General features: G+C 44.2%; 2 protein-coding genes across 2 annotated transcripts; both read left to right on the top strand.

Moving 5' to 3' along the window:
- Nucleotides 1-256: 256 nt before the first annotated feature.
- COL15A1 (collagen type XV alpha 1 chain) lies at nt 257-76119 on the top strand. The gene is made up of 40 exons (XM_033169365.1): nt 257-325; nt 1634-1723; nt 5614-5758; nt 6045-6163; nt 6928-7065; nt 10478-10504; nt 13682-13744; nt 14978-15055; nt 16472-16534; nt 17444-17578; nt 19530-19592; nt 22009-22044; nt 23008-23142; nt 25691-25759; nt 28297-28341; nt 29550-29594; nt 34166-34228; nt 35313-35348; nt 36021-36104; nt 38937-38999; nt 41157-41192; nt 44609-44671; nt 45217-45294; nt 45469-45504; nt 47258-47311; nt 47403-47462; nt 48842-48910; nt 51440-51481; nt 53506-53545; nt 54772-54849; nt 58530-58576; nt 61379-61489; nt 63210-63354; nt 64323-64387; nt 68900-69028; nt 69207-69266; nt 70934-70993; nt 72001-72186; nt 73400-73515; nt 74147-76119. The coding sequence occupies exons 3-40, from the start codon at nt 5695-5697 to the stop codon at nt 74352-74354; spliced, it is 3009 nt and encodes a 1002-aa protein (XP_033025256.1). The 5' UTR covers nt 257-325; nt 1634-1723; nt 5614-5694; the 3' UTR covers nt 74355-76119.
- A 5993-nt stretch (nt 76120-82112) lies between these two features.
- Nucleotides 82113-100831, top strand: TGFBR1 (transforming growth factor beta receptor 1). The gene is made up of 9 exons (XM_033171277.1): nt 82113-82245; nt 88898-89149; nt 89470-89715; nt 92424-92654; nt 93683-93850; nt 96468-96624; nt 98687-98811; nt 98897-99027; nt 99976-100831. Exons 1-9 carry the CDS (start codon nt 82113-82115, stop codon nt 100099-100101), a joined length of 1569 nt encoding a protein of 522 aa, XP_033027168.1. The 3' UTR covers nt 100102-100831.
- Nucleotides 100832-117536: the final 16705 nt, after the last annotated feature.

Genomic DNA, 117536 nt, shown 5'->3' with positions numbered 1-117536 from the left:
GGGATAGCCGCGCCAGGGCGGCAGATCCCCTTAAGACGGCTCTGCTCATGACAGCCATTAGATATCTGAAAATGGCCACACTTCCCCATCCTTTTCTTCCATTGCCCACAGTCCTTTATATCACAGTTAATTCATCTACACCTGTTCTTTTCAAAAACATCAACCACCACCCAAAGTGTCCAGTCTCATGCTCTTTGCGGGATTCGTTATACAGAATGTCACCTTGATTGGCTCTTCTGGTTCTTTTCAGGGCTCAATCCAGCAGCTCACAATCAAAACGGATCCAAGAGCTTCGGAGGACCAGTGTGAGGATGATGACCCATACGTGAGTACTTCCCTGTACACATTTTCTGCAGTTGCAAGGATTGGAAGCTTGGTTTTGATACAGCTGTTTCCATAACAAAAGCAGGAGTCCTCGCTTTTTATTAAAAAGCTGAGGGTCACAAACCTTTAATTCCACTCCCCCTGGGTAGGAAAGCAGCTATTGGGGAGCTGTTTTTGCTTCACCAGTTACAGGTGAGATGAAATTGTGCAAGATCTTGCACACTCACTTTTTGCTGCAACAGGCTAAATCAGGGGTCCCCAAACTAAGGCTTGGGGGCCGGATGCGGCCCAATCGCCTTCTAAATCCGGCCCGCGGACAGTCCGGGAATCAGCGTGTTTTTACATGAGTAGAATGTGTCCTTTTATTTAAAATGCATCTCTGGGTTATTTGTGGGGCCTGCCTGGTGTTTTTACATGAGTAGAATGTGTCCTTTTTATTTAAAATGCATCTCTGGATTATTTGTGGGGCATAGGAATTCGTTCATATTTTTTACCAAACTATAGTCCGGCCCCCCACAAGGTCTGAGGGACAGCGGACCGGCCCCCTGCTGGAAAAGTCTGCTGACCCCTGGGCTAAATTGTTTGATGCATGTTTGGTTTAATGATTCTCTACAAGGGTTGTGTTCATTAAGTATGAACTTGTAAATACATGCAGCAACAGCTGACTGCACCAGAGATGGATAGTCTAGGATTTATTATTCTATCTTACTTAATGAAGTATTCAAATTGAAATACTTTATTGTCACGTACAACTTGTATACAGTGAGATTACACAAGCACCCCGTACTCAGCTCTCTTAGTCTTAATTCCCCTCGTTTATTGACGCACACCCACCTAACCCGAAAGTCAGTTGCTCTGTTGTTATCATTTCATTCAGTAACCTAACAGCCCATGGATAGAAGCTGTTCTTTACCCTGTTGGGTGTGACTAACCATGCTTCTATATCTTCTGCCCGAGGGCAAGAGATCAAGAAAGTGCCAGCCAGGATGTGAATCATCCCTGAGGATTTCCCTCACTCTCCTGAGGTCTTCCGCAATGTCATCCAGCGGATTCATGGGACAGCCCATAATATTTTGTGTTGTATTCATCACCTTTTGTAGGCACTTCCTATCCGTGGCTGTCAAACCGGCGTACCACACCGTGATGCAGTATGAAAGGACACTTTCATGATTAATTAATTAAGTAATTAATGCTTTGAACATACATGTGTCTATGCAAATTGCTAAGGCTTGCACACACTCATTACTTATTGAATTCCTCATGTGGGCATGACTTAAATTCTTAATTGTGGCCTGCCTGTTTCTCATAGGCTTCAGGAGAAAGCAGTGGCTACAACAGCATTCAAGAACAGGAGGGTCTCCCTGAGACACATGAAATCATTCGGCCCTCACAAGCCCCAGTAAGTATTATGATAAAGGTAAAGGTAAAGGACCCCTGACCGTTAAGTCCAGTTGCAGACGACTCTGGGGTTGTGGTGCTCATCTCGCTTTACTGGCCAAGGGAGCCGACGTTTGTCCGCAGACAGTTTTTCCGGGTCATGTGGCCAGCATGAGTAAGCCACTTCTGGCGAAACCAGAGCAGTGCACGGAAATGCCGTTTACCTTCCCGCAGGAGTGGTACTTATTTATCCACTTGCACTTTGAGGTGCTTTCAAACTGCTAGGTGAGCAGGAGCAGGGACCGAACAATGGGAGCTCACCCCATCACGGGGATTTGAACCACCACCCTTCCGATCAGCAAGCCCTAGGCTCAGTGGTTTAGACCACAGCGCCACCTGTGTCCCCAAGTATTATGATAGTGATTATTTATTAAATTTCTACACTGCCATTCATCCCAGGATCAAAGGACAGTTTACAGTATAAAAACACATGCCATCGTAACTTTTTGTTGTTGGCATCTCTCTGCCTCAGGAGACAATGAGGATTGCGTCTTTGGGGGTGAAGTCAAACAATTTGTGAGTTACAGCACTTGCTGCGGTTGTAGAGACCGATAAGGGAGAAACATTATTTTGTTACAGCTGGGGCAGATGAAGGCATCTGGCAGTGCTGCTACAAATGCACCATGGAGTTTCTTTTCTCTGCGCTGCTTCCAGCAGTCATTCCTCCTCTGGCCACTGCTGTGGATAATAACAACAAAAAGTAATGCCACCATTTAAAAGGCCATAGATTGTTTACTTAGCCAATGGCCTGGGAGAAGAGGAATGATTTAGATCTGGGGTTGGCAAGGTTTACTGGCCATGGGCTGGATCACTCCCACAGAGATCGTCCATGGGCCGGACTGGCGCAGCACAGCGCCGGAAATCATGTCTGCGCATGTCCGTGGCACCGAAAATTGCTTGTGCGCATGCCCAGATGCCGAAAAACATGCCGGCGCAGAAGCGATTTTCGGGGTCTGGACATGCATATGCACGATTTCCATTATCTGCACACGTGCAGATGCAATTTCCGGCACCGCTTGGCGAGTCCCCGCGCCAGGTTAGCCCAGCGCGCGGAGGACTCGCCAAGCAGTCAGCTGTGTTCAGGGGCGGCTCGTGGGCCAGTAAAATTGTCTTCGTGGGCTGCATCTGGCTCATGGGCCGCACGTTGCTGACCCCTGATTTAGATCTTGTTCAGCTTTATCCATAGGAGCCAACTGCTAGGGACCTGCCCTCCCAATAAAATGTTTGAGGGGGCCGTGGGGGGGTGCAGAGTTGATGAGCATTGCCGTTCAATTGGTGTGCATGCACCATATCATGTGAACGATTATGAAGGGCGGGACTTACCTGGGCTCTCCCAATATTTTATTCAAGTAGGCACCCCTGGCTTTATCGTAGTGGCTTCCTATTAATGTGCAAAATAATGTTCTACGCACCGAAAGTCATAGCTGGGAAAGGCAAAATGATACGCTTATGATTATACCAATTTAACTTTAATTCAAAACATCATTTCTGTTGTTTGTGTTGTAAATACGGTCCATGACCGCCCTGAGACCTCTGGGCATAGGGCAGTATATAAATTCAATAGATAAATAAATAAATGACATTAAAAGGGTTATTTCTCATTCCCAGAAAGTACTTCCTCTGTACCTACTGTACAAGTAATAGTTTGGGATAGTTAGGATGTTTCCACTTTAAATGGTTTGCTGCTGACGAACAGCCGCCGACCCACCACCCAAATGTTCTAGTGGGTGAAGTTCTCGCTCCAGTCACCTCGTAATGGTATGAGAGACAGAACCACAGCAACAGGGATACTCAAAACCTACAGCAGGAAGTTCTTCTATCAGATATTTTGGTTACATTTTCTGTTTGGACACTATTGTTGCTAATTGGCATGACACCTAGAAGCATACCCTAATTAATGGTGGGTGGTGACTTCTTTCCATGTTCTACCATTGCTACAATCTGCCCCAATCACCTTGAAATGGAATAGAATACTGTATGTGGAATCCCACCTCCACCTCCCACTTAACAAGCCATTTTTGCTTCCCTTAAAATTCTTCAGTTGTTTTTCGTAGAGCAGGGAGCTCCAGAACTGTATCGGAATTATTTGTTAGGCAAATATAAAGTTAGTCTAACTTTATGTTAGTTTAAACATTTATATATACAGAAATGCATTTTGTATGCTGTGCTTTTCCTATCCAGTAATGTGAATGATTCCATAAAGATTAGGATTTTCCCTGTGTCCACTGCATAACTTATATAGTTATTTAAAGTAGGGAGTAATATTAATATGAACTATAATGTCCTCTAAGTGCTAGTGTGTAGATTCTAGGCTTCGGATTTTTTTTGTACATTGCCTCAGGGAATCAAGTTGAATCTTGAAGGGTCTCCCTTAAAATAACTTCACAGGGATAAAATACTTTCCCAGCAGATGCAGACACTGAACTAATGCCAATACCAAGGGATGAAGCTGAGAGGAGAGGTGATTTCATGGCTTAAAGACAAGTACTATCCTATATGTAGCCTCTTCACTCGCTCCTTTGGCAATTGTCTTCTGCCCTTTATTCTGGCTCCAGACAAAGAGCAGTTTGTGTGAAGCCCCAGTTACAGCTACACTAAGGCTCTTTGTGTGCAATAATCACCCCATGTTTTACATTGGGTAGATTTTGAAGCCAAACAGTCATAAGCCAGATAGCCTCCTGAAGTGGTCCGTTTTTTTAATGCCGTAAGAATTTAATGGGAAAGCTTTTTTCCCCCCTTTGAGCAGGATTCATAGCTTCATTAAAAAAAAAAATTAATGGTATGTTAAAGTAATACCCATGGACTTAAAAGGGCATGCTAGAGAGAACTCCAGTGCGTTGAATTTCCCAAGATTTATGCTGCCGCTAACAAAACTTAAAACGTTTTTGCCAGCTGTGAAGTGTCTACATGCCAACAAGTCCCCGGATTTATATACTGGCTGGAGAGATTGCTCACTGGATCTCGGTGTGTGCTTCCTTGCCAAATGCCAAAGCACAGCTCAAGACTGTATATAATAGCCAGCACAGTCACCCAGCAGATGCTTTTGGAAAGTGGATGTTCACACAGGAGCATTGCAAGCAGCCAAGCAAGCTTTCCAAAGCCACTCTCTGTGCTGGAAGCACAGAGTGAAGCAAATGAAGGCCCATACTTTGAAACAACAACCCAGCTGCCAGTTAGATAAAGCTGCTTCTTGGTGCCACGGTTGCCTTTGCAAATGCTCCTGTAACAAACACAATTGCACTAAGATTTTCATGCGCAGGTGTTTTTAGCTCATAAAAATGTCTGCTTTTTCAGGCAAGGGAACTATCCCTCTAGAGAAGGAATTGTTCTGCTTGGAGATCGATGGAAGGGACCTGCTGGCCATAGCAATGTTTTGGATTGGGACCGGCTGAACAGGGCAGAGAACAGGAGACTGACTAAAATACGTACCTCTCTAAGTTTGAATGGAGGGCTCGGGAGTGTGTGGGAAACAAAAATGTCTGCGGCTTTAAGAGTTTTGTGAATTTGGAGGAAACTTTTGCACTTTTTGCTTACAGTTCCCACTGGTAATTGCCCTAATGGGCCAGCCTCCGCTGGTATTGCTTCTAACTTACTAGGTGTGTGAAATGTTAGCTCAGCAGAGTTGCTTCCATGGGCATTTGCCAACCACACCCTCTATTTCACACACTTTTGATTATTGATTCGATTATTATTTATAAAGTAAGTGATGTTTAGGTGGGAAAGAGCGTCGTCATGGATCCCAAAGTACCTTGGAAAAAGAACAAAGCACACAGATTTATGCTCTGCCTCTCACAACAATGTGTTTTCCCGGTAATAATACCCAGATAACACCTGCCTTGTATTCTTGTCTAGCACCTGACTCAGAATGGATCGGAAGAAACGACGGCTGGACCTGTCGGAGCCCCGCCAACCACGGCTCCTCGTTCTGAAGAGATGGAGTTCTCAGGCCACCATCTCTTAGAAGCAACATTGGGACCCACTGAAGTCCAAGAACAAGGCACAGTAATTTTAAACTTTTTGCTTGTGTCAGTTTAATTGTAGCTTAGAGTGTTATGATCATTTTAGTTAAACGCTACCTTTAAAAAAACAACAACCCCCAGTTGTTTTCAGCTTAGAATTTGTCTTTTGCTTTATTTTTTTGTATTTTCATTTACTGTCATTTTTTCCCCTGTGCTCCCCTCCCCAGTTGAACCAAACTAACACCATTACATCATTCCTGACAGAGGATGTTTTATTATGCAGTCTCTTGTATATTTTTATGACGTATGCCTCCCCCCCCTTAGGTTTAACCACTACAGAAATTAGAAAACAGGAAAGTGAACTTACCACTATGGCTCAGGAAATATTAAAAACAGCACCTGGGCCTCGTGATGGTTTTCTGCAAGTTACAGGCAGAGAAAAGGCAAGTATGCTTTCATGCAGGAGTAAGGCTGCAGTCCGTCATCCACTTACTTGGGAATCAGACCTGCTGGGGCTTACCTCTGAGTAAACATGTTTCGGATTGTGCTCTAAAGTTGTCCTTGGATTCCTTCCTTGGAGGGGCTGGTGTGGGGGAATCAGATGCCCTTCCCACGGAATGCAGCGTGCCAGGGATGTTTCGCACTAACAACTTACTTCCACACAATTGTGCATGAATATTTGTTGTTGTTCAGTCGTTCAGTCGTGTCCGACTCTTCGTGGCCCCATGGACCAGAGCACGCCAGGCACCCCTATCCTCCACTGCCTCCTGCAGTTTGGCCAAACTCATGCTAGTCGCTTCAAGAACACTGTCCAACCATCTTGTCCTCTGTCATCCCCTTCTCCTTGTGCCCTCCATCTTTCCCAACATCAGGGTCTTTTCTAGGGAGTCTTCTCTTCGTGCATGAATATATGTAACTCCAAATCAGGGGTGGCTTGTACTGTTTCGCTGCTTGTGGCATATAGGGAAGTCCTGGCCTGCCCCGGCTACTCACCCCCCCCCACACACACACCCTCGCCAAAGCACCCCTTACCGAGGTTGCACAGTCTCTTTAATTTCAGTTATGCCTTAAAGTATGAAAAGAAAGTTCACCGTCCAGTTCCAGCCGTGTTTATTAAGAAGTGAACCCATTTGTTCCAAATGGGGCTAAGTTCCAAATAAATAAGTTTAGGCTCATAGCCATAACTGTATATATTTCCTACCTGAAGGGCCAAAAAGGTGAAAAAGGTGAAAAGGGAGAGGAAGGACCACCAGGAGCACCAGGAAAAGCAGGCCAGGGTGAAACAGGACCTGGGACTGTTGGACAACCAGGGCTTCCTGGAAAGCCTGGACTGGATGGTAAACCTGTAAGTATTGAACTCTCACTGAACACTAGATCTGTGCAGAATGTTTTCTGAGGCAGCATAATTGGATACAGCCATAAAAGCTAACAAAAATACTCACCTTGATGTGCATTTCACTGTTTCAAGGTTATTCAACACTCTTTTCTCCTCCCCTGGGTGGTACTTCTTCTTAGCACATCTTTCTTTCCTTTTATACTTGGTCCTAATTTGCTTTGTCCACACAATGTTGTTAAATTCTGTTGGCTGCCATTTAATGGCTGCCATGCCATTAAATAATAAACACATAATAATATTTTTTGTCTTTGTGTATCTGTGCTGTCACCACATTGTGATGTTGTGAAGAACACTATGCCAATTGCCACAACTAGTGGGATGTGAGGGCAGTGAGGGGCTGAGGTTAGTGAGGCAAGGAGTGAAATGCTTCTAAGAGGAAGAAGAACAGTACAGTGGAACTTTGGTTGTCAAACGCTTCAGAGGTTGAAGGTTTCGGCTTTCAAATGCCAACAACCCAGAAATCAAATAGCTTCTGAGGAGCGTTTCTCCATTTTTCAATGGATTTTGCCAACCGGCAATTGCGCCTCAGTTGTCGAGCGTTTCGGAAGTCGAACGGTCTTCCGGAACAGATTATGTTCGACAACCGAGGTTCCGCTCTATTAAATGAATGTGGATGTGAAAAAATTGCAGAAATGGGAAGTGTTTTGGACACAATGTGAGATAAATGATTTTAACTGAACCCTACCAAACAATGAGGCATTTTAATAATCACGGATTAGTTATAGCTAAACTCTTGATTCTGTCCACCTAGCAGTTCGAAATCACGTCAAAGTGCAAGTAAATAGGTACCGCTCCGACAGGAAGGTAAACAGCGTTTCCGTGTGCTGCTCTGGTTCGCCAGAAGCGGCTTAGTCATGCTGGCCACATGACCCGGAAGCTGTACGTCGACTCCCTCGGCCAGCAAAGCGAGATGAGCGCTGCAACCCCAGAGTTGTCCGTGACTGGACCTAACGGTTAGGAGTACCTTTACCTTTACCCTTCATCCCAAAGGAGCTGAGGGTGAATGGGAAAGGTTGGTGCTGAGGAGCAAATTGAGTACAGTAATTTGAAGGAAGCAGTAGCGTTCTTTTGGTGACACAATGGTTAGGGAGCTGGTACTGACCTCTAGGGCTCATAGTTCGAGACCTGCAGTACCTGAGGGTTCAGTCTGAAATATTTTTGTTTGTCATTATGCATTTTCATTTAATTGACAGCTCAGTTAAACAAACGTAGAACCATTTCCTTATGGTCATGCTTCAGGAGAAATAAAGAAACCATACTGTTACCCCCTTCTGAACATACCCCAGAGGTCTTCTAGATGATGAACAACCAGCCTCCCTGCCCAGGATTTTAAGGGCAGGCCCCGGGCCTGTCAACTGGGCTGCTCCTGGCTAGCTGTCATCAGCACCATTTGTCCCAGGTGCCGACCCTACTTGGCACTCCTGCCTTCCACTGCCTTCCACTCCTGCTGGCTTCCTTTAAATGTTGTTGTCTGCCCTCTCTTGTCTAAACTCGTTCAGCACATCTATGATATAAATCAGCCGTTACTTTCTGAGACTAGGGTTTCTTGAAGTGAGCTAAAAATGTTTCCTAAAATTCAGTGGCACTTCTCAAGCCACAAATATACCCGAGGGTGGCAGGTCCCAGCCCAGGCCTTCCTGGTTCACTACAAAGCAGGATACATGTGATTTAAAGTCCAGCATGAACCATCAGGAGGGAAAGCCAAACCCTCCCCTTAAAGCCCCTTCTTATAAGGCTGCTTATAAGGCTGTTTTCCCTGGACATTACCGGGATTTCAAAGGCGGAATTGACGTCTGGGGGAATTTCCAAAAGGTGGTGCTTTGTTTTGGACCTTAGGCCAGTCAATCGAAAAATCACGGGTTCTGGGGCATCAACAACTTTCAGTTTTTACTTTTTGAATTATGGCAACCCTACCTTCTTTAAAACATCTTCCTCCCACCAGATGGGACAAAAACAGCTGAAATAATAGGTTGTTAAGAGTGGCAGTCAAAAAGCAGAACTGGCAATCAAAGTGGTGTTGCTTAAATTGGATATTTTTTTTTTTGAGGTTTGCATTTAGACAAGCTAGGCCATGTGTAAAGGTATGCGCACAAGGGGTTGTTCTATTCAGCCGTTTCCTCTGCTGAAGCCCTTCAACCAGCAACAGCATAACACAGATTGCCTTCTTGCACGCATCTGGCTTCTCTTGAGCACGTTTAGCAAATATACAATCAAAGCAGCACTTTAGACCCATTCCTGGTACGTGTAAGCAGGAAGGAAAAGTAGCTACAAAACTTACCCTGAGCTGTGCCAACAGCCGCCAAAGCTACTGCTGGGAGCAGCTTTCTAATTTGTTCTGAGGAAGTCCGAGTGGCCAGCGTCATGTTTTGACACTGGCTGCTGCCAGTAGAGCGAGTGAAGGCCACCTTTGATATTTGGCTCCTGCTTCAGAATTCTTGGGGCCTGGAGCAGCTCCACCTTTTGCCCACATGTCAACGCAGTCCCAGCAAACCTGAGGCATTTTCTCAGGCGGCCTCGAGGCAGACACATCCCAGCCTGTTTGTTACTAGGCCTGTTGCCAGACCCCATTTATTTCTTCAGCCGCAACACTAAGCACACCACTTTTAAATCTGTCAGTGGATTATCTCGTTTGCTCAGGGCCGGCTCACCCACAAAGCATGGGGAGGTGACTTCCCCAGGGACGGGATCCAGAGGGGCAGCAGATCTTAACGTAGATCTTTAATGCTCCCTTGTTCCTGTGTAGATCTTCACTCACCTCTTCTTCCCTGGCATAGCTGTCAACCTTCAATTTCCCGCAAAAAAAGAGGGAAGGTTGACAGCTATGTTCCCTGGTGAGGCTGGAGGCGCCATTTTGTGGTTCGCTTCAGGTTCCAAAATATCTTGGGTCAGCCTTGAATTTGCATATTGACAGAATACAGAATTAGCTATTGGGATTTGTAATTTGGAATTAGTTAATAAGCTTCCGTCTTCATTTGTCAAAAATCAGATACAGTTGCTATGTCTTGCTTTGTTGAGTTGCTTGAATAAAGGACTGGGCATGCTCCAGACTCCAGTCATATAGGCTACCTGTATTGCTGGGCTGCAAGCTGGAGACAAATTTTGTCAAAGCAGTAGTCCGTTTTAAGGGAGAACCAGCAATTGCTGGTAGTTATGTAGGTTTTATAGGTACCAAAACCGGGGACTGGTGCAGAGAGAGTAGGCAGGAGACAAAGATAGGTATAGAAAATTATTTTATCAGCACAACAAGGAAGAGGTTACCGTTAATAGGCCTACAACACAAAATGCTAGCCAGTCTTGATTGGTTGATTTTAACCTCCTCTTCGCACAGGTTTTGTAAAGTTTGTTTCTGTTTCTGTTTCAGGGCATTTCTGGCAAAGATGGGTTACCGGTAAGTAACCTAGATATGTATGACACTATCCAAGTGCCCAGCATTGTCTGTGTATATAAAATGTAGTGTTTCAGTTTAGTCCAGCATTTGGTTTCCAAGTCCTGGTGACCAGATGCCCCCAGGAATCCAGTGAGCAGGACAAAGAGAACAAACCTTCCCCCCTGTTCGTTCCCCAGTAACAGAAAAATTCCAGAGAGAGGCTTTCACTGAGCAGGGAGTTGCTATTGTTCATGCATAGCAGGCATCAATAAGACATATCCTCCATGAAATTTAACAAATCCCCTTTTAGAGCCATCTAAGCCACAACACATTGTGACAGCAAATTATTTGAGTGGAAGCTAGGTATTTTCTCTCTCTTTATTGCCAACAAAGCATTCTGCTTTTCCCAATATGAGCAAAATGTCAAGCATTCAGTTAAAGTTACTGATTTCAACAATTTATACCCTCATACCTAAGGGACCGCCTCTCCTGGTATGTCCCAGGTAGGACCTTAAGGTCCTCAAATAATAACTTTTTGGAGGTCCCGAGCCACAAGGATACTAGGTTGGCTTCAACTAGGGCCATGGCCTTCTCAGTATTGGCCCCGACTTGGTGGAACAGTCTGTCACGAGACCAGGGCCCTGCGGGATTTGATATCTTTCCGCAGGGCCTGCAAGACGGAGCTGTTCCACCTGGCCTTTGGGTTGGTTTCAGTTTAACCCTGATGTTTCATTCTTTTGGTGTGGTTGGTGGGCTACTTAAAAATGAGGCTGCTGTCTACATTAAATTTTAAATTGTATTTTAATCTGTATTTTAATGAATTGTTTTATGTTTTTGTTGTGATTTTATTGGTGTTAGCCGCCCTGAGCCCAGTTTGGCGGGGAAGGGCGGGGTATAAATATAAAAAATATTATTATTATTATTATTATTATTATTATTATTATTAACACTGCAGCTTCCAAGCAGTGTACAGTAAGATGAAACAGATACAGTAAATATGAAATCACTTAAAGCTATAAGATCAGTAAATGTACATAGAACTAGGCCCACGGCTCCTGGTGGATATGGGCCATGCATCTGAGTCGAGTGGGGGGGGTGCACAAAGACCTTAGTGAGCGGGCAAAAATAAATGCGTGAGGCATCCCTGGACCCAAGCCGTTAAGGGCCGTGTAAATTTGAACGTAGTGGTGTTTAGCTTTATCTGGATCATGCCCTTCCTTCTATAAATAGTAATTGTTGATATACCTGCTCTGGAAATCCTTCCTTTTATTCTGATACTGTATTTTTCTTAATATTACAAACTTCACTGGAATTTTTTTAAAAACAATACTGTAAATCAAGATTTCCTATTTCCTATATAGATTATGCAAATAACATATGCTATTGGTATGGTGTTGAATAGGCAAGTGTTTATATGTTGTATCTTGTTTTTTAATCAGAGGTCTGTAGCTTGGAAATCCAAATTTTGTCCTCTATGGATTATACAAACTAAGCAAATGTGCTCATGCTTCCAGTTTTGTATGACTTACTTTGTGTCTGCCACTCATGGGCTATGCAGACCACTAAAGTCCTATCCCTTACTCACTGGAAAGCCTATCTTTCCCTTGTGCAGCAGGGGGAGAGGGCCACCGGCCTCTGGGGCCATGCTGCCGCCGTGTTCGACTCCACCTCCTGACTCCTCGCAACGCTGCGCACATGATGTCAGGAGTAAGGACGCCATGTCAGCCCCCCTCAGTCTTTTTCAGAAGCTGGTGCCACTTCTGCTGACACACCTCGTAGTGGGAGGGACCTTAGTTCTTGCATTTATTCCTTCTGCTGGCATAATTGCCACTTGACCCATTGAAATATACTCGGAGTCAAGTGTGAATTTCATGCTCTTTATTCAGCTCATAGTAGTGAGGAATGCAGTTTCCCCAAAACGTTTGCTTTATATACACTATTTACACAATGGGCCCCACGTGATTGGCTAATTCCGGGATACTCCTGTATGCCAATTGGAGTGTGGATTCACTTCCACCTGGAGCTGGATTGGGTGGCTCCTGCGGACCAATCAGACTGCTGCAATCTCAATCCTATTGTTCTGGGACCAGTCAGACTGCTGCAGTTTGGATCCTGTTCAACTCAGTACATAACACCCATCCTATCCCAGTCAAAACAAAATCGAAAATTCTTTCTAGTAGCACCTTAGAGACCAACTGAGTTTGTTCCTGGTATGAGCTTTCGTGTGCATGCACACTTCTTCAGATACTTCTTCAGATATCTGAAGAATTGTGCATGCACACGAAAGCTCATACCAGGAACAAACTCAGTTGGTCTCTAAGGTGCTACTAGAAAGAATTTTTGATTTTGTTTTGACTATGGCAGACCAACACGGCTACCCACCTGTAACTGATCCTATCCCAGAACTGAGTTGGCCGGAAGAGGAGGAGGCAATTGTAATTTTGGAAGTTATACTACACAGCTGCCTTGTAGAGAGGTTTTCTCCTCCTCAAAGAAAGGAAGATAGTTATGAAAATAAAATAAAATAATAATATATAGAGGTTCTGAATACAGGCCAATCAGCACAACCATTTTTACATGCTGAAGTACAAGATAAAGCAGTACTGTATTACTATTAATTGATGTGGGTATATCGAACAACAGATGTTCTGAATCCTTCCACATGTTTTGGCAACTTTTCAAACCTCCATTCAACCCATTTTTGCAAGATGTTTTTAGGAAATGATCTGGACATATGTTTATAAGACCACTTCAATGTGCGCAGTTCTGCATATATATAAATATATATAAAATCATTGACCTGCAGGTTGTTGCCATGATTCGAAAAGTCGAATTCTGTACTCGGCGTATTGCCTTGTATTCACCAGCATATTATTCCCATGCATATGGGTTCCAGGAAATGTCCTCATTTAGGCAGAACCTCCTTCAGCTGTTCTGAACTGGGATCAGTGCTATTCATGATGGTGGTCCATGAACTGGAGCCAGTCAATGAGCTATTGGCTGCTGGTCCACATGACTCCACCACAGCCCAGGTTAGGTGGGATGCTTCAGAAACCAAATATGATTCCATTCCCTGGCACACTGGCTGGTTCAGCAGGGGGAAGGGGATTGCTGGCGCACTACACTTACTTTAATTACAGCCTTTTAGCACAGAATAATGCTAATGGAAAAGGGGTGTTAATATACCTTCTCTTTTAGGGTAAACCAGGACTTCAGGGCTCTCCAGGGCTAAAGGGCGAACCTGGCCTTAAAGGAGAAAAGGTAGGCACCGTTTTGATTATTTAAAAAAAAACAGTGGTGTTTCATTGCCATGAGAATCGTGGGTCATGTGAACTGATGCATCCTGTGAACTAAGGTGGCTTCACCTATGACAGAAGCTTTTGGCAGAAGGCACTCCCATGTTTCTTCCATGTAGAGTGATCGTCCTACACATGGCTGCACATCTCCTAGAAAGCCACAAGACATGCCAATGTTGGAGTGCATTTTAAAAGGCCTGTAGCAGCATTACAGAAGCAAATTCAGCATGTAGCAATGGACTTAAATGTCTAGATGGTCTTTAACGCAAGCAAGACCTATAACCAGGGTTGAGTACACAGGCAGTCAGCTGAACTCCAAGTACCTTGTCTACATTCTGAGACCGCAACTTCTGAAATGGATCCCATTTCATTGGACTACACCCTATTCTGCATGCCTTCCTGAAAGCTAAGGCAACTGTGGTGTGGTGTCCAACCAATTTTAGTCTCAGAATAAAACTGAACTTTCTAACAGTAAGAGCTCTTGGACTCCCTAAGCAGAGGTTGGATAGTCATCTCTCAGGAATTCTTTAGTAGGGATTCCTGAATTGCAGGGGGTTGGACTAGGTCAGTGTTTTTCAACCACTGTTCCGTGGCACACTAGTGTGCCGCAAGATGTTGCCTGGTGTGCTGTGGGAAAAAATGAAAAATTCAAGAAAATTACTTTATATATAGTCAATATAGGCACAGAGTTAATTTTTTTAACATTTTCTAATGGTGGTGTGCCTCGTGATTTTTTTCATGAAACAAGTGTGCCTTTGCCCAAAAAAGGTTGAAAAACACTGGACTAGGTGACCCTTAAGTGTTCCTGCAACTCTACTAAATTTCTATGAAAACGTATCACATACTTTTCATAGTGGGCCTTCAAGAGTTTACTTTATTTGTGTAGTTAAAATATTTATATACCACTATTCACCAAAGTTCCATAACTGTTGAATTAAAATAACAATAAACGTACCATAAAAATGCAGTTCAGACTAGACAAAAAAAAAATCTAGTAAGTCTGCTAAGTCTCATCTCTGTTGGTGCTGCATACAGCATCCCCAGGTGTACAAAGCTGAGAGGGGTCAGCTCCCCTCAGATCATCCAGCCAGTTCTCAGCAAGGCTCATGAGGTAGGTGTGCATTAAACAGACCATCTCCTAACTTAACGTGTATGTTCTGAACCCCTCACAACTTCACCATATTTATTCTTGTTCCAGGGAGATGCTGGCATAGGATTACCGGGCCCCCCTGGGCTTCCAGGGCCTCCTGGGCCACCTGCTCCATCCAGGGGATTTGTGAGTTTGAGTGCTTGTGCTACGTGGAACAGCTCCTCTGTTTGTTTGTCTCTCCAGCCTTACGTTGCATTGAGCTTCTGGTGGTGAAACGTCACACGAAACAGCCCACGTCTCAGAGAGGAGACAAGTTGAGAGGAGTCTGGAGGGAATAGGCATGGCCCAGCTGAGCGGGCGGAGAAACCTGGCTCAGAGTTAACGTGATGGTGGAAGTTTGGTTTGGTTATTCATTTGCCTGCCTCATTCTCCTGTAAAGCAGAATGCAAGAGCATGCCTAAGTCCGACCTCAAATGCTGGACGCACACAAATGCCACCCCACATCTTATCTCTCTACCCTCAGTTCAGGCACTCTTGTCCCCAGCCAGCCAGGGAGGCAGAAAAGTGCCCAAAGTGAGAGAGCATGGAGAGGTAGGAGGGATTTTAATGTCAATATAAGACATGCAGCACTTGGAATTGTATGTGAGTGGGGAAGATTCATGAATGGTTCTTCCCCCTTGGCACACCCACCCACACCCCAGTCACCAGGGCCCTCCATTCTTCCTCTTCGGCACACCTCTGTTTTTCTCTGGGAAGAAAAGTGCCTGAAGGTGAGGCAAGGCAGGGAATGGCAGGGACAGCAGACAGGCACATTAGTCCACAGATCTAGGCGCAAATGTAGTCTGGTGTCAGCTTGGCCTTCACACTCCATGCGCCTCCTACAAGGGAGGTCCTCCTCTGTGGTTCACCCCCCAAGAGAAACATGGAAGGTGGGCGTGAGAGAACAGGCCTTTTCAGTGGCTGCCCCTTGGCTGTAAAATGCTCTCTCCAGGGAAGTTTGCCGAGCACCTGCATTGTCAGTGCAAATACATTTTTGTTTCCCCAGGCAGTTGGCACTTCAAGCGAGTCTGTTCTTTGTGTTTATCTAATTTGGTTTTGGTTTTCCTTTTTAATAAGATTTTATTAAGTCCACACACAGCCAACAACAGGCATTGACACTGTTGCAAGTTGTCTCAGTGAGGCAGAGAGGAAGGTGCTCAGGTGTGGTTTGCAAAGCTCCTGGTGTTAACTTCTTGGCCCTTTACGGAGTTAAATCACAGCTTTATGTCCATCAACAGATTTATCCATCCTTTTCTGCCAGTATCTTCTCTCTACAGGGTAATATTAGAGTTATCATCCCTGAAATTCCTGCTTGGGCATAATCATCTGATGACTATTTAGAAAAGCCAAAGGAATTCCAGTGAATCTGGAAAAAAATTCTCTGGCGTGGTGTAAGAGTTAGGCTGCCCCCTAGTTTCACCTAAAATATAATTTGGGGCAAATTAGAACATCCCCGCTCAGGGAAAATGTCTGAGGAATTTTAAGGAATGTTGAAGAGAATTACTGGGATGTAGAGTTCACTTCCCACTAACAATATTCTAAAATTAATGTTGTTTGTTTCAGAGAAGAGTGGAAATGGAAGCCTCTGGCTCTGGTGACTCTGACAGAGACATAGACTTTCCAAGGGTAAGTAGGTCCTGATGGCTACTGCTAACTTGTAAAGGCTTTTCAAATCACAAAGTACCTTTAAAGATATAAGACACTAACATCACAATAAGAGAAAAACCTGTACGGTGGTGCTCAATTGGGTCAAGATAGCCATATTGATTCGTATGCTGTCGGTGAGGTTTGTTGTTGTCTTGTTGGGCTGTTTGTGTAATGAAGGGGAGCCACACCAGGGTGAAGGCGTCCTCCTTCGAAAACCTTTTCCTGACAGCAGAGGGATACGGCGAGGGGATGGTATCCGCAATATACAAAACACTGCTCCAGAATCCCATAAATCCCCTCACCTCAGACAAAAAACAATGGAAGAATGACATAGGTTATGAAATAAACCCTACCCAGTGGACTAAACTCTGGTCTAAACTAAGCTTACCAGATTTTTTTTTCCAATGAATCCGGGGACACTTTTCAACTTCCTACTAAATAGATGGGTTTTTGTCAGGGGACTGATTTGTAAATCCGGGGACCGTCCCTGGGAAACAGGGACATCTGGTAACCTTAGTCTAAACCTCCCTTTAAATGACACCTGAAATGACAGAGGAGCCTGAGAACTAATTGGTTCACTGTCACACCAAGATCAGTTTGTTCTGAGGTCCTGTGGATTCTTAACCTGAAAATTATACTCGGGGGATTCTGGATTTTTCTGAAAGTGTAACCATATTCAATGGCCTCTATTAAGAACATACAATGCATTCTCATTACTTATAATAATGCATTTCACACCTGTTGTCATTGTAAGAACTCTCTGAAGTAAAGAAGTATTATTGTTTTTGTGTTGTGCTGCGAGACATCAGCTTCTCAGGGTGTCCCAGCGAGTCCACTGCTGAGGGAACAGGAGCAAAATCTTAATCTCAATATATCTGATTTATCTAGGGTGCCCCCGGACCTCCAGGGCCTCCAGGTCTACCGGGTGCTCCAGGATTGCCAGCACCAGATTCAAATGCAGGAATTCCTGGGTTGCCAGGAGAAAACGGGAAAGGTGGAGCCGCTGGGCATCCAGGTCCTCGTGTGAGTATTTGAGAACTTTAGCGTCATATATTAGCAACGCTGCCCAAGATCAAATATTGATTAGCAGCACGGCAGCACTTAATCCACCTGTCTCTACTTGCCATGCGAAGGATGGCACAGGTGTGGCCATGGCAGTGCCTTCTTTCACCAGGTAAAGAGTAGGGCTGGGTGACATATTGTCTTACATTGATATCAAGAGCAAATCGTGATTACCTGGCAATATATCGTGAATTGTGTGTGTGCCCGTGTGCGATAGTAAAAAAAGCACGGCATTGCAAAAATCGGGAAGCTGATGCTTCTTCCTGTCCTGGGCAGCGTTGCAGTTGCTAACTCTGCCTCAGCTGCTCTTCCATGCCTCCTGTAGTGGCAGTGGCAGGCTGACACAAAAAACCGCTCTTTGAGGAATCATCTGTGCAGTGCAGGGTAACTCTCTGCTTTAGCTCCCCATCTCCCTTGCCTGCCTCCTCAGCAGCAGGCAAATATCATCTTTGGAGAGTTCATTTGCAGGTGCCTGTGTGCAGCCTGACTCTGTCCTTGAGGGCTCTGTCTCCGGAGCCTGGGAGCCGAACAGGCTGCAAGCAGGATCTGCCCTCCCTCAAGAGATGCCAGGCTCTTGCTGAAAGACGGGCACCAGGCTAGCAGGCAGCTTATTAGGGAGAAGCATGGCTTCTGGAATCAGGAGCCCTTTTGCGACTGGACCTGATGGTCAGGGGTCTCTTTACCTTTACCACCCCAACCTGCTTAAGAACCCATGTTGAGGCATGAAATTGGGAAATAATTCTAAGAGCAGATTTGCCAGTGTAGCCCCTGTGGTGATCTCAGCCTTGTTGACTGGACAACTTTTTAATAGGAAGCGTGTATGTAAATGCATGGGTAAAAACTGCCTTTAGCAACTGGAAATTTTCATCTTACTAAGAACTTGATTTTGTCTGTTTTGTCTGATTGCAAAAGTTCGTGGGTGGAATTTGACTTAGCAGTATGCGTGTTTAACACCTACAACTTCAGCCCTTTAATAAACAGTTACCTGAGCCTCCCATATATTGTCACAAGTACACAGTAGTGTTTGAAGTATGGCACAAGATGTTTTGTTTTTAACCACCTACCTACACTGCCAGCATGCTCAAAGGAACAGGAAGAAAGTAGCATTCTCTTTTTGCGACAAGAAACAGCTCTCTTCCCTCATACAAACACAAAACATCTTATGACTGCTGTTTCTGAAAATTAGCATGAAATGAGACTGTCTGCTCTGCACATTTTGTTTCCCCATTTCCAGAACATAAGTTGTTCGACAGGGTTATCACTTGCAGTGATAAGAATCTCTTCAAGGAACTTAAAAGAGGCAGCCTTTGTGTGAAGTGCAGGTGTCCAGCCATAAGCTTTCAAGTGAATCTAAGATCTGAGCTATGCATTATGGGAGCAACCTATATCTTGGACCGTGTGCTGCACCAAACAGCTTAAAAGCAAAAGATAAAATGTCAATTTTACGTGGAGAAATTGCAGGTGGGAGAAGAGTGGTGGTGGATACCTTCCCTTCCCCACGACTGAATTTCACTTAGCCAGGCTTCAGCATAAGCTGAGTAAAACTGAAAGCGACAGAGATGTAAGGGGGGAGTTGTGGGTGAGATACAGAGTCACCTCCTCTTCTGCCAGTTCTTTGCTAAAACACCTCCCTACTGTTGCTTTTACAGCTGGTTGCTGTGACCTGTATTCTAAGACATGGGCCTGCTGCTGTAATTACTTCTGTCCTGAATGCATTCATCCGACTGCCAAGAAGTTGTTAACCATCTAGACATTCCAGAATCCTGTTAACTAATGAAGAGATTATAAAGATCATACTGAACATATGAGGGGTGGTCCTTTTTTTTTTTAAAAAAAAAGCATTATACTGTAGATTAAAAAGCAGCCTTATCATTTGTGTCATTGCAAGTAGCTCACATCTGTGATTTTTCAGGGTCCCCCTGGTCGTCCTGGTCAAGATGGATTGGCTGGTTCTGCAGGAGCAAAGGGAGAAAAAGTAAGTTGCAAACTCAAGAGTTTGTTTTAGAGATGCTTACAAACACCCTGGGGAAGCAGCAGGCAGGGCTGTCTTAAAGGGATCGGTCGCTGTGGCGCAACAATCCCTCAGCGCCCCCCACGTGCCACCTCTCTGCCCACCTCCCTCCCGCGCTGGCCGCCCCTCAGGAGGGGGGGTGGGCGAGCGGGGGATGAGGGGCGTGGCGCTGGAGCGGCGCGGGGCTTTGTGCGCCCTTCCCAGCGCTGCAGCTGGGGCTCCGGAGGGCGGGCGGCTTGCAGCTCGCCCGCCCGTGGGGGCGGGGGCGGGTTGTGGAGGGGAGGGGGCGCCCGGTATGCTGGCGGGCTCGCGGGGGCACCCCTGGGGGGCCTGGCGCCCTGGCGCACCACGCCACCCAGCATCTATGACAAGACGGCCCTGGCAGCAGGTTTGGGAGGGACGACCTGGGTCAGTGGTTCCCAACTGGTGGTCTGCGGATCCCAGGGGGACTGCGCAGTGCTCAACCCACCCAGGGGGTCCGTGGCACCTTTCACAAAACAAAAACTAGCATAGAAATATGCACATTTTAAAAAGTAAGGGGTCCATGGCTTGGCTTTTGAAAAAATAGGGGGTCCACTGTGCTCAGCTAATGGGGAAACACTGGCCTAGGCCATCCTCCATTTGGGGTGGAAGTTCAGTATTTAAGAATTTGCTTTGCAGACACAGATATTTGATAATATGCCTGCTGTCAGTAGCACCATTCCAGTGTGAATAATAATAATAATAATAATAATAATAATAATATAGATTGGTTTTGATTGCTCACAGTTTTGATTGTTGAAAATTAATTCTTCTCACATTATATTTTGTTATCATCCTTACAAGTACCATATATAACAGGCATCCCCAAACTCGGCCCTCCAGCTGTTTTGGGACTACAATTCCCATCATCCCTGACCACTGGTCCTGTTAGCTAGGGATGATGAGAGTTGTAGTCCCAAAACAGCTGGAGGGCCGAGTTTGGGGATGCCTGATATATAAGTTACTTTGATTTTATGAGCAACTTGCTTCAGCCCCCCTCCCTCGCGGCTTCATGGCGCAGGACAAAGGTGATGGTCCAATGAGGGACTTTCTGATTCACAGCTCTGTCCCATAGGAGGCAGGTGCACACCATATGATTAAAGTGCATTCAACATACATTTAAAGCATATGGCGCCCCCCAAAGAATCCTGGTAACTGTAGCCCCTTCCCCACAGACCTACAATTCCTAGTACTCTTAGCAAACTACAGTTTTCAGGATTCTTTGGGGGTATAAATCAATGCAGCTACACACTACTATACTATACTATGCTATACTATACTATACTATACTATACTATACTATGCTATGCTATGCTATGCTATAGTGTTTATTTCTTTGGTCATCCTCGAATCTTCTGCCACACTTGCCACCCTTCCTGCCACACCAGAGTGGCGCATCACACCCTTTGAGAGCCATTGATAGTCCGTATGCAAGGCATGCCCATCTAAACCAGAAGTATGGGGACAAAGAATAGGTATTTTTCACAATCCTGCCATGAACTGAATGCTTAATGAGTGGTTAAATTATAAATCGGGACGCTGGTGGCGCTGTGTGTTAAACCACAGAGCCTAGGGCTTGCTGATCAGAAGGTTGAAGGTTCGAATCCCTGCCACGGGGTGAGCTCCCGTTGCTCGGTCCCAGGTCCTGCCAACCTAGCAGTTCGAAAGTATGTCAAGTGCAAGTAGATAAATAGGTACCGCTCCAGCGGGAAGGTAAATGGCATTTCCGTGCGCTGCTCTGGTTCGCCAGAAGCGGCTTTGTCATGCTGTACGCCGACTCCCTCTGCCAATAAAGCGAGATGAGTGCTGCAACCCCAGAGTCGGACACAACTGGACCTAATGGTCAGGGGTCCCTTTACCCTTTACTAAATTATAAATCAAGTGCTCAGTGCAGACATACTGTGTATTATAGATTAAGCACTCCACTCAGACATGAAACTGAATTCTCACCGAGTTTAAATAGTGTTCTGTTTATAGTACCCACATAAAGACTTCGAAAAGGTTATCTAACAATGTGAATCCTTTGCTTGCTTTTCCCCAGAGAGCATGATAAGGTTTGGTTTCAAATACATGGCAGTGTACATACAAGCCCGTCTCTTAGGTAATGTATGTATTTAAAAGTGGAATACAAGCGTTTGTTTTTCCACTGAAGGCTGACACTGGCATATTTTCTGTGCTTAGTTTGAGTTGGAGGAGTCGAGATGGCCGAGATGGTTACTATGACAAGAATCGGTTCTCAGCTTCTGTTCAGTTCTTCCTTATTCCAAATAATTATGGGATTTGATTCAATAACTTGCATCAATAACAAGCAATGTAAGGGTGTGTAGGCCTAGAGTAAGTAATATGTCTTATCTTACAGGGTGATCAAGGTATTTGGGGGTCACCTGGATCAAAGGTAACTGAACAGGTTCACCTTTAATAATATTTAATAATAGTTCTTATATTACATTGGTAAAGTTTGGCCCCACTGGAATCAACAGTACCAAGATTTTGCATAGAACACTGCCTGTAGTCTAACACTTAAGAACTAATTCTGGGTTTGTTTCCACTACACAATTACCATTCACTTTTTTTGGAGTAATTTAATGCAGCTTTGATGCAGGCAGCTCAGTTTTATCTCCAGTTCACCAGAGCCAGCAAAAGCGATGCAGTATTTAGCAATGTTTCCGCGGAAAACAGAATGTAAGAAGTGTTTAAGAATATAAGTACATAAAAAAAAGAATATAAGAACTTAACAGGAGCCTTGCAGGATCAGGCCAAAGGGCGAGATCCTCCAACTTCCTGTTCTCGCAAGGGGCAAGCAGGTGCCTATGGGAAGCCTGGAAGCAGGTCCTGAGTGCAACAGGACTGTGAAACAGGAAGGTGGCGCCTCAGACTCCCCCTCTCCACCAAAGCTCCATTTACCGGGGTCGTGTGGCAGCTTTCCGGAAGCTTCCACCGCTCCTCCTCACTTCTCTAGGGGCAGCAGCAGGGTTGGGTGTCATTCGGCCACCCAAGATGGCTGCCTTAATCTGCCTCATGGTGGGCCGGCCCTGGCACTCTCCCTACTTGTGGTTTCCAGCAACTGGTATTCAGAGGCACGCTGCCTCCCGCAGTAGAGGCAGAATGCAGGCATCAGGGTTAGTAGCCGCTGATAGCCTTTCCCTGCATGAAATCGCCTAATTCTTTTTAAAAGCCATTCAAGTTGGTGGACTTCCGCCTTGTGGAAGTGAACTGTTTGGTTTAACAGGATTAAGATATATAGTACTGACAAGAGATTTTCCCCACTCCCACTTCCTAAGCGTTTCCTCTCCACCATCCACTTCACTCTACAGATCCACACCTTTACATTACAAAATAATCTGTTCCTTTCCCTCAGGGAGACCCTGGAGACATTGGATTACCAGGCACCAAAGGAGCTGATGGGGAGCCTGGGAAACCAGGGACCCCAGGACTTCCAGGACCCCCAGGGCCTCCAGGACCCCCTGGCTCAGGCTATGGATTTGGATTTGAGGTAATCTCTTTAAAAGGGGTGGGAGGGGCTGAGTACATACAAGTCTTGGCCTTGAGAAAATCAGGGGTCATTCTGCCCCCACAAAATGCCCCACCCAGCCACCCCCTTTAGTGTTAGGGCCTACTTGGCTACTTGGTTAGCTGGTCAACAGAACTGGAAATGAATTTTTCCTCCCAATCTCAGTTGGCTCTGGACTCCCAGGTTTTTAAATTTCCCTCAGTGAATACTTTATCATGTTAGGTGTTCACAATCCTCTGTCACAATTTTGTGTGGAAGTGGCAATTGGGCAGGATCTGAATAGTAAGGGGCCTGGTTAAAGGATTGTTTCAAGGCACATCTCTGACCCAGAGATCTCTCTCTGTCTAGCCACTGCACACAACCAATGGTAATCCTTCTTACTGATAGTTTATTAGCTTTTTGCATTTCTATAGTGATTGCTTGGCTCCCCCACATACATTAGTTCCTCCCCCTTAACCTCTTTTAGGGCTTATCCACACAGGTCTGAGTGGTTTTCCACTTGTACCGCGTTTTCTAGTCATGACTCCAAGCAGTTTTGCTTTTGTTCTGTTGCTCTCCCCTGGAAAATCCACTCTTTAGTGCTAAATCGGAGCAAATAGCAATCCTCAGAAAACCCTGTTTGTTCCAATTCAGTGCTGAAGATCGGGTTTCCTCATTGGAAAGCGGCAGGGCAAACAAAGGTGTGGAAAATACAGTTGTATTTTCTTCCTAGTATTCAGTCATGGTCTCCTTGTGTAATGGATTGTGCCGGGGACCAGGGATCAGAGTGAGTAGGCAACAACATGGTTTTGTGTGATCAGCTGAGCAAAGGGGAGCTAGTAAGGTTCCTGCTTATGTGCTATGGCTCCCACTCTGCATGGCTTGGTGAAGAAATCATTCCAAATCTCTTGAAAGTTTGTGTTTTTATGTAGCTTGCTAAACCGGATGCTCTCATGAGCTGCTAATTTCAAAAGGTCCTGCATTAAACCTTCCATGCTTAGTGTGAGTTGGGATTTGCAGTGCAGGAGGATTACTTTTTGGCTGCCAGCGTAGCCCGATGGAACTGTTCTGTTCTTTCCTGCCATTCAGAAAGCCCCCGGTGGGTTGGCATTTAGCCAATTAAATCATTGACATTTCCTATCTCCAGGGATTTATCTAAGACTAATTAATTCTAGCTTGATTTTTCTTCCAGAAAGGTTTGATAATTGACATTCCCGCAGGAGAAGGTTTGTCTGGCCAGCTTGTGGCCTATTGCACCTCTGGAATTTGTCCACAGCACAAATGCCAAAGTGTTTAAAGAGAATGGGATCTGGCTGTCAGGCCAAAACCTGAGTTTCCCCACCCTCCATGGGTCATTTTAACAAGTGGGTGTGGCTTGGAGGATCAGCTTAATGAGCCAAATTAGTATCCAAGCTAGGCCTAACTGTGGGCAGAAGTTTCCTCACAGGTGTGTGCTGGTATCCAGCAGGGACTGATGTAGTGTTGTTGTTGTTGTTGTTGTTGTTGTTGTTGTTGTTGAATTAGTCTCAATCTAATCTTGCAGGTGTCTGGATTAATGTTGTGTAGGGCTTTTCTCCATTGTACAATCATTAGGCAAGCCTCCAGCTTTGAGTTCCACTTTTGCCTGGTTGAGTCCAAGACTGCGCTTAGTGTGTTGCATACTCTAGAATAGAGTCATTTGTTCAGTTTCTGGGGAATGCCAAAGAATGTGCCATGCAGAACAGGTCTTGTATGCCCTTAGTGCATCTGGCCTGAATTTTGCCTGTGCAAAATACTGTGTTAAAGTTGCAAAGATTGCCAATCTGCTGATGGCGAGTGGCTGTTGAACTCCTCCTGGAGTGTATCAGAGGTTTTTAATCGGCTACGCTGTAGTTGAGTTGCTGTCCCAGCTTTTCTGGTGGCTATTATAGTGGGTGGGAGGGTGTGAAAGAGAGAAATCTCAGATATTTAGACCTTAGGTCAATTTGTATAACACATTTGGGGATAGTGAAGTAAATGTTTTAAATGAATAATTGAAGAAATGCCTCCTAAATTTGTTACGTACAAAAAAGGCTGTTGGCATTTTAACTAAATTTACATGCAAATGAATGGTGTTGTGGGTGGATCTGAATGAACTTGCAGAATCTCCTCTAGTTCTAACCCAGTGACTTTGACCGTAAGAAGGTCAAGGATTAGCAAGAATTTGGATGATCTTCCACCATGATACCATCAGAATGCAAATGGCCTCCACTTTCCTCATGGGAGTGGAAAAGGACCATCCTTCAAGTACTGCCAGTTTACCAGAGTAGCAGCCACCAGCTGCTCCCAGCCTTTTGAGCTTCGGGGACTGTAGTTATACTTCATTGATATTACCAGCTTCCCACATCAAAAGTTCAGCTTACTGAATATGTGCTGTACCCAACAGTGTGCTATTGTAGACAGAAAGTTTTAAAGAAATATATTAAATTGTGCTTTTAAATGTCTAACAACCTACTTCAGAAAACCTTTGCCCTACAATAAGTATACAGGGAAAATAACTCTTAACTTTCCATTTTTAAAATAAACACACTAGGATATGGAAGGCTCAGGCATCGTTGGTTTGTCACGTGAACCTGGAACCTCAAGACCAAGTGGGCGAAATGTAAGTAAGGTTGACAGCTACAGTTCTAAATCCTTGTGGCCACAACCTACCGGGATATCTCATTTTATTTAATCAGCTATTTGTATTTTCCCCTACTGAACTAAGATTGCTTCCAAATGTGATTTTTCTACATGTGTGACTTGCGCATGAGCTTCCCCATGTTCTGCTTTCTTCGTGCGGCCCCCTCTGCAGGGCATGCACACGTGGATTTCTGTACCTTTGTGTGTGCAGTAAAAAAATAACCAGAAGTGCACAAGATCAAATGTTACCAGCATTCAGTTGTGATGTTTCACAAGGGATGAAATAGAAGCGTGTGCAAATCCATTTCCGTTAGTTTGCCTTAATAATGAGGTTTTGCAAAAGAGCAATATTTAACTATATTACCATGCTGTTTGATTTGATGAAGGTGGGTGGCAGCACCCCCTCCCTCCTTAGTAGTGCCCTATAGGCCCCATAACCATTAACATTGCAACCAGGCATTATCCCCTACCTTAAAAATACACAGCATCAATGGAAGACCCAAAATTAGGATAGCAGTCTCGTGCAAGACCTCCATATTACTATTATTGTAAAGTCCAACGTATGTGCTGCGATTACAGTCTCCAAGGCAATCCCCCACAGCTTCAGTGTGGAGACCTTACAAAAATAACTTCTCTAAATCAGGTTGCTGGAAATTCCAGCATTTATTCAGCATGCAGCATGTGGAAGAAATATTCATCTTTTGTCTTGTATTGGGGGCTGCAGGAAACAAAATGGCTAGGCTGTGCTCAGGAGAAGAGCAAATAGAAGTTGGAATGTGGCGACAGAGACCTCCTACCTAAACATCACCACACATGTGACAAACCACACACTGAAGGGGAAGAAGATGTGCTAACAGTCTTCCACATCAGTGGTGATTGGAAAGTACAATAGGTTGTTTTGACCACGGGTTGGCAAAGTTTTAGTGGCTTGGGCCGGTTCATGGTCCCGCAGACGCCACTGTGGACCAGAGTGTGTGAGCACGCACACGCAAACATTATTTCTGGCGCTCCTTCTGGCACAGAGGAGGCGTGCACAGCTTCCCATTGGCTGCAGGAGCTTCCTGCAGCCAGTGGGAAGCTGGCCACTGTCGCGGAAGGCGCAGCGCACGGTTTAGCGCAGCGCATGGGAGTCAACTGAGCGGGCGACGGGGGTCCATGGGCCGGTTAAACGACCCTCCATGGGCCGCTTATGGCCCATGGGCCTTAGGTTGCCGACCCCTGGTTTTGAATTTTCAGTAAGGGAAGAGCCAGATTAAATGTAAAAGGGGAAGGTTTGGTTGGCACTGTGATACAAACAGCATTGTGTGGACACTGTGAAAAACTTGTGTGCCTGAGCGGTACCAGTTTCACAATAGACTCCTGTCTGAAAGCACCCGAAATGTTTTACCATGTAGTCATAGCTACATCCTGTGCTCATATAGTTCCAAGAGAAAACCACCATGCAGTGGCTTGGGGCTTCCTTGAGCACACACAAGAGAGTACAGTCACTGGGAAAGCAGGGTGGGGCGAAAGGAAAGGATTAGGCAAATGTTCTAGACCAGAATTAGGAATGACATCACTCTCCCCCAGACTCATGCAAATGGTTATAGTTTTTCTCATGCAAGCCCATTGAAGTGACTCAGCTCAGTATTTTCATGTCACAGTGCTGAAAAGAAGATTGCATGTTTTGAGGAGGATTTAATTAAAACCTGCTGTTATGGGAAGAGCTTTCTTGGTGCTACTCTGCTGCCTATTCCCTCAGCCGGAAAGGAAGCAGTCCGATGAGATATTCTCGATCCAAGTTTTGGATCATGTTGTGTAAAAGGCTGCACTGTTTCTGAAGCCAGGCCTTATTCCTCCCTGCTGCCCAACCCCCCCAAGTTGTTTCAGCAGGGACAGGAAGGCTTAACTTCCCTTAACCTCCCAAGGTGACCATTGAGAGAGGAAACAAAATTAAAAAAAAAAAATTTCCTTCCAGTAGCACCTTAGAGACCAACTAAGTTTGTTATTGGTATGAGCTTTCGTGTGCATGCAGAGCTCTTCAGATACCATTGAGAGAGGAATTTGAGATCGGTGACAGCACACCATAGAGACATCGGCAGCGCACTATAGCTTTCAGCATTGTGCTCAAGAATTGCTTCTGTTGTGACAGTTTGTTCTCTGGTCCCAATATATACACTTTGTGTTAGTTATGAAAGACACAACATTTCCTTTTTAAAATCCACACAGGAAGGTCGGCAGTTGTATGAATTTTAAGGGGAAATGCTGTTGTGTGTAATGTCTAATTTTGCCCTAAAGAGGCACAATTCAAAGTGACATTTGATGTATTAGTGCATAAGAAGGACTAGCAGGGGAGATTTGTACAAAAGATGCTTATCATTGATGCTCTGCTACTTGGTCCAGTTAGGATTGATATTTGTGCATTTATACACAAATAAGTTGGTTATTATTGCTTATTTTAGGCAAGCTTTTTCAAAATCCGTAGCACACAATGGTATACAAATTTAATAAATAAAACAGTACTATATTTTGTTAAAGGGTCCAGCCGGGGAGGCCGGGCTGCAAGGACCAATGGGACCAAAGGTAATCAATGCAGCGGACTATTAATAAAAAATACTAGAGCGTTTGTGTACTTGTTATAGCAAGAATTCAGTTTGTCATGTTAGCAGTACTCCCAGCTAATTTGTGATTTCATTATTTGATCAGCTACAATATTCCCCTTATTTTCAATCTTCAGATGAACAGCATTTGTGCTTATGTAGCTAAAATGGCACCAGCCAAGAACAACACAGGAGGTATCAGCTGGGCTGGGGGGGGGGGAATCCAAGGTATCCACCCACAAGTACTTTGTGGGGAGGGGGGGAAAGGTGTGTGTGGAGAAAGCCCAAAACAGAGGAGGAAACTGTCCTTTTGATCGTTTTGGCCTTGTTGGCGGCATGTGGTGGAAGGAGCAAGACGCTAAAGGTATGACCAGGTGGAAGATGGGAGACTGAAGCAGAAAGGGCCATGGAAGATGAGGGAAAGAAAAGGGGAAGAAATGAGATGAAAGCTGGAGGAAGACTGTGGGGAGTTTAGACAACAGCGGTTTCCTTTTAAAATCCACACAGGAAGGTTGCCAGTTGTCCTATCTTTCCTACAGACAAACAGCAAATCTATATATTTTGAGTTACAGGTAGGTAGCCGTGTTGGTCTGCCATAGTCAAAACAAAATAAAATAAACAATTCCTTCCAGTAGCACCTTAGAGACCAACTAAGTTTGTTCTTGGTATGAGCTTTCGTGTGCATGCACACTTCTTCAGATACACACTGAAGAAGTATGCATGCACACGAAAGCTCATACCAAGAACAAACTTAGTTGGTCTCTAAGGTGCTACTGGAAGGAATTGTTTATTTTATTTTGTTTTGTTTTGTTTTGACTATATATTTTGATTATAACATAACTTCTTGTTATGACTATATTTATGTCGAATGCCAGTGGAGTTAATAATGATTATGTTTTCAAGACTAATATCTTAGACCAAAGGTTTCCTTAAAACTAGTCTTTATGCACAAAAAACTTTTCCAATATCTTCATGCACCCATTCTTTCTATAGAAGGGAAATGTCAGTGAAATCAATGTATTTCTGAGATTTTGCTAATAAATGCAAATGCATTGTGATGCCACAAATCATTTTTAGGGTAAAGTAGGAAGGATTATGGATTAATTGTACCTTTCAAAGTATACAAGGAAGCTTCTTGTTAAAAAAAATTAGTTCTCCATTTTTAAAATGACTATTTTGTATGTGTTTTAGGGAGAAAAAGGTGACAATGGACTACCAGGTACATCTGGTTTAAAGGTGAGACATTAACTAAACATGATTTATATACTGACTTCATTGAAATAAAGGCAAATACTGTGCATCTAACACAAATTAAAGATTTAGCTGAAGTGACCACATACTTTAGAATTTCCAAGTATTCCAGTATAGAGCTTGCTCTTCTGTTTTAATATGAGGCATGCTACCCTTCTGTTTGAAGATGTATATATTTTGGCAGGGAGCGGGTGGCGCTGTGGTCTAAACTACTGAGCCTCTTGGGCTTGCTGATCAGAAAGTTGCGGGTTCGAATCCCTGCAATGGGTGAGGTATGTCCTATCTTCTGCCAACCTAGCAGTTCCAAAGCACCCCAGTGCAAGTAGATAAATAGTGGCGGGAATGTAAACAGCTTTTCCGTGCACTCTGGCTTCTGTCACGGTGTTGTGCCAGAAGCAGTTTAGTCATGCTGGCCACATGACCCAGAAAGCTTTCTGTGGACAAATGCCAGTTCCCTCGGCCTGAAGCGAGATGAGCGCCACACCCCACAGTCGCCTTTGACGGACTTAACCATCCAGGGGTCCTTTACCTTTACCTATGTATTTTGGTGTGTGAGAAATGCCAGGAAAATGTCTTGCTTTCTCCATGATAGATACACCCGGAAGCTAATCCCTAGTCCCATTTCCAGATTTGTGCATTGGACTGAAACAAAGACATTCTTTTCTCACATTATAAAATATGCATCTTCATGTACAACATACATTTAGGTGCATGTATGGAATTGCAATGAGGTGAGGCAAAGTAAAGTAAGTAGACCAGAGTTTTCCAACCTTTTTGAGTCCGTGGCTCCCTTGACCAACTACATTGTTTCTGCAGCACCTCTGTGGGGCTTAGGAGTCCAGTTATGTCACCCTTTGGCTGCAGAGCTGGCAGCCTCTCACCCTTTTTCGAACACCCTCCCTTGTGGAGTGTTTCCTCAGCCTCCTCTCCTCTCCATAGCTGTCAAGTTTCGGATTTGAAAATAAGGGATCAGCAGTCTCACCTATCCCGGGGACAGTCACATGTCAGTGGTGGGCGAAGCCAGAAGCAAAAGTGGGCGGAGCATCAATGTAAACTCCAAGCAGGCTCGGGCTCAGAGCGGAGCAAAGAGGAGGGCAGCCAGCAAAGAGGAGGGCAGCCATGTGCTCCGCGCGATGGAGCCCCATCGTCTTCTTGTCTGATCCCATCAAAACAGGACAGGAAGCAGCAGCTGCTCAAAGGCAGCCAGGCTCCGCCTGCCAGCTAACCCTATTGGCCGGCTGAGGGGCTCGACGGCAACGGATAGGGGCTGATGCAGGGGGAGGAATACACCCCCCTGTAAGCACGGGAAATGGCTCCCACTTGCTTTGAGGGCTGAGGCTTTTCTCTCCCAAGTAGGCGAAGTCTTCCCACCCAGTCCCTGGCCAGCAGGGGAGGAGCTGCTTCCATTAAAAACGGGAAATTTAAGGGAAATAAAAAATAAGGGAGAGCAGCGGGAAACTGCTTAAAATAAGGGAGAATCCCGGGGAAAATGGGATACTTGACAGCACTGCTCCTCTCCCCTCTCCTTGGGAGTCCTCTGGGCAGCCGCAACTGCCACCCCTGGTCTCTGAGCTGTGCCCTGTGCCCTAAAGAGAGGTGCCTCCCCACACTGCTCCACAGGGGCCTGGGAAGCACCTCCTGGCCAGCCCCAGAGGCACCATTCCTCTGGGGGGCTTGTAGCCAGGCTCGCTACAGCAAAGAGCTGTGCAAGCCTTTGTGAGGCACAGATGCAAGAGGGAATCAGAGGAGGGAGGGGAGGAAAGAAAGACGAAGGCCAGTGTTGCTTGCAGCACCGCAATCATCATTCAAGGCACCCCAGGGTGCCACGGCACACTGGTTGAAATCCACTGAAGTAGACTAATTTTGGCCGAAGAAGCAATGAAGAAGTCCCAAAGGTGCCTGGCTAGTTTTGGACTAGATGGGTTGCCACACCAAGATAGCAGCAAAAGAGGCTGTTCCGCCCCACAGGCATGGAGCCAAATATTGTTCATTGGCTGTAGAGATATCATGTGGTCCAATGAAATGTTGGCTCCATGTCTCCCCCTTTCTCCTGACAATGGCTGGCAGTTGGCAGGGGGGTGGACTTATCAAGGGTGTAGCTGCTACTCAGTGAGCATTTCTCTCCTGGCCTTGGCTTTTAATACTTGAAAAATATAAATGATGATGATGATATTCAATTCATTTTTTAGTGGTATACACAGGCATGGGGCCAGGCAAGTCTCTACAATTCCTCTTTACATGTAATACCATTGAGCCCACTGGATTTCCTTGGGGTAGAAGTGAACTATATTTTTTCGTTTCCTAGAAGTATTCTCAACTGATTTACTGGAGCCATGCCAGTATAAACATGAAAAAGGTGCCATAGTGAATCACTTAATTATTGAATGGTTCTATCATGAAACAGTTTTTGCTTACTGTAATTTAGAAAACAACAGAATGTGGACACGTGCTCCATGAATCCCATCTGTTGAACATATTTTGAATCCGTGAAAAGCAATACCAGTCAACCTTTAAAAGCATTTTGCCTAGAATGTTGTCAACAAAATCTTGAATTAGTCTGGTATCAGCCAAGGAAAGCAGCTTTCAAACCTACGGTAGTCCAGCTATTTGTGTTAACAAACAGAATACACCAAAACTGAGCAATTCTAGGCCCAGTTGCAGAGGGTAGGCAGCCCAGTTTCTACTGCGAAAATCTCTATAAAGCTTCTTCAGAAACACAGGAGCAAATTTTGGTGAAGCCATTTGCAGGCCTGCCTCCCACCTCTACCATGGCACCACTGCCAGTCCTACTGGAGCTTTGCCCATGCCACCGCCACAGTGCTGTTGTCCTCACCATTGCCACTGTACCATTGCCACTGTGCCCTTGTCATGGCGGCACTTGCAGTGTTGGAGCCGGCGGCAATATGGACATAATGGTCAGGGGGGAGGGGGGCCAGGATCTGTGAAGTAGTGGCATCATGCTGGTGGCATTGGGGCATTTTGCCTACAGTGGCAAAACATCTCAGGCCAGCCCTGGGTTGTCCTCATAAGTGATACTTTGGGACTCCAGCTTTGGGGTGCTTCCATCTTCAAACTAGAGGATAAGACCTGTAGGAAGCAGATGAAACAGAGACTTCATAAATGACATTGGCCTTCATTGGGCAATACCAGGTTGTTATTTCTTGCTATGTTTGCTGAAGGCTCAGACTACTTATATTTGTAGTTTAGCACACTATTATTTGTCTTGCTTTGGTTGTTTGCTATTTGTTCAGTGTCTCATCTGGGGTGAATTTGACAGGGACGCAGGTGGTGCTGTGGTCTAAACCACTGAGCCTCTTCGGCTTGCCAGTCAGAAGGTCGGCAGTTCGAATTCCCACGATGGGGTGAGCTCCTGTCGCTTCATCCCAGCTTCTGACAACCTAGCAGTTCAAAAGCACACCAGTGCAAGTAGATAAATAGGTACCGCTCCGGTGGGAAGGTAAACAGCGTTTCTATGCACTCTGGCACTCATCATAGTGTCCCGTTGTGCCAGAAGTGGTTTAGTCATTGTCAGGGAAAGAACGGGCTACTTGGGAGGAACAGGGAGAGAGAGAGGAGCAAGATAGTGTTTCCTCCAGAGAAGGGGGGTCGCTGGGTTACAGAGAGCCGCCACCAATAATATCCACTGATTCATCTCCCAGCTCAAGCCCCCGTCAGGAATTGTCACCGGAAGAGGGAGAGGTGCCAGGCTATAGGAGGGCAGGGCAGTCAGTCTCAGACAGGAGGAGGAGATGATGGGGGGGGGGAGGCGATGCAGACGTCATTTCAAAGTGCCCAGCCGTTGGCTGTGTTGGCGGGCAAGACAGAGCCCGCCACTCCGAGAAACTGAAAGTAACTGACCAGACGTATTTCAGAGACTCTGTAACTACATTATGAAAATAAATAGTTTTAGCTTACTGCAGAGCCTGTCGTTTCTCATGAGCAACATCTAAAGGGGGGAGCAATCCCTGACAGTCATGCTGGCCACATGACTCGGAAAGCTGTCTGTGAACAAATGCCGGCTCCCTTGGCCTGAAACGAGATGAGTGCTGCAACCCATAGTCGCCTTTGACTGGACTTAACTGTCCAGGGGTCCTTTACTTTTTTACCTCAGTGAAGCTTTTGAAAACCGTACTATGTATAATCAGTAGACAGACCATGGCCGCTGAGATGCCAGGACTCTGTCTGGGGGGACTCTTTGAGATGAGTGCCCCCTTCATGTCTGTCTGGCTTTGTTACCTGGAGTGCTCAGCCCTGTGTTACTTTTTCTTTCCCAGTTACAGGTGGGTAGCCGTGTTGGTCTGCCATAGTCAAAACAAAATAAAAAATTCTTTCCATTAGCACCTTAGAGACCAACTAAGTTTGTTCTTGGTATGAGCTTTCGTGTGCATGCACACTTCTTCAGATACCTGTATTCTTCAGATACTTCTTTCCCTGTGATCTTTACATTTGTAGTAAGCCTTTGGGGGCATTGGAATGAATTCTCTGGATCGTGGCCTCAGTTAAAAGAAGCTGATGAATCTCTCAAGTGAATGTGGGATATTTTTGTGTTCCATTAGGGAGAGCAAGGCCCAGAAGGAAGGCCAGGATTTCCTGGTGTTGCTGGAAGACCTGGAGACACGGTGAGTAGGCTATGAACTTCCTTCTCTATGCATCACTTGAAATTGTAGCCTGAGAGGCATCGTTTCAGGTTTAGGTGTGGGAGCCCGACAAATAAATTTTGATAAGCAGCAAACAACATTGAAAGCAAGATCCCAAGACCCACAGATGGTATATATTAAGATTCAATCGCATATTTATATGTTCCCACGTTCTACCAGCCCTTCTTAAAGGTCAAACATATGGTACACTGTAACCGTTTTGTAATTTTGTATTTTTCAAGTGTTTGCAGTTTTTTTTTGTCTCATAATGACAACAATGTTAACCCGTGTGTAGCAGGTACCAGCTTTTTTCCTCAGAGGAGATTTGTGCCCTTGGCCAGAATGACTAGGCCTACTTAACTGTTGTCACTCAACAAGAAAAGCCAATGAGTTGGCCTGTGATCTAGATACCCCCGAAGCAGAGCCCTTTGTGGTCTGAAACTCACAAGGTTGGGGGGTGCCACTGAATTCTACCCATGGGGAAATGGGATCAGTTTACCCACGAGATCACCGTACCCCACATGTTCCTACTCAAACGCTTCTATCGGCAGAACTGGCGCTATTAGAAGTGTCACATAATACCTGTTACAGGTACATAATACCTGTTTTGCATTTGTAAGTCATTGGTCGTTTAATGTGGTGGCGTCTGCACTTTGGAACGCCCTGCCTCTTGATATCAAGCAGGTGCCTTTTTGACGCCTGCTAAAAACATTCCTGCTGAGACAAGCCTATCTAGCTGCTTAGAAAGTTGAAGTAATTTTAATCTGTTTTAGTATTTTAAGTTTTGTACGCTTTAAAGTAGGGCTGTGCATTTTTCTTGACTCTACTGCTCTGTCTTTTGTAAACCGCTTTGAGTTGTTTTTTTTAAATCAAGCGGTGTATAAATTTAAATAAATAAATAAATAAATAAAAGCAATTCTGACCTTTTGTCTATTGTTTTGTCCATTGTTTCTCTAGTGTTTCTCTCATGGATAGCTGTGTTTCAATATGTACAACCTATATTATTAGCGACAGTGTTACCATCTTCATTTCATGCAATTAATGCTGGCTTTTAAATTAAATGCAGGGGTCAAAAGGAGATAAGGGTGATCCAGGACCCAAGGTAAGAAGTGGCATTTATTTTAATTTAATTCAATATCCACGGACCTCAGTGATGCATGCATCATCTTTTTACAAGTGCTGAAGCTGCTACATGCAGGTCCCGCTATCCACCTGCTTCTTATCTGCAAGTACACTTATCCAAACACAAAGAATTTTGCCCAAACCTTAATAATAATTATTAATAATAATAATACCCTGCCCATCTTATTTCTGGGTTTCCCCAGCACACTCTGGGCAGCTTCCAGCACATATGTGTGGGTGATTCAGATACCCAGACAGCTGGAGTTTGCCCACTTTCTTACTTGTTTGTGCTTTGCTGGTTGGCGGCAGCATGCAAGGGAGGGATGGAGAAAAGAGATGGCCAGTCAGGGAGAAGGAGAGATCGGACACACCAGTTTTGCTTTGTCTTTCTTCTGTTGGTTGGCTCTGGGCATTTTAGGAAGAAAACATGTTGGGAGAAAGATAACGGATTAGAAATATTCCCATAGGAAATAATGGAAATCATCAGCTTGTTAATGCGAATGCTCACCTGACAAACAATTTTCTGAGAACGCATTGAGTTCGGAAAGCAGAACCTGTGTGTATATAAATCAGAAGATTAACATTGTTTGGTTCTGTCTCATTACCTAAGGTCATTCCCTACAGTCCTAACCACCATATTCTGTTGCAATAGGGCGAACCAGGACAAGATGGTGCCAGTGTTGTGGGGCCACCTGGACCACCTGGGCCACCTGGTCCCATCGTAGCCATTCCTAGGGTAGGTATCTTAATGCTATTCTGCTGCATTTGTGCATTTGTGTAGTGCTGCTGCTAATGTCTGCCACTTGTGGAAGTTTGGAGGTGAGGCCTTCACAAAAATCTTGAAGTCATTCCAGAAATCCTCCCGTTCTTTGCCACATCTGTTCCATGCCAGGCAATGGAGTACATTGATAGGTAAAAAGAGAGAGGGAACAGGATGTGAGAGCTAGGCTCTGCTTCACTGTCATCACAACTAGACTTCATAGCAGGAGCGAACTGTGCTGTTTGACCGCCTGAGGCAAAGCAGAAAGATGTCACCCTGCACGCACCCCCTTGCTGTCCCCACCAAACCCAATGGGTCCCATGGCCGCAGCTTCCAGGTCATCCAGATCTTGAGAGCCCTCAAGATCGTGTAAGACCTTCACAGATAGCCCAACCCTGCTCCAATGCTGGGTCACCAGATGTTGTTAGACTACAGCTTCCATTATCCTCAGCCATCATGGCCGTCCCAGCAGAAGTTGGGGAAGGCTGCTGAAATATTTTTGGAGTCAAGTGTGAATTTCATGCTCTTTATTCAGCTCATAGTAGCAAGGAATGAATCTTTCCCCAGAACGTCTGCAATATATACCTTATTTACACAATGGGCCCCATGTGATTGGCTAATTCCGGGCTACTCCTGTTGGCCAATCATGTTGCGGATTCACTTCCTCCAGGAGCCTGATTGGCTGCTCTTGCAGGCCAATCAGGCCGCTGATTCACTTCCACCTGGAGCTGGATTGGGTGGCTGCTGCGGACCAATCAGACTGTTGCATTCTGGATCCTATTGTTCTCGGACCAATCAGGCTGCTGCATTCTGGATCCTATTGTTCTAGGATTCAGCTCAGTACGTAACAGCTGCCTTACGGGCTTGACTCAAAAAGATTCAGTTTACTTGTAAGTGAGCTAAAGAACAAGACTTATGTCGCACAACAGAGGGAGCAAGAGTGGTTCCCTTTTCTTTTGCTTACCCTAATAGTTTGTGAGGTTTAAGGACTCTGCATATACACCATCACCATCGGCACGTACCTCTATCTGGACATTCACTAGCCCTGCCAAGACCAAAAGCACCATCTCTCCCAGTTAGTTGCTGCCCGGTTGTCACTGACCAGCCAGGCTTTCTAGTTGCTTGAAGAAGCTAATATCTGTGAGGAAAGGAAATATTTTAACTGTAAAAAAAACCAGCAGCTCCAAACTCCAAGGGGCAGCCCTCAGACCACCTCATAATCCTCTGAGTAAACAAAACCCCACCCCCAAATTAGAACAGAACCCTGCTTTTTAACTACCTTCTGTTCTGCTACACAATCTAAAATACAGAACAAACTACTTCTTCAAGCATTCTGGAAAGCATGTTTGTTGCCATTATATGCAGAAATAAAGATGTCTAACATTTGACTGAACTATGTTTCAGTTCTCCAGTGAGCCCATGTCAGCTAGTTTGAAACCTGAAAGTGTTTTTTTTTTAAATTACCCGTGGGGATTTGTTCTTATATGAAAAGCAAATTACTTCAACCTCTAGAGATGAAGTCAGATGTTGAGAGTTTATGTTCCCTTGAGGCATAAAAGCAGAGGGAAGCCAAGCAGTAACATATAATAATATGGTTTTATTGGTATGTTTTATTATTTTATAAGTAAGATACCTAGAGAAATTACTTTTGAGGCATCTCATAAATACTATAAATAATACAAAGCCAAATCTCTTGACTTCACCAGTGACTGTTCTGCTCGATGCAGAGAATGTGACATGTTGCCTTGACAGTAAATCCTGTCTAAGCAAAACCATGTAGCTTTTTCATTGGCACAGTGGAGTTCAAGTGAGTCTTTCTCTGGTGAAATGAACCAACATTGATGGGAAATTACCCCGCCATGCTCCAGTCGCTCATCTCACACACAGATCCCCCTATTACTGTGGTTAATGCTGATGAAGCAGGTTTCAAAACACAAAGGAACAGCAAAGCGTATTTGGTAAATCCTGTAGATGTTTGCACCAGAAAGGGAAGCGGGCAGGGGAAGGAACTTATGAGCAATGGTTGAAGAGGTTAGGGGCATTCTCTCTGCACCAGCCCATGATGTTACTTCACTTTATGGTAAAGACAAATTCCATTTTGCTAAATGCAGCGTTTGGAAAGGAGGTGCATGGGTGAAAAAGCACCATGAACACACACCAGAGAGCCTTGGTCAAATGTGTCTCCCTGGTAGGTGCTTATTGTGTATTTTTAAATGCATCTTCGCTCCTTCCATTATGGTGGTTGCTCATAGCAGAGGCATGTAGTGGATAGCAGGAAGCAATCTTTACTCTTGTGGTGGATCAGAGTTCTAATGGCCAATTACCCCTTTTTTAATGAGGGATCCCCCATAAGGGATCGTGACAGGCTGCCAGCGCACAGGAGCAATTTTTCTGCAACACCCATGTCTGTCCGGCTGCTTGGGAAGTTTCTTCAGCCGACCTCTATTTAAAAAAAAAAGAGAGTGCCATCATATTATAGAGGTTCATCACAATAGTAATAGCAGCAGCAGCAGCAGCAGCAGGCCTTGCAGTGGATTCCTCTGTCTCTCTCCAAAGTTTTTCCCCCTTTCCTTATTCTCCTGTGTCATACACTTCTTGCTGGAGTGCAAAAAAACAAATAATGCTTGAAGGAGAGGGGTAGAAAAACAGTGTATGCTTTTGATGACCTGCTTACGGTACATTTCTCCATGTTAGATATAATTACTAGAACATTTGGTTTTTCTCCAATATTTCTAGAAATTAGTGGATGTTCTAGAAAAAACTATTAATGTTTGGCATTTTGCCTGTTCCTCTCTCTCTCTCTCTCAGTCACTAAATGCTTCAGATGAAAGTTTTAACATTACGAGAATCAAAGGACTTGTTGGGCCTCCAGTGAGTATGTTCTATTCTGTTGTGTTAGATAAAACGATGCCTTGGTTGAAGTAAACTCCCAAAGTGTTTTTTTCTAATCCTCACATAGAAATATGCTGCTTCTGTCAACTTCTTTGGACTTCACTGTGTTATATGACAACAGCCCTGAGTACAGATCTTGATCCATCCAATATAACAGAATATAATCATAGTATTCTCCAATATGTTTCTCTCTGAACATGTAGAATATAATACTATATGATGATATAATTGGGGATGGTTTAGTCTCTGTAATCGACTGCAAAAACAAAACATAAACCCGGAATAGGAAAACTGTTCCCAGTTTGGGGCTGTTGCAAGGAACTGAGCTGGTGTGCTTGCAACAGATAACGCCCCTGCTTGATCTCACCCAGCCCAATCCCCACACATTCTGGATAACCCTAATAATAATAATAATAATAATAATAATAATAATAATAATAATAATAATAATTTGTACCCTGCCCATCTGGCTGGATTTCCCCAGCCACTCTGGGCGGCTTCCAACAAAAATCAGATACAAAAATATTACACATTAAAAACTTCCCTGAAAAGGACTGCCTTCAGGTATTTTCTGAATGTCAGGTAGTTATTTATCTCCTTGACCTGTGATGGGAGGGCGTTCCACAGGGCGGGCGCCACTACCAACAAGGCCCTCTGCCTGGTTCCCTGTAGCTTTGCTTCTCGCAGTGAGGGAACTGCCAGAAGGTCCTCGGCACTGGATCTCAGTGTCCGGGCTGAATGATAGGGGTGGAGATGGGGGCTGGGGACTGGGGACTGGGAGGCATAAACACCCAATGCCTAAGCCAAGGTCTCCCTACCTCTGAAGTTTTAATAAAGTTGTAGCCAATTTTAATCCCATAACATAGTGTCTTGAGTCATTATTCCACCCGGGGGTCGCCTGGGGTTGGGGGGACTCTGCCTGTCTACACAATGGAGATTAAAAACACCTTGTCCCACTCAGGGAGGTGGCGATTTCCCCAGATCAGCTGAGTGCGCGTCTATGTATACATTTGCACAGTAGTAAAGCGATAGTTCTGGAGAAGAAAACAAACTTCCCTTTTTGGATAATGCATGCAGGAGTTAAAGGAAGCATCATCTTAAAGAGAGACATTTGTTTTTGTGTATGAGGGAAGACAAAATGTCACTTCAAACGTGGTGCCGTCTGCGTGGAGTTTATGGGATAAACTTAGCTGAACCTCAGCCCCATTGAAATCAATGGGAAAAGTTAGTCATTCCTCAATCTAAGTCCCACTGATTTCACCTGCAATGACGTGCAACCAACTTCCGAGTACAAATAACCTAAGTACAAATGGCTACTTAGAAGTACAGTATATTCTGGCGTATAAGACTACTTTTTAATCCAGGAAAATCATCTCAAAAGTTGGGGGTCGTCTTATACGCCGGGTGGAAAATCTGTGGTCGAGTATATCTCAAACTCTATATTTTAACTGGGAAAATTGGGGGTCGTCTTATACGCCCAGTCGTCTTATACGCCGGTATATACGGTAAGTCTCACTGGTTTAAATGAGATTTTCTCCCCAGGTAAGAGTGTAATAATACTGAAGCCTCAGTCTGGATCCAACCATATATATTTACAAGTATTAAAGAATTTACTTTGTATCTGCTCTCTAATTGGAAGCACTTTTTAAAATCAGGAAAAGGATTTTTTATTTATTTAACAGATCAACTAAGCATTGCAGGCCTGTATGATACGTTTCTATCATATGTAGAAGTATTTCCACACAACTTACAGTTCCCAAGAATCAAAACAATGAATGCAAACTTGTTGGTTCTGATGCAGTTTCCTGCTGTGCAAGATGACTTCCAGTTATGACTGCATGAATAGCAAAATGTAAAATATTGCAAAGTCTTTTTAGCAATTATAGTAACACGTGCAAACCAACAATTTAAATCTGCCATGTTTCCTAAAGGATGTGTGTCTCTGTAGACCAGGGATATTTTTTAAGTAATTAGCAGTGATTGAAACTTAAGCCTTGGATTCTGCTACTCAGACAGCTGTATTTAGAAAGTTGTCCAATGTGTAAATGCAGTTCAGAATGAAATGGCATTCACAAACAGCAGGGATACCTAATCACAGTGAAACATCTTCGCCTGCTTTGTCATTGCATTTTACAGGGTCCAGACGGTAAGCCCGGCCTGCCAGGATTTCCTGTAAGTACCATATACCCAGTTTCTGAAATAGTAAACATGTAATGTAATTGCTATTAATGTTTTAGCACCTGTCGTGGTGCACAAAGCATATAATGCCCAACAAACTCTGAGGTCCTAATAATAAAATGAGAAAATAATATAAATCTGAGTAAAACCAAACATTATACTGCAGGATTGCCAGTGACGGCTTTGAGAATAAGTTTCAATTCTGACCAAGTGATACTGCTTTGACCCCCTTGTATGATGACTTCAGCAAGTCATCAGATAAGAGCATTTCACATAAGTCACAGGACAAATGAAACTAGGATGGTGTCTATTGCCATCGTGCTCCTTTTGTAACATTTCCAGAGGCTCAGATTAAGTGTTGAGCTCTCTTCAGGCCTTCTCCTCCATAGATGTAGCAAACGTGGCTGAGGGATGGGGACCATGTTGCAATCCCCAGGCCCCAACATAGACACACCTGCTGGCCACAGGTGGATGAGCACTTGTCAGCCGTGTGAAGAAGGCCTACCCACATGGAGATGCACAAACAAGTGGAAACCTTGGCCAAGCAGGTCCACCACTCACACAGATGAGACATCCTTGTGTACAGCTATGCATGTACAGCAAACCTTCACTTACTGAAGGTTTCCCCAGCAGCTGGCTGGCATGGCCAGTGGGTATGTTAGCTCCAGCAGGACATGTGTTTGCTGCTAGGAGAAGGCCTGATCCAACAAGGTGGGACTAGGCTAGTCCCCTAAATGTTCCCCTGGTGCCTCCTTCCCCAAACCTGGGAAGCTTCTGCCAGAGCAAACAAGATGAATTTTAACAGGGAGAAATGCAAAGTACTACACTTGGGCAAAAAAATGAAAGGCACAAATACAGGATGAGTGACACCTGGCTTGAGAGCAGTACATGTGAAAAGGATCTAGGAGTCTTGGTAGACCACAAACTTGACATGAGTCAACAGTGGGATGCAGCAGCTAAAAAAGCCAATGCAATTCTGGGCTGCATCAATAGCAGTATAGCGTCTAGATCAAGGGAGGTAATAGTACCACTGTATTCTGCTCTGGTCAGACCTCACCTGGAATACTGTGTCCAGTTCTGGGCACCACAGTTCAAGAAGGATACTGACAAGCTGGAACGTGTCCAGAAGAGGGCAACCAAAATGGTCAAAGGCCTTATGAGGAACGAATTAGGGAGCTGGGTATGTTTAGCCTGGAGAAGAGAAGGTTAAGGGGTGATATGATAGCCATGTTCAAATATATCAAAGGATTTCATATAGAGGAGGGAGAAAGGTTGTTTTCTGCTGCTCCAGAGAAGCGGACACTGGGCAATGGATTCAAACTACAAGAAAGAAGATTCCACCTAAACATTAGGAAGAACTTCCTGACAGTGAGAGCTGTTCGGCAGTGGAATTTGCTGCCAAGGAGTGTGGTGGAGTCTCCTTCTTTGGAGGTCTTTAAGCGGAGGCTTGACAGCCATCTGTCAGGAATGCTTTGATGGTGTTTCCTGCTTGGCAGGGGGTTGGACTGGATGGCCCTTGTGGTCTCTTCCAACTCTAGGATTCTATGATTCTATGATTCTATGACTTATAGAGGGAGTCAAGATGCTCGCTCACACACGCAATTTCAGGGTGTCGTCGTGATGTCTTCACAAGCTGACACCTCTGGGCCTACCTGTTTCCTACCTATTTGGTCTTTATGTAGACTGATTCATAACTTGTGTGGGAGTTATGCAGCTATTCCCACATCACTTTTGAATGAGTAGATCACATGCCCTGGAGGCAGGGAACACTGATGTAAAAAGCTCATGCTGCCCCGCCTACATGATCACATCCCTCAACTATCCCCAAAGCACAGTAGAATTTCCCCACTCTTGGTAGTGATGTCCCAAACACACGATGCATAAAATCAGGGGTGGAAGCAGAGAACAAGCCCCACTCAAAACCTCTCAGGTTTTGCTCTTCAGACTTTTCTGCAATTAGCCGGAGGGTCTAAAGCAAGTTTTTGAATGCACTGGGAATCAGGATTCCGAATCACAGGGAGAGTTTCTGGGTATGCTCATTCACACACATTTAAACCCCTTTCACGCTTCCACGCTAATTGCAGACAGGTATGAAGACAGAGCAGGCCACACCCCTGGGGACGCTGGGGCACAGGGCTGGAGCAAATACCTAGAGCCTTCCCCTGTTTTTATGTATCGTGTTCAGTGGGATGCCTGACCACAGCTAGAGCTACCTGCAAAAAGGACACTGGTAGAGGAGGGAAAGGGGCTGAAATAGTATGGGCAGTGATGAGGGCAGGGGGAGCATCTGGCTCCCACCTCCCCCATTCCGCACTTTAAATCATCCCCCTCCCATGGACACCCACAGGAATTTTTCCAGGGGAAGGGCAAAGTAAATATTGCAAACATACCGGCTATTTCTGGTAGACCTTGTGGATGATGATGGCACCTGGGTAGGTGTAGCCTCTGAGAAACCTGCATTCCAGGTCTACCCCTCCCTTGGTTCTCATTGGATAGGCTGGCTGACTGTTCCTCTATGGTTGCAACTAATTACCAAACTTAAAACCATGGTGAGACCTGGTCTGAACAAAGACATTGCATTCTTATCTCATTATACATGACAAAGCTATCTTTAGCCATCTCACTCCTTGTTTTTTCCTGTAAGACCAATTGCAGTCGTTAACAGTCGTCAACAGGTTTTCCACACCTATCAGCCAATCACCCATTCCCACCACCCTTCTGAGTAATACCCCCCCCCTCTCACTATATATAAGGGTCTGGTGACTTCTGTTTCAGTGTATCTGAAGAAGTGTGCATGCACACAAAAGCTCATACCAAGAACAAACTTAGCTCCGCGCTCCCTTCACCCCCACTCCCCCTTTACAGGGGGAACGAGGGAAGGGTGCGGAACTTAGCGGGCCCGCCGGGGAGCCCGAGGCACGGGACGCCCTTCCCGCGCCTCACCGGAGCCCCGCGTAGCGGTGGCGGGGCTCCAACCCCCGGGCTGGATGGGTCGCCTCGCTGCCGAGGCAACCCACGACCGCCCGTGATGGCGACCTCGCCGGAAGTCTTAGTTGGTCTCTAAGTCTAAGGTGCTACTGGAAGGATTTTTCTTTAATTTTTTATTTTGTTCCTCTATGGGTGGACACAGCATCCAGACAGCACCTTTCCACCCACTGCTGAAGCCCTCAGTTACTTCCCTGGCTCTCTTCACCTCTCCCAGTCCCAGCAGATGCCCATCCCCCCTCCCCAGCCATGACCATGGCTCTGTAGAGATTTGTCAGCACACCCAGTTCTGCATACAGGTCTGCTGTTGTCCTAAAAACAATCAGATGTTAATCCTACCTGGCAACATGCAGAAGTTAAGAAAATCATAATTTATAGAAAGTCTATAGTTTATAGAAAGTCTACTTTGGTGTTTTTTTTTCTAGGGCCCCAGGGGACCAAAAGGAGACATTGGACTTCCTGGTTCTCCAGGACAGAAAGGAAAGCAGGTAAAAAGGAAAAAAGACCAGTTTAGAAATGTGAGGTGGTTACCAGCGTGTGTTGGAACTGTTAGGGATGATTTTCTCTTGTATATTCAAAGATGAACTCAAAACCTCTTGGCAAGAATTTGGTTTGCATGGTTTGTCATATTTCAAAACGGTAATGCAATAAGCAATATCTTCTGGGAAGTTGAAAAAAGGTGGAACCACACAATTGTAATTTAGGGCTATGTTCAAATTTAGGTGCCCATGGATCTAGCAGTCCCTTCCAGGATCCAAGGATAACAATGGGGCATTGTGAATTGTTCCCTTGTTAGTTTTCAGCTTTTCCAGATCTGGGACCCATATCTGCGGACTGATCCCTGTACATCCAACCATTGGTTTATTTCCTCATTCAGAAGAGGCTATTTGAAGTCAGATTCATGTCAGCTCTTGCTATAAGTGAATAAAGCAGCAAATTCATCTGATGGATTTATGTGCACCAGTTAATTGTAAACATCAAACCTTGGAGGAAAAATGAAATAGCATGCCAATGAATAATGTGATTTTTGTAGGGTGAAAAGGGTGAGCCAGGAGCTATCTTTGCTTCAGCTGAATCATTAACAGAGGTGATAAGAAGACCAGGAGAGAAGGTAGATTTGTTGGTTTATCTTTGGAACGATTCTGCTCTCTCTGTCCCATAGAAGAGAAGTTGTGCTCTTTAATGAACCGCCCTGAGACCTGTGGGTATAGGGTGGTATATAATAATAATAATAATAATAATAATAATAATAATAATAATAATAATAGAACCCCTTTTCTCATAGGGCGAACCTGGAGTAACAGGACCAGTTGGACCAATGGTAAGCTTATTTTAAAAAAAAATTAAATCAGTTCATGCACCTTTTGCTATTGGAGAGAGGGAGAAATATTTCAAAGTGACGGTAGAAAGGTGAAGAAAGGGATGAACTATGTGGAAGGAATTATAATGGTAAAAAGCAAAGTTTTATTAGAAACCTAGACCGGTTAAAAATACATTTCTACATATGTGGAAACATACCATTCTTCTGAAACCAGCCTGTATTTTGTCAGCACTTTAGTGCAAATTTCAACTAATAAATGTATTTTTCTATGCAATCTTGCCCAATATACAAACTTTGCAAATAAATTTCCCCATATGTAGTGTATTCTTTCACCAAATGTCACACATTTATACACCCTTTACCCTCGTATATGCATTTTTGTGCACACAAATTGGCTGGAGACCTGCATTGCAAAATTCTATCAATAATAATAAATAAACAAACAGACAAACAAACAAACAAATAATTTATACCCCGCCCATCTGGCTGGGTCTCCCCAGCCACTCTGGGTGGCTTCCAACAAGTAATAAAATACAATGCAAAGTCACAGATTAAAAACTTCCCTAAACAGGGCTGCCTTCAGGTATTTTCTAAATGACAGGTAGTTGTTTTATCTCTCTGACCCCTGATGGGAGGGCGTTCCACAGGGTGGGCGCCACTACCAAGAAGGCCCTCTGTCTGGTTCCCTGTAGCTTTGCTTCTCACAGTGAGGGAACCGCCAGAAGGCCCTCAGTGCTGGAGCTCAGTGTCCGGGCAGAACGATGGGGGTGGAGACGCTCCTTCAGGTATACAGGACCGAGGTCAGGTATACAACTTCCATATATAAGGAAGAACGGAAACCAAGCTTCCTCAAACCTATTGCCTCTCATAGTGCCCCTTCTCTGTGGACGGTGATCTGAGATGGTTATGTCTCCATTAGTGGCGCCGATTCGGCTTCAAAGTGACAAGCAACAGCCAGTCACGCTGCTGTCAACAAAAAGGACGCTAGGTCGTTGGCCTCAATCCCATGGTTTGTGTCCAGGGATAATGGGGCTAAGGATGGGCCAGGCTTCCATTTCTGGCCCATGATGGAAGAGATGGTGTCAGAAATATTTTCCCAGAATTTTTGGGATATAATCTACATCCCCAGTCTTCACGGGAGAGCTCCCTGAAAGTAGAGTAATGCATGAGACACAGGATCTCTACGATAAGATGACTCTTCACCTGCATGAGCGCAGAGTGCTCGCAACAGTACACTGGTGGGTGCTTTTCTTGTCGTAGTTATAACTGAAATAACCTTGTGTGGTCATGTTAATGAAAACAATACAAATTGTTCTTTTTTGAAAAGGGCAGGTTTCAAAGGATGGTTGTGTTTCAGTTCACATATTGAGTCAGGAAGTGCAAATGTGGTACTAGGCTGACTTTTAAAAGCAAACAATATTCAAGCAACCCTACAAAAAAATGTAAGCAGAATGCCCCAGTAATTTCTTTTACTGTAGTGTATTTGAAGAGCTTTTCCTGGCTTGTCCCTGATTCTCAACTTTTTAAAAGAAACTTTATTCATCTTTAAAATAAAGATAAAATACAAACAATATTGAACATACTAGTACAAATGTATTAATGCACATTGAACATACGAATTCATTATTATGTACAAATGTGTGGCAGAGGCACTAAAATATGGCTTTATTTCCAATAAAGCGCACTGCACATATATAGGCATTTGTTCTGTTTTCCTTTCTCTCTGTTTGTAATACTTCTTTTTTTTCTTTAGGGGCCACCTGGACCTTCAGGACTTAAAGGAGAACTTGGTTTCCCCGGTCGGCCAGTGTGTATATTTCTATTTGGGGGAAGAGGGGTATTTTAAAATAATTTTTCTTTTGGCATAAAGCATTTATGTGCTGTTATCTGCCTTTCAGGGACGTCCTGGCCTGAATGGGAAAAAAGGCATTAAAGGTGAACGGGGCGTAACATTATATGTAAGTCCCACAGAAATGAAGAGTTCTTATTAACAGTTAAAGAAGATGCAACTATACTCATAGCAAGCAAAAGGAAGCTGTATTCCATGCATGAATTAATTAAGAGGAAATTCCTTTTTGTATAGGCACTGGCTTGTGTGGGGACTGGTCAAATTAACCGAAAGGGTTATCCAGAGGATATGATAACCCATTCTCAGAAGATATGGTAGCCAATGTTCAGATATCCATGTTCAGAGGATACTTCTGAAACCAATTGCCAGGGGTTACACAAGAGACACAATAGAGGTGAAGGGAAGGGAAGATTTGTTTGGAAACACTCTCTGTCGTGTATGGTGAGGCCTTATCCCTAAAGGGTGAGGTTGTGCTGTTTTTTTTTTTTTAGTGTGGCCTGTCTTGTAGCAATCACAAGGTCGATGGGGTGTTTCAAACACTGCCAAATTATCAGTGTCTTTCGTTATGAGCTGGGGGTGGACAGAGGTTTATGAACTGTGTAGGAGAGCACGGGATGCCCCAATTGATGTGAGTAAAGGTAAGGCGCTGGTATGGTGTTGGAGAATGGATGGACAAGCCAGTACAGGGGAGCATAAGTTAGACGGCTGGCGTATATCCCCTGCTTTGGACCTCCCCAACCAGAGTGTCTGTGGTTCCTCTACTAGCAGGCAGTTCTTGGGCATGCTGGCTCTATATCTTAGAGTCATGTTGGGTCAAATCTTCCACATTTATTGCTTGTTAGTGGATGAGGAGACCAGTCTGTGCACAACTGAGTCTTGGGTGGGAAAGCTGGGAGGAGTTGGTCTGAGTTGTGTCCTCCTGGGTACTCACTTCATTGCCAGAACAGAGCCACTTTTAGCAGGTTATTCTGCCCCCCAGATGAGTGGGATTCAGCTGGTGCTGATAAGAAGGGGAGGAAGGGGGTGTGGTGGATGTGGTCCGCCCCAGGTGTCATCCCTGAGGGGAGTGACATCGCTGCCTTGCCCCCCCCCCCGGACGCTCCCCCTGCCCCTGCAGTTGGCTAGCCCCGCCCCCGGGTGCACAGCTACCTCCATCTCTGAGTAGGGATGGGGGAAGGAATCTGTATAATTCGCATTCAAAGCCACCTGGTTCAATCCAGGTGTATCATGACCCACATCAGATCACGAGCACATATCAGAATCTGCAGCCTTACTTTTTAATGATATCTAAAGGGATTTCTCACAAGATTAAGCCCTACTGTGTACACTTGTATGTTCAGAAACACCACCAGACAAGGGGAAAAAATAGCACTAAGATTAGGAAACATATTGACATGCTATATTGAAATACATCAAACAGCGGTGAGGCAGCCCCTGGCCTTTGTTGGAAAACAATCCCTGATGCTTCCCCTGCTTTTATCTTTCTAGGGGCCTCCTGGTTTGCGTGGGTTACCTGGGCCCCCAGGACCCCCAGGTCGTGTAGTTTTCATTAAAGGAGTAAGTACACCCACATTTGTCATCTCATTTGGCTCTATCCAAATTGAAAAAACTTAAGGGAATTTTATAGAGACACTTCAATGAAGCTGCCATCTTCAGAGGCTCTGGTTGTCATATGCCAGGGGCATCGGTGATTTGTCTTTGTTTAGCTCTAGTTGTGAACTTCCCAAGGGCTTGCTACTGCTGGACACAAAGAACTCCAAGGTGATAAATTATTGGTGTGATAGTTTTCAGAGCTAGAACATTGTTTGGGAAATGCTGCTAGACAGCTAAGCGGGGAACTTTTCGAGGTTGCTGTGGAAAGTGATGGCATTTGCAGTTTGAATGCATCATCAGAAGCTTGAAATGAATCCTCTCTTGGAAGAATACACTTTGCCCCGGATGCAGTCTGAATATGGAAAATAAGAAAGCCAAGTTTATTACAGGAAATAATACATGTTGTATAGGAAAGAGCACGGTTCCAGTTAACTAAGGTGGAAGTGCAAAGAGCCATACTCTCTCCTTCACCTCTGCAGGAGAGAAAGAGACAAAGAATCATAGAATCATGGAATAATAGAATTGTAGAGTTGGAAGGGATCCCTAGGGTCATGTAGTCCAACCCCCTGCACTGCAGGAATATCAAGTAAAACATCCATGACAGATGGCCATGCAATGTCTGCTTAAAAGCCTCCAATGGAGAGTCCACTATCTTCTGAGGGAGTCTGTTCCACTGTTATCAACTGGATACTTCCTCTTAAACACAGTTGTATCAAATAGGAGTTAATCCATAGGTATTATGATAATAATAATAATAATAATAATAATAATAATAATAATAATAATAATAATAATTTATTATTTATACCCCAGCCATTCTGGGCGGCTTCCAACAGAACATTAAAAAGCAATAATCTATTAAACACTAAAAGCCTCCCTAAACAGGGCTGCCTTCAGATGTCTTCTAAAGGTCTGGTAGTTGTTTTTTTCTTTGACATCTGGTGCAAGGGCGTTCCACAGGGCGGGTGCCACTACCGAGAAGGCCCTCTGCCTGCTTCCCTGTAACTTGGCTTCTCGCAGTAAGAGAACCGTCAGAAGGCCCTCGGAACTGGACCTCAGTGTCCGGGCTGAATGATGGGGGTGGAGACGCTGCTTCAGGTATACAGGACCGAAGCCATTTAGGGCTTTAAAGGTCAGCACCAACACTTTGAATTGTGCTCGGAAACGTACTGGGAGCCAATGTTAGTTCTGGTCTCGGCGGCCGCTCCCAGTCACCAGTCTAGCTGCTGCATTCTGGATTAGTTGTAGTTTCCGGGTCACCTTCAAAGGTAGCCCCACATAGAGCGCATTGCAGTAATCCAAGCAAGAGATAACTAGAGCATACACCACTCTGGCGAGACAGTCCATGGGCAGGTAGGATCTCAGCCTGCGTACCAGATGGAGCTGGTAGACTGCTGCCCTGGATACAGAATTAACCTGCGCCTCCATGGACAGCTGTGAGTCCAGAATGACTCCCAGGCTGCACACCTGGTCCTTCAGGGGCACAATTATCCCATTCAGGACCAGGGAGTCCTCCACACCTGCCCGCCCCCTGTCCCCCAAAAGGTGGAGAGAGGGGGAGGAAGGGAGGTCAGCAACCTTGAGAGTATCAGTCTTGCACCTGAGGAAAGGTTAGCACAGGTTAGCTCAGAAAGGCAGTATAGGAAGCTTGGGGGGCTCCACTATCTATTCTCTCCTCATAGAGACTTGCCTGCCTTTAACACAAGCTGAGTTGCATCCTGACACTTCCAACAGACAGTTGCTCACAGCTGAAGATTGGGAAGAAATTTGATTCGGTTTGCATTTGAATGTGAACCCACCTGATTCAGTTCCCCAAACAAACAAAGAATGAGACACAGCTTTCCTTCCAAAATTTCACTTCTCAAAAGAACTTTGTGATGCAGGTTTCCAACCACATAATGTGTATATTAGGGGGAAATGCATTTTTAAACAAATAATACATTGGTGAAAAGGAGGGGAACTACATGAAAAATGAATATATTAAACAAACTTGCATAGGAAAAATGTGCACTAAAATGCTGACACTTTTCAGCAGATTTGCCCCTCTGATCACTGTAAGGTGAATGTGTGTAACTGTAGCTATCTTGAATTCCATGAAAATAAGACAGGGGATAAGTAAGTGTAATTTTAAAAGACCAGACTTGTTTATTTAATATTAAAAGCCACACCAGGAGGAAACAACTGATAAGCAAAGAATCGGCATCAGGAGGAGGGAGTTGGCAGTTTCTCTGCTCCAAAATACCTCCCCAAGTGGATTTCTCTTGGCCTCTGATGTGTAGTTTGGTCTTTAAAAAATTACTAGAGGTACCCTAGCATATACATTTTCAACATACAGACTGAAAAACCATCCCAACATGATTTAGAGAAAAATACCCCACCCCCACCCCAAAAAAGTGCTTTGGAGAAGAGTGTGGTCTTACACTTTTATTAATATATTGCTTTTATAAATAATTAAATAGTTACTGTATTTATTTTCCTCCAATTTCTGAACAGACAGTTTTTCCAATTTCTCCCAGGCCTCAGTGCAAGACAACAGTGAGTTATTTACAGTATCTATCCATTTTTCCTGGATAAACACGTGTGCTTATATGTTTTTTGTTCTGTTGCGCACCTGTCCTAAAAAGGCCGCATGCTGCATGTGTGCTTTCAAGGCAGGACCAAATGGTTAAGGTCACAGATAGCAGTGATAAAGTAATTATGTGCAGTGCTTTTCTTTTAGGGGTGCCAGTACTGCGTACCCTTGTCTTAAAACACATATGGGCAGCCTCCAAGCCACCCTTGGCCACTCTAGGTGTTGCCTGTGAAGCCCCCAGGAAGCCCCACCCCCTTCCTCTGTTGACCCCCCCATCAGTTGCACAGTGGGGAAAAGACTCCTGTTTCTGTGCTGTGATTTAGGCTGCAGCAGGAGCCCTTGGGGGCAGGGCAGGGGAAGAAGAGAATAGCAGCATGACAACAAACCTTTTTAAGGTTTAAGCTGTGTTCTCAGTACAGTACTCCCCATGCAGCCCAGGCTGCTGCAGACAGTGATCTTAGCATAGATTGCCTGTGTGCCTTCACTGGGAGTGGAGTGGGAATGTTTAAGGTGTGCGTGTGAGTGAGTGAGAGCTGGAAGAGTATGTGTAGGTGCGCATGTATGTGACTGTGTAGCCACCAACCCACCACCCACTACCGTAAGCAGACCTCACAGCAAAAAAGTTTGCTTACCGCTGTCTTGGCAGAACGTTTTCCTTGAAAGGAGTGGAGTAAGGACAGTGATTTGGGAGATAGTTTGTGTTTTAGTTGTCTGTTGTTAGACTTCATTTTAAAATATAATTTACTTTTACTTTTAAATACCTGTCCGTTTAAAAACACTCTGTCAAAAGGAAACATTAATGTTAACGTACGCAACCCGGTACAGCAAAGCAAATCCATGTACTGCTTCATCTGTATTATGTTGCCCATCAAAGTTCTGTTGATATCACTTGCTGTAGGTGTGTGGGGCTTAGTCACATCTCAGGAAAGCTGTAAGAAAATGGAATGTCCTGCTTCTGTCCCTGAAGTCTCCAGTTAGAGATGGATTTCAGGGAGCCATATGGTACCTGCCCTATATCTTTCCCCCTTTGGGGCCAATAGCATCTTCCAAAGTGGTTCAGATTGGGAAACTAGCACCATTGGGGAAAGTATGCCAGGTGGTGTGTTTTGAAGAGAAGCATCTATACAATTAGCGATAGAAGCGCAAACACAACCACTTATTTTCAAATTCACATTCTGACCTCAGTTGCACTGTGATGCTAAACCAGAGTAATCATAGTGGCTCAATTGGATTCCTCTAACGTCGTTGGGTTGCCAACAGTGTCAGCTAGTACCTCCTTTGGTACCCGCAGCAGATCTCAGTAAATATCCCTTCAGAAATCCACAATTCACAAGCGACTGTTTGCTCATCCTGCTCAGGTCCTGTTTGCACTGCCTCAGCCTCTCCTACACTGCCCGTATTTCACTGGGTGTCAGGAATAGAGATGCACCCTCTCTTCCAATCTGAACCAGGAAAAGGGCAGCAAACTTATCTCTCTCAACAAGTGTGGCGGCGGCTGATGTAGGTGCTTTTTTTCCATTCACAGAGAATATGACTGCACCATTTGGTGATCATGTATCTTTTCCTGCTCATTTATATGTTTTACCATGTCCCCACAAAAACTAGTTAGTGACTGGCACCCACTGCACTTTCTCAGAATTCCAGAAGTGCCCACTGACTCAAAAAGGCTGGCAGGGGAAATACCATGATCACAAAAAGGCTGGCAACCCCTGTTCTAACCTGGCATGTAGAATTTTCTTGGAATGGCAAGATTACATGCTGCTACATGTCAAAGAACCTGACACTAAACAGGCCCTGACCAGCTGATGTTCAGGCATTGGTGCTTGGGTATCCCAATACATTTTACATAAAGCAAGGCTGCTACTAACAGTGTGGGCTGCGCTTGTGTACTAGGACTAGAAGTGTCGCCAAAGATGCAGCATAGAGAGATCTGTAAGGCACTTAACGTTATTTGCATTTTGAATATATTTGCTCTCCATCTGTGCAGGCAGACACCCCTTACCCTGGAAACCCAAATGTGGCCGATGGTAAGTTTGTTGGTAACAGGGGGCCTGGTTGCTTGTAAGTTCTAGTGATGCAATGATAGGGTTATTTTCAGAGTCCAAAATGGAGTGGGGTGGTGGATGATGGATGATGGATTAGAGAGGTCTCTTTCTCCTCATCCCATGAATCCATTTAAGACCAGACTGCAGACCATCCTGGCTTGAGTCTAGTCGAAAATGGATTTTGATCAGGCCCCAGAGGCTTGATTATTTCCATAGAAGGATTGGAAATGAGGAAGCTATCCATTCATCCATCACCAGTTCAGAAGATTTCAGCGCTGGTTAGTGACTCCAGAGCCAACGACTTCAGCTAACAATCTGGATTACAATGAAGTTCATATGACATGTTCCCAATCCCATACTATCAACAGTGTTCCAATTTCCTAAACCTTCATGCACCAAAACTTCATGTAAATTGGGACACTGCATTATAGTGTAGGGAATGAGAAGGCCAAGGTCACAAAGTGATGGGCTCATGAATGCAGGGATCAAGCCTGAGTACTCTGATTGACTTCCCTTCAAAAATGACTCCATACAATCACTTTGTGCCCTTCTGCAATCAGCATTACTGTGACTTTCCCCCTGAGCTTATTCTCATGGGGTTTAAGATGGCTCACTTATCTCAGAGAAAGACCCGCTGTTCTCACAATTGTTCTTGAGCTTAGTGTGGAATAGGTGCTTCCACATGAAACTGGCTTCAAAAGTACAAGTAGATAAATAGGTACCACTCCAGCGGGAAGGTAAACGGCGTTTCTGTGCACTGCTCTGGTTCGCCAGAAGCGGCTTAGTCATGCTGGCCACATGATCCGGAAGCTGTACGCCGGCTTCCTCGGCCAGTAACGTGAGATGAGCGCCACAACCCCAGAGTCGGACTCGACTGGACCTAATGGTCTGGGGTCCCTTTACCTTTATATCTATGGAGGACACTTCTCTCCGCAGTTGCAGGAGGAAAGAGAGCAATACAATTCAAGAAAGACATTTGCTGCAGTTATATTTTGTGGCAGGCTACCCTCTTCACTGCCATTTGATTTGGGCCAGCCTTGGAAGGGACCAGGGTGCTGCATTTTAAGGACATCACTCTAGAAATACTGGAGAGTTAAAATGTGGATAGCAAGCAAAACTTTGTGGAAGTCTGCTTTCTGTTTCTCATACCGTGGGTGCCACCTGCCTTGCATTTCTGACCCCCCCCCCCCAATGTAAATATTTTCTAGAAGCAGGTTCCTGGAGTGTAAGCAGTCCACCAGTCATCAAAGGTGAAAAAGGAGACAGAGGCGCACCAGGGCCACCAGGTATTTTATTTTTCATTTATTAATAAATTTGTAGGCCACCCTTCATCCATAGATCTCAGGGTGGTCCATAACATAAAATTATAATATTAAAAACACAAAATACATGATAAAAATAAGAACAAAAATATATCAATGATCCCCCCCCCCCGGGTCAGTAGGAATCCCAAAAGAAGCTGGCAAGGCAGACAAAGTAAAGTAACACATTTTATTTTCCATTTTCCTTTCTATAAAAACGCAAACAAGGCATGGCTCCTTCTGTTTGCAATTTCCCCCTCCACTGAGAATAATTTTGCAGAATTTGCCCCAAGCCGATTAGGGAACTTTACGTGTGTGTGTGTGGGTGTGTGGGTGTTTGCTTTTAAAGGTGATGATGCATGAGAGTACTGTATGCTAGAAGGAAATACACATCATATCCATAAAGCTGGGAAGACTAAACGTTTTTCATTACTGCTTTTGATTTAGTTTTATACAGTTTTCTTTAAAATAACCAAGCAAATAACCAAAGCGAACACACGCACACACAGAGAGAAAAGAGTCGGGAAGGGAGAATAAAAAAAATGGAAAGGCACAAATACAGGATGGGTGACACCTGGCTTGAGAGCAGTACATGTGAAAAGGATCTAGGAGTCTTGGTAGACCATAAACTTGACATGAGTCAACAGTGTGATGCAGCAGCTAAAAAAGCCAATGCAATTCTGGGCTGCATCAATAGGAGTATAGCATCTAGATCAAGGGAAGTAATAGTACCACTGTATTCCGCTCTGGTCAGACCTCACCTGGAATACTGTGTCCAGTTCTGGGCACCACAGTTCAAGAAGGATACTGACAAGCTGGAACGTGTCCAGAGGAGGGCAACCAAAATGGTCAAAGGCCTGGAAACGATGCCTTATGAGGAACGGCTTAGGGAGCTGGGTATGTTTAGCCTGGAGAAGAGAAGGTTAAGGGGTGATATGATAGCCATGTTCAAATATATAAAAGGATGTCATATAGAGGAGGGAGAAAGGTTGTTTTCTGCTGCTCCAGAGAAGCAGACACGGGGCAATGGATTCAAACTACAAGAAAGAAGATTCCACCTAAACATTAGGAAGAACTTCCTGACAGTAAGAGCTGTTTGTCAGTGCAATTTGCTGCCAAGGAGTGTGGTGGAGTCTCCTTCTTTGAAGGTCTTTAAGCGGAGGCTTGACAGCCATCTGTCAAGAATGCTTTGATGGTGTTTCCTGCTTGGCAGGGGGTTGGAGTGGATGGCCCTTGGGGTCTCTTCCAACTCTATGATTCTATTATTCTATGAATACAAAATTCAAGTATATCGCCATGTTACCTTCAACAAACCAGAGATACTTCCTTTTCATAAACCCTAAGCTTTTTTAAAAAAAATGAATGGAATGAAAGAAGGATTAGTTCTAAGCATCATTGTTAACTATGGGATGTGCAGAGGTGGATGTAGAATACCTGTAACAATGCATTACACACACACACACACACACACACACACACACACACCAATTCTGCTTAATATGAATAGTAAATTTCAGTGTTTCTAGGTAATCTGGATCACTTTCTGCATAGCTGAATTCTCGTTTAGACAATTTATCACCATCTTCCACGGCCTTGACTTTCTCTCTGGTATGGAAAAGTCACACATTCTTGAGGGACTGGACAGGTTTGTGTTTTCAAAGATCCTTGTCACATCATAAGCAAGTCTTGAATTCTTGGAGTGAGGAATTAAACAGGAGGAAATAGAAAAGGGCCTGTTGAGGCTAGTTTCTATAGAGACAATTTTCACCACGTCTGGCTATGGTTGCTAGTTGTCTTTAACAATAAACAATATCTTGATTTATGAAAAAGAAAACACTTAGAACATCTGAATGATATGAAACAGGGAATTATGCTGGTTGTTTGTCAAGGTTGCTGCTGTTTAACTCTTTCCTTGAGGATTTGGGGTTACTACTAGGAGTTTGAGTTTTAGCTTTCTTCTCATTGTCTCCAAGGGAAGCAGTTAGATCTCAGTGTAAGAAATGAGAAATGAGTGGAAAGGATAAAGAGAGCTACCGGTATCTTATACCAGCTGCCCCTCTTCTCCCCAAGCCCTGCAGCTTCCAAGTTCCAGCAAGATCTCACTGGAACTCAGAAGCCACTGTGTGACGGACAGCAGAGGCAGACCAGAGTCTGGGGGTGCAGAGCCTCTGAATTCCACCAGAAGGCTGGAGCCTCTCTCTGATTGGCTACCAAGACTGCTGGTCAAAGGGGGGTGGAGCCAGCACTGTGGAAGGGAGAATAAAAGGAGCCGTTTCTGACAGTGGGTTCAGACATTTTTAAAGAGAGAGCTGGAGGGAGAGTTAGTTCTGGTCTCTGTGTGTAACATCCACTCTGAGGAAAATAGCTGCAGCTAGAGAAAGGAGACTGAGCTTAGATTGGAAGATAATGTTTAGTGTCTTGTGAGAACATTCAGACAGAAGTTAACTTAAGGGCTGAGTTTGAGCAGGAGAAGTAGGAGCTGTGAGGACATTGGGTGTCATTCCAGTCATGAGAGGAGAAATCTTCTAGAAAGAGAAGATTCCCAGACCAGTTAAGAGGGGTGTGGTAATCCCCCGTGTCTGTAATACTATTCAAAGTACCTCAGGAGTGTCACTTATAGAATAGGGCAGGCATGTCCAACAGGTAGATTGTGATCTACTGGTAGATCGCGGGGTGTTCCTGGTAGATCCTGGCAGATCTCTGGCCCCCAGCAACCTTACAAAAAAGCAAACAACAACAACAACAACCCAACTTTCCCTTTCTTTCCTTAAAAAAAAGCTCCACAACTTTGGCTTCCTACAAAAAGCTCAACAACTGGGTAGATCACTGCCAGCCTTTTTACAACAATGGATAGATCACTGCCAGTTTTTTTATACTGTGAGTAGATCGTGGTGTATTGGGAGTTGGACGTCCCTGGAATAGGGTAACTGACAGAATGTACCACCTTGTTTAAGAACCAAAGTATTAATCTGTAGTACCTATGCAGCAACTAGGCTAAGGAACTGAAGTGAAATAACTAGAAATAAGCTAAACATTTACCACCTAGTCTAGAAACCTGTAACACCTAACTGAGGAGTAATAACTGAATTAAGCAACTGACATTTAAAAGAAGCTGTGCGTTTACTACCTTGTTTAGAAGCTTGTAACATCCACTAAATTTAGTATAATTATGAATAGGTTAACTGCTTCCTGAAAGAACATTATCTCTTGACACATCCTTTGTTTTATCAACTTTGTTCTGTAAAATAAATCTTTTCTTATTTGTTCAACCTCTGCCTAAGTTTACCCTCACACAAAAACCATACGATAACCCGTGGTGGCTATATTTAGAGTATACATAGGAGGGATCCGCTGCAATTGGTAGCCAGAGCAGTTGGATCTGCTACTAATTGATGGGAAGAGTGGGATGCACTTTCACACTGCTACTTCTCCCTGCTTCTCTGGCAGTGCTGGGGAAGTGTGCAGCAGTGGCTTATGGTAAGGTCTCGCAGGACTCTCGTGAGATCTTCCCAGAACCTGGAAGCTACGGCCACAACCGCTTATCTAGAAGTGGGAACTGCCCCTTGGATTCCACCACCCGAGGCTGCTGCCTCACTCTGCTTCATAGATCTGTGTGGACTTAATAGAAACAGAAAATTCATAAAATTATTTCCTTTACTTTCCAGGTTCCCCTCTGCCATCAACTTATTTTAGCCAGTTAAACATCATGAAGGTAATTCTTTCCTGTTGACAGCTGAATTCTGCCTTGATAAAGTACCATTAAAGGCAATTATTTGTGAATTTTCAGCATAATAATTGCTACGTACACGCTGGCCGTGTTTTTCATAGAGTTTCCCCTTTCCAATCCAAAGAGGGTACCTGTTTCTCTCAGAGACTATGCTGTGCCATGACAGCTTGCACCTTCTCCTTGGCAGAAACATAGTGACATATGAGTGGAAGGATTTGGAGAGAAGGAATAGCCAGGCTAGCACTTATTCAAATGCTATAGATGTGGGGAGCTCCTTGGTGGCCTACCTTGGTACCGATAACATTATATACACCGTGACATTGATGGTATTTGCCGTGAGACGTCTCTGCCAAGGTACAGAGATTGCTTCTCTTAACTTTTCTTCATTTGTAGTCCTCTTCCCCAAACACACCATTAGCCCATTGCTGCTCAGATGATGTAGATACCACATTTTTTGCTTTCCTTTTCAGATGTGGTGTAGAGCAGTGGATTTGGGTAGGCAATATCTACATTCAAATCCCCACTCACTTATAGGTTGTGTGTACAATATCAACTCTTGGGCTAACCTACCTAAACGAGGTCATTGTGAGGATTAAATAAGATGCTCCTATATGTGTCGTCTTGAGCCTGAATCATAATCTAGATCTTCAAATGGATTCCAAAGGCCCAGACCTCTGTCATTCAAAGAATGAAAATGTATACCTACCCACACTTATATACTTGCTGTCCATAATACTGTTTTATATCACCAGCAGGAAATATTTGTATTTCACAATAAATACATAGTATGTATTATTGTAGGGACGCGGGAGGCGCTGTGGGTTAAACCACAGAGCCTAGGGCTTGCCAATCAGAAGGTTGTCGGTTCAAATCCCCATGACGGGGTGAGCTCCTGTTGGTCGGTCCCAGCTCCTGCCCAACTAGCAGTTCGAAAGCACATAAAAGTGCAAGTAGATAAATAGGTACCACTCCAGTGGGAAGGTAAATGGCGTTTCCGTGTGCTGCTCTGGTTCGCCAGAAGCAGCTTAGTCATGCTGGCCACACGACCCGGATGCTGTACGCCGGCTCCCTCGGCCAATAAAGAGAGAGGAACGCCGCAACCCCAGAGTCGGACACGACTGGACCTAATGGTCAGGGGTCCCTTTAGCTTTATGTATTATTATATATTACTATTCAGAAAGAATAGTACCCTTCTGAGTAATACCCCTCCCCACTCTCTCACTATATATAAGGGTCTGGTGACTTCTGTTTCAGTGTATCTGCACATGAAAGCTCATACCAAGAACAAACTTAGTTGGTCTCTAAGGTGCTACTGGAAGGAATTTTTTTATTTTTTATTTTGTTTTGACTATGGCAGACCAACACGGCTACCTACCTGTAACAGCAGGGGCGTTCCTAGCCCCTTGGCCGCCCGGGGCGGGAAGCCAAGAGGCACCCCTGGGGGCGGGGCATCGTGATGGGTGCGTGCGTCATGACGTCATGACGCACGTTCACAGCGCGATGCCACGCCCCTGGGGGAAAAAAAGGAACATAGCAGGCGCTTGAGAGCGCCCGCTTTGCTCCCGCCTTCCCTTTCGGCTTCTTTCAGCGCCGAAAGGGGAGGAAAAAAGGAAGCGAAGCCAGCGCTTAAACACGCCGCTTTGCTTCCTTTTTTCCTCCCCTTTCGGCGCTGAAAGAAGCCGAAAGGGAAGGAAAAAAGGAAGCAAAGCGGCGCGTTTAAGCGCCGGCTTTGCTTCCCCCCCTTCCCTTTCAGTGCCGACAGGGGAGGAAAAAAAGGAAGCAAAGCGGCGCGTTTAAGCGCCGGCTTTGCTTCCCTGCCCGCTTTCTCTTTCGGCCGCCGTTCGTTCTGTCGCCCCGGGAGCAGCAGCAGCTGCTTCTCCCACAGCGACAGAGCGAGCGGCGGTGCGTGGGGGTGACAAGCGGCGGCCCCTCCTGCCACTCCCCACGCACCACCGGTCACCCCGGGAGCAGCAGCGCTGCACAGACGGGGTGCTCGGCTGAGCGAGCACCCCGTCCGTGCAGCGCTGCTGCTCCCGGGGTGACGGAGGGAGCAGCAGCGCGTGGGAGGGGCCGCCGCTTCTCACCCCCACCCGCCGCTTATCACCCTGTCACTGGGGGCGTACCGCCCCTACCGCCCCTCCCCAACGACGCCCCTGTGTAACAGTAAGATATAGTGATACATAAATTTTCTCTGATGGAACTAAGCCTCTGCTCTAATTTACAGTTTATTATTATTTATTAAATTTCTATAACACCCTTCCTCCAAAGATCACAGGAAGGTTTACAATATAAAAAGACAAAAATACCTACTGTCATAACAAACAAAAAACAATAACCCATGGCCACAATTTAAGATCTTTAAACAACACAGTGTCCCTCCCTATACATATTTTATATAACGATATCCTAATAAAATCAGTGGTCTCTTTCTTTCTTTCTTTCTTTCTTTCTTTCTTTCTTTCTTTCTTTCTTTCTTTCTTTCTTTGCTTTTTCCTTATTTACACATACATGGTTGAACAGGTATTATCTAAAGGGAGAAGGAAATATGCTTTAAATATATGGTGGGGATGTGACCATAATGTTTTGGTACATGAGCAAGCTTTCAGAGTTCTAGATCTACAACTGACCATTGCTTGCTCCCTTTCTAACATCCCATACAAAAATATACTGCAAAGCACACTCAAGCTTTGTATCAAGTCAATAAAGTAATCTCTTAGGTTTGTAAAAACGTTAGGTCACATACGGTAGTATTGCTGTGACATGACTTTGTATGCCTTCTCTTTTTAGGGTGAGAAAGGAGTCAATGGAGAATTTGGCCCTAAAGGAGAAAAAGGAGAACCAAATGGAGGCTTTTTAATGTCAGGACCTCCAGGACTCCCAGGAAGACCAGGACCAGTGGTAAGGATTCCTTCTGTATAATAAATGGCCCCGTCATTTATTTATTAATGTCTTTAAAAAAAATTGGGACTACCTGACCCATCCGGGAATTACATGTATTTGCCTTACAGCCCACGTTCATTGTGTGGATATTATCCAACTCAGAGTAGTCCCATTGAGATTAATAGACATGACTAATTTAGGTACATTCATTTCAATGGGCCTATTCTAAGTAAAACCCAGTTGGAAACCACCCTATGTATGTGGTATCTTACATGCCTGATGCTCATCACTCCCCCCCCAGCAACTTTTATAATTCTGAGTGATAAGGAACTTTACCAGAACTTTACCAGAAATATGAGCACAAGAATCTATGTTTGTGCACATCATTTAGGCATTACAGCAAATGTAAATTGTACAAAACATAAGATCTGTATCTGTCCTACTTATGAGAAGGATGGTCCTGTGTCCTACTTTACAGAGGACTGTCTGCTACCAGAAGATGTCCTCTGAAGGGAATTTAAATTTGCCCATTGACATTTAGTACCTGGACAGCAGACCGAGGACTAATCCTCTTGTCCTGCTGCTTACAGCTCTTTAGCACTTAATTGGAGCAAATGGCAATTTGGGTCAGTTCCCCCGGCCCCCCCCCCATTACTCTTTGCTCTGATTTAGAGCTAAAGAGCGGGTTTTCCCTGGGAAAGGAGCAGGGCCAGGGGGGAAACCGTTTGAACCTGTGCTTCCTAGGCATGGGACAAGTGGAAGTATGGGCAGGCCCTGAGCTTGCTCACAGTCTTCCGCACTATGGTGAGAGGTATCGCGTTAATATGTATTTAAATTATGATGATTATTTCTAAATCTGCATCTGCCCATACAAATCAACACGTGCAAATAGGCATCCTCTTCATTGATGAGGAATAAGATGCCACCCTCCATAAAACCTCATTTTTGCAACTCTGGCATAGCTGTCATTAAAATGGTGAAACTTTGCATGGGCTGCACGACTTCAGACTCCAGATGGAACGTACTTCTGTAATGCTATAGAATGAAATTTGATGCATAAAAGCCCCCAAAATGTTCCAACTTTTATGGACATAGGTGTTGGAGATTCATTCCCCATGTCTGCAGTCATGGGATTGTTGTCTATCACCTGACGGTGTATGTGTTTTCATTCCACAGAGTGGGAAGTGACGGAGACAGGATGTTTGTGTTACTGTGTTCTGTGAAGTGGGAATATTATCCTTTGTTCTTTCTCTTTGCTGTCTGATGCTAGAGAGAGAGGGAGCCATGTTGCAGTGCTCTGTGTGTGTTTATATGTAAATAAAGTAGATTAGCCAAAACACTGAGTTGCTGAGGTCTGTTACGCATGCTGCGAAGACTCTGCAGATCCCTGAGTGTGCTGATGCTTCTTGGTATCAGTTGCTGTGATGTTTGGGCAGAAGAAAGCTTTTGAAACTCCCAAACGATCGACCAGGAGGGAGAGAACATGCCAGCCGGGCATGTGTCTCTGCCAGGGCCCTACACAAGAGTAGGACGCTCCTGCTAACATGTGATGGAAGTACTTCTGTAATGCTATAGAATGAGGTTTGATGCATAAAAGCCCCCAAAATGTTCCAACTTTTATGGATATAGGTGCCTACTGCAGGTATCAGCGCTATTCCTCAGGCTGTTGCAGCTGCAGCATTTACTGTATTAATCCCTTGAGGAGATGGGTTTACTGAAGTGTTGTTTTCTTTAATAGGGACCAAAAGGAGACACGGTGGTTGGGCCTAGAGGCCCCCCTGGGGTACCTGGACTACCTGGCCCTCCGGGGTTTGGACCAGTTGGACCTCCGGGCCCACCAGGACCTCCGGGCCCACCAGGGCCTCCATCAATATACGGCTCAGGTAGGTCACATGGATGTCTCCTTTCTGCCTGGTGCACCTGTGTGCGCATGAATATGAACTGGCATAAATATTTGCCTCCCAAACAGACAGCTTTCTTTGCTTATGCATGTTTTACCTCTGGGCTTCATGGCTGAATTGTGGAGGAAAAAAAGGGCCTGGATCCAAGAATGATACAGCTAGTTCCATGTACTGAAGAGGACTCTGGAGCTTTGATTTGCATTTTAAAAACATATCTCTCCTTCCTTACCTGCCATATGCTCTATGGTTTTGCAGCTGAGAGGACATTTTGTGTTATTCCCTTGAAAGTTCTGACATTCAGATGAAAAAATAGGCTATTTTGAAAATCCCATTGGGCATACCTAAGCCCTGGAGTACAAAGGTAGCTGTTTATTCCAGGATTATCATTATCATTATTATTATTATTATTATTAGGAAGCTTTTAATGTTTACTAGATTATTGTATTTTAACATTCTGTTGGAAGCTGCCCAGAGTGGCTGGGGAAACCCAGCCACATGGGTGGGGTATCAATAATAAATTATTAAATAATAAATAATTATTTATTCCAGGATTTTTGTAGCACTTAAAGAGTGATAAATTGCAGTTTGAGCTTTTATAGGCAAAAGTCTATTTTGCTGGGTGATGCATAGTTCATCCTTTGTCAATATGGAATTGACACCATTCTTCAGCCAAAAGGGCTCCCAGAGCAGCTTATGTTAATCGAAACAAGACACTCCCTATCCTCAGGCTTACATTCTAATAAATAAATAAACAAATATACAGATAATCTCCTGATGAAAATATTTGAGGCAACTCAAAGGGCTTGTATGTTGTAAACCAATAACTGTTAACTTGTAGGCAGTGTTAACTTGTAGGTACTGCTGCTGCCGGCATCTTCCAGACAGGCAGTAAAATAGTCAGTGTCTTTAAAGGATATAATAATATATACCATGGTTTTCTTTTATTTAAGCAGCAGCTGTTGCAGGCCCACCAGGGCCTCCTGGAGAACCTGGATTACCTGGGACCAGGAACTTGGTAAGAACATGTATCTGTCTCTTTAAGAGCTTCCTAAAACTTTCAGCGCAATAGAAATATTAATTCAGACAAAAAGCAAGTTAGACTGACCGTGGGTATGAGCCAGTTCAGTTGCTTGGTGGTCCCAACATGATAACCTGCAAGGACACACAGGGCTGGTAGTAGGCTTGCAACTCAGCAGTGATTGTTGGTGATTTGTGGAAGTCAGCCTGTAGTTCACCACACCTCAACCCATGTGATGTATCAGCAGAGGAGTGTTCAGAGATTTCCTGCTCACAGTAGAACAGCTTCGTCCAGAGTCCCCAATTAAAGGAAAAACTCATCCCCTGCACGGTTCAAAGTAACGAAGTGTTTATTGTCTCCCAACACAAGACTACTAACCACTACTACCTGCTCTCTAAAGGTCTTTGAAGGAAAGATACATGTGTACAGAGAGATCCACTAACACTATCCCAGTGCTTCCTAATGCTGCAGTGTAAAACCCAGCCTCTACCCCGACTCTCACAGATTCAGAGTCAGGCCCTGACAGCAAACAGGACAGGACAGGACCATAATGAAAGCAATGCCCCTAGAGAGTATTATACCCATCTCTCTTTAAACAAAAGAGGTTTAAATATGTTCTCAAGGCAAATCTTTAAAAATGTAGTATAGGCATTGATAACTGGGAAACACTGACCTGCGAGCGCTCCAATTGGAGAACAGCCTTTACCAAAGGTGTCGTGGACTTTGAAGAAGCACAAACTCAGGGCAAAAAGGAGAGATGACCTAGGAGGACGGCATATTTGGCAAACCCTCCCCCTGATCAACTCCCACCCGGAAACCTATGTCCCCACTGTGGAAGGATGTGTGGATCCAGAATTGACCTCCGCAGTCACTTACGGACACACTGTTAAGACCATATTCTTGGAAGACAATCTTACTCTGCTATGAGTGATCGCCAAAGGGGGAGAAAAAGAGACCCATCTTTACATGTAGGTACATTTCCTGAACCTATGGGAGAGTGAATGATTCAGCAAGTCATACACTTGGCCCTGCTACTGTTGCTATGCTAACCCAGTGCACGTGACACACTTACAGACATGAGGGATATGCTCCTCAAGATAGGACTCATTGTTCACATTACGCCAACAGTAATTACACAACAACATTGTTGTACGAAGCACTGTCAGTGAAGAGTGGCTTATACATTTCAATTGCAATTCATGTAATGTAATGGTTCAAGAAATTGTTGTTGTTGTTCAGTCGTTCAGTCGTGTCCAACTCTTCGTGACCCCATGGACCAGAGTACGCCAGGCACGCCTATCCTTCACTGCCTCTCGCAGTTTGGCCAAACTCATGTTAGTAGCTTCAAGAACACTGTCCAACCATCTCATCCTCTGACGTCCCCTTCTCCTTGTGCCCTCCATCTTTCCCAACATCAGGGTCTTTTCTAGGGATTCTTCTCTTCTCATGAGGTGGCCAAAGTACTGGAGCCTCAACTTCAGGATCTGTCCTTCTAGTGAGTACTCAGGGCTGATTTCTTTGAGAATGGATAGGTTTGATCTTCTTGCAGTCCACGGGACTCTCAAGAGTCTCCTCCAGCACCATAATTCAAAAGCATCAATTCTACGGCGATCAGCCTTCTTTATGGTCCAGCTCTCACTTCCGTACATTACTACTGGGAAAACCATAGCTTTAACTATACGGACTTTTGTCGGCAAGGTGATGTCTTTGCTTTTTAAGATGCTGTCTAGGTTTGTCATTGCTTTTCTCCCAAGAAGCAGGCGTCTTCTAATTTCGTGACTGCTGTCACCATCTGCAGTGATCATGGAACCCAAGAAAGTGAAATCTCTCACTGCCTCCATTTCTTCCCCTTCTATTTGCCAGGGGGTGATGGGACCAGTGGCCATGATCTTAGTTTTTTTGATGTTGAGCTTGAGACCATATTTTGCGCAATTCTGTATATATATATATATAAAATACATGCTGCAATCATGCAAATTGTGGCGGCTGTGTGTATTGAGGTCCTGCCAGTTCATACAACCAGTCCCTCCATGTTGCAAGTTCACGGGCTGCCCTGTACGCTTCCTCAATCACATTGGGACTGCTAAACATCTGATCTGGAAATACATAATTTTTGCACCCAAGAAGAATCAAAGGAACATATAATTTGGGTGATTTTTTGTTCTTTAAAGAAGCATATGATTCAAATATCTACAAGGGGTGAAACAAAAGCATCCTATTTTTCAAGAAATGACAGTAGATGATTTTATATTTTATTCAATAGCATAACAACCTGTCAGGTTTCACGATGATCTTCAAAGGTCCTGCTCTTTGGCCCACCATTGTGATCTGTTAGATTAGGAGGTACCAGGAACCAGGCGTTTTTGGTGGTGATCCACATCTTTGAAATTCCTCCACAGTCAGATATTATTGCCTCCATTAATGACCTTGAGCACCTTAATTGATGTGCTCGTTCTTGAGTTTATTTGCTGCTGCACATATAATTCAGATGATTGCTCAGTAAACTGTTTCTGTGATTTTGCAGAAGTTTTTGTCCACCTTCAGAGGATTATGAAAAGATAGATAGAAATTTATTATATTAATCAATTAATTTTGAGTCTGGGGTTTCTTCCTGAGGAAACTGTCAATTTGAATTTCTCTAAATTGGGCTGGTATTTTCAGGGGAGGCTGAGCTCCATAACATAAATGAGCATGATTGTTCTCCTTCAGGTACAAAAGCCTCAGACATTCATCCCACTCTCTTATGAGAATAGATGCATAATGTAGGCAGTTTTGAAGTACCATTTGCCCTTTAAAAATAACTTTTAGATATGTGCTTGTAAGAGCAAATATTCCCTGACTCATTTGGTAAATAATAATTTTTCTATTCTATTAAACTGCAGTATCTTGTGATAATTAGTGTTGCATTTCCTCCGGGATGGTCACAGTTTCCAAGAAATATACGCAGATACAATAAAATATGCCAGTTGTTCGTTCAAAAGAAATCTGCATGAATTGTGTGAATATTAATTCTTAGCCTTCATAATAAACAGATCTTGGGTTTTTTTCCATTTTAATTATTTTAATTAACCTCCTATTTTGCTGCTTGTGTGATTTTATTAACTGGGTTTAGAACTTTTTTTTTTAATACCCTCAGCCTAAGGCTGTTTATGCACAGTTATGTCATTTTCCTACATTCATACATGCTGTTTCCTCTTGTGAGACATATTTACATTATTGCTTATGTATGTGTCATGAACTAAACAGTAGAAAGAAATGTGTTTCTGTTGGTTAACCTTAACAGCAGTAAGGTTAAAGTATTTTGATCTTTAAAATCCAGGGCAGCTACTCTTTAGTCTTCCTGCCACACATTCATCTCTTCATCTGGAAAGGTTGCGGACTTCCAGCATTACAGATAAAACAAAAACTAAGCTAAGCTGAAGGACAGCATTATTCCTGTTGTCAGTTCAGTCCCATCACTTGCAATCTTTAAGGGTGACCTTTGATTTTAGTGTAGCTGTAACACATCCACAGCCTTGTGACGGTGGTTTAATATATACTCTAACCTTGTTTCAAAAGCTAGAAAGAGGACAAAGGAGACATTTCATTGTATATGAATATATGATGCTGCCATACTCCTGGGGCAGACTGTTGATTCTCCCAATACTGCCAGCAGTTCTCAAGCAGGCATACATATTTCCTTTTAACTAGAGCTTGAACCCAGGAGCTTCTGCAAGCGAAGGAGGTGCTCTACTTCTTTGCCCCTATTCTTCCTTCCTGTTGTGTTCAAGTAGCATGGTGCGTACGTAAACACACACAAACACAAACAGCTCATGTTATTCAACAGCAGCAGGCTGGGTCTAGGAGACTGAGAAAGATTATTGTTTCCCATAGAGAGATGATAGATAGATAGATAGATAGATAGATAGATAGATAGATAGATAGATAGATAGATAGTGTGGCTTTTATAGTGAGGCAGTGCTGCTTCTTCTGACTTGCAGTGGCTAGCTTAGGGCTTGCTGAGCAGAAGGTCGGCAGTTCGAATCCCCGCGACGGAGTGGGCTCCCATTGTTCAGTCCCTGCTCCTGCCCACCTAGCAGTTTGAAAGCACATCAAAGTGCAAGTAGATAAATAGGTACCGCTCCGGCGGGAAGGTAAATGGCGTTTCCATGCACTGCTCTGGTTCGCCAGAAGCGGCTTAGTCATGCTGGCCACATGACGCGGAAGCTGTACGCCTGCTCCCTCGGCCAGTAACACGAGATGAGCACCGCAACCCCAGAGTCGGACATGACTGGACCTAATGGTCAGGGGTCCCTTTATGATTGACCCTGCAACCTTATACACATAGAGCAAGCACTTCTTCACTGAGCTACGGCCTCTGCTGTTACAAATAACCTCTGTGACTTAGGTTTTGCTTTCTTTAAAAAAAAAATCCTTTCATGAACTCTTGGTCATTTCTTGTCCAGATAAAAAGTACATTCTCATAGGCTATTGTTTTTATTTGAGCCATTAATGTTTTTATCTTGACAGGTCACAAGGTTTAGAAATGTTGACTCTATGCTACAAAAGGTCCACTTAGTGTCCGAAGGCACATTGATCTACCTTAGCGAAACCAGTGAGGTGTTTATTCGGACTCAAGGAGGATGGAAAAAATTGCAGGTAACAGTTGGTTTGGGGGTAGGCAACTCATCTTCTATTCAAGATCTGTCACTTGCTTTGTTTTTTGAAAGGAATGTTTTGGAACTGAGATTACCCCTGAGTGGGGAAAATATTTCTTTCATTAAAGTTCATCACTGCTTCTGTCCTTCTTTCAATTTCAATTTATGTTCTACTCCAGCTTGGTGAACTGATTCCTATTCCTGCTGACAGCCCCCCACCTCCAGCAATTTCAAGTCCAGTAAGTATTAAAACACTTTTTTTTTATTGAGAAGTGCTGTATCAGATGCTGACAGAAACAATATGTAATGGTACATGAGTACGGGACCTCTAAGAGCTCCAGTCTCTCCTTGTTTGTGGTAATATGTAATATGATAGTCAGACATTTCACTTACCTTCTGTCCCCGGTGAAGAAGTAATGATGGTACAGTAGTTGTTGGGCAAATAATGTGTACATATACAGGGTGAGTTGCGACGGACCTCCACTTCACACTCTCCCCTTGTTACCAAGTGAATTTCTGATCAGGTGTTCTGGGTCAAATTTCAATCCACCCCACATGTCCCTCTGAGGTCCGTCTGTTATGTCAATCCCCTTTTATTAATGATCTGGGGATCTCTTAGTAACGGGAGTTTTCCTGTCCAGCGGCCGTGTCCGGTTATATCCTCTGCTCTGGGCTTCAGGGGTTAAACTCTCCTTTGCCTACAGTTCGGGGTCTCTCTTTCATTAGATCCCCTCACTATATCAGTTAGCTAAGTCCTCTTAGCAACTCTGTGGCAATACCAGGGTTTCCGCCCGCTAGCCCCTCCTGAGGGAACTCCAAGACACAAACTGTCACCCTGCAGGTCAGTTTTGTCCTTTCCCTGAGTTCACCTCCTCATGAGCATACATAACTCGCTGGACCAAATGAACGACGATATTTTCTTAGCTCAACAATAAGAAGTCTTTATTTCTTCCAGAACATAACGGCTTTAGTAATGGTTTATAAGCTTAGTTTCATAACAGTGTAAACTCTTTCTTTCAGTATCATATACACATCTTCAACGTATCCTAACCTATCCTAACTTATCCAAACCTATCCTGGCCCCACGCCCTCCTTCTTTCAGTCACCACTCTCCTTCACTAACGGCTGCTCCCTCCTTTTAAAGAGCGGAATGTCCCGCCTCCCAAGGAACATCTGCCACTCAAACTGGGGTGCCCATTAACTCCTAAAACACCGTGGCTTTCAGAACATCCCTTAACTTAGATCCTGGTTCGTTACATGAGTCTTTTAAAAGAGGCCCCGTGGAACATGTGTACTCTGTATCCACGGGGCCTCTTTTAAAGGACTCACCCTGTATCTATGTATTTGTCCATAATTTGCAATTACACTAGTTTTGATGGTTGTTGACAACTACTGGATAGAAGTAGCATTAGGACTGAAGACAGTTGTAACATTCTAAGAGCATATGGAGTAGTCTGATAGCTGCTCCGCTGCTCCATAAACAAACAAAAAAATTCTGGAGGAAAATTAGTTCTTCAGGTTTATTATTCTTATTTATTAAATTTATATTTCATCCAAAGGTCACAGAGCAGTTTACAGGTTCTAGAACATTTCAGTTTGAAAATGAAAAACCCAGTTATGGTGAGCATATTTTGGCTGCCATATCTACCAACAGTTTTGTGTTTCATTTTTTAAACATTAGTGATTTCTTATTAAAATAAATAAATAAATCAACAAGACACCTTCCCCAATACACGAGAGGAGGAACAAGACTGAGGGCTGGGATTTGCTTAACTAATATATACGTCTGTCCCAAGAGCTGCAAAGCCAATCTCAGGTTTGGCTCATTAACTCACACTGAGTGCTCTTAAAACCTTATGTTTTCTCTCGTTTTAATGCTTTATTTTGTTGTGTGTTAAACTAATAGGGATTTCAAGCCCTTCCAGCACCAATCCCAGCTTCAAATACTGACGGCCGAAGACCAAGTGTAAGTAGGAGGCTTGTCTTGTGCTGTTATGGGTGGTTTAGCTGCTCTGTTTGTAGATAAAAGGTGTGTTTGTCCCCTTTCTCTTCCCATGTTACACCCTAGGAAACATGCTGTGGAGCATGGGTGAAGTCTCTAGTTGGCCTTTGGCTTTCTGGCTTTGCTGCAGGAAAGTCAATTCCTCTTAAAAGTTCACTTCCGCAGGATTTTAATTTTAATTTGTATGCCTTTTAACTACAGTGGTGCCCCGCAAGACGAAAAGAATTCGTTCTGCGAAAATTTTCGTCTAGCGGGTTTTTCGTCTAGCGAAGCGGCAATGACAGCCGCGCTTTCGCTAGACGGAAAAAAAAGACGAAAAATTTTCGTCTTGCGAGGCAGCCCCACAGACTTTTTCGTCTTGCGGGGCAGCCTCCCGCTAGACGAATGCTTTCGTCTAGCGAGTTTTTCGTCTTGTGAGGCATTCATCTAGCGGGGCACCACTGTGTAAGTAAAGCCTCAAAGAGGTTGGCAAAGAATATAAAAACATACAGTGAAATGGTCAATACAATCTACCTGATGTGCCCTGCTGTGACATTAATTAATTATTAATGTGGTTTAAACCACAGAGCCTAGGGCTTGCTGATCAGAAGGTTGATGGTTTGAATCCCCGCGGCAGGGTGAGCTCCCGTTGCTCAGTCCCAGGTCCTGCCAACCTAGCAGTTCGAAAGCACGTCAAAGTGCAAGTAGATAAATAGGGACTGCTCTGGCAGGAAGGTAAACGGCGTCTCCGTGTGCTGCTCTGGTTCGCCAGAAGTGGCTTTGTCATGCTGGCCACATGACCCGGAAGCTGTACGCCGGCTCCCTCGGCCAGTAACGCGAGATGAGCGCCGCAACCCCAGAGTCGGACACGACTGGACCTAATGGTCAGGGGTCCCTTTACCTTTAATTATGCAGCACAGCCATAACTAATCACTGCTAGAGGCTGGTAATTACCACTACAACCCCAAGCTCCTCCATCCTTTAATCCGCAGCTTCATCTGGTGGCCTTGAACACCCCGTTTTCTGGTGATATGCGAGCCGACTACCAGTGCTTCCAACAAGCTCGGGCTGCTGGTTTGCTCTCAACATACAGAGCTTTCTTGTCTTCCCACCTGCAAGATCTCTTGGCGGTGGTCAGGAAAGCTGACCGGTATCATGTACCCATAGTTAATCTTAAGGTAAGATTTTATTTTGCTTGCTTTGCTTTATAAAACTCGTCCCTATAAGAATGTGCCATGCAGTGGAAATACACTGATAGATCTGGTGTAAGCAGGAAAAACCACCCTGCTGATCCTAGACTTGTGGCCCACTTTTCCTTTAACTATGCCCACTTAGCACCACTTTCTTCCACCTTTGGTTGTGCCCATTCATTAATGAAGGAAGAATATCTGCTTGTACAGGGCATTTTCACAGCTGAGCCACTGTCACCCCACACCAAGGGAACTGAGTACTTGGTTTTTTCTCCATGCAATCCAGATCTGTTTCATTTTGTTTGGCCCCCCCCCCCACCCTCCAAAGGTGCTTCTTGAGAAACTGGTTTCATTCCAAAAATAAAAGCTCATTGCAGATCAATTTTGTGGTAGCCTGAAATGTGTTTGTTTGAAGGCAGGTGTCCTGAGCGGGGGTGGGGGGGGGAGAGTCTTGAGTGTATCCACACCTGCCCAATGGCATTCTAGGTGGGCATATGCCAAGACTGCAATCACCTCTTCCTCCATTCAACTATGGCATGTGCAGGGGAGAAAAGATGCGGAAAACCTAACCAAGGGGAGAATTTTCAAATGCGCAAGACACCTTACCCACTCTTATGGACAGCTACACTCAGGGCCGTCTTGTCATAGATGCTGGGTGGCGCGCCGCACCAGGGCGCCGGGCCCCCCAGGGGCGAGCCCGCCGGCATACCGGGCACCCCTTCCCCAACCCGCCCCCATGGGCGGATGGGCGCTCGCGCGCTGGTGGGCAAGCTACAAGCCGGCCGCCCTCCAGACCCCCAGCTGGAGCTCAGGGAAGGGCGCACAAAGCCCCACGCCGCTCCAGCGCCACGCCCCTCATTCCCCGCTCACCCACCCCCCCTCCCGAGGGGCGGCCAGTGCGGGAGGGGGGCGGGCGGAGAGGCGGCATGCTGGGGGCGCCGAGGGATCGTTGCGCCACGGCGGCCGATCCCTTTAAGACGGCCCTGGCTACACTTTTATGGACACGAGTGTTTTTCAGGTGGTGATCTGGCAACTCTTTAACTTTGGTCTCTCTGTGCCCCCCTGCATGGTGGTAGAATTTCAAAGAGTAAAAAAAAAACAGAGGCAGGCAAGATGGATGTGAAACAACTGAGGGGAAAACAACTTGGTCAGGGCAGGGGCGATTTCACTTCTAAAAGATGGCTTCCTTTCTTTCCTGTAGGGAGAAACATTGTTCAATAACTGGGAGTCAATATTCTCTGGCAATGGGGGACAGTTTGACCTCCGGATTCCAATATACTCCTTTGATGGTAGGGATGTCATGACAGATCCAGCTTGGTAAGTTCACAGTCATGTACTCAGTTTCTGGTGTTACCATGTGTTATGTGAAGTATTAGCCCAATGTTTTAACAAGATCACTCTGCAAGTATGCTTCTGGACATATTTAAAATTCCCCTGGACTCTAGCAACAGCCAGGGGGAATTTCAGTGGAACCCCGGGTTATGTACCTCCCGTGTTGCGGACGTTCAAGTTGCGAACGCCCGCAGCCCGGAAGTGTTTCCGGAGCGCATGCGACACCTGGATGTGCAGAAGCGTTCTGCGCACTTCGCGCATGCGCAGAAGCGCTCAAATTGCACTTCTTCCAGGTTTTTTGGGGTTTTTTATGTGTTCGTGATACGCATGCCCACATTACATATTGCGACCCGGAACAGGTCGCTTACGTAACCCGGGGTATCACTGTAATAACTTCCTTCTTCGGGGCCAAAACTATGCATCTGAGCAAGGTACAAAAACTAGGCCTAAATTGAACAGTAAAAACAGAAGGGAAAGTGAACTCTTTTGCTGACCCACCACTTCCCCTGCACTTTACTGAACAAAATTAAGTTAATTTATGTCAAACTTGGAACTAGCCATACACATGAAAGTGTTTTTTCCAAGGAATATTACTAAAGCATTCCTCTAACTTTAGGCCTCAGAAAGTTGTCTGGCATGGTTCAAGTCCAAATGGAATACGACTCATTAGCAACTACTGCGAAGCCTGGAGGACAGCGGATCTGGCCGTCATGGGACAAGCCTCACCCTTGAAGTCTGGGAAGTTATTGGATCAAAAAGCATATAGCTGTAGCAACAGGTTCATCACTCTTTGCATTGAAAACAGTTATGTCTCAGACATATGAAGGAAAAAAAGTCCCCTTCCCGCTCCCAATATAAATTTAAAGTTTATTAAAGAAATGTTGCCACTGACATATAATTTTTAAATTATGTAAATATTGTACTGTAATTGCTTACTTTTTTAAAAAAATAAAAGAAAAACATAACCAAAGAAAGCATACCTCACCTCAGTGCAGAATCATATTCCAAGATGGTGAAATTCATTCTCCTGAAACATTTCAACCCATGCAGAAACTGTGTAGGAGATCAGCTGAGCTGAACAACCACACAGAATAGGGACTGGTCCCTATTATAAGCTTGCTTGGGGCAGTTGCTGAAAAGCTGGGTTGGAGATACCAGGTATAGTACGCAGACAAGAGGGACCATTGTATGTTGTTCCAGTGGGGCTAGAACAATTGTCTCTAGTACGGAAGGGGTGGAATTACTACTGCAGATGTTAAGGTTCCATAAACCTTTCCGCTGGGTAAAAAGCCATTGAACGTCACTGTCTCATTAGCTTCACGTTCCATCTGCCCTAGGCTCCCTACCACAAAACTAGGCTGAAAACTGATTCTCAAACATTCCTCTGTTTCAAAAGTAGGTTGCTACACATCATAGGAAACAGCTGTTTGAGAAGCATGCGTTCACACCCCTCTTTTATGGAACAAACTGCATAGTTCTAAGAAACTTGGCACACAGAAGGCCATGGTTTGGAAGACTGGAACCCTACAAAGCAGTTTGCCTAACATCTTCCTTTGGGTAGGAAACAAGTTTGAATATAACTGACCTTGGATTAAGCCATCTCTCCCTCCCCCATCGTTGCATGAGGGCAGCACAAGAAATATGAATTTCACCCCTATGGAAATGTAATTTGATGCATATTTTGGTGCTACTGTGGTCTTGGAAAAAAAAACTGAACTGTGCTGAAAGGTCATTATAATAGTGCTAAATAGCTGGTTCCCCAAAGGGCACGTAGAAAGCTTCTGTTTGGAAGCCATAGCCTTCCCTGCACCATTCAAAATGCCTCTCCCAAAGCCTGGAGGAACTTCAGGAGTGGCATCCAATGCAATATGAAGAACTACAGTTCGGAAAGAGAAAACAGAAATACCTGAAGTGCCTGTGGAATCACTTGGGATCCCAACCATTACTGTGTATAGTACTGGCAAATCTGTCCGTAGCTAATTTGATTGAAGGACAGCATGATGTGTTTACATATCTCATTTCAGTTTGGAGAAAGCTGCTTTCCTATTGCTACAGGAATTGTCAAAAGCAACGGCAGGCAGGTGTCATGTTTTCTTTCAGATAGATATTGCATCATTATTCCATGTTAAGGGAAATGCAGACTTGCTGCTTTCCCTCTCCTCACCTCTTTGCCTTCATTTTTTTCAGTTGTCCATTGGAAGTAATTTGTAGTTTGTAGGAACTGTTAATGAATTACATGAATGCCCTCACAAAAACAGTATTCCAGTCATGCTGTAAACATTTTGGTTCTATATGGTCTCACGGTATATTGTATAAGAAGCTATGCACTTAAAATTGTCATAATGTAACACTATAACGGCAGGCAATAATTACTGTTTTGAAACATAAGCTAGTAGCTCTACTCTTTAGTGATTTCTATGACTCGTTTGCCATCAAATCAGTTATTTAATAGCTAGCTGTAAGTCAAAAGCTGTTTTCTTCCAGAGTCCTTCTCATTGTAACCAATGTTGTTTTTTATATGATGTAAAAATGTGAAATCCAGTTCTATTTTTCCATTTTAATTAATATAAAAGCATATTTCCCACTGTCTGGGCTGAGTTACTTGTGTTTCCCTGTATAAATACCTGCATCATATTGGTTAAGGAATATTTGAGAAAGAAAAGCGGACAAAAATAATACCGAAATAATACCAGATACCACAATCGCCTTTAATACCAGATAATTTCAGTCTTGCATATAATGAGAAAAGATTTTAGCGCTCTTCATATGTGAATTGAATGAAGTGTGTATCTCCTGGTGTTGGTCACACTGCTAACTGGCTCCACCACTGTCTATGCTGCTGCCAACGATGATTTGTTGATATGGAAGAAGTCCAGGAAGCAGGACCAGTGCCTCATATGTCATGGGGAGATCAGCAGCATGCCTTCCTTCTCTATGCATAGAAGCAGGTCAGGTGTCAGCATCATGGGCCCACATACTCCCAACGGGGTTTGAGCACAGAAGCATAGAATTGTTGACTTGGAAAGGAGCCCGGGGGTCATCTAGTCCAACCCCCTGCGTAATAGAGTTACTACATGTCCTAGCAAAACGTGTAGAGCATATTAATATGTACATTTTGATGCATAAAACAACATCCTGGCCACAAATAATGTATAGGGGCAGTTAATGTGTAGAAGCAGTGGTACAGTTGCTCATAAAGAAACCTGCTGTAGACCTCGACTTAAGACTAGTACTGTTGACCAGTCGCAAATGCCCCCTTTGAGGGGCAGGTGGTGAAGAGGGTTGTGGTGGGGCAGCAGCAAACATTATTGGATTATTATTATTATTATTATTATTATTATTATTATTATTATTTATTAAATTTTCTATATCACCCTTCATCTGAAGATCACAGGGTGGTTTACAATGTAAAAACACAAAAACACATACCATAATAACAAACAGAAACAATACCCCCCCAAACACACACATACACACACACTACGTATTTCGATTCATTACAATCTGGGTTCAGGCCTGGCCATGGGACTAAGTCAGCCTTAGTTGCCCTAATGGATAACCTTTACAGAGAGAAGGACAGGGGGAGCGTGACCTTTCTTTTGCATCTTGATCTCTCTTCAGCTTTTTGTACCATTTACCAGCTCTGGAAATTGGGAGCACTGTAATACAGTAGTTCTGATCCTACCTTTGGGACAGTGTCCAGAGAGTAGCATTGGGAGAATGCTTTTCAGCCCCCTGGTAGCTATGTTATGGGGTGCTACAGCTCACTATCTTATCTCCAGTACTATAAATTTAAAAATTATGTCAAATAGGTTTTAGAGTGTTTCAACAACAACAACAGTAATTTATATACCAGTTATATTTTAAAGAAAAAATATAAGTTTATAACACATCAAAGTATAAAGTAATAATAATAATAATTTATTATTTGTACCCCGCCCATCTGGCCGGGTCTCCCCAGCCACTCTGGGCGGCTAAAGTATACATTCAAAGCAACATAATTAACAGGGAACTAAAATATTATCTTTAACATTTCAGAAGACAAAACAAAATAAAATAAAAAATTCCTTCCAGTAGCACCTTAGAGACCAACTAAGTTTGTTCTTGGTATGAGCTTTCGTGTGCATGCACACTTCTTCAGATACAACATTCTTCAGAAGACAACATTACTAAAGGAAGTCAAATATAAAATGCACATTTAACACAGTATAATTAATGAGATAATAAAATATTATCCCTTCCAATCGGGATTCAGGCCCCATCATGGGACTGAAACTGCCTTAATCGCGCTGGTCAATGATCTCTGATGGGCTAGGGAGATTTCAGTCCAACCCCGTACAATGCAGGAATCTACTGTAAGTTAAAGCATACATGTCAGAGGGCTATCCAACCTCTGCTTTAAAACCTCCAAGGAAGGAGAGTCTGCCACCTCCCAAGGGAGACGACTGGCCTTCACCACTTCCCAAACCCAGCTTGTTACTCCTTCTTGGTTAGATAAGGTAAAGGTAAAGGGACCCCAGACCATTAGGTCCAGTCGTGTCCGACTCTGAGGTTGCGGCGCTCATCTTGCGTTACTGGCCGAGGGAGCCGGCATACAGCTTCCGGGTCATGTGGCCAGCATGGCAAAGCTGCTTCTGGCAAAATAGAGCAGCGCACGGAAATGCCATTTACCTTCCCGCCAGAGCGGTACCTATTTATCTACTTGCACTTTGACGTGCTTTTGAACTGCTATGTGGGCAGGAGCTGGGACCGAGCAATGGGAGTTCACTGTCGCGGGGATTCGAACTGCCAACCTTCTGATTGGCAAGCCCTAGGCTCTGTGGTTTAACCCACAGTGCCACCCGTGTCTTGGTTAGTTACTAGTAGCCAAAATGGGCAACACATGGACAAATAGATGGTAGAACACTCTCCCCCAACCACCCTGTCAGCATCCACAAGATGCAGTAACAGGGACTCATCCAAGCATCTGAACTACTTTCTAATATGGAAACAGACATATTTTAAACATTTCCAGTAAAAGAAGCAGCAGTGGAATCTCCCTGGCAGACCTTCTCAATCCCACAGATGCAGGGACTGGTATTGGTTACTTCGTGAAAAAAGCAAGCCTCTCTTTCATGTTATGTGCCAGGACGGACTTCTGGCATTGAAAACAGATTCCTGGATTAATTTGGGTGTTGGCTCAAATGAAACTGAGAAACATTTCCAAAGAAGAGACAAAAATGGTGTTGAAAATTATACAAACTAAAAGCATACTGCTAATATTTCCAATAGTAAGTTGTTGATATGACACACCATGACCAACAAGTAGAGTTGTGAAAGTATATTGTCCAATCACATCCTCCCCAGTAGGAGTTCATTTGAGTTCAAGGCTCATATGGAACTGGAACTCCTATTCTTAAGAACTACACAGCAGACAAGTTGGTCAGACACATCTCCAGCACTGTGACAGGAAACCCTGAACTTCCGAAATCTCTGCCTGTCCAGGCCAGACAGTTATTAAAAGCACAGATCAGAGAGCTGCAGTGCAGAAAAGGTCATGGGTGGGGGAAGAATTCAGAAGCATAATCTTCATGCTGCAATCATAACCCCATTTAGGATTTCAGTAGGACTTATTTCTGAGCAGATATGGGCTATGTACACACTAATCCATTTGTAGCACACTGATGTAGTTTTCCCCCCCAATCTGGAATCATTCATGCTCACCTTCAACATGCTGCTTTCAATCCAGATTATGTCTTGATTCTGCTGTCTGCAAGGATAGATATAAGGATACTTGAGACCCTTGGTTAGGTTACCCTTGAATAAGGTAGTGGTGACACTTCATAGGGCAAGTATGGATACACTTCCTATTTCTGGGGCTACTTACATCTCTTTCCATATGGACACACTGCAGTGTAATGCAGAATCAATCTGCAATGAGCTTTTATATTTGGAATAAAACCAGCTTCTCAATGAAACCAGTCTTTCCAGGGGCAAAAAATATGCAGTAGATCTAGATTGTGTATGCACTACATAGAAGAAACAAGTATTCCATCTCCATTGATTCTAGAATAAGATGTGTATATGCAGCTATGGTTAGAATTGTAGGTCTCATTTAACTCAAAAGAACTTACATCTTGGTAAATGTGTTTCAGCTCAGACTGTATGACAATAGGGCAGCTAGTGAGAACCTAATAAGAATGGAATGCTCTGCATTTCCTGTGTACCCTGAAGAAACTCCATGTAGGAAACTACTGTATTTTTTCTGTGTATAAGCCAACCCCTATTTTTTGAACCCCAATTTAAGAAATCAGTATTTTGGGGTTGTTAAGCTTTTTTGAGAGAGCTGGACCATAAAGAAGGCTAATCGCCGAAGAATTGATGCTTTTGAATTATGGTGCTGGAGGAGACTCTTGAGAGTCCCATGGTCTGCAAGAAGAGCAAACCTATCCATTCTTAAAGAAATCAGCCCTGAGTGCTCACTGGAAGGACAAATCCTGAAGCTGAGGCTCCAATACTTTGACCACCTCATGAGAAGAGAAGACTCCCTGGAAAAGACCCTGGTGTTGGGAAAGACTGAGGGCACAAGGAGAAGGGGACGGCAGAGGATGAGATGGTTGGACAGTGTTCTGACATGAATCTGACCAAACTGCGGGAGGCAGTGGAGGACAGGAGTGCCTGGAGTGCTCTGGTCCATGAGGTCACGAAGAGTCAGGCATGACTAAACGACTAAACAAACAAGCTTTTTGGGGGCGATCTCAAATTTTTTTGTCTTATACACAGAAAAAATAAGGTATTTCCGAGTTCATCGAGAGATGGTTTCGTGTAGCGTATGAGTGTAAGCAATTAACTGGGAAGTCCCTGTTTCAAATCTCCCTTTATTCGTATATTCCCTCAGAGGTTTTAGGCAAGCCACTGCTGTTCACTCTTCTATCTGAAGTATAATAGACTTTACCTACCTGGCAAAGTAATTTGGGGCATTGCTGAGATAATATATATGTAGAGCTTTGAACACCCTAAAATGCTCTATGGATGCTCAGACTTGAATTCATTATAAAATTTAGTTCATTCAGACAGGCTGAATCACTGATGATATTTTAGTACGTGGAAGTTCCAGGGCGCATGTCAGTAAGGCTCTCACCAGCGGAGACGCCGCTTGGGCTCTGCCGCCTGAGGCAGCTGCCTCCGTCTGCCTCATGGACAGGGATGGCTCCGACAGAATGACACTTGGGCTTGGGGCAGGAACTTTGACAAGACCTTCAAAAAATTAACTATGCTATCAACCTAGAAACAAAACTAAAGTACAATAAGGACAAGGAAGAATGTGTGTTTCCTGCTCATTTGCTTCCTCGGGGGCACCTGGAAGAAGGCTTTGGAGGATGTCCTGAGCAGCCTCACCATGTGAGGGGGTCCTGAGCAGGTAACTGGGTCCCAGATGAATTTAACCAAGGAGCAGCAGCACCGCTTCCAATTTTGTCCAGAAACGGACTGGCAGAGAGAGTAGGGTTACCAGAGTCCCCGTATTTGTGAATAAGTCCCCAGACGAATTCCACCCCTGGAATGTCCCCCGATTTAATCTAATTTCTCTGGGAAACGGAGCAGCGGCAGTCTCAGCAGCCCGGAGCAGTTAGCTGCTCCTATCATTCCTAACCAGCGCTGGTCAGCGGCCACGGATGAGGGGAGTTGTAGGGCAACACCACCTGAGGGCCCAAGGCTGAGAAAGGCTGCGCTGGGCACTCTTCACACGCACTCCGTCACGCGTGTACTGCAGCGCATCCTTCATCTGAGGCGAGGGAAGAGTCCCAAAGGGGAATTTCGAAGCGGGACGCGAATGAATTAGTGGGGCGGAGAGGCTGCTCCAGGAGAGGATCCCTGCGACGAGGGAGTGCGCGGCGGGTGGGGGGCGCGCAGGCAGCGGCCTCATAATCCCCTCCTCGAGAGCCGGGTCTGCCGGAGAACCAGAGGGAAAAGGGGTCGCTGCCTCGCGCGCGCCGACGGGGCTTCTTTGCTGGGGCTGCGCTCGCTCCACATGCCCCCTCGCCTCGCTTCAGAACTGGGCGGCGGCGGCCAGCCAAGAAGAGCATTTATTTGCGCTGGCGGTCCAAGTTGGGGCAAAGCTAAGAAACGGGAGGCGGGAGGGAAGGAGAGAAGCTCCGGAAGCGCCGCCAAGTTCCCACCACGGGTTCCTTCTTGTCGTTTATTTTATCTCTTCACACGCGACCAGGCGCCCCTCCCTCCCCCCCTCCCTCTGGTCCCACCGCGGCGCCCTCGCGGCTTGTTGTTCGGGATGCGTCTGCAGCAGCGGCGGCAGGGGGAGGCGGGGCCGAAAGGCGACACCGGCCAATCAAGATCTCCATTTCCCCGATTGACTGGAGGCAGCCTTTTTCACCATGAGCGCCCGTCTCGTCTAGAGGGGAGCGCGTCTCTCGCACCGCCCGCCCGCCCGCCCGCCTGTGTCTCGGGGGCGGGGCGTGCGCGCCTGTGTCTCGGGCGAGAGGCGTCTGTTTGTGCGGCTCCCCCCCCCCCCCGCCCGTCTCTCGCTCGCTGGCTCCCTGCGAGGGGGGCGCGAGAGGGGCTGAGGCGGCGGGCCGGGACGGGGGACAATGGCGGCGGCGGCTCCTCCGAGCCCGCGGCGGCGGCGGCGGGGACCGTGCGCTACTCTGGTCCGCTGGGCGACTTCGGCGGCGGCGGCCGGGCAGCTGCTGCTCCTGCTGCTCCTCCCTGAGGCGACCACGGGTGAGTTGCCTGCTCCGCGCCTCGCACCCAACCGGCCTCCGGCTCTTCCCCTCGGCAACATGGCGCCGCTCCCCGAGAAGAAAGCGCCCGGGGATGGAGGAGGGCATTCTCCGGAGGGGCCTGGAGAGCGCGGGGCAGCGGGAGGAGGAAGAGAGAGGATGCGGGCCGAGTCGCCCAGGCCGGCGGCCCTCGCTCCCTCACAAAGGCTAGTGGCCCCCCCCCTTCCATTCTCCTTCCTGGGAAAAGAAAGAAAGAAATCTTGATTTATCCTAGTCTCGTCTGCGCGTGTTTCTGGGGGGGTGGGGGATGTGCCTTGTGTTTGTATTGCCCTCTAGGGCACGCCCCAGAAGCTGCCCCCTTTCGAAGCCGAGGGAGCCGCGCGTTGTTCTCCTCCCTCCGCCCGCCCGCCAGCAGACTCTCCTTCACTTTCGAAGCCCCCTTCGCCCTCCCCACCGGCTCCGGAGGGCAGATGCTGCTTGGCGCGGGGAAGGGGAAGGGGGGGGGTGTCTCCGAGGGCTTTGTGGGGGCTTCGCTGTGACGAGGAAGGGGCGGGGACGCAGTTTGGCTTTCCCCCCCCTCGAGCGAGAGGGTCGCGGCGGCCCTGCGTCGCTCTTCTCTGGCGCCGATCCGGCCGTGTGTTTTCCTCGCAGTGTTCGAGGTGCAGCAGGAAAGGGAGAAGGTGGTGCCCCCTGGGGTGATTCACGTTATCTCAGCACTTGGCTAAAACTTTGTAATGGAAACAGCGGAGGAAACCCGGCATTGTTTCCCGCACCGTGACGGCGAGGTGCTGCGGAAAGCTTGCAGGGTACAACTACCGGTATCCTCGTGCTGCTCGCAGAGAAAGGAATGCCCTTGTTTTGAAGAAGTTTTTTAAGCCTTGAGATTTAACTGATGTCCGCATTCATCACAACTCGGTGTGCTTGCGGCTGAGGCCAAAACTGCACCGATGCTAAGAACTGCATTGTAATCGTAAAAGGATGGAAAAAAATCGTAGTAACTCAAAAGCCGTTGTGCCTATTGCTTTAATTTAATGGGTGTGTGGGTGGTTGTAGAAGTTGCATCTACAGCTATCCTCCTGATGTTACATTATTTTTGTATCCAGTCCACAAAGCACTTCTAACCTACTATAATCACAGCTGACCTGTATGCAAAGACTGTTCATATTGAAGACCCAGCACTTCCATGTAACATCATAGTGCAAAAACCTGAGTTTGGGGCATTGCATCCACTGCTTGAGATTTCACTGCAAGCAACAATGATACAAAATATATGATCTCGGGCATGACTTTCATGGACAGACATGACCCAATTTTGTAGCGCATATTTGTGTGGTCGGGAAATGCAGAGTAAAAAAACACAGATCTGACATCACTGAGAATTTTAACTGAAGAGTAGCATAGAAACATGTATAAATAAATACATTTAAATGCATTGTGGCACCTGTGGTTCAAAAAATTAGATTTCAGTTGCACATTCTTGGATTCATATTTTATCAGTAGATTCCATACATCAGCCATAAAAATGCAGTTTATATTTGTGCCCATAGATAATACTGTACAAATGGTTCATCCAGTAACTCAATGCAGTACTGTGGCCACCTGTGGCACATTGGTGAAGGGTTGCATGGAGACACCCCAAAACTACCAGTTGTTGCTCCTTTGTGAGTGGTCTGCTTGTTGCAGCAGCCCTGGCTACAAGTTCCCCAGGTGAATGGTGCCTCTGGGGCTGCTCGGGGTGCAGGTTACCACTAGGTGATGTGACCTTGGACTAAGCAAGCAAGCCGGTGAGGAAGCCCAGCCAGCCTTTGCTGTTGGGAATGGACAGAGAAGTCCCAGGCCTCTGTGGGGGCAGTGTGTGGCACCTCTCTTTGGGGCAGGCTGGAGGGCAGCTCAGAGACCAGGGACAGCAGCAGTGGCTGCCCGGAGGACTATCAAAGAGAGTGAGGGAAAACTCCACAAGGGAGGGTATTCAAAAAAGGGTGAAGGACTGCCCGCTTTACAAGCAAGGGGTGACATAACTGGGCTCCTGAGCCCCACGGGGTGCTACAGAAAGAATGTAGTTGGTCAAGAGAGCTGTGTACTCAAAAAGGTTGAAAAACACTGCTGTATAGGATTGGATCCCCCTGTTTAATAGCTGATCAGCAGGGGGATTCAATCCTATGTTGTGCTTGTGCACCCTCCCTTTAAACTTAAAAACTGCATGTGAAAATGGATATAAACCCCTTTAAAAAGACATCGGCTCCACTGCAGGACTGAATCTGGGGTGAGCAGGACAGCCACTGGGGCAGCACAGGCTGAATTGGCCTGATTTGGGAGCAGCAGATCAAGGTCACAGAGCAGATTGGGAGGTCCATGCACAGTTCTAATGAGAAGAGAGAAGGCAAGATAGGTAACAGGACCAAAAGTACAAGAAGGCAGGGAGACAGAAAGGCACCACTAAGTGACAGAAAGAAAGAAAGTGATGAAAGTACTGTAATAGAAAATTAGAGAAGAGACCGATGAGCTAGATGTGAATCTTTTTTTGGGTATCATGGATGCTGTTTTGGTAAATTGCAAAATTTGCCTAGCAAGAAAATTTTCCTGTAGCGCAGCCTTGCAGGGAGTGGAGTGCGGATGATGTGGCGTCCCTGTTCCTTCTAACTCTGTGAGTGTCATTGTTAATGTTTGTTACTATGGTATGTATTTTTGAGTTTTTATATTGCAAACTACCTGAAGGGCGGTATAGAAATTTAGGGTTGGCATATTTCAAGAGGTTAAAATCTGGACACAAAAAGTTGAGCTTTTTTAGGGCAATGGCCTGATGCTCCCTCCGCAGCCACCCACACCAAAACCTGAACCAGAGCCGCACACACTCAACTAATTTTTCTAAAAAAACAAAACAGAATCCAGGACATTTGATTAAAAATGTAAAATTCCCCCTGGATGGGCATGTAGGACCCCCAAAAGAGGACATGTCCGGGAATTCCCAGCCATATGGAAACCCTATGAAATTTAATAAATAATATTTACAACTCTCACTTCCTGCAGCCAGAGTACTGCTGTCACTTCCTGGGGCCCCATGATTGCAACCCCTGGGCAACCCAGTTACCCACTGCAGTAGTAACTTCTTTGTTTTCTCACCACAGTAGACACTTCTGCATTTTAGTTCCCAGCACACTTCCATTCTGGGAGAAGTCTAGAAAGCCATAGAAACAAAATAGAAAGTGAACAGTGTTGTTATTCCACAACTCTCTTACTGCAGGCATATCTATGGGGCACTACAGGCATAGGTGGGACCTAGACCTATGGTCTAGGGCTTTATTGGAAGTCTGATATATCTGCCAATTTATTGGAAAGCTGCTTTATAGAAGTCTCAGGCAGTTTTAATCCTTTATCTCAAAAAGTCTTCCCTGGACTCAGATACATTAAAACAACTGCTGCATTGTTGCAAATATCCCTTCTTGGGCAAGGTGATTGAGAAGGTGATGGCTGGTGATGGTCTGCTGTAGGAGTGCCTGGACAAAGTGGATTATCTAGCCCTGTTTCAGTCTAGCTTCACCTTGACTGATGGTTTTGTGTTCTGTTTTTGTTTGTTTGTTTGGAAGAGAGACAGGGAGAGTGCTACCCCGATTATTTTCATTGAATTTTCAGTGGCTTTTGATGCCATTGACCATGGTATCTTGCAGGCACTGCTCAATAGATAGAGAGTTGGGGGCATGTGTGTTGTGGTGGTTCTGCTGCTATCTCCAGAACCACCACCAGAGTAGCACTGGTGAACTTTGGCTGGGTCCCTTGGTGCTTGTGCTGTGGAGTCCTGCAGAGTTCTGTTCAATATCTATATGACTTTACTGGGACAAGTCAATCAGGGATTTGGAGTGTTGATGATACCCAGTTCTCCATTCCATCTGAATCAGGAGAGGCAGTTAAGGTGTTGGAGCAGTGTCTGTAGGCAGCGACTTGCTAGATGTGGGGCAATGAGCTGAATTGAATACGGATAAGTTGGAAGTGCTGTAGAAAGGTGGGATTTGTAGGCATACCTTTTCCAGTACCGACCAGCTTTAACTTTAAGATTTGTTGCAGTCTTGCCAATGAACCCAGCCTGTTTGGCTTGGCAGTCATGTAAGCTAAGGTTTTCTCTGTGGTGGCACACCAATTGTGGAACTCTTTCCCCGCAGAATTGTGTGTGTTCCCTATATTGCTGTTATTCCACTGACAGCTAAAAATGTTTGCTGAAGCCTTCAGGTGATTTTCACTGTATGTTCCAGTGAACAGTTTTTATGTTTTCCCAAGTTTTACATAACAGTTTAAAAACTATTTCTGATGGTAAATTGGATTATAGTTACACTGCTCTGGGCACCATTAGGAGGAAGTTTAGGGTTAAAATGTAACAAGTGAGTAAATCTTATATGTTGCAACAACAGGCCAGGTAACAGAGCTACAGAGAATGGAACCAGCCCCTTTGGCAGACCCAGTCTCCAAAGCTGTCCTCATGTCTGCTCTGGCAACACTGGTACTGGACCTAATCTACAGCCTCAGTGGTTCATTTACCTGCTCATCTTCCAATATGATATATGCTGTTAAAGGTCAGCAATGCCCTTCTGTATTCTACATAGGACAAACCCTCCTGGCTCTATGGCTGGGATAGTTAATGGGTTTTGTTTTTTGTTTTGCTTGGAGACCATATTGAGGGTTTTACTACCTGTCCAAGGGCTGCATGCCAATGTGCACACACACTAGGGAGTGTGATTTCACAGAAAGAGCCTGTACATGTACACACTTACACACGCAGCAGAGTAGCTTGCACGTAGCTGTTCACACTCAGATAGCTTGGCAGAGGAACAGACTCAGCAGCAGATAGAAACATATTCAGCAGCACTTCTGCTTTCCAGGGCACTGCTGTTGGAGGAGGGTTCCAAAATTTTATGCTCCATTAATAAATGAACTTCCCCTCTACCCCCAATTACTTTAATTGCCTTGAAATTTAACCAATCAATTTATTCTGCATTAATATATTATTAACCCCCTCTTTCCCCTGCATTGATTTCCTGTGAACATTGGCTTCATTTCATTGTGTCCCATTAAGACCTCCCAATTTTTTCCTCTTCATTGATTGATTTCAGTTTCCCAAGTTAAATTGGTTTCACCACAACATTAATTGCATTGCTTTCCATCTATACTGTACCTCCTTTCTTCCACATTGATTCCCTCTCAATTTCAGATTGCTCACTGGTAAGTTTTTAAGAAATTGCTGCAGGCACAGTTAGCTGCTGCAGTGCTTCAGTTTGTCCCACTGCTGGCTATCAGGACTGATCATGCAAGTTCATCTCTCTTGGACAGTGTAAACATCATAGCCAGCTACTCAAAGCACTACTCATGGTGCTAGAGGAAAATGCTGAAGACAAGCAAATGAAGTGTTCTCTAAGCTTTGGAAGATTGGAAGAGAAATTGAGGACAAAAATATTTGACTACCTGCAGGGCAGTCAGCACTGAGAGCACCATGGCAATTCAAAAGGGGGGAGGGTGTCAAAGAAAAAAAAGACCCCTTAAAAGGGGCCACTGCTCCTGACAGATCTAGGTGGCATGCTTTTCACATGGTATGGGGCTGTATCTGTGCCACAGCTAAGCCATCTCTGCTCTATGCAAAATAATAAATTACCATAAATGTTACCACAGAAATTGTAATATTCAAAAGCCAGTGAGGAAATATTTCAACCTACAGTACTAAGAAATTCAGGAAATCTCAAAGAGACTGTAGTTTGGAACCATGAATTATAGTCAACAGGCTCAGTGCTATCACTTGTGAACTGAACTGAGATGAAGGATCCTTAACACATACATATTAATTGGCTCACCAGTGTCAGAAAGCCTGCTTTCAAAAACTGCATTGTAAATTACCACTATTTGGTACATAATTATCAGTGGGGGTTTTTATGCATTTTATTTCCCTCTGACTTCGAAATCCCTGCCCAAGCCAAAATATATACCTGCAACTCAGGATAGCGCTACATGCATCTGATGAAGTGAACAATGGTCCACGAAAGCTTGTGCCATAATAAATTTGTTATTCTTTAGTGTGCCACACAACCCTCTGCTCTTTTTGATGTGTTGTATTAGTACCATCACATGTTAGTAGTTCTGTCAAAAAACATACTATCAGTGCACCCCAGGCCTGGCATGCACTCAATGAATTTTTACAAAATATTCACTATGAACAGTTGACTGCCAGGCTATATCACACATTGTTTTTGAAATTTCCCACCAGTTTTAGAAATGATTTACAATATTATATAAAGGGATACTGTTTAAGAAACTCAATTCATTTCACAGTTATTTGGATTCTTGTGAACCTATTTCATGTTAAGGTTACAAAAAACAACCATCTGAAAATATGTCTGGAATGCTATTCTTTTTCCCCAGATGTTGGCTGTCAACTTACCCAAACTGATAGAACGAATTCATGTAGAAACTTGTCTTATTGTTACATACGCTAGCTGCTTTATCCCTGGATTTACTTAAAAGCTGTTTGGCAGATATTGCACCAAATATGCATTAAGAAATTTATGCTGGTATAAATTAGCAACTAGGAGTGGAAGCATATTTTGGGGGCACTTGGATTTTGTAACTCCACCAGTGTTTAACATAACTAATATGAACATTTCTCTTTCCCCACCCAGCTCTACAGTGTTTTTGTCTTGTTTGTACAAAAGACAACTTTACATGCACAACAGATGGACTTTGCTTTACTTCTGTAACACGGAACAGAGACAAAATCACACGCAATAGCATGTGTGTGGCACAAGATGATCTGTTTCCCAGAGATAGGCCATTTATTTGTGCCCCCTCAACAAGTGAAGGAGTTATTACTGTGCCACATTGCTGTGATAGAGACTTCTGCAATAAAATAGACCTACCGATTCCAACCCCAGGTAATTTTCCCCACTCCCAATTTTGAAAGCTTAATATGAGAAACAATATAAAATAATTTAGTTAAAAATCAAAACAGATAGTGGAACAAGCTAAGCATCCAGTGACTTATTCGCATGGTAGCATCTCCTACTCCTGTATTGCTCTCTTGATGTACCAAGTAAGTTTACCTGAAAACTGGGGGAAGGGGGGATCTGGTGTAGATATATGTCCATAGAGAGATATTTCTGTTTTATTCAAGTGCACAAACATATACAGGCATTGAATATATAACTGATAGGTTATTTTTATTTGTCTTCTGTGTCTCCCATTCCACTTCTAGGTCCCCTCCCAAGAAAGCTGCCTTCTAATTTAGGACCAGTAGAATTGGCTGCTGTCATTGCTGGACCTGTTTGTTTTGTTTGCATTTCACTTATGTTGATTTTGTATATCTGCCATAATCGTGCCGTCATACACCATCGTGTTCCAAGTGAAGAAGATCCTTCTATGGATCGTCCTCCATTTATATCTGAGGGAACAACTTTAAAAGATTTAATTTATGACATGACGACTTCAGGCTCAGGTTCAGGTAATAAGAGTCTCTTCCCTCTTCTTGCTGCCCTCTTCTCCCCCCGTACATAATCTTTTAAAGGGGGTAGTATTGTTAATAGTGCAACACAAGCATAGTTACTTGCTAAATGTTACGGGAATAATGATTTTGCAGCTGTATTTTACTGGGGTTGTGAGGATATAGCTAGGCAGAAATTATAATTAGTTTATCATATTGCCAGCAACTTGTGAGAAATTCAGATTTTAATCAGATTTCAAACCAAAAGTAAAGCTTGTTTGAAGTTTCGTTTCAGTGCCATGCTCAAATGCTTTCTTCTGTTGCAGACAAACCCTACCTAAAAATATAGATCTTGAGATTAAGGAAAATGTTGTTGAAATATACAACATTTATTACTTCTGATATCTGCACAATCTTACCAAAATGCTTGCAATACACACTGGGGGGGGGGGGGGGAACAGTATGGCAGGATCTGTGTATGTATTAACATCTTTTTTGATCTAGCAAGGTAGATTAGACCTCATTGATTAAAGCTATGGATACCAGCCTATTCCCGTAGTCATTATAACAATTGGAGGCACATGGTATTAAAACCTGTAGAAAGATTTCTTAATATCAATAGGAAATAGTTTGAGCTATAGGCAAAAAGAAAAGGTCTCAGTGTCACAGGAAAACGTCTTATCTGTATTCTCACTACTGCTTCCTTTGCAGGAGAGCTAAAGTGGCAGATTATTTTCCAGTGCTCCAAGGCAGGTACAGGCAGGTTGGTTAATACAAGTGCCTGTGCATTTTGTCCCCTTTTGCTAGTTCTATGAAGGCTAGAACTTGCATGTCCCATCCCCCCATGTTAAATGGAAGTTGGGGCTGCAGGCTAGCAAGACTAGAATCTAGATGAAACCTGGCCAGGCAGTGAGTGACAGTGGCATTTTTCATTGCAACAGCTATTTATTTTATTTCTGGAGTTCTGCTTCTACAGTCTCATGAAATGATTTCATCTCCTTTGATGGGGGGAGGGAGAGGTGAATCTACTCTGCAAGTTTTGAGATGGGTGAAACAGTAACCAACTGCCCCTTGTCATTTTGGGCCAGCCCTATTTGAAACAAGCTACCTTCATAAATGGTGTTTTGGCATTTCCTTTTTCCAAAATCCATAGTTAAGATTAACCAAAGTTTGCCTGGGCTTGGACATCACAACAAACTACACAACAAGCTACATGCACCCATGTAGAACATGGGTGGGGAACTTACTGCCTTCCTGCAATTTGTTGGACTAACACCTTGCAGCCTTGCTAGAGGAAAAGGAGAGAGTGGGACCCATGTCTTGTTGTGACTCATCAACCATGGGTGACTGACGTGGTTTTCCAGATGTTGCTGGACTACAGACAATGATCATTCTTAACCACTGGCCCTGCTGACTGAGGCTGATGGGGGTTAGAGTCAAACAATACCTGAAGGACCACAGATCAACCAGCTCTGCTCTAAACCACTGTTTGGTGTTTTATACAAATGCGGTGAAACCGTGCACAGAGTAACCTTTTGGCATGTTGTGTAGTAGCTGTTTGCTCAATAATATTCTGCTGAAGAGAGAAGTTAGAGATACCAGTTACTGACTAGAAAAACCACATCAATATTTAATTGAACAACAGCTGAGAAAGGTGTATAGTTTCATGCCTTTAGTTTCCAAAGGATGCACTTACTGTTTCAGCCACCAAAGACAGTCTTCTCTCACTTTCCACAGTCCATTACTTAAAATAGAGAGTTCCTGTATTTGAAACCAGGAAAGAACTAGAGAAGATAGTTGCAAAGTAATTCTTGTTTCTCAGTTTTAAAAAGTAAAAAGGCTCTTCCTATAGCAAAGGAGGAGAAAAGACTACTTCCATATGGTCCCTTTTGTTCCTACCATGAACTTTGCTGCTTCCATGTCCCACAGTTACTACCATCTGAAGCCCAGATCAAAACCTGGGTCCTTAGCCCAGCATTTCAGAGTGGGGAGCTCAACCCTACATACATATTTTGCCATGTTTACTAAAAAAATGTATTTGGGATCTATCTGATGAAATTTGTGGAACAACTTGAGGAGTGAGTGGTTGGAATCTGTTCCCAGGAACTATGCCCTGTAATTTGTACAATTGCATCTTAGTCACATTTAACTTGCATGATTTTAACTATACAGTTGAAGACCTTTGGTTGAAATCCTGCAAGTTAAACGCAGGCAAGGCCCTCACTGCACACTGACTCCAGAAGCCTCAAGATGCTCCCACGAGATTCACAGAATTACAGGAAATTGGACAGCCCTGTAAGATCTTGCAAAAGCATCCCAGGGCCCCTGGAGCCGGCAGGCTGAGCTCACATGAGAGTGGCTCCAATGGTTTGAGTATTATATGCATTTTTATGTATATACGGAACCCTTGGAGCTCAACCCCTGCAGAAAATGCAACTGTACTGAATACCAAACAACATCTTCCTGGTCTCCGTATTCAGGAACTAACGGAAACATTGACACATCTCAAAAGCAATCTAGCACTTTTTGGAGATCAAAGCTATAAAACTGATCCATATATCAGGAAAAGGTTGTGCTACTCTATTGTGTCATTTATAATATTTATAATAAGGAAAACGGGAAGAAATTAGTTATCTTGGATCTCAGCCATGAATTTTTTTATCAATTCAAGTAGCTTTAAAAGTAACAAACTTGATCACTGTTTTCAAAATAAACTTTTTTTTTTTTAGGTTTACCTCTACTTGTTCAAAGAACAATTGCAAGAACAATTGTACTTCAGGAAAGTATTGGAAAGGGTCGATTTGGAGAAGTCTGGCGTGGGAAATGGAGAGGAGAAGAAGTTGCAGTGAAAATTTTCTCCTCAAGAGAGGAACGTTCCTGGTTTCGTGAAGCAGAAATCTACCAAACCGTTATGTTACGTCATGAAAATATTCTTGGGTTCATAGCTGCAGACAATAAAGGTTAAGTTTTTTAAAATTGCTTCTGGTCCCGTTTTGCTTGTTGAAATCTCATAATGCTATCTGTTACACTGTGTCAATTTGAAGTAATTTCTACATTGGCTTCACATTAATGTTTGTGTTTCATGTATATGCCCCATATTGATTTCTGTTCTGTGAATCATAAGAGTTGTAAAGTTCAAAGATGATGAATAAAATTGCTACCACTCTTCATCTCCTGGAAATATCCAGAAACTTGCAGTGAGGAAAAAAATGTCTTCTTTCTCTTGAATGAAATGCTGCTCATATTTAGAATTGCAATGCACAATAATGAATCTGCATGGGCACTAAGATCAGTTATAGTTTGTAGGCCTGCCAGTAGGTCAAGTAAGCTGGCAGGCACAAAACAGCCTTCACCTTGGTATTCCGATGTTGTGGAATTTCCTCAAGGGAAGCATGGTTGGTTCCTTCCATGGTAGCTTTCAGATGGCTAGTTAAATGCCAAGTCATTACCCTGTTTTAAATGACAAATTTGTTTTAATTTGTTTCATAGGATTACTAATCTGAATAAGAATCTGCTAGTATCTATTTTGTACTGTTTTGTGTTAATTATTTTTTAGGGTATTGATTGTACTTTCAAAACTGTTAAGATTGTGAGTTTCTAGGAATACTGTAGTCTTGAAAAGGGGCATATAATTTATTTTAATTAGTGAAGAAGAAATTATCACCATATTTCAAATGTTCTGGTGATCTTGGTATTTTCAAAAACATAAAAATCATTATGCAGTTGTTTGCAATTACAGAAACTGCTTAAATATCATTGACAATCCTTGGGGTCCCTTTCATCTCTATGATTCTATGACTTCATTAGGATTGAAACAGAAAGCTGAAACAGCTTTCACCATTTCTTATGTTTTAGCATCAGTAGTTGCTTAAGAACTTAGTAGAAAGAGACCATGGTTAAATGAAATGCTTACCACATGCAAGATAATAATTTTTATGTTTTGTTTTTGGAAATACTTCATTTTATTTCTTCTGTGTTTTTTTTTCAGATAATGGTACATGGACACAGCTGTGGCTGGTGTCAGATTATCATGAGCATGGCTCTCTTTTCGATTACCTAAACAGGTATACCGTTACTGTGGAAGGAATGATAAAACTAGCTTTGTCTACTGCCAGTGGACTTGCACATCTTCACATGGAGATTGTTGGCACTCAAGGTAATTTACTAAATTAAGTACCGTATTTTGCGCTCTATAGGACGCTTCGGACCATAGGGCGCACCTCGTTTTTAGAGGAGGAAACAAGGGGAAAAATATTTTTCTGGTTTTCCTCCTCTAAAACCCATGGTTTTTTTTGAGAATCAGCTCAAAGTTTTACAGCTTTTTTTGCAAAGGATCAGTTCAGATTTGTGCAGCTTTTGCAAAGGGGGAAAAGCATTGCTTACAAAACAGTAAGCACCAGTACAGACCAGTAAGCACCAGTAGAAGCCAGTACGCACCAGCAAGTAATAGGAAGCAAGAGGAAAGCAAACCAGTACAAACCAGTAAGCACCAGTACAAACCAGTACAGACCAGTAAGCACCAGTACAAACCAGTACGCACCAGCAAGCAATAGGAAGCAAGAGGAACACAAACCAGTACAAACCAGTAAGCACCAGTACAAACCAGTACAGACCAGTAAGCACCAGTACAAACCAGTATGCACCAGCAAGCAAGAGGAAGCAAGAGGAACGCAAACCAGTACAAACCAGTAAGCACCAGTACAAACCAGTACAGACCAGTAAGCACCAGTACAAACCAGTACGCACCAGCAAGCAATAGGAAGCAAGAGGAACACGAACCAGTATAAACCAGTAAGCACCAGTACAAACCAGTACAGACCAGTAAGCACCAGTACAAACCAGTATGCACCAGCAAGCAAGAGGAAGCAAGAGGAACGCAAACCAGTACAAACCAGTAAGCACCAGTACAGACCAGTAAGCACCAGTACAAACCAGTATGCACCAGCAAGCAATAGGAAGCAAGAGGAACACAAACCAGTACAAACCAGTAAGCACCAGTACAGACCAGTAAGCACCAGTAGAAACCAGTACGCACCAGCAAGCAATAGGAAGCAAGAGGAACACAAACCAGTACAAACCAGTAAGCACCAGTACAAACCAGTACAGACCAGTAAGCCCCAGTACAAACCAGTACGCACCAGCAAGCAATAGGAAGCAAGAGGAACACAAACCAGTAAGCACCAGTACAAACCAGTACAGACCAGTAAGCACCAGTACAAACCAGTACGCACCAGCAAGCAATAGGAAGCAAGAGGAAAGCGAACCAGTACAAACCAGTAAGCACCAGTACAAACCAGTACAGACCAGTAAGCACCAGTACAAACCAGTACAGACCAGTAAGCACCAGCAGGTAATAGGAAGCAAGAGGAAAGTAAACCAGTACAAACCAGTAAGCATCAGTACAAACCAGTACAGACCAGTAAGCACCAGCAAGTAATACAAAGCAAGAGGAAAGCAAACCAGTACAAACCAGTAAGCACCAGTAGGTAATAGGAAGCAAGAAGAAAGCAAACCAGTAAGCATCAGCAAGTAATAGAAAGCAAGAGTAACAGCCCCAAATGGCTGAAAAACTCAATTTCCCAGGATCCTCAATTTCCCAGGATCCTACTCTGCAAGGGGCCTGGGCGGGGCAGGAAGGGAGCTAGCTCCCTTATCTCCCTCCCCGATCTCCTGCAATCAGCTGTTGAGCGGGTTCTTTTCAACACTCTCTTTCCCTCTTGTTAGCCTTTAGCTCTTTCTAAAACAGAAAAAGCAGGATATGCCTTTCCTCCCTGGGCAATTTGGCTCCAGGGACCATGCATTCGCTCCATAAGACGCACAGACATTTCCCCTTGCTTTTTAGGAGGAAAAAAGTGCGTCTTATGGAGCAAAAAATACGGTATGTAGCATTATTAATATGGACCTAATGGGGGGAAATCACATGGTTATGCTTTTGTTCTTAATATTTCTTATATATTAAACATATAATCTCCCTGTAATGCACATTAGTCAACTCATAGCAGCCTTTATGAGCAATTTATAAGCATTTACTTACGTTTGAGATGCCTCATAAATTCTCATGGCAGTTTAGTTTCAGACAAAATATGTCTTTATATATCCCTATTTCTCTTCTAGTCTTAATTCTATATAAAACATACTTTGGTTAGTTTCCTGCTAATTTTGGGTTCACAGTGGGCATGTTGGATTTTTGAGAAAGTGCAATGAGCTGGTGTGAGAACATGGTATAACACAAAACAGCTGCCACATCCAAAGGGGCAGGGGAAGATGCCACAAAATGACATTAGCACGCTCCTTTTCTTAGCCACCCCATTGGGGAGAGGGTCCTGTATGAGCCACTGCTGCACTCAGAGTTTTTTTGCACCTTGCCTTTGTTCAGAACAGATGGAAAGGTGGTTGTCTCATCCTGGTATCCAGGGAAATGTTATGGTCTGAATGACTAGTACCTAAATTTATTTCAAATTAATAGGATAAGTAATGATTACAGCAGCATCAGGGGTGGTATTACTCTCATTGCATTTTTCCTAGGCACTCAGAGACCTTCACGTTGTATCAGTAACCTTGTTCATATTTGTCAAGTGGTTAGCAAAATTTATGTCCACCCACCTTTCCCTCTACAAACTCTTATACCTTGGTACCATGTATGAAAGTTGCTTTATTTGACTTGAACAATTGCCAAAGATCAACTTTGAATTTAAATTTAAATGCATAATTAAGAAATTTATAGGCAGATGCACTAGTTGATTAATAATTTTCTGTGTTTTTTTTTAATGCAGGAAAACCAGCTATAGCTCATAGAGACCTGAAATCAAAGAACATATTAGTAAAGAAAAATGGTACCTGTTGTATTGCAGATTTAGGCCTGGCAGTAAGACATGATTCAGCTACAGACACAATAGATATTGCACCAAACCACAGGGTGGGAACAAAAAGGTAAAATTAACACTCTTTTAATAACAGAATATATTATATTAAAGGACTGATAAACATAGCCCTAAACTTAAACGTAGGACTCCCCCAGGGTCTCTTGGAGAGCAGGCATTCTAATAATGGAGACCAGCATAATGCAGTATTGTGCTGTTTGGGTGTTAAAGGATCAGTTTCCCACACAACTGTGAAACTCCATGGAGAGTTGCTGTTTGCTACCATAACTTACCTGACAGTGTAACTGGTGGTGTTGAAATATTGCTGCTGGTTGCAGTAGTGCCCCTTTTCCTCACTCCCTACCTCCATGCCTCTTTATTGGTGAATGATCTAGAGCAGGCATCCCCAACATTCAGCCCTCCAGATGATTTGGCATTCAACTCCCATGATCCCTAGCTAACAGGACCAGTGGTCAGGGATGATGGGAATTGTAGCCCAAAACATCTGGAGGGCCGAAGGTTGGGTTTGCCTGATCTAGAACTTCTGGGTAGTGCCTTCTCTTAAATAGGTGATCGGAAAGTGCTTGGTTCCTTTTTCCCATAGTCATCTTGTTGATATAATAAAAACAAAATTACTGTGAAGGAGAAGAATGTGCCCAATTTCTCAGAACAGATATTTTTCAGTCACCTATACAGTAATTAGTGCTTTAAAAATCATTGTAAATTATAATATAGATGGGTATTTTTAAACATAGTTGCTACTTAAGGGCAGCTAAGTGGCTAGGCTGCTTTAACCTGACATGAACCTTGTTCTTGCAACAGCTGGTAAAGAGATAAACGTCTATATGGACCATTTTATGTATGCCTATGTACTCGAACCTGTATCTCATATGTGTCTTCACTGAACTATTACTGTGGGATCATTCCGGGAGACAATTACATACTGCAGATATAATTACAGTGGACCTGATTACTCTTTAAATAGCAGTATTGCTTTGCTTATTTTTGAGAGATTACCAAACTCGAATAAAAGCCTGCTCAAATTGATCTAAAGGTTTAGTTACCAAAATGGCTAGTGTAAATAGTGTGTAAAATGGCTTTGTAGTTTGACACACAGGTGCAGGGATTAACAAACAAGCAAACCAGTGCAATGGTTACTTGTTACATGTTTCCCATTGCTTGGTTTATAATCTTGAATAGATCCTATTGTAGAGGTAGAACTAGGCAGGGAAATGGCCTTTTATGGTGTGGAACCCAGAGGAACTGCAGGGAAACTTAAATAGACCAAAAAAGTTCAGATCTTGAGATCTGTAGGTGAGCAAGATCCATGAAATAAGAGAAGTGGAACGTGAGGGGGGGTGGCATGCAATGGCTCCCTTTCTTGAAGGTTCCTTTGCCCTGATACGACTTCGACTAGCCACATCTGCTTCCACTCTGGATTTCTAAATACTCTTCTAATAAAGTTTGAAAATATACAAAGCTTCCTTTTCGGATGAGAGAAGGCTTGTGCAAACACTCCTGGGAAGCAGGGAGATGAGGAAAGGTCCTTCTCAGTAAAGCGTGAAGTGTCCCTCTCAGTAAAACTGGGAGGGGGAAAACTTTCACTGAGGGCCTCCACACCATCTCCTTCAGCATATATGGCACTGTTGTGTATGTATACGCCGCTTTCTCCTTTTCTGCCTATGGTGGGATATTCAGAACGTCCTGCTTTCTTCTCTCTGCACCATGGCATTTTGAATCCTGTCAGGTTCAGTTGCAGAAAAACAAGTGTCTGTGCTCTCTTTGCGTAAGTCCAGTTTAGATTGCAAGGAAATGGTCATGGAGCAGGAAGTGTCACACGTGCATAGCCCACATATTCAGTCACATAACAGGGTGTCCCTGTCCTGAAATGATTGGAACTTCTGCATGCCTCTCAGTTATGCAGAAGTTCCTACTATAGTTACTTTTTTAAAGGCTTGATTGGAATGTAGAGCCAGGTCAATAGTATGTATCTTGAGAATGTCATTATTGTGTGATGCCTAACTGGCACAGTGTCTCAACTGTTTCTAGTGCCCAATGAAAGAGAAATAGAGATAACTATGTTTAGAGACCACTGCTTGATAAATAAAACATTTTGGTTTTCATTTTGATAGGTACATGGCTCCTGAAGTACTTGATGATTCCATAAACATGAAGCATTTTGAGTCTTTCAAAAGAGCAGATATTTATGCAATGGGATTAGTGTTCTGGGAAATAGCTCGACGATGTTCAATTGGTGGTAGGTACAAATAGAAATGAAACAGAATTGACTTAAGGTTCTGTCATGACAACAGTTAACTTACAAATTGGTTTACACATTTTAGGAATTCATGAAGATTACCAACTACCATATTATGACCTGGTCCCTTCTGATCCTTCAGTTGAAGAAATGAGGAAAGTTGTTTGTGAACAGAAACTTCGACCCAATATTCCAAACCGATGGCAGAGCTGTGAGGTGAGGTTTTTCAAGCTGTATCAAAATGAGAATATTTAAAAATGTATAAAGCGGCTTAGTTTGAATTTTTTTAAATAAAATAAAATATTGAGTTACATACTCAAAAATGAAATTGAGGACTTTTGTGCCTTGAAGGATATCCGTTCACCTTATGCCTTTAACTATGGGACATACCTAATCACACAAGTATGAAATATATTAACAAGAATAGTGGTGTGGGGTGCAGAAAATTTCCCAGTGAAATGTTTTTCTATAGGAAATTTTCAGTTTTTAGAAATGCATGATTTTATAAAATTAATTAGTAAGAGAAACTGATAATACAGTGGTACCATGGATTACGTCTGCTTTGGGTTGCGAACGGCACCCCAGAACGGATCAAGTACGTAACCCGAGGTACCACTGCACAAAACATATTGCACAGCTAGAAGGAAATTGAATTGGATTGAAAATACTTATCTTTCATGTAGTTATCCTTAGGAACTGTACATACCTACACACACAAGCATGTTAATATTAATAAATGAACAATTTTTCAGTGTTCTTTCTTAAAATTTAACCTGTGGAATAATAATTATGTTAATGAATTTTTTACATCTTAAAAGAATGGCTAGTATTCCAATTCAAATTATCTTTTAGATTCTAAAACTTCACAATGTTTTAATTTTTTTCCAAGTAAAGCTTAGAGTTTGTTTGAAAATAACATTTCAAAAACACTAAGTGTACTCTATAGAATCTTCCGCAGTCAGATATTTCAGTTCAACTGGCTAATGAAAAGACATAAATGCCACATGTTAAAACAATAATGCCACAGCTCTGCTTACTAATATGCCAATCAAATATGCTAAATTAAACACCAATTTTATGTCAGTGGAAAATTCATAGCACTGAGATACAAAAAGATGAGAAGTTATGGTATGAAAACTAAACTTCTGTTTCATTTCTTTACAGGCCTTGCGAGTAATGGCCAAAATTATGCGGGAATGTTGGTATGCCAATGGTGCAGCGAGGCTAACAGCTTTACGCATAAAGAAAACACTGTCACAACTCAGTCAGCAAGAAGGCATAAAAATGTAATCTTGGAGGTGACACTGAAGGAAACTCTTAAAGGACCTAATTTGTGTATTAAGAAGGCTAATAGTTCTACCTCACTGGGGGAACAGAAGGATATTGCTGCCTTTTATACAAAATAGGAAGATCAGTTATTAGCCCAGGATTTCTATAGATGCAGTAAAACTTTGTACAGCTCCCTACCTTGCACTACAGACACCTCTTTCCCAGGACACTGTTTAGCTTCAGTAAAACATAAATTGGTTTTCCAAGGATTAACGCTGGTCCCTGTTTTGTTGAGAACATGAAGATGATGCTGGTGCACACCATTGCATTGAAGGATATATTGAAAGTTTTTAAAGCTATTTGCTTTGTTCGCGATGGCACACTGTATATTCTGAACCACTCTTGGCTTGTTCTTATCAGATTGTGTAGTTTTTTGGCTACTAGAACACTTACTATTGGACATATTTATCAGGATTTGCAGACATTACCTCATTCACTCTGGAAGAACATATACAACATATGCAGTTATATTTTGTATTTCTGTTATTTTGCTTCAGAACATTACATGCCTTCAAAATAGATTGTACTGTACCAGGAAGTGCCACTTTTCAATTTTTGTAATGCACTTCAGTAGGTATATGTATGCAAAGCCTTTGGTGCTTGTAGAATGACAAAATATATCTTAACTAAAAGGGAATTTTATACTACATTTGGAATTCTTTTTACCAAAACCTCTTAATTGTGAAGACTAGGAATTTTAAGTATATAAATTAATTCTGTGCTGTTATTAAAGTTGTGCATCACAATGAATTGTGGTGTCAAAAGTGGCACTTAACTTTTAATGACCCGTAAAGAGTACTTCAAGAGTCTTTCAAAATTTGATTATGAGGGCTCAATCCGAGAAAATAAATTTTAGCACTCTAATGCTATCTGGGGTGGGGGTGGGGATTTATTTCTGCACAGACCCTTATCCACTCAAAAAACAGTGCTCTACTAAAGTGTCACCCGTTTCCCTGCTTCTCGAAGGGTAATCCATGTGTAAAACATTGCATTTGGGTAGCCTTATTGTATGCAGTCCTTGTGTGCAAAACAGTAGACTTTTCCTAGCACCTGTAGCTGTTGTGTGATCTTGCTGGTCAGGTCACTATGTGCTTTCTTAACAGATGGTTGGCACTATTGGCTCTGACCTCACCAATTGTATATATCTGGAGATGTGTAAGGACTGAATCTAGGTCCCCACACTCCTAAAATGTGGTGCCATTGGACTTCTCCATGCAAGCCAACTCCTGTTTGGTGACAAGAGCTTCACATGTGGAAGTATTTGCACATCTTATGGCTTGCCTTGAATGTCACTGCTTTGAAACCTCCATCTATTATTATTACTAAATCACAGTTGGATAGTAATATACCATGTGTTTTCTGGTGCATACAGGTAGCTGTAAAATTTGCTGCTGGATGTAAAATACTGTGTTACATCTAGAATACTGAAAAACGGTGCTTGCATTTTAAGGTGTATTTTGGGTTTCATTTATGTAAATCTTACATCTGGTGCACAAATCAAATTACTATTAATGTATCTTCAAGCTAGTTACATTTATGAAGAACCATGAAAAACTAAAGTCTTTTTTTAAAAAAATACTTTTGATTTCCATAAAAGTTAAAATAAGCCAGCAAGCAAAAACTACCTGTTTAAGTTTGTCTTTCTTCAACTCAGACATGAATTAAAAGGTAAAGACTTTGTCCACCTCCAATTTTTTACAGGGATGTAGAATGAAAATAATATTGGTTGGCTGTACTGGCAGCCCCCCGTTTACGTGGGGGTTATGGTCTGAGGCATTGTGCATTGGTGAAATTGTGTATAATTGAAACCCATTGAAAAAGGCCGCAGCCGCCCCATTCCTCCCCCACCCACCCCATTCCGCCCCTTTAGTGGCATTTCAGTGATGTCTTTATTACATTTCCAGGTCACTTTCGGGTTCAGCGTGGTGCATGTCTACATGGTCACACAAATACTGAATGTGTGTAAATGGGCTGCCTGCATACCAGTTATCAATCAGCTTAACTTCCCATGATTCACTCATGCCAAAATGATTTTTCTATTTTAGTCTAGAGAAAATTATGAGGTTAATTTTTTAGCAGTTCTTAAAATAGAGATTGCAGCAGGAAAATTGTATATCATGAAAATTGTACTTTGTTATTTGTGGCTTCAGCTGTGATGATATAATTTTAGTCATGTTTTCCATTGATAATTCGTCAATATCTTGCGAATGAGTGCCTGTATATATTACATAGAACTTTTTTAATCTGTTGCTTGTAAAGTCACATGTAGATTAGGGATGGGCATATCCTCTAAGGCTTCCCTCAGATTGGTTCTGGATTTCCCCAGTTCTGCCCCTAACAGAAAAAACTTGTACAGAGCCAGTCTGAGTGGCTCAGATGGTTCACCTGTTCCCTTCCTTTGACTCTGCTTTCCTATTGCCATCCCCCTCCCTGCCACCACCATCCCTTCCAACTTGCAAAGCACTTTCTTTTCTTTACCTTCAGGTATGGAGTGGGAATGGCACTTTTCCATCCTCCTGATTCACTTACCTGTTTTAGGACTGAAAGCAGTGTCCCTTGGTAATTAATGTCCTAAAGGGCTATAGGTTGCCAGTTCTTAACAGCCACTGCTTTCGGTCCTTATGCCCTGCAAAGCGCATTAGAGTGCATCTGTTAAGAGATGTACAAACCATCACCTTCATTTCCCATTTTAAGGTAAAGCAAAATGATAGGTGGGGAATGTGCTTTGGGGGCTGAAGGAACAGTGGGGAAGGAAGCTGGGAGCCATTTGCTAACCTGGGTAATGGTCTTAGAAATTGGGTGCAAGCCTTAAAAGCTTGCTTCTCTTTGGAGATGATTTTTTTAAGAATTCAAAAAATGGTTTCCAATTTAGACTCAGTTTAACCATCACAACATCTCTGATATGCATCTTTAAGCATCTAGGCAAGTATTCCTATTTTTTAAAAGTTTTTGTTTTGCTCTTGAGAGTCCATGGGGACCAAAATATTTTGGCACTCAAAACATTTGAATGTTATACCTTTAAAAATCTGGTAAAATTTTGATGAAAGCTGTTACGTAATGTGTACTGCACAGTACACATTTATTTAATAAGGGTTTTTATAAAGTCTTTTTAAAAATAGCATTACAGTTGCTGTTCAGATCTTGGACATATGATCCAATTGCTTACAAGACACATCAAAGGAACAGTCGCAAGTCTTGTTACTCAGATGTCTTGAGTGCTGTAACTTTAGGTACTCTTAATCCTTAAGAGTTGGAGTTTTACCATAACGTTTTTATTTGCCTTTTCAGATTTTTGTAGCCTTTCACACCTTCATGTCTTTTAAACCTAAAAATATCTGTATATATGAGAGTGGCATAGTTTTGCAGATTCATACCTAGCAAGAGGCTATTCTAGCAAAATAACAATCTGTCAGCTGAATGCCATGGATCCACTTTTAGCTAGCTCCTTGTTCATACTGTGCCATTAAAATGGTTTGAATGGTATTTGATTTTTTTTAACATGTAAAAACTTGCTTTAAACTTAAATTACCTCTTAAAAAGACCAAGGTACATTTACCTCATTCTGTATATAAGGTTTAATATTTTTTCAGAACATTCTCAAGGTTGGCAATTACATGTCTCTTTAAAATACGAGTATTATATGCATAAACCTAAAACCTTTCTGGTTCCGATGCAAAGCTCTGTGTGTGCTCTTGAAGATCTGCTAATGTGAGCTTTCCTGTTGGCTTCAGGGATGGATGTACACTCTAGCCTCTGATGCTGGTTTTGTAGGAGCTACACACTAGAGCACCTGCATGTTTAAACCAGCCCTGGATCAAGCTGATTGTATATTTTGTCTTGTGCCCAGATTGCGCTTTTTTCCCCTTTTGTATTTTTTTGCAAATATGGTCTCTGTTTTGTTGAAATAGCACCAACTCTTTCAGAGTTATATGGGTAATGAAACATACATTTTTACATTTTGGATGATAAATTTTGAGCATCTGTACAAATGTGTTACTTTTAAGCCTTACAGAATTGTTCATTGCCCCATTTATGCTTGATAATGTATGTGCGGTAGAGTCTGCGACAGAGGATTGTAAATAGTCTAAGAATGATTATTATTGTTAAGTGCTAACACTACAGTAGAAAATAATAAAAGCAATTATAGATTTTCTTTCTTCTTCGTAGACAACATACTTGTGCTTTCTTTTTGGGAAATGAAGTTGCTTGATGTTCCTGTACATTGATTAGTTTTGATGCCTGTTCTCCCCGCCCTGCCCCCACTTTTTTAAGGCATAGTAAACCTGTGGACATGAGTCTGACCAAACTGCGGGAGGCAGTGAAAGACAGGCGTGCCTGGCATGCTCTGGTCCATGGGGTCAAGAAGAACTGAACAACAACAACAAAATTAAACAGAACTGCTTAGGCTCACACCAGGGCCCTTTGAACAGCAATCCCTAGCATGTAGTATCACTAACATCTATTGAAATTAGTCTACAGTTTAAAAAATGGATTGTCCTACAGGGTGCTGTTCAAGGAGAAAAGATCTCTAGTCCTCCTGTTCCCAACAACCATTATTTGAATTCTGAGCTTAGATCTGTTGATTTTTATAAGCACTTTGATTTGACAAAAATGGAGGTGCTGGTTGGTAGGCAGATGAGATTTGGGAGTTTTTCTCCTAGATGGGCTACCGTCTCAGCTTGACAAGCCCTATCTGCCCTCTCTTTGTCTGCTCAATCTTCTAGAGCCCATCTCTGTATGCAGGGGAAGTCCCTAACTAGGCAGCGGCAGCAGCAGCATTTATTTATTTATTTATTTATTTATTTATTTATTGAATAAAATATTAAAATACAATAGTCTATTAAACATTAAAAGCTTCCCTAAACAGGGCTGCCTTCAGATGTCTTCTAAAAATCTGGTAGTTGTTTTTCTCCTTGACATCTGGTGGGAGGGCGTTCCACATGGTGGGTGCCACTACCGAGAAGGCCCCCTGCCTGGTTCCCTGTAACTTGGCTTCTCGCAGCGAGGGAACCGCCAGAAGGCCCTTGGCGCTGGACCTCAGTGTCCGGGCAGAACAATGGGGGCGGAGACTTCAGGTATACTGGACCAAGGCCATTTTTGTTCCTAGGGTGTGGAGCAGCAGCAGGCTTCACCATTGCTGCTAACGGGCCACAACTACTGCAGGCAAGAGTGTCTTAGCCTAAAGGCAATGCTTACTGGAACAATGGGAATGCACACCTGAATGTACCCGCTCCATTCTTTTATTCAGGTCTGTCTTAAGTAAATCCGGCGCCCTGGTGCAAAGATCTCTCCGGCACCCCTCGCACTCCGCTGGGCAGGGCCAGGCACGGTGGGCAGCCAGAGGGGCAGGTGGGTACGCTGCCAGCTGTGCTCCGCCTCCGCCTGCTTGGCCGAAGCGGCGGTGCGGTGCTGCCGTCCAGGGAGCCCTGGCTGCTGCGCCGTCGGGAGGCTCGCCGATGGCCTCCCCGCATCTGCAGCCCAAGAAGAGGTGGGCAAGAGCAGTGCTGACGGGGGGGGGGGCTGGAGGGCGCAGGCACCCTCCTCAGGCCATGGCCAGGCCCAAACAGAGGGGGGGTCATATGGGCATATTGGCTCGGGCCTCCGGTTCCAAAGGGGGCCTCGGTCAGCATATTCACAATCGCTCACCATTATTTAAATGTAAATACTTAAAATAATCCTTTTCCCTATGTATTTTTAAAAAGCACTATTATTTATATACTTACTTATTTATAAGACTTCAGAGATCCCCAGGGTAAAAAAAGGGGGGGCACATTATCTACCTGGCCCGGGCCTCTGCCCGGCTCTGCAAGGACCGGATCCATAGTAGACATAGATAAATACATAGATAGATAACTTTAACAGTTTCTTAGCATTTTCTTAAAGCGATAGGCTATCCATTTGGGGGCCCTAGGGCCCCTCCCACAAGCAATACCTCCAAAAAAGCACACTGTGGAGGAGAGTTTCCTGGCTCCCTCTCAAAGAAGAATTCAAACTCAGGCTGTAGTGTCTACCAAAATCTTTAGTGCTCAGATCAGTGTGATACATGGGCAAAAGGCCATTAAAAGGCACAGCAGGTGCTACACCTAGCCAAGCAGGCAAAGACATGGATCCAGGAATGACACACACCCCAGCTTAGGAGCGAACTCCTCTTAAGCCCCCCCACCAAAAATAAAAATATTTGAGGGGGCTGGGAAACTCGCCCCCCAACGTTGATGGGCACTGCCATTTAATGGTGTGTGCCGTGTCATGTGACTATGTAGGGCAGGGCTTACTGCCCCCCCCCCATATTTTATTCAAGTTGGCACCGCAGCAACCCTGTTATTAGGGAGTGGTGCCGGTACTAATTTCTCACCCATGTGCAATGATCCTATGTTGAAAACAAACACATTTGTATCCACTGTATCAATGCGCCGAGGGACTTTTTTATGTGTCATTATGACCAACAGGTGGTGGAAGGAGCGAGCCAGAGTCTAGTGAGTGAGACTGTCCCTGGCTGTAATACTGGTTTTAGCCCTCTCGCTGGTCAGAGCTGAAGTTGTTATTTACAACTTTAAAAAGAGATACAACAAATTTTCACTTGTGATCTCCACAGTTGGCAATTGTAAATGTTGCTTGTAGGTAGGTAGGTAGGTAGGTAGGTAGGTAGGTAGGTAGGTAGGTAGGTAGATAGATAGACAGACAGAGAGATAGATAGATAAAGAGATGGATAGATAGCTTAATTCAGTAACTCCCTAAAAAGTGTTAGGAGAGACAATGCATTTTAAATCAAAAGGAAACTGAAAGAAAATAGAAGTCCAACAAAGAATTAATCATAATAAAACAGGGACTGTAGATTGTGGACATATGATGGACTTTGAGAATGCCCCCAAAAGAAAGCTTAGCCAAATTTAAACTGAAAACTCATAAAAATACCAAGATGAAGATTTTAAAGAGAATCAAGAAAAGCAGATACACCTGATGACTAGAAAAGCCAAGGGAAAACTAAGACAAATGAAAGAACGTGAGGGGCGAAATCAAGTTTATTTACCTTTCGACCAACAAGTTTTTGGATGTACGAAGGAGCAGAGGAAAGGGTAGGTGGATATGAAGTCTGCTTCAAGCAGAGTGAAGAATAATTGCAGAAAATAGAAGGCTTTTCTTTTAAAAGGCAACTAGAGAAGCCATTTCATAAAAGGAAGGCTGACGTTTCTGTTGCTAAAGTTGTTATTATTATCATTATTACTGTTATTATATATTTAATTTCTATAGCGCCTTATACCCAAAGGTCTAAGGGCGGTTCACATAAAATATCAAATACACAAGATAAAAGCAAAAATAACAACCCAATAACGGGTTACCAGAGCATAGACAACAGTAGTCAGGCTATCCCTATTCAGAGAGGGGCGTATCCAGATAGGGGCACCAGCCGAAGCTGATGGAAGGCACTCCAGGTCGCTGAGCGGCTTCCCTTGTCTCTCGACAGAGGTCACCATACAGGGCAACCATGGCAGGACCAAGACCAAAAGCAGGCCTAAACCCTGATTGAAATGGATCCAGAAAAGAGCACCTGGATCTGGACTGCGACCACTCGCTCCAGAACCTCGCTCCAGAAGTTGGGAAAACCAAGACTGGTAAGATTTTAACACAGGTAAGACTTAGAAGTGAGAAGGGCAGGGGGATCCAGAGCAAAGCAGAGGGGCAGAAGACAACATAGTTCCATTTAATTCCATGTTAGCTCAGGTTGCCTTGCTGACAAAAATGCTTTGCAGCCATTTTGTGATAGCTTCTTGGGGACTAGAGATAAGCTCCTTCACTAGAAGAGGGTTACCAAAATATTGTTGAGTTTTTGTTCCTTCAGATGTGTATAAATCCAGTAGGTTCCAAACATGCCAGCATTTTGGATCCTCGCCAGTAATTCTGCTCCTAAGGGTATTTAGATATTTAGAATACCCATTTTAAAAGCTGATGCATCAAACTGCTTCCTTTGTCTGCAACAGCTGCCTTGCTGATATCAGTGTGAAAAAGCAAATAAGGTATTTTGAGGGTGAGTCTACTGATGGCAATGGTTAGAGGTGGCCTGGTAGAGGCCTAGGAGTGAGTAGAGGTTTTCACCATTTTGCCGGCCATTTTTAAGGGGGAAAAGTCCAGCAAACGTTTAAGCACAAACATATTCAGAATTAGGAAGGATGAGCCTTGACCATTTTTTCCTGTACATAAAGGGCAGAATTTTTTGTCTGCTAATGGTAAGGCTGAAATGACTGACAAAATATTTGAAATCTTATGAATCCCGACTCTCTGGCCATTTTGACTCATACATAAGGGGGTGGCTGATTGTTCCACTAATGACCAGAGTGGGTCCACACAAAATCATAATAAGCCACATTTGTGAAACATTTTGGAACAGAGGTCTGTACCCTTAAATCCTGTAGATAAAGGAGGCATGTAGCTCCCAATTTTCTTTGCCTGGGGTACAGACAGGTATGTCTGTTTAATGCAGGGAACATGATCCATAAATGCTGAGACTTTATTAGAAATTTCATTTGACCCAAATTGGCTTTTTGGTGAAAACTTGCATGATAGGGTTGAGAGTTGCTGGGTTTCCAACAAATACTAAAATTTGGATCCTTGCCAGTACTTCTGTTCCTAAGGCAATATATTTAAAAACCTGGTGTAGCAAACTGCTTCCTCTAATTGGGTTACCTTCAACTGCAATCGTAGCTTTTATTTAAAAACTTTTGAATTATCAGAGGTGGCGATAGGCACTAATAACTAACAAGTAATCTCTAAATGCTCTATCGTAATTATAGCAGCAATATAGTTGTGTGTCTTCTGGCTGAAGGTCCACTAGGTGAGTATCTTGTGCTTGGCTGAGGAGAAAATCTCTGTTGTGTTCTGCCTGCAACTCTTTGTACAAAGATTCTTTCAGGTCGCAGTGAGGGGGACCATTCAAGCACCCGAAGCCTGTTGGAGAAAAGGTAGGCTCTAAATGGAAAAATACATCAAATATTCAAACTAAATATTCCAAAGAGCTGGTATTGAGCTATGTTGGTTCTTCAATCACTTTTTCAGAAGAGCTGTGAACTCGAAAGCCTAATGCAGTCGCTCTCCGTGCTTCTACCTGGAGGGACTTCTCTTGTCGGACACCACTGCAGGGGAGGCCCTTTCCTGTGCCGCCACCACACAATAAGGTACATCTTTTGGTGGGACAGCCATCCTTGTTTTGTTGCAGCTCTTTTTTTTCACAGACCTCACAGAGCTACCTGTGCCGGAAGCAGATCTGCTCCATTGCCAAGTAAGAGGCAGTGTCAGAGCTCTTGATACATCAAGTGAACATCTGCAGTGTAGGATTGAGAGACACCTGTGTCTTGACTGCGCTGCTTTAGGTAACCGGCTGTTTTTGCTCCTGTGTCTGGAGGGGAGGGCTGCTGAAGACCCTAGGCTCTTCCAGGTGCATCTCAGGGACACGAGAAATAGAATTTTGCAAGCCTTCAGGAAACTTAATGGCAAGTGAACTTCACACTCCCGTTTCAGTGATCTTTTTCAGTACAATCCTTTTGTGCTGGCCTCTCCATTTCCTCCCGCTTGATCTCTTCACAGTTCTGTCCAAGAGCCCACCACCCTCAGGTGAAGCCAGCTCTTCCTGCAGAAGGCAGGTCAGTAAGAACAGCTGTGTTAAAAAAAATAATCTCTGGAATTGGCGGGAAAGGGCCGGGGACAAACTAATGAGTCCAGATTGCTTTTCACAGACCAGCAGAAGGAACTTCCAGGCCCATGGATTCACACTTCAGAGGGACAAACAAAAAGGTGAGCATAAAGGCAGAGTTTGAAGAGTGGGAGCAGTCTCTCTGTTCTGCCCTGCAAATTAATGGCAGTTAACATGGCACTCGGTGACTTAAACACATCTAGGTGAATAAAACCTTGATTGTGTTCTGTCTGCAACTTCATAACTCTTAAGGGTTTTCTTTTTTCCTGAGAGAACATTCTGTATTCAGAGTGTTCTCTCAGGTTTTGCTTTTCACCTTGTTGCATTGGCCAAAAAAAAGCAAAAGACGCTGGTGGTCGGCGCTCCTGGTTTCCAGGATGGGGTTCAAGCCCCTGTGGTGTCCCTGCTTACTTCCAACGCAACCTCCCTCTCTCTCTCTCTCTCTCTCTCCCCCCCCCCTCTCCCTTAAGAGCTAAATGAAGCAAGGTCACTGGTGTGTGTCTAAAACAAGGTGGATTACATGGATGCTTCCCATCCTAGCACTCCTTGCTACAGGGAACAAAAAACTTACTTCTTTTATATATATAGGACTGCCTCTTAATTTTGCATTGTTTGTTTAGGCAGTAACCTAAATATACAAACAAAATTGTACATTTTATGCTCCTTATCGCTACCCCCAACACCTGTGAGCTGAGGATCCCTTTCCCATCATCATCATTGGCCGAGATTGCGCTGGGCTCCCTGGCCCCTGACCCTGACCCCTGCAAAAATGGGATCAGCAAGGAACTGGGTGTGATGGAGGACATCTTGCATGTGTGAGTATTGGCCAGGCACCCCCTTCTACAAGAGGCAAGGTGTGGCAGCAGTCGGGGGAGATGGTGGGCTCGTGAGTCCTGGGTGCAGCCTGCTGGAAGGTCTCCTTCCCAAGAGACAAGGTGGCACCATAATGGATGGCATGTTGGACTTGAACCAGGGTTTAAACAACAACAACAACAATTTTATTATTTGTTCCCCGCCCATCTGACCAGGTTGCCTCAGCCACTCTGGGCAGCTTCCAATAGGTATAAAAATATAAAACATTTAAAACTTCCCTATACAGGGCTGCTTTTAGATGTCTTCTAAAAGTTGTATAGTTATTTATCTCCTTGACATCTGATGGGAGGACCTTCCACAGGGCGGGTGCCACCACCGAGGAGGCGCTCTGCCTGGTTCTCTGTAACCTCATTTCCCACAGGAAGGGACGACCAGAAGGCCCTTGGAGCTGAACCCTTTTGAATGAGTCTGCTTCTTGGCCTGACCTACCCTGCAGGGTTGTTTTGAGCATAACTTGGAGGAAGAGTGGGGTGCAAGTAAAATAAAGTGGTGTGCTGAGCAAGCCCTGCATTTGGATCAGTGTGTTTCTGCAAACCTCCTGTGAGGCTCATATAGGACAACTTCCTGGGGACGTAGGAATCTGCCTATCATCCATTTAGCACAGGACCATCTGCAGTTTTTCAGGGAGACAGACAGGCATATTTCCCAGACCTACCAGGGACTGACCATCTGCATGCAAAGTGGCTGCTCTCCCACTGAGCTGGGGCCCTTCCCCAAGGGGGGGGGGTTGTGCCCACTGCTAGTGAATGAAAGTTGGTGGGATGCAGATCCCTTCGTATTTTCTGTAAAGTGGTATACATGCTGCTGATCCTATATAGAGGAGGATAATAAGAATAATTCCTCCCATCCTCTCTGTTGAGTCCTTTACATTCAGGTGGTGCTATGATAAGAATAAATTAATTAAGGGAAACAGTGTATTTTCTGTCATCAAAATGTATTGGACCAGGTGCCCTGTGTCTACCAAGAGTAAAAGGGAAGCTCAAGGACTGGAATAGAATGAGGATATTGGCAGAAGGAGTGGCATGTTCATAGGACTCTTAAGTGTAGTGCAAGTGTTGATGTTTTATGTTTCAGTCTACACAAAATATATACATATATATTATTATTTTTGCAGTCAATGGAGAACAGATGAAGCCTGGATTCTGCATGTGTCCATCAGCTCCTTCCTGGAGCATCTCTCCTTGGTGGTGGAAACTATGGACCTGTTTGGGCCTCCTGTGGCTTGATAGATAGTTGCAACTGGAAGCTTCCCAACAGTCTTGGCTGGACTCTGGACTTGCCCATGGGCTACTGATGTCAGAGGAGGCCCTGAACATGCCATCCTTAGAGCCAAGATGTTGCTTTGTGTTCTGGAGCCAGTGGGGAACTCTTTGCTCTCGGATACTCTTGGATTTTGGTAGATTTTGGATGCTGAGAAGCAGACAAGCCTGGGACTGCTTTGATATAAGACAAAGTACATGGAATCTGGTGCTCTAATAAATTATCCATTGTACTTTACTTTATTGTCTGCATGTGTTAACTGATTAAATATATTTGAGCCGGCTCACCATATTGAGTAATCAGTTACACAAACACAAGCAAAATCTTAATCATAGTGTTTCTCCAGGTGTTGCTGGACTCCAGTTCTCTTCAGCCCCATCCCGCATGGCCGAGGGTCGGGGATAATGGGAGGTTTTAGCCCTCTCACTGATCGTGGTGCCTTGCGCCAGTAGCCTCAATGGCTAAGACGTCCCTGCTTTTATTTATGCTAGCCCATCCCTGTGCATACCTAGCATTTAAAGAGCATTGAAACTGCCCTACATATCAGTGCAGTGAAAGAGGTGGTGCCAGCAGGTCTAGGCATGCTGGCCTTGGTTGGCACCATTGCCAATGTGCTTGCATGTAGCAGCAGTCCCAGTAGAGGTGGGAGCACCACTCCTGCATGCATGGCGCTGCTAGGGGAACCATTTTAATTCTGCTGCTCCCCATTATAACAATGGCTATTTGTAAGCAACAGTTGTGTTAACAATTGGTGACCTTGGTTGGTTTTACTAGTTTGGAAGGTGGCATTCATGGCAATCCGTTCAGAAGCTGATGTTCTGGGCCATCTTGTTCTTTTCCATATGGGTCCTGATCAGAAAGGGGTTTAAAAAGTACAATATATTGGAATGGTTTCAAGTTGAAAATACTGTTTCCAAGTGCCTCTGAGGCATCCCGCCATTTTGGCATCAGTTTTATCATAAATAAATTTATCTGCCTTTTTTTTTTACACCATAATGGTAAGAATGCAGCATTGCAATAAGAGAAGGGGGGAAATCATCTGGAGGAATTGGATTGGCTCTTTCATAGGCTCAGTGTTGCTCTCTTCGTCTGGGTTACAAATCCCTGTGCAGAGGCACACATGCATGCATCAATTTTAAAAGAACATATGCAAAAAGCTGAATGCTACCATCAACCCAAGAAGCCTCTGTAAGGAACACAGGAGATGGCAGAGGCAGCAACCACCCAGTGATGAACTCTGTTGGCAGGAGGCAAACCATATTTATGCCCAAGCACCCAGGCGGCATAACTGATTTTCCATTGTGAAGAAAGACCTTCTTGTTCCAGGCGGCTTTTGGGAACGGACTGCTTTTAATGAGGAGCTGCTGTTTTGGTTGCCATTGTCTGCAAGCTTTTAATAGATCTCATAGATGGATAGAGTAGATAGATGATAGATTTTATTCCATCAATGTTTAATTGCTTTTTAATGACAAACACACCCACCCACCCAGTTTTTAGGTGTTCATATTTTATCTGTAATCTGTCTTGATTCCCTGTCAGAGATAAAGGCGGGGTATAAATAAATATACAACACTAATGAGTTAAAACTGCCAGGATTCCACGCGGTTTGATTTCTATCAACGCTTAATTTTTTAGCGATTGTTTTATTTTCTCTGTTTCCAGCTGTTCTTATTTCTAACCCGCCTTGAGCCCGTCAGCGGAAAAAGGCGGCTTAGGAACCCTGTCAGCCACCCGACCTTCCTCTGAGGGTCCCTCCTGCCGCCGCCTCAGTCGGTCGGGGCTCCGTCTGGGGGGAGCGCGGGGCAGAAGGGAAGCGGGGGCGCGCGGGGGGGGCCCTTCCTCGCCCGCCCCTCCCCCTCCCCCGGCGCCATCACCGCCGCCCCCTCAGACGAGCGAGCGGGGCGAGGGCGGCGCCCGCCAGCCAATGGGGAGCCGCGCTGGGCGGGCAGGCAGCGCGGCGGGGACCGGGCGATGGCGGCGCTGACTGTTCCTCGGCAGCCGCCGCGGCAGCAGGGCGCTGGCGGGGCCCGCGTGACCCTCGTCGCGGCCCTCGCGCTGCTGCTGCTGCCGCCGCCGGGCGTGGCCGGTGAGTAACGGTCTTGCCGGGGCGGAAGGAGGAGGGCGGCAGCGGGTTAAGCGCCGCGGAGGCCGGTCCCGCTCTCGGGGGCGCAGAGGCTTCCTTGGACGCCCCACCCCCGCCGGGCAGCGGACGGAGCGCGGCGGGAGGGTCGGCTCCGGCCGGGGGGCCCTCGAGGGGGAGGAGGCCCTCGCTCGGAGGGGAGAAAGGGGAGGGAGGACCAAGCGGCCGTGTCGTGTGTTATTTTTTAAAAAATGAGAATTAGAAATCTCAGCGCTGCATTATGGAGGGAAAGGAAGAGCAGGCAGATCCGTTCTTCACACTCACATAGGACACGTGTCTGAATAACGCAACGTGAGAAGAGCATCTGCAGGATCAGGGCACTGGCCACTGCTGCAGCATCCTGTTCCCACAGCAGCCAGCCAGATGCCTCCGGGAAGCCTGCAAGCAGGACCTGAGCCCAGGGGCCCCCTCGCTGCCGTCCCGCCATCGGGGCTAGGAGCCCCTGACAGCCTCCTCCTCCATGATTTTGTCTAATCTTACATTAAAAGCATCCAAGCGGCTGGCCGTCGCTGCATCTTGTGGGAGTGAGTTCCATAGTTTGACTGCGCTGCGTGAAGAAGCACTTTCTTTTATCTGTTCTCCCAACAACATTCAGCTTCTTTGGATGCCCGTGAGTTCTCGTGTCATGAGAGAGGGGAGAAAACTTTCCTCTGTCCACTTTCTCCCCGTCTGTCGCGTCTCCTCTTGCTCGCCTTTTCTCTAAACATATGTGACCATTTAAGCAGGGCAGGGCACAGCTGAGCCTCGAGTTTGAACAAAGGGCCTTTTTGCGCTCCTTAAGGGCGCAGTTAGGGAACAAATCCCCCTTTGGGACATTGGCAGGACAATGAAGAAAGGGTGGGCTTCTCCCACTCTTGTGTTGACCACGCAGACATCCTTTTGCATTTAACACATGCAGTGTGATGCAAAGCCATTGAACTTTCTGGTGTCTTGCAGTTCAGTTTTATATTGCAGCCTTCCTTTGAAGTTCCTTTGTTCCAGTTAGGGAACATTAGAGTCAGATACAGAGTGTTCTTGGAAATGTTCTTGGAGGTTGTTACCTTATGATGTAGCACACATATTCTCCTGGCTCATTTTGAATCAGTTTTCTTTTACTTCAATGCCCTTAGAAAGCAGTTGAGAAATCCAGAATTTCAATGTACCTTGGTTCTCAAACAGAATGCGTTCTGGGAGTCTGTTCGACTCCTGAAACTGTTCGAAAACCAAGTGTGGCTTCCAGTTGGCTTTAGGAGCTGGATGTTCGGCTTCCGAAAATCATTCGAAAACTGGAACACTTCCAGATTTTGATCGTTCGGGAGCCGATTTGTTCAGGAGCCAAGGCGTTTGAGATCCAAGGTATGACTGTAACTTGTTGGGCAGTAGGTGTTCCACCCCAATGAAGAACTCAGATTTTATTTCATATTTGTGTTTGTAGGTTTAGTTATTTTTTCATGGGGGGAGGGTACCCATATTGCTGGGGGAGATGCTATGCCTGTGATACAAGGCTTATGTAATCCCTCCCTAGTAACTACTTTTTTATATCCATATTGCTAGGAAAGAGAACTGAAAGATTTACTTGTGTGTCACAACCCTGCAGTGTAGTCCAGTGCTGAGCTCCTGGCATTTTGCTTTCCTCCCCAGGAAAATGCAGTTGAGAAGCATGTCTCTGAAATTGTAGCAGTCATGCTGGGATGGTGGTAAAACAGGGGATTAATTGCTTTTCCGTCCATGGGGAAAATTAGGAAGACTTGTGAGTGGGCAGGTGCATGAAATGTGTTTGCCAAAACAGCCTTGGGGGGGGGGAGTCTTAATCCCTCATCCCCCAGTGCTTCTAACTTATGTAGTCAATTCTCCAGCCCTCACCTGCATTTTTCCTAAAAACAAAAAGGCAAAACACAGTGGGCAGTTTGAGCTTATGTGTTGTTTAAATTTTCTACTCCATTTCATCTGGTCTCCAGCCATACTGTCCCCCCCCCCCAAAAGCACAAACTAGAGGTCTTGACAAAGGTTTGCTTAGTTCAATTGCTCCCTCTCAGCCCAAATCCAGTGCCCAGTGGCATCCAGAAATCACATGCTCCATTTTCTTTCTTTCTTTATTTGTTTTCATGGTACAGAAGATAAATTTTGAGAAAACAATTTTTGCAACAGTAAACAACAAGTAACTTGCCCTGATAAAATTACAGACTCATGCCACATGTTAAAATTTCATTTGATTACTCTAAGAGATCACGCCACATTTTCCCATGAGTGCAGGGTAGATTCCTGCTACAGTCTGAACAGTTTATGTATTCAATAAACATTTGTCATATATTATAAAAGGAATATGGATTGTGTTTACCTTTGCTGCTCTCACATGGCATGTTAGGTTCTCAGCCAATGCTATTGACCATACTCTGTTATACCAATAATCAATGTTCAGCACATCACCAGTTTTCCAGCATCTAGCTATCTCCAGATGAGCAGCAGTCGATAGAAAGGCTAAGGGGTCATCTTTAGGATAATCATGAGCAGTCAGGATAATCTCATGCTCCATTGACCTACGTGCAGTAACATACATTGCACTGTTGTCCAAATGTAGCTTAAGAGTTTCACAAAAGGCACCCTCCAAACCTGCTTTCTGTTGGACAAAAGTGCATGATGCCTGTTCATTTTTTGTTTCACCCCTTACCACACCCTTCCTTATGGATTGACATTGACATGGCTTTAGCCATTTATCAGGTTTATTAATAAATGAAAGGAGATTAGCCAACAAACAAGCCCACCAATTACTCTTCTGTTTTAATTCCAAAGCATGCCACCTGGCCCTGGAGCTTTTGCAGGTTTTTGACTGATGGATCAATTGCTTAACTTCATTTCTCGTATTGGGAAGATTTTCAAGAGAGTCATGAGGCTAATAAGTGGTATAGGTTGTAAGAAGATTTTGGAAATAATTAAAAATTGACCAAAATGGCTCTCTGAAACCCAAAGCTCCCTGGCAATAGATGACAGGGTTCCAGGAGTGGGAGGCAGGTATTGGTTGCTGCCACAAATTCCTGGCAGCCTCAAGGTGTTTTTTTTTTACATCTTATACTTCTTTACAGCTTATTCATACAATATTGGACATGTAGGCAGTGTAGTTTGCTCATATGATTAGTTCACAGTCTGTCAAACCAGTCCATAGCAAGTCCCAGTAGCCAAATTTCAACATAAATTGGCTGCTCTCTGGTGAAGGTCTGCTACTATTTGTCTATACAATTGCATTGTTTGGGGAGAGTCAGTGATTCTGAGAAAAGTAGCCTCTGTTGCATTAGGTCACCTATTAATTTTATTACCCTCTCTGACACAGCATTTTAGAGGGTAAATTCTGATGTGAATTTAATGATTCCTTTGGTAAGACCATGGTCAACTTGAAGGACAAGTGGTTGCTGTGAGTTTGCTTTTCTATCTCAATTACCTTTGGATTATTGACAATACCCAGCTAGT

Source organism: Lacerta agilis, chromosome 14, assembly GCF_009819535.1.
Source record: "Lacerta agilis isolate rLacAgi1 chromosome 14, rLacAgi1.pri, whole genome shotgun sequence".
Classification (NCBI taxonomy): Eukaryota; Metazoa; Chordata; class Lepidosauria; order Squamata; family Lacertidae; genus Lacerta; species Lacerta agilis.
This window is presented reverse-complemented; position numbering and strand designations above follow the sequence as displayed.

Coding starts and splice junctions, on each gene's coding strand:
- COL15A1 (XM_033169365.1), top strand. CDS start 5,695: ATGGAGTTCTCAGGCCACCATCTCTTAGAAGCAACATTGGGACCCACT. Junction 13,745..14,977: donor CTGGCCTTAAAGGAGAAAAG/GTAGGCACCGTT, acceptor TTCTTGTTCCAG/GGAGATGCTGGCATAGGATT. Junction 29,595..34,165: donor CAGGTACATCTGGTTTAAAG/GTGAGACATTAA, acceptor GTGTTCCATTAG/GGAGAGCAAGGCCCAGAAGG.
- TGFBR1 (XM_033171277.1), top strand. CDS start 82,113: ATGGCGGCGGCGGCTCCTCCGAGCCCGCGGCGGCGGCGGCGGGGACCG. Junction 92,655..93,682: donor CATAGCTGCAGACAATAAAG/GTTAAGTTTTTT, acceptor TTTTTTTTTCAG/ATAATGGTACATGGACACAG. Junction 96,625..98,686: donor CACAGGGTGGGAACAAAAAG/GTAAAATTAACA, acceptor TCATTTTGATAG/GTACATGGCTCCTGAAGTAC.